The following is a 144,179-nucleotide window of genomic DNA, read 5'->3' on the forward strand; positions in this document are numbered from 1 at the left end:
AGAAATGTGCTATGCTACGTTGCTGTGGTTGCGTTTGGCTTCCACCAATACATACACATAGCTTAGCACTGGTGAAAACGGACTCAGTTAAGTTATGTTTTTTGTACGGAAGGATGCGTGCTTAGGATGGCTTCCCTCGATGGCTCGAGCATCGTATCTTCCTCGCATATACACAGCTTATCTATCTATCTATCTAGCTACATAGCTTAGTATCAGTAAAAACAGTCACATAGTTTAGCTATTGCATATTCGTAACACAGTAAAATAGCATATCTCTGGTGGAAACGCACCTAACTTTGAAAGCGGCTTCAAGTATAATTATTATGAATATCGTATGAAAATGTATCTATACTCCTAAATTCTTTATACATTTCCATAGAAATAGATAGATACTATACCTAAACTGCTTTCATATCTGAATATTAAAGTGAATTGGATTTCTGCGCTGACTTAAAGCGAAATATTTTTTATTTCATCTCAACTACCATTGCTCCCAGGCTAGCCGTTTACGTCTGATATTTTACGTAAAATATCCATCTTCAAAAACTAACATAGTTACATTTCGTCAAAATAAAAAAGATTGAACGCGTAAGACTGGAAAATATGAAATAAATAAAATATTTCTTGAGTTTGAGATCGTAATGATACAAGAATAATCTAAAACCGAAAGGTAAGGAAAATGTTAGAACTAATATAGTCTTTTAGTAGATTTACCTATTGATTGCCAGCTGTTATGATTATGATGTAATTAATATCTATATAGATGATTCTGATTCGATTACCTTTGATTGCTAGCTCTTAATTATGTTAACTGTTGCACTACTGATTACATTATAATACACAGTATATTAATTTAATCCTGCTTTACTTCGCTTAAACTTCATCACAAAACATGGAAGTGATTCAAGAATAATGTTTTGAGAGAGTATACTGTTCTTAGGACAATTTACACATGACATACTCATACATTACGAAAACAAACTTAGTTACTCAGTGGCTAATGTACAAGTTTCTGCTGAGAAACGAATATCTAATTTCTGAGTAAGGAAGCAAAGCTGCCGTTGCACTAGACATGAATATTAAACGTTGAATATCTGCCAGAGTGCAGACATTGTGAAAATTCACTTCGATCGAGAAATCGAAATTCCACGCTTCACTTGCATTTTGTCATTAATATGATTCGAACTCGACATTCAAATAAGGTGAATTTTCTGAAGGGAAATGTATGTATATGACAGGATACGACGTGTTGCTCCCAATATTGAGTTTTGATCGCCATTTTATTATGCTGATTTGGAAGCGATTTTCATCTTTCTGTTCGATTAAACATTTTGGTAGAACATCATTGAATGTTGAACAAATTAATGTAATATGCATTGTGTTGGCATTCATGCCTCGTTGGTCGAGTGGTCGCAAGTGCGACTGCCGGACAAGAGGACGTCTTGGGTTCGATTCCCAGGTCGCGCAGTTTTACAGGACTTTTTTCGCTTTTTCGAAAATTTCTCAGTGGTAGCACGGAGTCTGGATTTGTGTCCAATATACTGTGCTATATACTATGTGTTATAAATCCCATAGGGGTGAGGGCCATTAATAGGTTCACCGCCTATTACATGGGACTTATAACACAAATGGTGAAATGTAGATGTCCATTATATAGCGGCATTAAGTGCCGTAATTCGCACCTCTGCCTACCCCTTCAGGAATAAAAGGCGTGACTTCATCTAATTATCAACCTTAAAAGTGTAACTTTGTAGCCCTGTATTACTACGTATTTCCTTATTCGTTACTTTACTTGCACACTTTTATGCTAAGGTATTTGCATACAGCTCCACTCTTAAAATGTGGAAGTGAAATAAAACCAAAAAGCGGCCTGAGTACGTCGTGAATGTGGGAGTGTTTTCTAGCATAAATTCGTGGGAGAGTTCCATAACATTAGGCGTCGAATCAGGAAAATGCACTTGCTCTGGCGCTAACAAGCAAAAAGTTTTTATGAAGCAAAATTTTACTTTTGGGTGTAGACCGTGATAATAACGGGCACCTCGCGAGGGTACTTGGTAAGGTTTAGTGTCTTTTGCTCCTTTTATAGTTAGTGTAGGCAAATATTTTACGCAAAGGAACGTGACCTAAATAATACGCACGTCGGCATCATCACACGTGTCTCATTTCGTTCCTTGGTTATCTGCCAAGTTTTAAGTAACACGGTGAAAGAAAGAGTGAATTCTCCTTTCTCATTGTACTTGTAACATATAAATGAATTAAAAAACTTGTTAACACATTGAACGCCGTGGTGGTCACCGGTGACCGACGTTAGCGAAGGATTTGCCTTCAACAGTTTTCTATTGTCAGTCAAAGACTTAACTAACAAGGTCCCTCAATGTCATTGTATAAAAATGACTGAATGAATTCATTGAAATTGGAATATTGATTATATTTCTTAGAAAAAATTCTAAAGCTTGAAATTTCCTTTGAAGTTGCTATGGCTTCCTTTTGTGTTCTCGTCTATAATAACATGCAAAGCCTTAATCAAAATACACGCTAAAGTGATTGAAAATCTTAGACACAACTCGATCATAATAACATTTCATTACAGTTCACGAGTGCGCGATCACGTTCCAGTAATTCCAATTTCATATGTCGACCCCGGATGAATTGAAAATTTTGTATTCATCGATAATTTCAAGAGCATTCTTATAATACTTATCTCGAGACGGTTGGATCAATAAATTACATGTCTACCTAATCATATTATGAACTTCGTCGGATCCAATTAAAATTATGAAAATAACTGGTTAAGTGGTTAGAGAAGGAAAATAGTAGTATTTTGTCAAGTGCTGTCGGTATTGTGTTTATTGATATACATGATAAATTTAAACTGATATTGCGTGGTTTATATTTGTTACGTACTTGCGTATTACTAACATGGTCCTTGAGTATTTATTTTAAGACTTAACTTTAATTTTATTATAACTTTCGTGAGATATACTAAATTAATTATTACGTTATCGGCTTACACACGTAACTATTTGACGAGGAACTCGACTAGTTTCAAGCCATGCTAGAGGCTCATATTCATGACCAACATTACGCGGCATATAACGCGGCGATTATCACGCTGGTAGTAAATCCTGTAACATGGTTTCAAACTAGTAGTAGATCAGCCGATAACATAATAATTAACTCATTCACTTCTCAATAATATTAATAAGATGAGTCGTTGTTCTACAATCTCATTGGGATTATTTAGTTTATCCATCTTTAACATTTTTAAGTCTTCGTATGGTAACCAAAATAATTCAAAGTAAAGAACAGTAAGGGCAAAACTGATGAGAAATACAAATAAAACTGCGAGTTGGTACCGTCAGAATATTTGTATATTATGGTGTATTCAAAACTTGCTTTTACTTTTCAATTAAATATCGACATCAAACACTAATATGCCCTTTTTCAAACACATTACTAGTTGGAAAAGTTGAATAATATGTCTAGCAGTGCATCGAGATGTGTGCTGATATCAATCCTTCATTTCCTAGTGGAAATTGCGAGTCCATCCGATGTCGATGTGTCCAATGGTTCGGAGTCATGACACGTTTGTGATCACATACGCTTCAAAGAGGTCTTATTGTAATCTGTAATTATAATGGTAATTTTAAATGTATTCTTGAATACTTATATACACGATTTTTCACTGATAACTTTAAGCTTTTTAATATTAGATCTGGTTTATCTGCGATCTATATAACCTATTGGTAGGAAGAAAACATTGTTTATGGAAACCACTCTTACGGTCGTGGTGGCCTGGAGGTTTACCTAAGACGTCCGCTTCTCACGCTTCTTAGGATGGTGCGGGTTCGAAACCTACCAATGGCAAGTACAATGTGACATTAGCCAAGTTTTACGTACCTACTTTCTAAAATTATTTAGACACCACTAACTAAATGCTTACTGTATGTATATTAAACCTTAATTAAACATTCCAAATAGCATCGATACTATCTACTAGCTTCCAATCTCACGTTGATAAGAAATTTCGAATTTCAGCGAGCTTCTAAGACTTCACGTCGTGCAAACTGAGACCTAGGGAATCCTGGAACTATTACTCCGCACTGCTATATACAGATTACTTTGAAGCTCGACCCAACTAAACTGTCGGTATGTATCAGTCGGCCAACTACCCGTCTGATACACAAACTGAACCCCAAAATCTGTCTGGCAGTGTCAATTTCACAAAACAATATTGCAGACTTTGACTGCACGGTTGGTGCGGTGGCTGGGCAACTAGCTGCCGTGCAACGTGTAGCGGGTTCGATTCCTGCACGGAGCAATTCTTTGTGTGATCCACAATTTGTTGTTTCGGGTCTGGGTGTGATGTGTATGTGAAATTGTATGTTTGTAAACGCACCCACGACACAGGAGAAAATCCTAATGTGGGGCAACGTTTTTAAAAAAATAGAAATAGAAATAAATAGACTTCTACATAGATGGGTTTGCCATAATTTCCACGTTGGTAGGTGATTTGAAAGTCGTAGTTTCAGCATTCGTCTGCCGGTATAAATGACACAATAGAAAACTCATTGTCTCCTGCATGAATCCGTGTTCCGACATACGACGGGCTAAACTTCTGGTTTATCAGAGAGCTCGAAAGCTCTGTTGTCCAGTCTCTGACAAAGTATAGTGCTTGGGCAGCTCTTACGATTCTTACTGGAAGACAAGACTAATGGCCGTTTTCACTAACCACCCTAACCGTTTCTAACTCAGAATTACTTATTGTATTCGAATGCCTGAACTAACCCCGTTCTTGCAATGTTAACTGTTACTTATAGGTATGTAAAAACCAAAATGTTTTATTATAACTTTCGTACTAAATTAATTATTATGTTATCGGCTTACTCACGTAACTGTTTGACGACGGACTCGATTAGTTTCAAGTCATGCCAGAGGCTCATATTCATGAGCAGCATTACGCGATACACGACGGGGCGAACGCCGCATTGCTACTGGCCAGTAACCGATAACATAATAATTAACCAAAATGTTGTTAAAAGTAATTTATTTTAGCTTAGGTTCCTTAAAATTTAAGAGAGATTAGCTTCTCTCAATTCCAATCTCTTAAACTTAAATGAAAACTTATTGTATTCTACTCTGCACTCAGTGTAGGTACTTACGTATACAGGAAACACAATCACTTTAATAACTCATGCATGGATTTATATATTTACTTAAAGCAACTTAAGTCTAATAACAAACTGCGAATTGATAACCGAAGGTACTTTCGCACAATCTTTGATTTAATGTTGTTTTGTTCCTACAAGGATTCATCCAACTTTGATTATTTACGACACAACTTTCATAAAACTTATCTACGGGATTAATTATTGTAATATTCCGTTAAGGTTCGAGTTATTATAGATTATTGTTTATCCTGGTTCTTGTCGGATAGTTCATCCGATTTGATATATTGTGAGAACTAACATGAGAGATTAACTTATTGATGTAGAGACTGAGGTCGTGTCTAGAATAAATCTTACATACTAGAGTGATAAAATGATTTACGCAAAAATGTATGGCTCTTTTCTAACTTAATAATACTTGCTTACTCTGTACTATAAAGTACAACTTCTAAATAAGATGACTTATCATCTAACTACCGCAACAGATTTGTTTAAATAAAAGATCTGCAATAAGAGTCACACATCAACAGCCTATAAGCGGTCACTGCTTACTAAACCCTCTTCTCACATCGAGAAGGTTTGAGCATTAATCACCACTCTTGCTCAATGCTTTTGAAAAATAACAAGCTTACAATTAGCAATTATAAGACCAGGTTTCCTCACGATACTTTCCTTCGCCGTTATCGCATGGCTATATTGTTTGATGGAATAGGCATTCAAATGCGCTCGACCGGAGTAATTCCTCAGCCTCCCTAACTTCTCCAATCTCCAAAAGGACGGTTAATGCACTTCTCTGGTGTAGCGGGCAGCACGGTCCGTGAGCGAATTATCTCATAAAAAGTCGGTAAACGAGCAGACGGATCACCTGATTTACTCATTAAATTAGTATTGAAAAAACTGATCACCAGTTACAAATTCATGTATTAGGATTGGCCGCAAAAAGCTTCACATAGAGAGGAGTGGAAGGAGACTAGACTCTAAATCTAATCATCTATTAGCTTGAAATCATTTTTTTCTATAAAAATGCAAACGCTAATACAAAAAAGAAATAACAAAATAAATGAATCGATTACTCATTGATTGCTTATTTTCATTGATAGGCGGATAGGGCAAGCCGGCCAATGAAAATTCTCATTTGAATTTTAATTGATTTACGATGGAAATGAATCTGAAAAATCATCAATTGTGTGGATGTTGATCCCTGGTGCATTGCGGTATGTGAAAACAAGTGAAGATTATATATCGAAGCAGTTTAATTTGCCTTTTTATTGGTCACAGTATTGAAGCATGTATGAAAATAAGTCATTGTAATTATGGTCAACGTCACGCCTTTTTTATCTCTGAAGGCGTAGGCAGAGGTGCACATTACGGCACGTAATGCCGCTATGCAATGTACACTCTTTTTTCACCATTTGTATTATAAGCCCCATGTAACAGGCATCAATATTATCATTGTAATTAAATTCTCTCAAAACACTTTGTAAGTAAATATGCAACAATTTTATATAATAAATGATAATATAGACTGGAGTCTACTGATATTGTATGATGAAAAACAGTATGTATAAAGTAATTTGACTGCACGGTTGGCGCTGTGGCTGGGCAACTGGCTGCCGTACAACGTGTAGCGGGTTCGATTCCCGCACGGAGTAACTCTTTGTGTGAATCACATATTGTTGTGTCTTGTGCATGTGAAATTGTATGTTTGTAAACGCACCCACGATATAGGAGCGCATGAGTGACAATTTAGTAAACGATGCCCGTTTTAAAAAAAAATCTTTAGTCGACCAAAAAACTACAAACTAAATTAGAAACCTTATTTGAGAATAGATTCTATACTTCACACTATATATCGTATCTATTGATAGTTTCTGTGGATAGTTTACATAACATTCAAGGATACCATTAATAAATTAAAACGGGGAAAATAAATTAATTACTATCCGTACAAGCGGCTTATCCAAATTATTTATCAATGTTGATTAATACGAAGTATTATCGTGATAAATTGTTGACGAGCTCTCAGTGATTCTGAATTAATAATTAAAGTTCTATATTTTATACAGTGTAATTTCATACAAGGTGAAGTGGCGGTGAATAAGGAACATAGTTATATAGTCAGGCAAACTATTTAGTAGTCAGGTAAGAAAATAAAGATAGATTCAGTACCAGAGACCTTAGCTGTTGGCTACTGAGCCGATAAATGGTTACAAAAGATTTTGCTTCGTCATTATACATACAATTTACTATAGAAATTGCTCCTTTCTCTGTGTTAAATTAATCTTTATTTTCTTTATGGCTGTCGCATCCTTGATTGCCGTTATGGCCAAGAAAGCAGATGAGGAAGTTACGCATATGCTGAGGGCGAGAACGTTTACCATCAGGTGGATACCTACACTATTTTTTCACCTATTCAGTTACGTTACCTATGATTTCGTTAACGAAGAGTCACATTTAAAGAAACTTTTACTCTAACGAAGCAGTTATTATAATCTAAAGAACAAAATTAAATCATACCTGAGTAATACGCTGTTTAATAAAAAATAACCAGGTTCAAGCATCTTACATAAATGCATAAGATGCATTTCATCTCATCCTAAATCAAACTATTAGACGCTGTAACACAGAGCTTGCTAGGCTTACTATTACTGTAAGCTAAAGTACAAACAGTGTTCAATTATGCCGTGTACCTACCTAACATGAATACAATATGTTCTTGCGTACTGCAAGCGTCGAGTTCAAGCGTCAGACTTAAGTTGCTGTCACACCAAGCACAGAGGCACAAGACAGCGTGAAACGCCGACAACGCTTCTTGTAAAGGCTCTGCTTTCGTGTTCAAAGATGTTTATAAGAGCATCCGTTGTTATCATGTTTAAACGTGCTTCCATTTTGTGATTCTGTTCTTGAGTAATTTTATGTTCTTTTGACTAAATAAGTATGTACATCTCAATGACAGTGTTAGTGAAGAGCGAGAGTTTAGTTAAATAATTGTGTGCATTTTTACTTTTTCGGCAGTAAGGCGTAATCATCATTGATTTTCGTAATCTTTCTTCATCATACATTGTAATTAACCCAGTGTACTGTGTTATTAGTATGTTTTGGATCTCATAATTTTTGTTTGTATTTATTGGCTATCTCTAGGAGAGTGAAAGAGAGAGAAAGTGCGATGAGATCACACTATGTAGGAATCAGTATGCCTAATACTTTTTTCTTATTTATAATTAAAGTACAAAATGATATTTTATAATAGTAAAACGATTTTCAATTCCTAAATATATCCTGAATTTCATCACAATTCAATATTACAACAGTGACAAACAAACAAAGCAACTCTACCACTTACAATATTATTTTACGTTCTTAGATCATATTCGCACTGAGCAAATTGTTAGAGGATTGTGAGCAAGCGACATGCAGTTTAATGTTATTACATTCAAAATTGCATTCGTGCACTGCTTGTGTAACTAGTTCCTGTTGGTCTTATGCAAAATATCAAGAGGTTTTTGAGTTGCAACTTAGAATTTATATGAGGATTGTTTTATGTCTTTTAAATAGAAGAATGATAATGTTAGATATATATCTTCTTAGATAAATAAATTTTTGACTGCTAATTGACTTAAGAGATTTTTTGCGATATTGAGATATATACATCTTTCGATGCAGAAAAAATCGGTGATTCCTAATGTGTATATAAATTTATATCGCAAAAAAAATCGCTTAAATCAACCTAACCGTTCAACCATCGTGTCAAAATGTACATACGTAGATATTGATCTACGTATGTACATGTTATTATTATATTTTCACAACACTAATTGTAGTGTAGCATCTAAAAAGAAAAATGTGTTTACCTAAGTTTATAAAAGTAGGTTATAAAAACTATTGAGCAAACTTGACTATAAAGTTAGGTTTATAGTCATAACATAGTTAGTCCTTAGGGACTGTAGCGCAATAGTCAAATAAGAAAACGAAATTGAAAACAGTTTACCTAACTAGCTTTTACCTAGGTTAAAATGTTAAAGGATCAGGAAAATTCAGTACCTACTCCTTGGAATTAAAAAAAAATCTGTTCCACGTGTCTGATTACACAAACCACCAAATAAATTATATCGTTAAGCCCCACCCATATTGCCCCTGGACAATACATTTAGGTAAATTCTGTTTTTGTATACTCAATTCAGGGATATTGATATTTATATAGAAAAACAAAATATATTTGGCTTCCAAGCTGTATTAAGTTCAACTAAGGAAATATAAATCTTCCTGTTGTCAGCAGGACCATTGTTTTCCTATTTTTGTATTTAATGTTTATCTTGAATATTTAATGCTGAAAATGGAAAAAAATATCGGAAAATAATGACAAGAGATGTATTTATAAGTACCTTCGTACCTTCCCTACCGTATAGCCCACGCTGTATATTTCCGTATTGTTCGATTTTTGTGATATTTTCTAATATAAAGAAATATAATATCCCCCAAATTAGAACAGTTACTTCGTACTGACGTAGATATTTATTGAAATAAATAAGTTTAGTCGTTTTTCGTTACGGTACTTTTTTTGTTAAGAATATTATTGTAAGTAAGTAGTTTTTACCTCCTGCTGGGTTCGCCATTACGGCTAGTCGAATAGGTACCACTACCAAAACTTCACCATGGTTCAACTTCAGGGTGGTTTTTAAGTCAGCAAGAGACTGACACTTTATCTAAAGACGAAAAAAAAACTTTTCTTGTTATCACCTCGACAATTTCTTTACATAATATGACTAATATTACAAAGGTTAAGTGCTCAATACTATACAGGTTTGCACCCCTAGTATAAACGATAATGTATTTTACGTAAATATTATCCAAGGAAAAAAATGATCTACTTTTATCAAAAATATTGTTTTTTCATCGTGCCTACTTAATAACCCATAGCAATTTACAGTTTAGAAAATAAATTCGCTAAAAATTTAGACAAAAATTAAATGCTTAAATTGCTGAATGGCTTCCTTCCAATTATCCTAGAGCCATCAAATGATGCTAAGTGCAAAGTTGATTCCAATTACCTAAATCGAAAACTTAGCTCGCATTTCTTGGGAACGTCTGTTAAAGTTTGCAGCTCAGATCTAACTTCAACGAAGTTAAGCGATTAAGCTGATAGTAACTCTCTGAGATCGAATCTTATGATAAAAATGGGTTAATACTTCATTTTAGTTCTTTGTTGGGGCTGATTTTATCATCGCTTTGGTTTCCTACGTAACTCGCAAGTTGTGAGTAATTACCTACGAACTTTGAAAAAGAATGTGATCTAAAATTAAAACATCATTAACTAAATTTATAATATAAAAATAATGCGGGTTTTCCTTCCTGACGGTTTTGCATTCGTTGGAAAGGTCTCGGGTTCCGTGAGGTTTATGGCAAAGAAAATTCAGGAAAAAAAATAAGATAAATGCAGGGAAAATCATTGGTGGCGAAACAGAGTTCACCGGGTTTGCTAGTTAATTATAAAAATTACGCACATAAAATATTTCAATCGAATAAAATGCATTTTAACATTAACAGCAAACAACTTAAGCGAACTTATAACGTAAATGGACTTCGAAGAATTTCTCCAAGCTGAATGTGACCGCAATGAGCATTCGTTCAATAATAATCTTTTTATTTTCTCGATCGAGCTACGTAACGGCTTGGAAATCCAAGCCAATTCAAGCTAAGTCAAGGGGCTGTCATACTCATTGAGAAAATCTTAAGAAATGCAATAAAAGACGAGACGGTTGCTAGATGTAAATAAGAGTTCAGTTTCGTAGTTAAATTGATTTTAAACAAGACTTTAGAAGCGTACCTAGTCACTTATTCTATGGCAGAGATGCAAGTAGGGAACCTTTTTTATGAAAACCAGGATTTTAAAACATTCCTTTTTAAAACCGTAATGATTTTATCAAATTAATGTACCTACGTAATTTAAAATCTTTACTTATGACTAAACGCTTACTAAAACAAAATAAAATAAATAAATAGTAATCAAAATCGGACTGCTGTGTAAGAAGATAATGCAAGTTTCAATGTTGATAAAAAATATAAGCAACGTGTTATCATTGAATAAAAAATGTACAAGATTTTGTGACGTTACAATTTATAATAGTGGTAATGAGTAGGTAGTTATATTGTACGTCACATCAGCTTGCAGTTACATCACACTCTTAGCGCAGCACTAGCCGTCACATAACACGTTGAATAGCGACACTTTAAAGATGTGAAGCTATTGTATGCCACGTAGTTGTTTCACGGCGGAGTCTGTATTGTGTAGTCAGGCAAACGTCACTACCACGTCCTGTTTCCGGTAGGCTGCGCTTCAAAACTGCGCCATTCTCGCTATGTAGGGCTGCGGAACATTTTTCTTTAGAATCGTGTTAGAAATTTTTCTTCGAGCAAAATAATACGCCATTTTTTGTTGAATACTGTCTACTTTTACAAAAAATAATTTTATTTTAAACTTGTTTGTTTTTTTTATTTGTGTCACGGTGAAATTTGTAGGAAAATTCTTTGTTATGACGTCACCTTGCCGAAGGCATGTTGATCTACATACTATCAAGGTATTCAACCTTCTAACTGCATTAATACCGGAACCTCATGGTCGAATTTCCTATTCTTTTCTAAGCCGTTCAACTACACAACTTGAGCCAAAGCACGCACATGTACTTAAATACTTATTCAACAAAGTTAGGGCAATAGTTATACAAAAACGTGATACAATTAGGTATCATGGGATCAAACCGAAAAGGATCATCCTCTAATTAAATGAAAGAAAAGTTAATTTGTTAGAGACTGTGTTGGGAAACTACTTTCACCTTATTGGGACGTGCCAAAACGTGGCCAAAGTGACGCAGTTACTGAATTGTTCAAATGCTAGAAATGAGGCTATATTCAGCTTCGGAACTGGAAATATGGTAATAATATGTCCCAGAAGATTCTGAACTCTGTATTCTATTTGAGATTTGAGTAAAATTGCAGTTGCAGTAGAAAACATTTGTTTTTTTTTCAAATAAAATACTTTATCTTGTTTTTATGTACTATAGTACTATACTACGTATGTACCTATACGTATTTATGATTACGTACATAGTATTATGTTGTTCTGACAGTTTTTAATATTAAAAAATAAGAAATTGAAGATTAAATCTATACTCAATTCTGAACGCATAAAGCTGAAGAGTTTGTTTGTTTGAACGTGCTTATCTACGGAACTACTAGTCTAATTTGAATAATTGAAAAACTATTTTTAGTCATAAAAACCATGTGAAATCCATGTGCGTAATGTAAGGGGTGAGAAACATATTTTCCTTTGATAAAGCTATACCAATCGCCATTTAGCTTCTCTCATAAACACAACAGCTATTTGCTGTGTTGACCCTGCCAAACTTTTCGAACCTTATATGGTAGGTATTTTTTTTATAAAGTGTTGTATACAGATATTTTTTTCAAAGTATTCCAATAACCGTTCTCGTTTTGTTTACTTTGTTACATTTCCGAGTTTGCATAGGACGCAACATATTTTTTGAAAAGGTTGACCGGAATCGTTTCGGTTAAATTGAAGAGCTATTTTACACATACATACGTATAAACTGTAGAGAGATTAAAAAACTCAAATTCATTAATTAAGTAGAAACGGTACAATACAAATTGATTGTTTTGTTCGAACCGATTTATGTTGATGTTTAAATTGGGTTTCAAAATACAGTATCAATACAACCGTTATTGAAACGCACACGGACGAATGTTTCATGAAGTATTATTTGTTAACAATTTGTTTTAGTATTTAACAAACCAGTTAATTAAACTGGAGTTTGAATTACATGTAACAATATAATTCATTTTTAAACAAACAACAAACCTAAATACCTAGTAACGACTAGAGGCGTTAGAGTGTTTTTCCAATAGACGTGTGCTATGCTACGTTGCTGTGGATGCGTTTGGCTTTCACCAATCATATTCATTGGTACACATAGCTTAGCTCTGGTGGAAACTGACTCAGCTAAGCTATGTTTTTTTATATGGAAAGATGCGTGCTATAGAAGTGTGCTATGGATGCCTTCCCTACTATCGATACATCACCTTACTTAAATACATAATTAAAAACAGATTTGAAATAATATTGTACTGTAAGTTGTCTGGACAGCCCTGTTTCTACGATTGTTCTCTGTCTACGTCACTTTCGGTTCATTCAAATGCAATAGTAAGAATACTTAATTCATGAGACTTTCTTTTCTTAATTAATAGATAGAACTACATTTTAATTTATGTTTGGTATTTTTCTTTCAGTTCTTTGGCATAATATTACAGTTTTCCGTTTTTGTAACAGTTACAGTTATTTATTTATTATCAATGCAATGAATTTAAAACTATAATAATATAATTCCTTTTTTTCAGATGCATGCTTACGTTCAGATACTTCCTCAATGAATCTTATTATATAAGCAACTAAAGGGTTGCAAGTTCAAATAAAAACTTAAGATCATAGGATTCGAAGTATTTTTTTAAATATTATACTGTAAAAAAGTGGGCGTACTACCCCTAACATTTAGGGGGATGAAAAATAGATGTTGGCCGATTCTCATAGATACCGGATAAGCACAAAAAATCATCAAAATCGGTCAAACCGTTTTTGGAGGAGTATGGCAACAAAAACTGTGACACGAGAATTTTATATATTAGATATTGTTTATTTCGCGTTCATTGTGAATGGTTTTAACAACAATTCGAAAAGAATGTTCAGAAGGGTTTTGTTTTAAAGAAGTTTTAGTTCCAAAGTTTGCTTTCTTGTGACTGCGCTCTGAACTGCATGTAAGCAAGTTTATTGAAGACTTCTTACGTCCAACAGGGAACAAAAGAGTATTGTTTCTTTAGTTTAAAAGTTTCGGAAAACCTTTCCTTTCTCTGGAACTATTCTACTAAAACATTAACCGATTTTAATCGATGTAATTATTTAATTGCAAAAGATTTGGTTTTTGAAAACGTTATTTCATATTTTATGACACTTTGCAGCGCTGTTTTTAGGTCGGTCTTAAGTAGGTATGATTAGTTTACCAACACGAAATTGATATGATAGTTAAGAGAGCTGATAAAATGTAAAATATCTACGTATGAAGTGATACTTTTCTTTGCGTATATTCGGATAAAAGAGAAAAGCCTGTATTTTATCATTCTCATTTAATGGTGAGACTGATTGTTTAGACTTATAAATTTGTCTTTAAAAAGAAGTTGTTCACAATAGCATTTAAGCATAAATATAAGTTAAAATAATTTCGTTACCAGTTCCAATTTATAAATACTGAAAAATATTATCGAAATACTCGATGACAATATTTTGGCAACGGTCGCTTTGTAAATGGAAACAATTATTTTGGCTGTGCATGCATAACCAATTCCAGGTCAAACCCAATTCAGGGTGAAAATATAAAAAAAAAAAATATTAAGATACTGATATTATTTTGCTTAAGTCCTTTTTTTAGGGGGGGGGGGGCACATCATCCAATGACTTCTCCCGCCTTGGGTGAGGCGAGAAGGAGTGTCAGACTCTTACTGACTAAAAACTACGCCGTTCTTTCTGCTGCTTTGAGCCGCAGCCGTGGTAACGTTGCGTTGTCCACAGCTCCGTTCGTTTTAAGTCCCTAATTACATAATCTTAATTATCCGTGGTGGCTAATAGTGCCAAATACATTTGTCTATAACTGTTCCCATGAGTGTCGTAATAGCTGGCTCAGGGATTACATAAACGACCATAACCGGCCAGCGCTCTTGCTTTTTCAAGCTGCGTATCTGGTTCTCAACCGTACCAAGCTTTTTTTTTAAGGGGAAAATATCCAATGACTTTTGTCGCCTTGGACGAGGCGAGAGGGAGTGTCAGACTCTTACTGACTAAAAATCACCACGTTCCTACTCTTACTTTTCGAGCCGGAACCCCGGTAACCCACTAGGCAGTTCGCCTGTGCCTGTGTGGTGGTTTGTAGTCAGAAAGAGTCTGACACTTAATCTCACCCAAGGCTGGAACAACAATTCGATGAATTTTTCTCAAAAAAATCCAGTGATAGTCTATGATCTTTAATTTTTATTGAATCTTTAATAAGTAAAATAAAATTATTATACTGAGCCGAAAAAGAAATGTTGACTCCAAATATGCAGGTATTAAAACATTCAATTCAACATAATAGAAAAAACCTTTGTTAAAACAATTTCTATGTAGCACGTATTCGTAATATACATTAGAATGGGCACACCGAAGTTTGTTTGTTGCTGGAATTGGTCCGGAAATAAAAACTGTATGTGGAACGTTGCACAACGGCCGTCTACGTGAACCGCATACGTATTGCTAGTGGTGGACATATTGAAATTATATATACATATAAACATGTTTACTTACTTATATTTCTTACAATGTATTGGATTTTCATGAGGTATTTACACCAATATTGTGTTATTATTTCTACCACGTCTTCCACGTGCTGCAACTGCTCTTAACCTCTTGTCTGCCGGTATATGAGACACAATAGAAAAATTATTGTGTCTCGCGTAGATCTACGTTCCAAAAGAGATACCAGGGGTTAAGTGTACAAGAAAGTTAGGAAATTGTTTTGAAAGTTAAGGTATCGTAAACAAGTGTTGAAGAACTTGTAAATCAATATCTACCTGACTAACGACAAAAAAATTGCGGTAGGTATGCACTGAGAGAAAGAATAAATCTTTGGTACTCATTGTGTTAAGAATAAGATAGGAATTTAATTTACGTCTTCAACGAGTAACCAAACCGATGATCGAACTCATTACTTAAGCATATTCCATTATTCAACCATGACAAAAGAATATTTACTATTATACGAGTATAGGTGTTTACGATTTCTTTAAAAATGTATTGTTTTAGCGGAAGACACTCGGCTCGTAACATGAAACACTGCATTTATAAACAGTTGGCTTTGTTCCAATGTTCTGCACAATTTGTAGCGTCCTCAACGTTCTATGACGAGGCAAAAACGTGACTAAGAAGACTCTCGCGTCAGCAAACTGTTGTTCGAGACGCTAAAGCCGCTTAATTATAGTCAATAGCTTTATATGATAAGATGCCTTCGAGAATCTAGAGAACGTATTTTGATACTGGAAATATGCTTACTCGGTGGAAGATCGATATACTAGTTCTGAGCCTTTTATTGTCCTACTAACCATCATATCTCCATATGAAATGTACGAATTGTCTTTCTTGAATGCCTCCTTAATTTTTAGGTCTTCTATTTCATTTTCTGCAAAACAGACGCTGTGTTCACTGGGAAAATGGCCTGGAATGTATTTTGTTTTATTTTATGTCGAGTGGAGCTTACAGAACAATTAATTGAATTAAGAACTAGGTATTTTCCATTACAGAAAACATACTGTTACTAGGCGAAAATATATTCCTTTTTGTCGAAGCACTTTTCTTTTTTTTTCTTTTCAATAAAATCAAAGTATCAATGTGGAATTGAAAGATCAATTTGATTGTTTTGTTATGACCGATTAAAGCAGTGAGATGGCAGCAGACAATAATACATTGGCCACTACCTCTAATGTTCTTGGAGGTGTTGGAGAAAATACCGTATAGTCTCACTACATTTGAAAGTAGCAGCTTGTCTCTATAATAACCCAGAACCTTTTATGCAATCACCAACCAGCCTGCCAAGCATGGGGATTATGGTTAATGCTCGTAGAAGAGGCCTATTGTCTATTTAAGAAGTGGAAGGTCACGGACTGTTGCGAATCTACCTGATAGACGATTTAATGAAAACCTTTTTGCTCTTCAGGTATCTATATCTAGTCGTTTTTTTTCCTATAAAAATATAGAGGATTGTTCCTCAACAGCATGGCATCGTTCATTTAAGGTTAATGATATCATTACGTCTCATATTGAAGTTTGTCGATACGTTTCTAGAATTGTAAAACGATAAACTAATAAAAGTAATAAGCCAACTAAGTCTTGCGTATTCTTGGTATTTTTAGCGCAACGTTTGGGTGCAAATAAATAACAAAACAACTGTAAAATCTCCAAATAACAAAACTCCTTCCGACAAAGTTCGATTACTAATGAGTTTAATTAACTAAAGACGTCTTTTCGTAAAGCCCAATCTTCGAAAGAGCAAAACGTATTTTTTGCGCGGCCATTTTACTATGATTTTATCATATTTTCTAGACTCGCTTTCCCTTGCATAGGGAGCATATCTTCATACTGCTATTTAATGAGTATGAAATGAGTATGTCTCACTTGCACACTTGTAAGGTGAAACAGCGTGCATATTTGCCATACCGACAAGCAAGTGCGAGCTACGGACTAGACCGCTCTTTACTGTAAATACGTAGGTAGCAACAAAATTGTGTTTCTGTAAACATTGTTACGCGTCCCGATTTTCTATTTTGCATTGTTTACATTCTAACATTTGTGCGATTTCAATTCTGCGGTTGAACGAATATGATACCTTTTGTAAACTGTTCGAATAGTTTTTATTCACTTTTTGCACTCTTGATAGAGTTAAAATTCCATGAATTTGTTGATTTATTGATATAGTTTGAAAACGTGTTTTACCGAGATTTGTACCTCCGTAAAAACGAACGTATTTTCCTTAAATTAAGATTTTTTCTTGGGATTGGCTCATTCGTAACATTTAATACTAATGAAATGGAGATAACACCGTACATGGTGGTTGTAAATAATAAACCTATAAGTAGAATACATGAATCTGGCTTTAGATTTCACAAAATTATCTATACTAATATTATAAAGCTGAAGAGTTTGTTTGTTTGTTTGTTTGAACGCGCTAATCTCAGGAACTACTGGTCCGATTTGAATAATTCTTTATGTGTTGCGCATTTATCGAGGAAGGTTATAGGCTATAAATTATCACGCTACGATCAATAGGAACCGAGCAGAGCGGGTGAAACCGCGGGGTAGTAGTTAGTTAGTAGATATACAAATACTTACCTTCTATCTTAAAAGGAAGCATTTAATTTGAAATTACATCTTTATAAACTTAAAAGAAGCTCATTAATAGTTATAGTTCAAATGGTTTTAAAAGTTTATTTATTTTAAAAAGGAGATATAAATTTAAAGTTAGGTATTTTCTATTTATTCAAACGCGCGTTCACGTTCATTATTTATTTTTAATCTTCTAACATATGACTTGTGTACTTATGGATTACGTTTCGCAAAAGCTTTTTATAACATTTCATAATTATATTGCATGTAACATCTGCTTTCCAAAGTATATCGTTCGAATCGAAAGTTATGCTTTCGACCATCGATCACTAAAGCATTTCGTTTCTCATTACTTGAAATCAGGTAGTGTGAAGTAGATAAAAAATATACGCTGCAATAAATTTAAAAAATGCGTGCTTCGAGTCCTCCGGGGAGGCATTACGTTAACAAATTACCGCAATTTCCAATATGTTATGTATTTCGTTGGCAATTTTCTCGGGTACCTTCGTCGAAGTTGTTCGGGCGGCTTGCGTTACGACATGTCATCAGTGGATGGTAAACCGAGATATGTTTATAGCTAAACAACTTATGCGTGTAAGAGGCTTAGTTTTCTCAAGGGAACGAACCGAAAAGTAAAGCTCGTTCCTCGTTGATTGGATGGGGAAGAACTTAGGTAATGTTGTTAATTATGGTAAGGAATATGTTATGATTATATGGATAATGGATATTATAATCAATTGTAGATTTTCGGAAGTAACTATAAAATAAGACATCATTAAACTACTCATAAATAGTCCAATATTACCATAGGACAAGATGAGATAAAAAAATATTGTGAATTCGTTATGGTTATATTGTACCAGTATAGTATTTATTTTTAACAAATGAATATCATCCAATGGTTCTTCTGGCCTGGACAACGCGCCGTAATGTGCAGTGTCAGACTCTTACTGATGAAAAGCGTGACGTTGATTATTCCTGCTTGTCAAGCAAGACCATAGGTAAACTCGCTACAAATATTGTGAATTCATTAAGCTCCTCATCAGATATAGTACTAGCATTTACATGTTTTGTGCATTACAATCTATTCCATGAATAGACATGTCTATGTACCTAGGCATTAAGGAACTAATACATCAATGTATCAAAGATATTCGATCAATGCTTACGAATATAAACCCCATCACTCACGAATGCACGAAGCAATGTGTTGCAGTGTTCATACGAGTAGTTTGACGTTGTGTACCATTCAACATTTACACTATTGCACTATAACTATGATTTATTATTGTCTTGTCTTCCAGTCTACTGGAGTAGAAACTACCACAGAATTTGCCAAACAATATTGATCGTATTTGAATGGAAATTTGTTGTCTTAAGGTCTATTATGTGTATAGTGTATTGTCACTTGTAGCTCTTTACAAACTTGTATTGTTTACGCTCTAACTATTTCTGTACTCGATTGTGGAGATGGAAACAGGGAAATTTTGTCTAAGTCCACAAGTTTTAGTTACTTGTGTATAGTTAGAATGTTAGTTTATAGTAATTCATTTGTGAATTGAAAGGAACGATACACTTCACAAAATAATAATATGTTCTGAAGAGGTACGTTGGACAAAACGTAGATAGATGAACAGTAGTAATTTAAAACTACTTTTCACCTAACTTTTGTGAATCATGCTTGAACTGAGTGTGGGAGACCCATGCTTTGGCACGAATGGGCCAACACGACCGGAGAGATATCACTGCCTCAAAGAAAACCGACGTGAAACAACGCTAGCATTGTGTTTCGTTGTGTGGATGAGGTTACCGGAAGCCTTCCCAATCCCGGATTCGCTAACAACCCTTAAATTCCTAATTGCGAAAAGGCCGACAACACAATTGTAACGCCTCTGCTGTTTCGGATGTCCATTGGCGGCGGTGATTGCTTTCCATCAGGTGATCCGCCTGCTCAAAAAATATTCTAATCAAGTTCTTGATAACACACAAAAAAGATTTCTGTGTTCATAAGAGCAATAAATAGTTTTATATCCAACCTCAAAACATAATATTTTCTCATAAGTACCATTATCCACACACTAGGTACATTGTTAACGTAAAGAAGCATTATCACGTACTCAGCACTTTCAGACTAAAAGCCAAGTGGAATAAACCAGAAAACAAGTTAGTAGTACATTTGCAAACGACGGCAAACACTAATGTGTAGAAGGCTGTATATTAAGTCAACTGAAGATGTAAGACTTACCTTTGCTTTATAAGGTAAGATTGTGCCAGATTACGCTCGCCAGACTACCTGACGAGACCTAGTATTAAATGTAAAAATCATGTTTTGAAGTAAACGTACCTACAAGACCTACATAGTGAAATGTTAATTAGTTATTCTGTGTACGTAGCTTCTCTGGGATTTGAGTCGAGTCTGGCTATGTTTTTCGAGTTTATGAAAATTTTCATTTAAAGCCGTAGTGTAGATATTATATTGCCTGAATCGTGTCAGTTGCGGGTACTTTGTCTAATTCGGAAATCGGATCTGCCTGTCTTGCTTGACAGTTGTGTCTCCCAAAGGCGTACTTGACATACATAATATTAGTTCGATTTATTGTACAGCAAGCCAAAACCATCACAACCGGAGCTGCGGACAACGTAATAAGCTCCGGCTCAAAGCAGGAGAAGGAACAGGATGGTTTTTAGTCAGTAAGAGTGTGACACTTCCTTTCGCCTCACCTGAGGCAGGAGAAGTCATTGGATCATTTTCACCCTAAAAAAAGCCAAAACCACACCACAGAACATTCAATGTAATGCGACTTCTTTTCAAACTAAAAGTAAATAATATAATGTTATAGTAACGACATAACAATACTCATCTTTCCCAAATACAAATAATTGTGTCTACGCACAAATTGCATTAACACTCGATAAATGTTTCTGACTGTACACAACACAGCATTACGGAATTAAAATACAAAGGGAACCAAACTAGAACGTTATAACAAATCATGAAGATACTACACTTTTATACTTCTTTGTTTTTATGATATAGAATCTTTTGCCCTTTATTGTTTTAGTAATATCACGCAAAGATAAATGCGGGTTCTGTACCCGGAGTTTTTCGTGACGTCTTTTTGTTCTTTTGTGTAAAATATTTGGATTATCATTCAAAACAGATACGACTATTTGTTGTTACACTTCTAGATACGTTTTATAAGTAACTTTGATTTAAGTATCTTAAATGAGGTTAGGGAGGTCTTTGCCCTGTAGTGCGACGACCATGGCTGAAAATAATAAATAAATAAACATCTTAAAATTACAAATTAAAAAAATACGTCGTAATATTTTTTCATTACCTAACTGATGGACTAAACATATTTTTAATCTTCATACCCCGACATCATCCCTCCCTGTTACATAAATAACTCACACTGTAGTACGTGGAGATATTTAAAAAGCATACTTACTCCTCTTTAAATAAAGGTGAAGTATTTTCCCAAAGCATTTAAAAATTGTCTCATAAATCTTTTGCCAACCATTTTGTTTGCTAATACAGACTACGTAACGTAATCTGTTTCATCTAGAAACTATTGAGTCTTCATAGTTCTCCGGCAAACTACAAGCAAAACTTTAAAAGTAGTTAAACGAAACGCCAAAAGTAAAGTCTTCTTGGAAATGTGCAGCTAACCGCAAAGTTTTATAACAAGTAGAACGAACCACCAAATTACTGGCACATTTAACGTTGCTTGATTAATGAAACATTGCTAACTTGCTTCTGATGAGATGAAATGGTCTGAACAGACCTGGCTCCTAATTCTTTAGTTAGCTATTTGAGTATGTTTGAATTGCAAATCTGGCATTAATCAGACTATACCTTGTGTGTCATGTGTTGGACCTCTGTTGCATGAGCATTTAATTGCGGGCAGAAGGGCGGCGTTGCACACCGCATGCTAAAAATATAATAAAATATCTATAAGCGGAAAAAAAACTAAAAATTTATTGTATTGTTAGTGAAGTATCATTGTTCTTTTTTGTGGGTTACACTTATGTGTAAATTTTTTTGGCACCACTGAAATACAGTGAAGTGTAGCACTATGAATACACTTACATACGTCACTACACATTTCTTTTGGAAAATGAAACATTATTTTCTACCACTGAGATCGAATTTAAAAACATTAATACCGACGAACGAAGAACTAACACAATAAAGCATTATATATTCTTCAATACAATTTTTACCCTACTTTATAGTACAAAGCGTTGCTATAGCAACAGAGGTGGATGTTAAAGTCTCTCTAACTCCCCTATTATTGCATTACTTTCCCCTTTTAAGTCTTGTACTTAAGGGAACTTGGAGTAAGTGGTAAGTGCAAACAGTAATTCTGATCTCAGGTATGGTATTAAGAGGATTATAGACAGACGTAGTTCGCTGCCGTTGACTTCAGCGGTATCTGCATTTGATTGCACCTACACAAGCACGATGCTTATTTCCTAAAACCTACTTCGGTGCAGCCACTAATCGATTTGTGTATACTTATCTTCTGGTTTAGTAAAGTAGATATAACCGTATTGTGAATGTGATTAGTAGAAAATTAGATTATTTTTTGTCACGATGAATATTAGCATTAGTCCATCAGCTGGTTTGCCCTTATCCCATAAAAAAGTAATAGTATGACCAGCCCTTCCTTATCTTCCCAGTCGCCGATTTGTCCAACGACCCTTTTCTTGAATTCTTGACCCCTAAAAGGCCGGCAACGCACTTGTAAAGCCTCTGCTGTTTCGGGTGTCCTTCGGCGGCGACGATTGCTTACTATCAGATAATCTGTCTGCATTTTTATCACCTAGAACAGAAAATAAAACAAGTCCCCTAGATCAAATTAAAACAAAAGGATATAGCTATACGAATCTGATATGTATTGGACCGACCAGTTGATGTTCTTTGTCATAAAACATTGTGAAATGCAATTTAATTGAAAATACACGCGGGTAGGAAAGTTCCTGGTAAACCTACCTACATAAAGAAATATTATTGGTATTCAGTTTTAGAGAACAACAAATGACATTCAATTTCTACGAAAGAGAATTTCATTTATTTCATTTTAAGCGAATTCAATTTTTGTTAGTGCTATTATTTGAAATGTGTTTTCGATAAGCCTCGTATAGTATGTGACTGAGTAATTTGAGAACGTCAAAGACCTTCCCTTTGACAACAGATGAATAAAATAGATGCTGGTTTTTATCCAGATGTTTTATTCTCATGAACAAAAGACAAACAAAAATGAGAAGCCGTCCAACATAATACTACATGACTATTAGAAAAACCTATCCTTTAACAATCCAGTAAAAAGGTGTATCTACGTATTTCTAGAGTGTAATAAAAGCTGCTGTAATTCCGCATACTTCCTTTAAGCGTCGGCACTAATCTTCGACCATGTTTGTGTTGTCACTTTACCTGTCCATTAGATGGGTCGTAAATCTCCAAGGATTTACTGCATACGATCCTGGAGACTGGCATTCACTCGGCACTCCATGATCTTAATGTCCATAGAGGTACACTTGAAGAGTAATGGGTTAACAAACTGTTGTTTGAATTTTTAGTTAAATGTTGGTGTTAAAATGTCTTATTGTTTTCGTTACTAGTGTGAGATTCTGTTGGTTAAGGAGCAGACAATCAGATGGCTAAACACGGTAACGTTTCATTCGCGTTAAAGTAAAAGTAAACTTATAGTAGGCGTTCCGTTTTTCCTCTACTCTTACCATTTATGTGGCGTGAGAGCCAATGAAAGGACTACGTATTTTACAAAGATACGCCACGACTATCAAAAAAACCTGGAGGAGCCTTTTAAACTGCTATCCCCCTACCCACATAGCAAGAATGAAGTCTGTAATAGTAGATGGATATTGATAGTCTTTAAACATTGTTAATAATATCTATTTATTGTTTTGTTCTGTGCGTTTACTAAATAAATAATCATGTGTTAAATAGCACATGATGCATTTCTACAATAATTATGAAATCAGCTCGCTGCCACTTCACCTATACTCGAAGCTCTCGACGTTCTGTAGAGACATATTAATTTGGGTAATGATTTACTAGAGTAAACCTCGGACTCTGAAAACCCTAAATATTTTCGTTCATTTACCTGTTGTGTAACATTCGTCTTCTTATTGTTGTGTTAGCGACCCATTTAAGTCAGAAATAACAAAAAAATATTACCTTTATTTCAAAGGGAACTAATACAACCTCAATGGTTGCAATATTGGCTATAGTTTGGCCTCCGTCAATAAAACTCTTGTGAAGAATAGTTGAGCTATAAGTATTATCTAAAGATTTTGTCAAATGAGGACACGTCGTTTAGTGGGGAAACATTTTACTAAGATTAGGAGCAAAAAATGAGGGACTATAAATACCAGTGGCTTGATTGATCGATCCTTATCCAATTCTTAGCAGTATTCTGTTCGTTTTATCATGGCGTAATAAATGAGATGTATTACATACCATCACATCCCTCGTCTTCAGCTTATAACTGGCCATTGCTGACCAAAAGCCTCTTCTTGCATGGAGAAGATTTGAGAATTAATCACCAATCACTATACTTAAAACTTATAATTAAAAATTATAAGCCCAGGTTTCCTCATGTTGTTTTTCTTCACCGTTTGTGGTGTTGCTACTTGGTACATTGGTACTTGCCATTGGTAGTTTTTAAATACACACTATTATATATGAGAAGTGTAGTATAATTATAAAAAAGAGGAGACGCCATAATGTGATTGTGAACTGTAACATTAAAAATCGACTTGGTCCAATGACATTATAAGTAAAAAGGTGCAGATAGTTTATAAGCACTCAGAAAGTGCCACATTAAAATGTGGACAATTGGCGACGTTTTTGAAGTAGGTATGTACAAATGGAAAACAGAGAAGGTACGTGCTTTGTAACGTCCCGTGCTCCTCTTAAAGTGTCGCGCATTCTGTTAAAGGGAAATTCAGTATGACATCTCTTTGTATTTGCTTCATGATTTTAGATCAATGATGTAAAAATATAGATCTATATATTTCAGGGTTCAAAATAACAATCTATAGTTTCCAATAAAAGTAATGCTACATTTTTCGTTTATTTTAGTAAACTGATCATGAAATCTCTTTTACATAACAAATGGTGGTGATATAAATTTTCAATTTAATCAGTTATGCAGCTAATGCCAAAAGAAGAAAAATATCGAATGGTATTGAGAGGAAAGGTTCACCCACCATAAATCAGTATTTTCCGGTTAATAAATCAGATAAAAATTCGTGGATTCATTCCTTTAAACGAAGGTATTATGATAGCTCAGAAGTGGTTGCACGATTCGTCGTATAAATAATTTATTTTTACACTTAAATGCTTTTTGGTAAAATATTTTACACAGCTCTCGCCCACGGATATTTATGTAAAAAATACGTATGAAAATTAAAAATGTCTCTAAAGTATCATCACTTTTGTGGTTATATGTTTGTTTTATGTATGTATTTACTTTTACTATATGTTTTTTTATATCCAACTAGGCAACATATAAAGGAATAAATTGACTATTTGACTATTCTAAAATCACAATGAGAAAAATTAATTACAAACTACGTAAAAGAAAGTATTGCTTCTTATTAAAGAGAAAATAATATTTAATTTTATATAGTCTGTCGGTGAAAAAAGTCCTTTGATATTAAATAAAAATTGCTTCAATTTTGTGTTCGTCTAACGCCCGAATACTGAAATGCAACTCAATTTTAAGTTTTATTTAAATATCGTGCTATCTCTGTCATTTTATAAAGAATTGATAGGGACAGAACTAGCTTTGAGAGCGTCTTAAAATTGAGTAGCGTTTGAGTATTCGGACATAAGCGACATAATATTCAACTACAGAAACACTAAAAAGATTTAACATACCTTATAAACGTTTCTATTTACAAAAATATATTGTAAAGAGGATGGTTGATACTTCAGGTGACGAAAAGGCTGGCTTCTACCTTGGTCAAAGGTTAAGCTTTGTCATTCAACATGGCAATGCTGCCCGTCTTTTGGGCACTATACCTCACAATTCCGATGAGGACAATTTCTTCGATGCCTTAAGTTAGTTTTTATTTACTTTCTTATATATAATTTTAATTTTTAAGTTGTAAATATTTTGGTCTTCGTTTTTATTATTATTTAGTCTATACATACATTATATTTAAATAGGCATTTACAAAAATATAACATTTTGGATACCTACTAAAATCTCAATGGTAACTTAAAAATAGTAATATTTGTTAGGTTTAAGAAGCGTATTCGAATTACAACACAAAAATATCTAAACGTTTTTGTTTCATTCCTTGAACTACGAGTATTAAACAACAACCATTCAATACATAGTATTTATTTCTCTACGTACAATTTTGCTGTAGAAACTTTCATAACATTATAATGTATAGACAAAATATACGTTACACCTACATTACCAACTAAAAAAACCACCCAATGACTTACTAGAGGAAGCAAGACTATTTTAATCTATTCTCTATAATATTAAAGAAAATGTCTAACTCGGGCATTATAATAATACCTTAACTGAATGAAAATATAACTAAATCTATATATAGGACACGTATATATGTAGAGGACGTGCTTAGAATTTCTAAGTCAAGTTAATAATACATATATCGTACTAAATAACTTTAAATCCTTGTGGGTAGTGGGCGACATAGTAGAGCAATTAGAGATGTTGTACATAGGTAGGTGTAGGATAGGTACTTCTAAAAATACCTCTAACTTCACCCACTAACGTTTCAATTACATATATTTAGAAACAACAATACTCGAGGCAATTACCATAATAATTATAATATCATAAATTGATTTAGAGTGTTTTTGTTATATACTGACTAGTGACTAGTATATAGACGTTTTTGTATTTTATAGACTTAACTAGGTGGGACGAGCCATGCTTCGGCATGAATGGGCCAGTTCGACCGACCAGTTACCGTTCGTTGTTACGTGTTCCTGTGAGACACCAAAGTAGCATAATATGTATTATTCCAGACAATATAATTTTTATTATGGAGTCAGCATACGTTCCTGATTTAAGCGATCAACGACGCCCATGGACATCCGTTTTGACCAGAGGAGTCACAGGCGCGTTGCCGGCCTTTAAAATAATAATCTACCTAATAGATGTGTTGGGAAGCAGAACGTTGATAGAGCTCAAGTTTTCGAATTACGAATCATGACCAAGTGTCAAGATTTTTTAGCCAAAGAAGCCAGTAATTCCACCGTCGATATCACGCTTTGTTCACGTTGATGTGCTACATTACACTGCTTATTAGCCTCAGATTGATGCACAACTGAGCTTTGCTACATAATTCCCATTAACGATATGACTTAACACACATATGTATAATATGTATGGTCTTTATACTCTGTTTAATGGATACATTTGGTTGGTCGTGTTAATTAAGCTCAGTTTACTAACAATGATCGATGGTTATGTCAACGTCAGCTAGTCTGACAATCTGACTCATGATATGCGCACGCAATACAAGGATACTGTTTACGGAGTATAGATTCCTTTCATTTCTGGGCCGATACATAATATCATGCTAATTATGGGCAGAAGAGGCAAAACATAAACATACGTCGTTATGCCTTCAAAAGTACTAGAACGAAACCGGTGTTTTTGTAGTTGCATGATCTCTAATGTAGACCTTATCTTAAAAGATTTGTATTGATTGCTTATCTTGGACCCATTTTTACAATTACGTACGTGGCTTGACCGGTTCTCGTTAAAAGCAATTTTTAACGAGAACCGGTCAAATTCAGCAATTAACTTGTCATTGAATTTGAAATTTAAATCGAATGTCGTATGATAGCGGCCCGCGCGCGGTCTTCTTGAGTCGTAGTCGTGGCGAACCGCCCGCCAGGAAGTGAATCATCGTCACATTGCGAGCTTGCAGCTCGCAGTCGGCGCGCCGTAAGCACGCTGGCAGCTAGCGGTAACCACAATTCCAAACCTTGTTATGTGTGTTATGACCTTTAGAATATTTTGTTTAGGTAAACTAGATCTAAAAACTAGAGTAAAAATAAAACTTTAATAATTGATATTAGATATTTCAGAAAGAAAACTTGAAGTTTGAGAATATTTTTTTGTCAGTAATTATTTCATTTCATCAGTATTAAACATTGTATGTATTCCTTGTATTTTATATTGTTATCTATGGGATATTTTACCCGCTTTCCATATATTCTAGTTAAGCACACATTCGTACAACAGAATGTAAGCCCATCAGTTATGGGATATTCGTCCGAACGATTTCAGGCCGTTTGATTGATGAGACTGCGGAGAAAAAAAGGCGTCCATGTTCACAAACCTTTGAGAAATATGTATTGAGAGGTTCCAATATATTTCTAGTCACTGGAATGGTATTTTTGTCAATTATTTTGCACATATTTTTTGGTGTTATTTGTCTCACTGTCTTGTTATTGTAGTAAAGACCATTATGTGGTTAAGGTTGAGTGTATTGATGCAAAATATTAAAATTGTATAAAATTAATATTTTTAATGTGTCTATGATTTAATTGGTATATAAAACCCTATAATTTGCCCCAGCACTTAAATATGTGACCTTGAAAATATTTACCCACGCTAGCAACTATAATAAATTAAATACAAACACAAATACAATTAACATAAAAACAATAAAACATGTAATCAACATAAACATTTAATTTATACGTTAAACGATTGATATAATTATGGAAATATAAATGTAGGGAGCCGGAATTGTAAGCGGTAGTATGAATCAAGATCAAATCCGGTCACGAGGTACGGTTGACGCGAGATTCCGTGTTATTATTACTTCACATATTATAGAAGTTTTTATTGAATGAGGGCGGAAATAACTTGAATTTATATTGGAATGTGACAAATGAAATATATATAACATATTATGTAACGTCGGAATACATAACGTCACACTTCAAATCATTGAATCAGGCAGAGGTGTGAGTACCTATAGGTACATACATGTGTAATTGTGTACCATTGCCCAGGCCACTATCACCAGTTATCTTATAATTTCCGGAGCTGCGGACTACCTAGCGGGTTTACCGGGGATCCGGCTTGAAGGGCAGCAGTAGGAACGGGGTGGTTTTTAGTCAGTAAGAGTCTGACACTCCCTCTCGCTTTGACGAAGGCGGACAAAGCTATTGGATGACTTTAATACTTAATTTTTTTTATTTATTTATTTTATACTTTATTGCATACATAAAACACATTTACATTGTAATAGTAATTAGAGTACAATGAGCGGTCTTCACACACCTCCTGTAGATTATTATATTCTAAGTAGGTAATAATTAATGTCTCCTTATAAAGAAGACATAGTTACCCAAAACTAAGCATTGAATCAAATTAAGGTATTTATTTACCTTCGAACGGAAGTACGGAAATCTTGGACAATATAATGAGATGTTTACATCATAGGTACAAATGTGATATATTCCATGATTATTTAGACTATTGTTTATCAAACTGTTTGTCATATGGGTTCATGATTGAGGGCTAGCTATTTATGTAATAAAAAATATTTAGATACAAACTTGTCTAAAGCCCAAAGGTGTCCACTTCTCTGTCCAATATGACTTATGTGTAGTACTAGCTTTCCTGCGCCTTTATTTTTAAGGGGGAAAAATCATCTTATAACTTCTCTTGAAAAGGAGTGTCAGACTTTTACTGACAAAAAACCACCCCGTTCTTACTTCTGTACCCTTAGTAATCAAAATCATACTAAGGTTACTGCTCTTTGAGCCGGAGCCCCGGTAAACCCGCTAGCGGTAACCCGCCTTCACCGTGTACCCGTGAGATAAAAAGTTACCTATGTGTTATTCCAGATAATAATCTACACTTGTTCCAAATTTCATCTCGACTCTTTCAGCCTTTTTGAAGCAAAAGAGTAACAAACATACAAACTTTAGCATTTATTTAGACAACTTGATATACGGTGAAGTAAAAACATCGTGACGAAATCTAGATTTATAAATTACTAGCTGTTCTCCGAGACTTTGTCGGCATATTATAAAGACTTATGGCAGAATTTTGCTTTTCTTAGGCCATGTAATAAATCTCATCAGGATCGATTTAGTACCTAAATTGTATTTATTGAGAAATGAATGAAAGAAATGAAAGAAAGTGAAAGATATCACAGATTTGTTTCTGTCATTTCCATTCCTCATAGGTATCCAAGTTAGATAATCAATCTTATCACAGAGCTTGACGATCAAAGAGTTGTTGAAACTGTCAGATCTTTGAAATTGTTCGTCTTAGGTCTGGAACGGAAATGGAAAGTTGTTTTATGTCTACAGAGGTTGGAATATCTCTCTAGAGTTGTAATAAGTAACATTTAAGTAATGTAAGAGAAATTAAGCGTTTAATCCGATTTTGTTTTAATCAGACAATGTCTATTATGTCCTAAAACTACATAAAAATATATAGTTCCCTTAGTATAATTTGGCTTTACGTTAAACAAAAATTAGTCGGTGCGAATTCACCAACCAATCGGAGAGCCGAACGCGCTCTCATTTCGATCTAAACTAAACGTAAAACAAACTCGTACTAAGCGCACTGAATAGAAAATATTAAAAAATACAGAATATAAAATTAAAATCAAAGGAAAAGAAAAAGCACTATTATCAAATTAAAGATCTTCATCAAAAACAATCATGTTTTGCAAACACAATACATTATTATTAACAGACGCTCACACTTCCCTTTCCTATAACAAACGACTTGAGGTCTTCCACAAACGCTTCGTTTTAATTGTGATCATTACACGCTTGGTTTAATTAGCTCCACCGACTGCTAATACCCACTAATTAAGAGGGAAATAAGAAATAAAGCGCCTTTCTTCACTAAGAAATGCCTTTAAAAGGTGGTAGTAAGCTAAGGTATATGTAAATACTAGTCTAAAGTAAAAGATCTGATATAAGCGTTAAAAGTTTAATTATAGACGCTGATTTTTTAATCTTGTCGCTTTCAACTGTTTGTTGATAGTATTTTGCTTCCATTGTTCTTTACTAAATTAGCTAAAGGTGCTCCCACACAGCAGTTATATAACTTTAGAGACTGATTTAACATTTGTGTTTAAACAAATTATAACAGTAATTGTAGAGTATGTTACACGCTATTGCAAACGTTATATTGTTACACAGTGTTGTATAACGTTATATAACTGCTGTGTGGGAGCACCTTAATGGCTAAATGATGTTATCGAAATTGTCGACGTTAAAACCGGGTATATTTTCAGTTAAAATATGATCAACTTTAACTTGACATAGGTACTAGAAATATAATACTCCAGAAAAAACAAACACAATAAATAATTCATATCAAACAATAAAGGGACATACGTAAAATTAAGTATGTGCTACAAACAAAATACGGATCGGAACCAAATAAACAAATTTCACTGAATATTGAAACGTTTCGAGCCATTGAGTCGGCCGTGAAACTAACTCCCAAGAAACTTGGACTCTGTTTGAGTTAATGGCGAAAGGAGAGGTACCTAACCCTGCTCCCTTGACGGTCACAAGTAGCGCGAAAAGTTTCTTGTTAAACCCCAGATGAGAATGAAAAGCGTTTAGATAAGTTTAGTTGAGGGAAGAGATTGGAAACGTTTTGCTATTTAGTTTTGTAAGGACTCGTAATTGTAATGAGGATGTTATGTGGTGTTTGTGTCAATAAGTTTTTTTAAATCTTAGTATTGTTGATTCATGACTGTTTAATTTTCAATTCCTTCATTTTTTATGGTACAAGCCGGTATACGAGCAGACGGATAACCTGATGGTAAGCAATCACCGCCGCCCATGGATACCCGAAACATTAGGAAGTTAAAGCATGGCTCTCCCACACGTAAGCTCAAGGACTCCACCAACGAAAATATACATTTAAATAAGTTCTTGTTTGATCTTTGGACGAGTTACTACATAGTGTAGTAACTCGTCCAGCTTGGGATCCATACTAGTTGATGTACCAGTTAGAAAAATACATCCAATTATCGGTGTATCGTTATGTACCCTTTTCAATAAAATAGTTGTGATGAGATTATGTTGTCTTCTCTGACCTTTGACAAAGTTGGCTGCGATCTAAACTACCTTGTTATGTTGTAGTTTGCGTTTTTCGGAGCGTTCTGTTTACATACCAGCGATTTTTCTTGTAGATTGTATGTTGATGTGAAAGTCTTAATTAGAATCAATTTTAGATGGCTTTTTATATAAAAATAGCAAAACCCTCTTCCAGTTTAAAATAATTCCGTCGGCCAGTGATTAAGTTTTCATTAAAAAGGGTAAAGTGGTTATCAAGATGATTTTAAGAGGCGTTGAGTGGTTAATTGAATGAAAAATTTTGAACTTCGAGGGTTTTAATCTCTTGCTTTAATGATTTATGTCCTTGAAGATGCCTTTTTGAAATGTCTTTTGTTTGAGACATTAAACATAATCTTTATTTCGGCTTTTTTAATTAGAGTGGTGGTTTAACTTGATGATAGAATGTTATTTATTATTCTGCAAATATTTTTATACAAACTATCGTGAGACATACTAAATTTAACTAAAATATCACGGCTAACTCACGTACCGTAATGGAGAAATGCTCTACTTCAACTACTACTACTTACTTTACTTGCTACTACTTAAAGCGATATAGAAGGCTGCGTGACGAGACGTAAACATGTAATAAAAGGCGAGTTTTTAATCATTAGAGAATCTTTCAAGCCTAAATTGATTACAGTAGTTATAATTTTATTATAACTTTCGTGAGACATACTAAATGAATTATTAAGCCGATAACATAATAATTAATACAGTAGTTTTCACTGACCACACCTTTTCTTTTTCTTTCTTTTTTTTAAACATTGCCCCACAATAGGATTTTGTCCTGCGTCGTGGGTGCGTTTACAAATATACAAGTTCACATACACATGACATGACACTATGCAAAAAAATATATTATTTTTAAATCCTTAATTTAATCCGCCATTTGTAAAGGTTAAACGTAAATACACTTTCATTGTTTTTGTTTCAATTCTAAACCAATTCCCTACACATAATTGAATAAAGGAACGGTCTTTCCCTAAAGGCCGTAACTAGTTTACGGCGAAAATAAATTAATATAAAAATAAAACACGACACTAGGGGCCTTAGGATAATAATTAATCATATTTTGAGACAATCCAAAAGTTTTTATTGTAGTCTGTAAATGTATTTCAGTAATGTACTTAATCAGAAATATTGCAAGATTTAATTACGCGGAAATTAAAAAAATATAAATATTATGTTATCGGCTTTCTCACGTAACTATTTGACTTGGAACTCGACTAGTTTCAAGCCATGCTAGAGACTCATATTCTTCAGCAGAATTCTGCGACACGCGACGCGGCGATTATAGGTACTCCAGTACAGTAGCAGCGCGACCATCGTCAATGAATGCTGCTATAACATAATAATTAATCTATGTAGTAATTTCATGAAAATTATAATAAAAAAACTAACTTTTGCTAAGCTTTTCCCGATAACATTATTGTTAGTGTGGTGTAAAGTATTTTCCAAAACCAATCTATCACCGTCAGACGCAATGTCACATTCATACCTATTACCTTCGAAGGGATCAATGAACTCACTATCCAAAAACCTTTTAGATAAATTAAAAGATAATGTTGATTTATGGCTAAGAATTCACCAACAACTTAACTCACCATGGTCATGGTCAATTATATCGACCATGAAAGTCATAACTTTAACTAAAGTGACCTTAAAAGTACCTAAAACGCGCGTTGCACTCATTTTTATTATACCCTACTGAAGGTCAAATGTACTTGTTGGCCTTAATTAAATAATCTTCACACAGTTTATTAGGTACCCGCACTCTATTCTACTATCGATAATCTAACGGCATACCAATCTAAATATGAGAATAATTGCAATAAATTATATTAAAATTAATAAAATCAATGAATAATACATGAACAGCTGTTATCTATCGACATTGTAGCAGTAATCGTTATGGGACTAATCTCGAATGGGACATAATAACGGTCATGTTGAAGTATTGATTAATAGTATCAATAGACTCGCGCCCTATTACGTAGGGCTAACAATCGGAACTTGTATGGGTAAATTATTTCAATCGATATGTATCATTGTTATCAAGGGAATGTAGTAAAAGGCTTATTTATTTTATTTTTAACAATTGGAACTTCACTAATCACTATACATACTAGGTGTATATGTATTCAGCAATAATTAATTATTTGTTTTCAAACTCGCGGTTTTTAGAAGCTCAATCTACTAATTATGTTATTATTATGTAAAACGTCTCCTATTAAGGATGTAGGTCTCCATAGGAAAGTGCTAAAAATAGGTGTTGCACCGTGGTGACTCCGGGGTTGGTGTACTAAAAGGACCCATTTCCTCTTTTAGGTTCAGAAGGTGACCACCGGGGAAGTTTTAGTGAGGTAAAAATCCCGCGCGTCCTATTTTTTAACAAACGTCCAAGTGCCTTAGGTATTGGCCCCGTCAAAAAAATGGGACTTTTTATAAAACTATTATCTAAGATAAAAGTCTTCGAGTATCCAGACATCATTATCCTCATCATTAGTGACAAGCAATGTATTCTACTTTATCGTCATCACGCGACTTTCCACGACAACCTTTAACAAATAACAAAATACAAAGAGGAACTGGGTCGCGGTTTCAAAAATAACTGTGTCAGAAAACAAACAGGCCAATACTTTAATATGGATCCCAATCCCGTTGCAGAATATCACAGTCTATTTCAATTTACGGAACGATTGCCGTCTGGGTGAGAGAATAGGAAATGTGAACTTTAGAAATAGCTGACCTAACTGGAACTAAGTTAGGTTCTGTATCTTTGGCTTCGAAACTATTGAGTTTTTGATTTATGTGCCAGCTTTGGATAAATTGTGTGGTTTTGTTCAAGTGTCACTTGTATTAAAGATGTTATTGTTTGAGTTGAATGTTTTGCAGGAAAACATATGATTTATTAAGCCTTTAACTGCCATTAGAAAATTGTTGAAGGCAAATCCTCCACTAACGTAGGTCACCGATGATCTACGTGGCAGTTAACGCGTAATCAAAAGTCGGTCTTCTTACTTCTTTAATTTCGGATTCGTGGTATAATATCATACCTAACTAGCATCTTTTAAAGAACAACCTTTTTCGCTTTCTGGCTCCCATTGAATGGTTTGATAGGTTTGGTGCGTACCAATGTGAATGTTGAAGAGCCTACTAAATTAGGTATTACACTTATTTAACTTTAAGACTTTGACTGCCAACAAAAATCTGTTGAATGCAAATCCTCCGCTAGCACCGGTCACTTTTACCCCACACGGCGTTTAATATGTTAAAACGAAAAAAATATAAAGTCAGTCTCCATCCTCCTTTTATTAATAAAAAAATGTTAGAACCTAATTAGCGGCTACAAAGCTAATAAAGAGAATCTTTTAATCAGCGCATCGCAAACAGTCCGTATAAAGGAAATCTCAAGCCTGACTTAAAACACAAAGATAAAGACTAGACCACGGCGGCTATTTAAAAGCGATAATGAGCTAACAATAGCCGCGAACTTGTTGCAAGTCTATTAACCGACTAAATAGAGAAGCAATTAGTAGTAAAACGATCGTATTTAGGTACCGGCCGACTGTGTTTGGTCGGGTAAACAGGTTCCCATTAATGTCCTCACTTCGGTGTTAAGCTGTTTGTTGCAACCGCCGAACAGTTATGATTATGCCATTGGAGCTGTTAAGTAGTTTGAATTATTAGTTTAGTTTATATATTATTATGTTGTATTTAGTATTTGAAACTTGATTTAAGTTTGAATTTGGTTTTGGAAGGTTACGATTATCAGAGGCATTGCATAATAGATTAAACACAAAATTGGCTAGAGTACTGCAGAATTTTATGACTTAATGAATGTAAACATATCAGTTCAGCCATAATGGTTTTTGGCATTTAGATGTATGTATTATTTTATTTATTTGTCAACATCTGGATCTACGGGCTTTTTATCAGCTTTTGTCCTAAGAATGTTTTCATTACCAATACACATTCCATTTTTTACTCCATAAGGATCACGAATGTCGCATAATATGTTTCCATGAAACCACTACTACCTCTGCTACCTAAGTATGCCAGGTATTCCCCATAGATTGTCGAACATTTGAGTCGAAATATCTTGCCTCAAGAATTGGGTGATCGCATTGAAATTTGAAGTCCTGTACAAGGAATTTTCAATTTAACCAAATTGTTCATTGTATTTGAATACTTTCACCTATTGGTAGTACATATATATTTATTAGCTTACAGCCCTTCAAATACAGAGAATTTTGTACTAATTTAAGGTGTAAAACAAACTGTTATTCGATAGACGACATCGCAATTTACCTGAATAAACAATTAATTGAAAAAATCTAGTTATTTTTATTAAAATACTACTGGCCAAATGTGTGATTCTTGCACGAAGGTGTCTATGTCATTCAAAATAATAACAATAAAAATATACTAGATTTTTTAAAGTAATTCTTATCAAAGTAAACTTATTTTACGATCTTTTTTAGGGGGGAAAGTCATCCAATGACTTCTTCCACCTTGGGCGAGGCGAGAGGGAGTGTCAGACTCTTACTGACTAAAAACCACGCCGTTCCTATTCCTGCTTTTCGAGCCGGAGCCCCGTTAAACCCGCTAGGTAGTCCGCAGCTTATTTTATGATCTAGTCCTAAGTTAAGTTACGCCCACAAAACATGCATTACTGAAACAATCCAGTTCCTGGTATTTTGTCTAAGGTCGTCAAGACATGACGAAACGCCTCGCCTTTAATACCTCTCCCAGTTTATTTACGTATTGAATAAACATGATATTTTATATACCGCAATTAAGATTGGTATAAATCTTTAGTAATCAGTTTGAATATAATTGTGATTGTGATTTATTTAAAAAAATATTCATTTTATTAATGAAGACAAGTCGTGTGGTGGCGTAGCATGGAATACATTTAATTCTGTCATAACCTCTACAAAAAAGATGTTCTACAAAGTGACTAAGACGCTACGGATTGAGAAAGACTAAGCAGCAACGATCTCTGATAAACTTGAACTCTAGACAGGGGTCTTTTTGCATTTAGTATCTTTAAAAATGATACCGAATTCCTCCCTGCAAAATAATCAATCAGAAGTTAAAATAATATTGTTATACTCAAACTTAATTTTAATAATAATTCGTTAATTATAACAATTTGAAATTTTGTTTATTGACATTTCAACCAAGTAGACAATAAGTACAAAAACTCAAACGCCTACGCACAATTAAATTAATGAAACACTTTTCCTTACGAGGAAATCTATACATATAATAAAATCGTAGAAAAGTGCTGTCTGTACATTGAAAATAAAAATAAAAAAAATAGCAGGGGTTATTGTTATGTCGATGTCGAACCCAAAAATGTAATTAACTTTTTTTTTGTCTGTTTGTCTGTTTGTCTGTTTGTCTGTTCGTCTGTGCGCGCTAATCTCAGAAACGGCTGATCCGAGTTGGATGCGGTTTTCACGAATATATTGTGGGATGCTTAAATTTACATTTAGTGTTTGTTTCATGTCAATCGGTTCATAAATAAAAAAGTTATGTCAAATTAAAGAATCACGTCGAACACTATTCTATGCTTATTGGTATAAGCATCATTAATTTCCGCAACTATTTGACGGATTTGGTTGAAATTTGGTACAGATATAGTTTAGAACCTTAGAAAGGACATAGGATAGTTTTTATTTAAAAAAATAAAAATAAACGTTAAATTTCGTTACATTCATTTGGTTGGGTATCGGCCGAGCGCTTCGGTACTGTTGTGGAAATAGTGTACTATAAGTCGTATGATTATTTGTCTGCAGTGGTCCTGCTGTTTCGTGTATTCTAAATTGGTTTCGTTGTATTTGTCTATTAAAAAGTTTATTTGTTGAGTTTTCCTGGTTTTCTGGTTAAATTATTTAACGTAGGTTTAGTTTGATATCGATTATTAGTAGTTACTGTAGTTAGTTTGTTTAATAAAATTGTAAGTCTATAATTTATAAATTAATTAGATTTAAGTCGTCTCTTTTAAATTATTTAGTTTAAGATTGGTTGTAATAGCATTGAGGATAGGTTGTAATATAATTTCTTTTTTAATTGTTATAAATTCGTAATTCGTAGCTTTCTTTAATTCTTTAGTTTTAAGTTAGTTTTCATCTTAAGTTCGGAAAGATTATAATATTTCTTTAGTTTAAGTCCGTTTTTAATCTATTTTTTCAATGCCCTAAGTGAGTATACATCTATTAAATTCAAACGCAGAGCTCATTATGTTGATTTTTGAGGAGTTCCCTAGAATATCTTCCACATCCCGAGATCCCGGGAAATCGGGAACTATGTGGTTAAAACCAAAAATTTGCCGAACGAAGTCGCGGGCTATAATAAATCTGTAGAAGGGTCAATTCTGCTCATTAAAAATATAGAAAAAATAAATAGCAGGGTGTTACTGGATCGATACCAAACCCAAATATGTGATTATAATTTTTTTGTCTGTCTGTCTATATATGTTCAGGCATCACGTGAAAACTAACGGTTTGATTTCGATGAAACTTGGTATAATTATGTCTTATTATCCTGGACATAAAATAGGTTACTTTTTATCCTGGAAAAATACGTAGAAAAAAATCTTTATTTTTCAGTTTTATTCTGCTCAACAGCAGTAGCTCAATAGAGGGATCTCCTTAATTACTATGGGCCTCGCCGTATTTGGTTCCAATAAATATTTATAAGATGTCGTTGTCAGAGTTACTCAAAATGGAGAAATAAAACTTCCACGCGAAGACCGACATCCGCGCGGACGGAGTCGCGGGCAGAAGCTAGTACCAAATAAAATTTCCTTTAAAAAAATCAACACATTTCCTATCTATTACCGTCGTATTCCATTCAAATTTGTATTATCCATTAGGCTCCAAGCGAAGTAACCCTTTACATTGACACATGATGACGGTAGTCCGTCATCATGTACAGCTAAGAGCAATAGGGGTGATGACGGGGTATGAAAATTAAAAATATTTAGTCCGTCAGTAAGGTAATGAAACAATATTAGACAGTAAAAACGTCATTTCTACGTATAAAATGTACCTGAAAGTGACGTCACGCGATATGTCAGATCGAAAAAAAGATCCTTACTATATCGAAGACTAAGTTTCGTTCTGAGAAATTTTATCTCAAATTTAATCTTCAGTTTATACTGACGGAGTAAAAAGATTTTTAATTTTCATACCCCGTCATCATCCCTATCTATGGAATTAAATATTCCACGTAACCTTCATGTGTGTGTAATTATATTAATAATCAGTCAATTCTCAAGCAAAAATTTGTTTATTGCGTCATTCAGTTGGCTGATGCAATACTAATCTGTTTTTGCCTAAACCTTTGAATATGTTACTTAAAATGTAGCACGAAACTATGTCATGAAGTTTTGCTAACACTATACAAACATCTCATAAATATAAAATACGTTTCTTCAAATAACTTTTACATTATAATTTAAACTTTCTTCTGATGTATTCCAATGCAGTTCTGAGGTAATATAACTTAGAATATTCTAACATTTTATGCAACAACTTTAAAAGTAGGAACTATATATATAAAGCTGATTACCTACGATTCTATCTGTCGCATGTCGTATAAATATATGTCTGTAATGTATGTCGATAATGAGAAAACTGTTTTATCTGAGAAACTACGTGAAACGGTAGGGAAACCAGCCTTTCCATATAAAAACATACCTTAGCTAAGTCCGTTTCCAGTGCTAAGCTCAATTAACATAATTGGTGGAAGCCAAACGCATCCACAGCAATCTCTGGTGCAAAAACAAGCTTAAACTTGTGTAGAAAATCGATTTTATAATATGTAAAGAAGGTATTGCCCCGAAATAAACCGTCACGGGCCGTTGATTATAACACAATCATTAATTACATCATAAATGTTAAGAAAAAAGTAAACATCATTCATACTATGTATTTTGAATGTTTCCTTAATGAAAATCGTAATACAGTAGCATTTTATATTTTCCACTCGTAAAACCAACTTTTAGACAAAGCTATCTTTTCCGGTCATTAGTAAAATGTACCTTGTATCGACTGGTAAATAAATTGGAGCAAAATATTGCATAATCTGTAACCCGACCTTGTCCTGGTTGGCGAGTGTTGCAGTAGACAAGCGATAATATCGAAAACGGGAGTGTACTGATTGTATCCGATAAATTCAAATACGTATTCACTTGAAAGTTGTTTCGTAGTTCATAGTGGGATTGGAGAGAAATACTTTGTATTGGTGAAGAAATCAGACATAATACATTTAACAATATAATATTTTGTCTTAGTTACGAACCGATTAGGTAAATGGGAAAGTTGATATTTTCTATTAAATAACAAAATTCAAAAAGTATATATTAAGACTATTACAAATATTTTGTTTGTTTTATGCAAGAAAATCGGCATGACCTAATAAAGCTGCGACCAAAAAAAATTGCTCAGGATTACCAAATGTTTTAAGAGAGTTACATATACGACTAGCGACCCGCCCCAGCTTCGCATGGGTGCATTGGTGATATATTATGCATGTTTTATACATATAAACCTTCCTCTTGAATCTCTCTATCTATTAAAAAAAACCGCATCAAAATCTATTGCATACTTTTAAAGATTACAAAGGGACATAGGGACAGAGAAAGGGATTTTGTTTCATACTATGTAGTGATGTACTGTCTATATTTACGCTAACACAATGTTGATGAGGTTCATTCACAGTGAACCAGTACTAACTAGGTCACTAAAAAGTCGGAATGACGTTCGTGCATAATTTTCCAAGTTATCTACTGAAACAAGATTGCTCCAACTACAAATACAGTTGGAATGTCCCAGTGGTATAGAGTAACTACTGAAGTTATTTTGGCCTTAGGATGCTTTTCCAACAGAGATGTGCTATGTAGCTATGCTACGAAGATGTGATAGCTAAGCGGTGAAGCTATGTGACTGTTTCTGCTGATACTAAGCTATGTAGCTGTTGGATGTATGGATAGTGAGGGCAGCCATGCATAGCACACTTCCATAGCACGCATCCATAGCACGCATCCACAGCATCCATAGCACGCATCCATAGCACGCATCCATAGCACACATCAATAGCACACATCCATAGCACGCATCCATAGCACACATCCATTATAGCATGCTAAACTATCTAGCTGTAGTAGCTTACGCATCTACAGCAACGTACCGTAGCATATCTCTAGTGGAAAAGCAACCTTGATCAGTTCTTTGAAATCGACCTTTAGTATAAAACTCCTTTGTTATTAATGTTATCCGTAACTACCATCTGGTAAGTGTAACAAAATTACCAAAAATATATAAATACCAAATATCGTATAATGAACGTCTTCAATATACAACCTTCATGCATTAAGCATTTTAGTATCGTACATAGTAACCTACATATAATTACGTATGCTAATTGTTTATCTTATCTCAGACACGATTAGTAATATTTAATTACTAAATCTCCATGATTTGATTCATAATATTAACCTCAATGCTTGCATCTTTACCTGTTTAAACAACGAATGCAAACTAATTAAATTGTTGAATCATGCAATGTATTTAGAACCACAATAAATGCATCTACGTCAATTAAAATGTACTAAAACTACACGAGTTCCAGTCATTAATAATGCTTTGATATGCAAGTTTGGAGTTGTATAAGATTGCTCCCTGAAAAATGTAGTACCTATACATAAATCATGACTTATCACGATATTTGAAATCAAGATTATACGAGTACATATATATATTTTTTTAAGTATTATGTATAGATATTTAATTTAAATTATTTATAAATGATCCAAATAAAATTGTAATTTAGAATAGATACAATGTCAAAATGTATGTAGCATATTTTAAAGTATTTCTGTAAGACAGGAGAAAATACGTGTTTAATGTTTTGAATTAATCTACCAGACACACTAACAATTAAATTTAGGAAACATCCCTATTGTGGCCACCCCTATTCATCACGCAAGAGTCGTAGGAATTGACTAAGGGACTACATATTTAACAGAGAATCGACAGAAACGCTTTCTGATAAACCTGATACGTATTCTGTGGTCGCCAACCTAACTGCCAAACGTGGGCAAAACCAAATTTGGGCAAAACACCATTTTTTGTACAGAAGGCCCATTGTTGAGCATTTTTGTTAAGTTTTATTAGGATCTTTTTCAGTTTTTTTTTTTAAAAAGTCGTCTATCGTTGTGATATAGACACGGATACTTGATTACGAAATAAGTAGGTACTGAATATTGTACTCTTTGATGTAATAAAATAAAACAAATTAATAATGGTTGGCTTACATTTAATTCATAAATTAAACTATAACTAGACTCATAAATAAATGTAAATGGCTCAGGATCTATTCAAGTAATCTATTAAATTCTGTAGGCGGTTTTATATAGTCGAAGTCAATGAGGCGCGTGCGCACGATATTGGCGAAATTATGCGCAGAAAGCTTTGGTGTTCGCGTTTTTAATGGACTGTCGAAATCCACTTTGAATAATCCGAATTTTGTCCTGTAAAAAAAATATTATTGTAGTAATATTTTTATTGATACAATGTTTAAGGGGATTAAGTGGACGTTTCTCTGGGACACCACAACAAACAAACACATGTTTACATTTATAGTATTGGTAAAGATTGTGACTGCTTCGTTGGTCGAGTGGTTGCAAGTGCAACTGCCGGACATGCTTTCTCGGGCTCGATTCCCGGGTCCGGCAAAGTAAATTTTCTAGTGGTATCACGAAGTCTGTATTGTTAATCCTTAGACTTATAACACAAATGGTGAAAAGTGGGTGTACATTGTATAGCGGCATTACGTGCCGTAATGTGCACCTCTGCCTACATTTTCGAAGATAAAAGATGTGACGTTGCATAATATAAAAAGATTGTGACTTACGTATAGCCATCATTCCATTCGAAATCATCCATGAGAGTCCAGCTGAAGTATCCTTTAACGTTGCATCCGTCTTCGTACATTGCTAGTAGGACTTGTTCTAAGTAGTCGTTGAAATAGGACACCCTTTCGTAGTCTTCTGTCTGCCCCTTGTCACTCATCCCATTCTCAGTTATAATGATAGGGATTTTTTTCAAACTATTATACTTATTATCGATCCAATTAATTAGTTTGCGAAAACCTGGCGGATTTACCTGCGGAAAATACGAACTATTATTAGTAATTTGGCTCAAAATTGTAGCTGATATTAGGCTGAACTATTAATGCAACGCAAGTTGTTTCGTTAACAATTAAAATTAATTGTTCCTAAACTACATAGCTTTGTACGCGGTTTTGCTCACGTGTTGATGTTAAATAGTAGATATTACACACCGAATTGTGTTATTTTATTATAAAAACTTTCCCAATATGCTCACACCCTATTACATGGGACTTCTAACATAAATGGTGAAAAGTGGGTGTGTACATTGTATAGCGGCATTAATACGTGCGTAATGAGCATCTCTGCCTTCCCCTTCGGGGATAAAAGGCGTGGCGTTGCTTTTAAAACTTTCCTTTTTGAGGTTTATGAAATATAATCAAATAAATTTAATCAATTTGTATCAAAATCATTTCTAATGGTTTCTCAAAGTCTGCTCATCAAAAGTAGTAAAATAAAATAATAACTAAAGAATCAACAGTTTCTAAGAAATAGGTACATTTACGTAATTTGCAATCGTTTATAAGTATTTGCCATAAATTTCAATACCCAGTCATAAAATAAATAGCATGTGGTTATATTATTATCGTCATAAAAATGATTATTTATTTTTATGTTCATCACAGTCACAATTCTAAGAAAGCGAATGCACTTACTGCCGCCAGTGCAACAAAGTATGTAGACTGAGTGCAGAAGAATCTCATTAATTATCTATATATTTCTATCACACGGGTACCCGAGCAAAGCCGCTGACAGAAGTTAGTTTTATAATTTACTTAACGCAACGTTAACAATAATTAAGAATATTGTTTCTAAAGTGAGAATTGGAGTCGTGGAGGAATCGTTGCGTACATTCTCTCATTTATTCCTTCGAGCAATAGGCATAGGCAACATTATTTTCTGGCAAATATATTTTTTTTTTTTTTGTCATAATTGCAATAGAAATACACCATCTTTCTAAATGTCAACTAGACAGTAGTACTAGACAAGGTAATAGCTAGTCAGCTATGAATGACGGTTTATCAGATACAGCTTGGTCTACAGACAAATGGACAGCAGAGTCTTAGTAATAAGGTTCCCGTTTCTACCCCGTAAAAAGAGATATTAAGGAACTTACCGTAAGCCAGTCAGCACCAGGCATTGGCCAAGATAGATTCTGCTCTATTTTGACCCCAGTGTCTTGGTCCATAGAGGGGATATCCCAACCCGGCTCCATTGATGACGGACTCATTAAAAATGTCGTGTAGTGGTTGAGGCCGAAGAAATCTGCGCTACCTCGAAGCATCTTCACCTGAAAAGATTTTAGGTATGATATAGAAAATTTACAATATCTGCATGTGTTTGCGAACATATGTTTTTTTTTTCATAATGAGGTTGTTCTTCAGACATAGGTGACATGGTAATACGTATTTGCCTTCGATAGCCTAAAGCCTCGTCTCCACTAGGAACATTTGTCGAGCGACATGTGTCCCCGAAGACATCGGGCGATGTCAGACGACATCGCTGCGACACTGTAGACTGTACGACAAAGAACAGCTTCAATAATGTCGCTCGACAAATGTGCCTAGTGGGGCCGAGGCTTAAATAAATTATAACACAAAACAATTAATAGGCATAAACAAATAAGTACCTACATTATCACCGATATCCTTTCAATAATACCATAGTAAATTTTCAAATTGGAAATTACATAGTGTACTATAATTAAAGTGTACAAACCTCTTCAGCAGAGAAATAAGGAAGACGTGACCTTGAGAATCCTTGTAGACTACTCATATTGTTAATTCGTTCACGAACAAAACTAGGATAGTCGCCGAAATCCGAGAATATCGGGTGTGCATATATTCCCAGCTGTTAAAACAAAACAAACAATTTATTATAAATTACTGGGCTTTGTTCGGTTTTTCGAAAAAAATTCAGTGGTAGCACGGAGTCTGTAAATGTGCCCGGTATATGGCAATAGGCTCACCACCTATTACATGGGACTTACAACATAAATTGTGAAAATTGGGTGTACACAGTGGCATGACTTGCCATAATGTGCACCTTTACCTACTCCTTCGGGGATTAAAAGCGTGACGATATGTATGTATATAACAATTTATAACTTCAAAAATTAGTCATGAAATTATTATGTGATGTCATTTCGAGTTCAACGAACTCAATAAACATTAATAAGGGATATTGAACATAACCAATTAAGTATATTAATGTGTCGGTGTATCTTCATCGAGCCTTATTAGTGAAAATGGGTTCGGCAGATTAAAGTGACTGCCTCATATCTTTATCCAAATACGACACATAAGTAATTAGGCATCCCACGTACTAACATATAAAATACAAAGGATTTGTCTGCAGTTTTTTCGCACCAAAAATATAAGGTGTCTTTCCTAAAATTATTCGCCACGGCTTTTATGGGAGGTAGTGTTGTGTTTGAAGATTACTATAGTATACATAAATCAATATATATTGATTATATAAAAAAAAAACTATGTATGAGTTTGTCATGAAAGAGCTATCTCTTTCACTGTCTCTATCACTTAGGCAATGAAAACAATTGCTATCATTTTTTTTTTCAGCTCCTTAAATGTATAATCCTTCGAACTTTCCTCTTCTTCTTTCAAATTCTTTGAGGTTCTGTTTTGTGAATTGTAACTAACATTGTTTGTTATTGTTTGCTTTGTGACATCTAAAAGTCAATGTTTTACGCTGTAATAGGCACTTTCTGAAAGTCAATATTGGTTCCACGTTTATAATATGTAACTATAATATTAAACTAAATTAGTGAAGCAAGTCTAAATAGAATTTTGTTCATAACTCACATGCATTTGTAGATAATTTTCTGCAGCTTCTATGTCTTCAGGTTTATTAGCATCTTTGGGATCAGCCCAAAACGCATCAAGAGTTATACCAACTTTCCCTGAAACACAACCTCTAATTAAAAATCATGCCATAATATCCATAATAACCCATAAATTACTAAAGGTACTTTGTCAAAGTAATTGTAAATATTTTACAAGACAGTTAATTAAAAGCAACAATGTTTTCAAATTAATATAATTAATAACAAGAGGAGATTACACCGTGGGTGATAAAGGATTAGACGTTGCTTGTAAAACATTGGTGAAACGGATTATTATAGATTAACACAAAACAATGCGATAATAAAACGAAAGTGAATGATTACGTGAGAAAGTACATAGAAAATTAATCTGTATACCATTTTGATAAGGTTTGAATTCCCTTTCGTATAAGCGGTAAACCCGAGCATGGGCCAATAGAATGTAGTGAGTGCATAAGTACTCGCCGATTCCGTGTGACTTTAATGCTGGTACAAAGTAATCTCGACCATAACCCTGAGACAAAAGGATTAAGATTAATAAATAGTTCACATATAAATAGTACTGTATTCTCAAGATCAAATAAATATAGGCAATTATTTTTTAATAGCCCGCGACTTCGTCCGCGTAGAATAATGAATGACTTCTGACAGAATTTAGGATTTCTTTTTTCTAAAATAAATGTAGCCTAACTTATCCGTAAAAATCGATCCAGCTATTTCAGAGATTAACGGGAACAAATAGATAGACAGACAAAAATAGTAAAATGTGATTTGGGTGTTATGTATCGTATGTATATTCATATGCATGTAGTGAAAAGCGGTTATATCAATGTTACAAATAGACACTCCAATTTTATTTATTTGTCTAGAGTTTATAGTTTGTAATAAAATATTTTGTTCATTTAAATTTTTTGCCAGTATTTCTAACAAAGAGTTGTCATTTAAGGTTTGTTCAGACCTAGACAATCAATAATGAGTGTTACTGCTACGAAATACACTTTGAAATCGGTTGAATAAACTCTAAATAGGTTTGTTGGCATACACATACACGTTCTACGTTATTTCAGAATCAGACAATGATGAGAAGAAGATAAGATTATTAAATTGTATTGACAAAAATAAGACAGTGCAATGTTATGTATTTTCAGAGTTTAGGAATACAATGAAATATAAAATAGATAAAATACAGCCTAATCTTTTAATAACATTAGATTTATAACATTAAATATGTTCAACTGAAAGTAAGTATATAGTAATGTAAATACTTATGACATAATATGCTATTTCATGTCATCATTATTATTGACTTATAATGCGAAACAAAATAAATAATGAGAAATGGAAAACTGAATTGTACTGTGTGTGAATTACCTATAAATATTACAAGGATACTAATGATATCATCAAAAACTGGCTCTACTATAAATATACTTTAATTATGTTGAATAATGCGTGTTTCATTTTGTATGAATACACTTAATTTAGATTCTGAATTGAATAATAACTATGACTAAATTATTTACAACTTAAAAATACCTAAAAAGAAATAAAAACTAACTTGAAACTAAAATAAAGAAAGATAAATAAAACAAAACTAAATAAAATTTATCTCCTATACATGTCAGCGCAGCAAAACATTATACTGTATAACTTACAGTACTCTCAACGGATCTTGGCAGGTCTGAACTACGTGCAAATGGTGGCATGAGGCGAGGTGCGGGGGCGGCGATCTAGGCTAGAGATTGACCATTTCTAAATACAATTGACCCTTTATACTTATTGCGCAGCCTTCTGCATGTAGTTCAGACCTGCCTACTTTGTATATGTAGTAGGTACTTACATTATAACAATGCTGATGAGGTTCGTTAATAGTTGTCCATATTTTAACCAAATCTCCATACAGATTGAACGCAACCCTAGCGTAGTCCTCAAAGAAATCAACTATTGCGGGGTTACTCCAACCTCCGAGGTCCATTAGTGGCGTGGGCATGTCCCAGTGGAAAAGTGTGACTACAGGAGTGATGTTAACTTTTAGGAGTTCTTTGAACAACGTACGATAATACTTTGCACCTTCATAACTGATATTGTTGTCCGTAGCGTTAGGGAGAATTCTAAAACAAAGGTAATAATTAAATTAGGTATCATACTGCCGCACTCAGAGACATTTAATGATTACTTAAACTATTCCTTAGTAACAAGTTTGTATGGAAAACAATTGCTAAGGACTGGGTTAAGTAACCATTAAATAACTCTGAGATAGTTTCATTATAACTTTTGTGAGACATACTAAATTAATTATAATGTTATCGGCTTACTCACGTAACTGTGTGTCGCGGAATGCTGCTTAAGATTATGAGCCTTTGGCATGACTTGAAACTAGTCGAGTACCTCGTCCAACAGTTTCGTGAGTAATCCGATAACATAGTAATTAATTTAGGTATGATAGTCGGAAGCAACTATTAATTTTGAATTGTTTTTTCAATATTATTTGTCATTTTGAAGTCAATATTAAAGAATGTTCTAGATAAACATATTTTTCTAAATTCAATGTCAATCCTAAGCTGCTGATGTTTATTCGGAACTGCGGACTAACTAGCAGGTTTATCGGGGCTCTCCGGATCGAAAAGTAGTAGGAATGGGGTGGTTTTTAGTCAGTAAGAGTCTGACACTCCCTTTGCCTCGCCTAAGGCGGAAGAAATCATTGGATTTTCCCCCTCAAAAAAGGCTATTTTTTAGTCAAAGTCTCCTTTGAAAAATAATTATTTCTGTTAGTATTATTCTACTTCGAGGTTAAAATCTTTTATTTTTGTAAATAATGATGAAATGGTACAGAAACAACAGTTACATTGTTTTTAACAATAACTGTTTTGTTTTTTCTTATGCGGAACAATTTTCTGGTCACATCTTTGTTCGTTTTGCCATTTACTGAATTTACATTTGTATAGACTATATATTACTAAGAAAAATAATTTGTTTTAATTTAAACCACTCAAGTAGCTACAAAGTCCGTTCCGTGGAAAAATTTAGAAGGTATTTTTTTTAATAATCTTCTAGTTTATGTACAGCAAAAATAATAAATTATTGGTATATGAGGTATACTTAATGCCAGGCAATGTTAAAATTTAGCAGAGAAATCAGTAAAATATATTATACAGAAAATAAGTTTGTATAGAGACAATGAAATTTTTTTCTAATGACAATTCAGTCATTAAATTTTGTATTCTATTTTCAAAATTATTTATTATCTACCAAGCCGATAGTAAAATGATTATAATAATGAGAGAGTAATTTTTTCACGCAGCCATCATTTCTTAGCAAAATATTTTTCTAAAACATTATACAAAATTGAATTAAAATCCTATAAACATACATAAACTTAGAAATGATTATCACCGGCCTTGCATGTAGGTGAACACGAGTTAATTGGCAATCGTATCAAAATAGGATCAAAGAACAAAATCGCTGACGTCATCGCGCCCCTAAAAACTTACTCGTAGGTATCTATCTAAATGCAAATTTCTTTAATAACTTTGGCTAAACAAAATCACATTTACTAACTCTAATAAACATTGATATTTATTAAGATTTAAAAATCATAAAGATAAGACCTTGAATTTTATTAGCATCACGCGTAGTGGATATTTGTTTTTTTTCTAAAGATCATTAAACTAGTAAAGTATGGATATTATTATTTCGTCTATGCTTACATTACAGAGATTAAATTTTGATTGTTTGTTTGTTTGTATGCTCCGAAACTAAGTACATAACTGATTTGAAAATGTTATATTAAACCATTAGAAAAATCCTTTTCAGTTAGTAACTAAGCTCCTGGGCTTGCTAATCATATATCATTATTATTGATAAAAAATCCATTGACGTACATAAAGCTAAGTACCAAAATTACTAACATGAATAAATTTATGCAAACATAAAGTTTTCAAGTCGGACGAAGTAAAAAATAATGCTAATTACATCAAGTTTATCCAATATAGATACTATCTACATTGTATGTGTATAATGTTACATTAACATATTAAGTTATATTAACATTATGGAGATCACTCATATGATTTAAATGAAACTACAAATAAGACTCGTCCACAGGAGCAGAATATAAATAAATATTTCAATTAAAACCGAAAATTAAGAAATTAATATTTTCATACAAAATAAATAAATTTAAGGTGGTGACCAAACGCAGACATACCAACGTTAAAAAAATCAAGTATTCAATTCTATATGAATAGCTCCTTGACCTTGACCACAGAAGAGCTGTAATGTTGTAGGTTGTCTAAGGATGTTACGGACATACAGAAAGGCTGTTGCAATGCCGAATTTGTAAAGTGTTTGAATTAGCTCAAAGAGAAAAATACTAATGGGCATATTTCACTAATTTTTCGTAAATTGTCAGCCAAGATGATACTAAATATGTGGTCTAAATTAAATCATATGTGATTCCTTCATCATTGTAAATTCAATCATATGTGTAAAGTTATACCGTATATATTAGTATATCGAAACTTTACCTGGGCCACGAAATAGACAGCCTGTAGTGGTCGACTCCCATACTCTTAATCATATCAATGTCATCCATCCACAAATGGTAGGAGTCAGCTGCTACATCTCCATTCGAATGATCAGCTGTATATTCTGGATGCTTGTGGAGATATGTATCCCACATACTTTCTCCTTTTCCTGTGAAAAAAAAGACATATAATAATAGGGATGATGACTGGGTCAAAAATAAATTATTACGACTTTTCAATACAATAAAATATTCAAAAATAATCACACTCTCATTCATAAATTTGATGAACTACTTAATTTTATACTTTTTCTAGCTAAATTTCTAGAAATAAGTCTGCTATTAAAATGACGTAAAAATCTGAGTATTTCATACAAAGTACATAGAAAATATCGTTTTTGACGTTTCGAAAAAAGTATTGAATTTGACTAGTAGGAAACATGCCTAATAGTATAGGTACTTGTTAAGCACCAGGGCTGGCGCTTTAGGTTTAAATTCCGGGGTGTATACAAGGGGTTCTTAAATTAAACCACTACTACTATACTAAGGTTGAACAATAGGTGGTTAAATTAGTTCTACTTAGTTGATTTATTATACAGCTGTTATTATATACCTACACAGAGTATTTTCTTTGTTCAAACGCGCTAATCTCCGGAACTACTGGTCCGATGTAAATAATATTATTTTTTTGCGTTGGATAGAAAATTTATCAAGGAAGGCTATAGGCTATAAGAAACCGATCAGAGTGAATAAGACCGTGCGCTAGTAGCTAGTTTATTATATAATTAGTATTAGGTATATAGAACATTTTGTATAAAAAATATTTTTATATCCTGTTATCTAACAATTCGATACGTACATAATTCGATATGTTTGTCAAAGTCAATTGGAAATTCCACAAACATATCATAACTTATTATTAAAAAAACAAACAATAAGATACGTTTAAAAAACCGATTTAAACTTGTTTTTTTTTTGAAAATACTTTTTTAAAAATCTAAATCGATTCGGCCGATCGTGACAAAATGCAAGTCAAACTGAGAACTTTCCTCTTTTTTTAAGTCGGGTAACAAACAAAGCAAGGCTATTCGTAGAAAACTTAATGATTACCAAAATATACTGACTATACGCACTTATTCAAATATCTAATGTTCGTGACAAACAAATAACAAATTCTCCTGATAACTCTATTTACGGATACTAATTAGTTCTCTGTACAACAGTAAACAATAATAATTTATTTCGGCGAAAAGCATAGTAAATATCTAATAATTATTTTGTCAAACAATGACCCTAATTTTTCATAGTATAATATTAATATTATCCTGTTATTTGGCAGCCCATAGTTACACTTTTAATCCATATCTAATCCATAACTACCAATAAATATTATTATGTAACTATCCATAACTAAGTTAAACCATAAGTTTTAATCCACGTTAACCATAGGGTTAAAAGTTAAAAAGGTCTATTTATACAGTTATGGAAAATTGCTATAATTGATTTCATGACATCGTATATGTATCACAACTTATTTTAAACGCCTCTGGTTAAGCTCAAGCCAAATAAATGTACGTAATAAAAAAAACTATTCTATACTACAATATACACTGTCCCAGACTTCCAAAAAAATTAAAATAAAAATAAGTAATAATTTAACCCTATATTATTAAGACTGAGAAAAATACATGGCGGTAAAAAAAAACACAATAAAAAAAAAAGTAATCTTACCCCCTTCGTTCCATCCTCCTTCAATTTGAAATGCGGCCGTCGATACTCCGAATATGAAATCATCTGGGAAGGAGTACTTGCTTACCCTGCGGCCTTCTCCGGCACTCCCGCTTACTAATGACAGCAAGCTAAATATATAACAATAAAACAAATTAAAAAATATAACCGAACAACAAAGAATACCAAATTAATTTCCAGTACAGTTAACTTTTTGAACCAAACGATCCTAACTCCTTTTAATTAAAGTCCATTTTGCTATAACACAGAAAAAGAAATAAAAATAACACTGAAATTCACTGTCCCACGTTAGTTATTGTAACAATTAAATGCACGTCACTACACTGGTTAGCTAGATATAAAAAAAAACAAAGTCACTTCGTTCTCACCAAAGAATTGCCGAAAGTGCTCGGGCCAGGGCGACTCCACTCGAGCTCCGCATTTTACTAACTAAACCAAGAATCAGGTGCTCTACCTACATCGCGACAATCTTAATCATAACCTTTTAACTACGGAATAACCGATAACCTTCAGGGCACTTCCTGGCAAAAGGAACTAGTTGCAGCGACATTTTATATATTGATGTTTTTAAAAACTATGTATAACGGTGACCGAGAAGGTATCTCATTAATTTTGCTTCCTGACCAATTTGTTACAATATACGTCATATATTATGTCTGTGAATTACTTTAAATAAATTCACAACTTTTTTATTAACACATGATTATCACTGAATATTAATTCCGATATATTTATTTATTTAAAAAAATATACATATCATGTTGAATAATACAAATAGTTTGTGGCTATCACCGCATAGATCAAACAGTGTTACATGCTGCGATTGTCAGTCGGCTTTTTGAGAAATAATTAAAACAAACAAGTTAAAAATTCGAACAAGAAGATATTATATAAAGTGTATAAGACTATAAGACTATCGTACGAAATCACATTATTATCATTCCATTCCGTTTCGTTTCGTTTACGGAAAATAAATTTTGTTTAATTTTAATTTAATATTCATTTCCTGCACCATATAGGAAAACATTCATAGAACAAAATATTACGAGTATAAGTATCATTAACATATTTATTTTTAGAAACTTGGAAATAATTAAACATTGTATACATTTGTATAAGTATCTAAGAAAATAAAATAAATGAAATGTAATAGCCAAATATGACTATTTGGCTATTACATTTCTTATATCCAGATTAGGAATATGATTATACGAGTAGACTTTACCTCGTTGGTCGAATGGATAGTCAGCAATGTTTAGGGGTTTTCACATAAAATAGGCCAGTATAAGCAATAATTCTCCCTACTTGGAGTAAGCCTATTCACTTGGACCTTGAAGACACCCAGATCACATCCTTCGTAAAATACATACCACCCTTTAGTGGTGTGCGGGTCTACGGACAGCGAGCAAGGGTAGCTCGCCGCTCGACTAGAACCCGACCCCTGCGTACGACGCATCGCGTTTTGAACGAAGAGCTATCAGACCACCACCCAGTAGATTTGAAACTGCGGACTACCTAGTGGGTTTAAGAGCAGAAGTAGAAACGGGGTGGTTTTTAGTCAGTAAGAGTCTGACACTCCCTATCACCTCGCCCAAGGCGGGAGAAGTTATTAGATGATATTCCCCTCTTAAAAAACCCCTTAGTGGTTCGCATAAGGAAACTCGAAGCATCACCTTATGGGAATTAAGACCGTTTAATATACCAAATACCTAACTCATCTTGCGAAAATTGTGTGTACAATACCCTTTCCTGGATTAGAAACGGTGATGGCATGTGTTTTGTGGAATTTCATAATTAATATACGAAGCAACACGTACTTCCGGAATCTCGAGCATTAGTTTACGAATCTTTATGTATAATAAATATGTATATATGTATAGTTCCAAATATATTGTAGATAATTACCTACGTTCCGGTACCAAATAATTATTAAGAATGCGAAGTCAAGGTCAAAGTCAAAGCATTTATTTCAATTAATCCTAAATTAGGCACTATTAAAGCGGTTTTACATCACATGCCATGTCCATAGTTCACATTTGAATACGCTTTTATTACATGTTATGTATATTTTTGTGCCTGCCTCTAGGCTTCAGAAAATAAGCGGTTCGACTAGATATCAATGTGTACGCTTTTACGACACGACAGCGTACCGCATGCCGTCGTAGCTATATCTCGTCACACTGACAGCTGTGTTTACTACACGGATACCAGTGACGACGGGATCAGCAAATTAATCAGACGGGCGGTGGGTGAGCGAGAGCAGGGGATCCTGTACTACAATCTAAAAATGGCGATCAGGAATAGGGGCGCTGTGGTTGTTAGCGCTCTTTTGGGTGGAGATGGTTCTCTGTACGATTAAGTTGTGCTGCGAGCGTGACATTGACGTGTGGTATTGATAGAGTTACGCCCGAACACTGAAATGCTCCTCAATTTTAAGTTGCACGTAAATATTGTGCTATCTCTGTCATTTACAAAGAATTTGTTGGGACAAAAGTATTCTTGTCCTAAAATTGAGTGACGTTTGAGTATTTGACCATAAATGTAATAACATAATATTCATGTAGTTAGTTAATATGGACATATTTTATATGCGTTTGCGGCAGAACAATATATTTATATAGGTATTTTGTATATGTATATAGGTAGCAAAATTAAGTATTTTGTATAGTTTATTAGTGGTTAGTGTAGCATGAAATATCTTTGTAATAAGTATTATTAACTGAAACTAATTGTATGATAAGGGCGCGGAGTCAAGTCCATAGAAAATAAACTATTTTAATATATATAAAAAATATGTCTACAAAAATTATATTTTTGTTTCAAGTTATCGCTATTTCAGAGATTTACGGTCACAGAATCACGCTTTATAAAATACGTACATTTTCACAATGCTCTCTATTCTCTGTTTTTAATTAACTTATATTCTTGAGTAGGTCTACTCTATTAACTGATGTGACGCCAGTTTCCAGATTTACACTATTATACTTTTTTAGTCCATGATATACTTAATACTTCCTTGTTTTAGATTTTATACTTCTTTATCGATATTTAAAGCTACTTCACAGACTTGAGAACTATCGCATTAGTCTTAAGAAAAGATAAATATTTATTTATTGACAGTTGATGTCTAGTCAAGCTACTAAAAGTATCACAAACAAAATAGTATAATTTACATTGTTTAGTTTATATTAGTTCTAACAAAAACCATTGAAAAATAGGTTCAAATTCTAAGTCAATATTTGCATTCTTATTCACGAATATTGTCAGCAGATACTTGTATTCGCGATCGCGAATGTCTAAAAAATTACATTCGTTACATCACTAATACCATGTACGTCAACTTCATCCATCTAGGTATTTCAGGAGTAATCCTATGTAGGTAGTATATCTTGGATACTATCATCATAGATCTTAACGGGAGGTCGATCTGGAGTTGACCTTCAATAAATTATGGAGCGTTTGTGATCGGATGTCTCCTCCGTGGTATATTGCTTTGTGACAGCGCATCCAGTGAATTATTAACCATCCATCGTTAGATTATTAATCAGATATTCTGTCACGGATTACGTTATTCACAGTTTCTCTTGTTATTATTTAATCAATTTCATTTGCTTAATCGGTTTTATTACTTTAGTACTTAATATGGTAATAGGAGCATTACTTGAGTTTTTTTTCATGTATGTATGTTTGAGCGAGTTGGTGATGTGGCCATTATGGACTTAAAAATTAAGATTGGTTACATAAAGGAATCACCTGTATTATTGCATGAACTTGAGATATTATAAAAAGGATTGGTCATAGTTTTCTATGAATCCTCCTACCCTTCTACATATTAATCCACAAAATATATATTGTACGGAGACCTTAGATGATAAAGGGCGCTTTTTCACCAAAGATGTGCTAGGTTACGTTGCTGTGGATGCGTTTGGCTTCCACCAATCATACACATGGTATATAGCTTGACACTGGTGGAAATGGACTAAACTAAGCTATGTCTTTTAAATGGAAAGATGCGTGCTACAGATACGTGCTATGGATAGTATGGATACTACCTATTATGAATACGTCCTTAGCGATGCATCTTCATAGCACATTATACTCACACAGCTACAGAGCTTAGTATCGGTGGAAACGGTCGCATAATTTTACAGCTTAGCTATTGCATCTTCATAGCATAGCTACATTGTACATCTCTGGTGAAAAACACCCTAATAGTAATGATTATGTAATTTGAATATGGTAAGACCTGGCAACATACTTGTTTGAACAATGCAATTCAAGTTAATCAATCGAGGTGGAATCATATACGTAGAATGAAATATAATACTTAACCATCAGTAATAAGGGTTCAAATTCTATTAGGGTGGTCTAACTTGCAGTAATAAAGCTGCCTCCTTCACTCCACCCTCGTTCAATTTGATATGCGGACAACGACACTCTAAATATGAAGTCATTGGGAAAGGGGTAATTGCTTGCCTTGGAATCAAGCCCACTCAAAATTCTCCTTGTACTGATTGCATAAAGCTATCCGTGCATTTAACTTTACCGATATATTATAGAGGTCTTGTATATTATATTTATTTTAAATGAAGGTAGGGAAAATGATATTTATTTCGTAAGTTTTTAATTTTTCCTTCCTGTTCAGTAAAAAAACCAAAATTATTATGGTGTGTTATGAATTTACCCTGATGTATAGGGTAGATGACAATTTTTTATGGCCGCCTTGTAAATTATTTTAAAATATAAAACACGTATTTTTCATTTTCTTTTCAAGACAAATACTTTCCAAGTAACGATGTATTCGTTTTCAAATATCGCTTGACGTCATTTCTAGTTACATTTTATTCGTAAAAATTACTTATTTGCTCGCACTTCCTTATTCTTTCCCACAAAATAAAAAAAAGAGTCTAATGTTTTTTCATTAGCTAATTGACGGACTAAATACATTTTTAATTTTCATACCCTATTCCATACGTGATATCATTTTCCGAACCATTTGATTAGTAGGTATAATTCTTCCTCTTATACAAGCTTAGTCTACTTTTACTGAAAACTTTCTAATAAATCAAAAAAAACCTCAATAATATTTTACTCTAACCAAGAACCAACACTTGCGACCAATCTTACAAGGGTTTCTCTGATTTCAACTAAAATGAGCATCAGGTGCGTTTAAATATCCATTGCGAAAACCTTAATCATACCCTCTTCGTCTTCAAAGGAGCTGCAGTAGTTCCCAATTTTGGTAGCGAATCACTCCTTATATACCTACCATTAGTAATTAGATTTAGCGTTGTACCTATATCTTTGACTTACGACTGTATATATTTATGCTTCATTATATCACCATTGTATGTATTTATTACAGACACATTACATTTATTGTCATTACAGACTTATCACCGTGCGAGTCATTTAATGATTACTTAACCCAGTCCTTAGGAATTGTTTCGTGTGCTGTGTTGTTCGGTACAAAATCGTTACTCAGAAATGTGTCTTATTGCGGGAGTTAGTCTAATGTAATAAAGTAGTTAAGGTAACATAAACATGATGCATGTTTATGTACTTCATAATCTCCAAAAAAAGTACACATTTTCAAAATTAACCCAATTCCATTTCGTGATTTAATTAATTTTTTCTTTACTTCTATGATAATAATATAATGATATAATTTACTTTATAATGATATAAACATATATTATTTTAACTACTTACTCCTATTTGCTGAGAATAGCAAAACTATTAATAAATTAATTGCTTTATAGTTCGTTCAAGAACTTTACTTTAGCTCTGAAACAACTACTTATTTCAATGCATTTTATATTATCTATTTGTAAACTAGTACAAACATTTTGAAAATATATTTTTTTATCAAAATAGCCCAAGGCAAAAATTTAAATTAAAACATTTTACAAAACAAGGTTTTGTTGTCATTCAAACAAAACGTGTATATAAAATTTCAGCTCCAACAGTTGAAAGTATCTGCTTCAAAATATATTTGCAAGATTCCAGTTTACATGCATAACAACACATACACTACACACACATACATTACAAGGTAAATAAACGTTTTTTTTTTTGTTTTTCACTGAGGAAAATCATCCAATGACTTCTCCAGCCTTGGGCGAGGCGAATGATAGTGTCAGACTCTTACTGACTACAAACGACCTCGTTCCTACTGCCTGTTTCTGCTTTTCCGGCTCCGGCTAACCCGCCGGTAACCCGCTAAGCAGTCCGCAAAAGGTAGGAAATAAAGGATTGTACAATGAGAAGGGTCACCTGGCGTTAATAAGTAAGATTTTCTAGTACATATTGGAAATCAATATTAACTATTATACTAACTAACATATACTGTTATAATATTATGTGGTTGGACATAGACCATCATGACATCCACACCTTATTCCCTCAAGGACGGGGAAGACTTCTTACCTGTTCACTTTATTATTCCAAGATTATATTTCTAATGCTAGCGTTGATATGGTGTGTTATAATAAAATATTTTATTAGGTATGTAGTTTTTTACCAATCTGTAATTGAGAAAATAATCATGTTACATGTTTTTCATTAACTTAATTTTTACTGAAATGAATCAGTTCACCATACAAAAATTTAAGGTGGAGTAGTATTATTTCGCTTTATCATCTTATCTTCGTTTTAAATTCGAAATGTATTTTTTAATTAAAATCTGAGTTTGACTTCCAATGTATCTTGATGGTAGAATCTGTTCTACCAAACTGAGCAGATACCAACATTTGATATCACTCTCCGAATTATCTATTTACAACAAAATTGGGTTGAAACGACAGTAACAGCTATTCGTTTTATCTGGGAAAAACTTATGGTCCCCATGGGTTAAGTTACAGCATAATTTCAGGTGGGCAAAGCCGTGGGCAAAATAATGCAAGAGATAGCGACAGTAAAGGACGATCGCTATGGTGGCTTGGGAACGCAACAAATAACATAGTATAGTATTACTCGTACTCTTGCAACACTTTATATGTTTCATTGTCCAGCCTATCAATTTATTCAACACATTTTAGGTAACAAGCAGGCACATATTAAACCAAACAATTTCAGTGATAGCAACCTGCGTAATTATTTATCATCTGCGCCTGTCATATTTCAACAAGCAATTATTTAGTGTTACATTTAAATTGTTAGCACTATAAATATTTTCGTTGACTCATTGATAGAGAATGTATGATTAATGACATTTTGATTACAAAATTATGAAAGAACATCTATTACAAAGATTTACTGATCTGAAGACCAACGAAAACCTCGTTATAGAATTATACACGTGCCAAGTTAAATAAAAGATATCGGGTCTCAAAAATGTCTGTCTAGTTTCTACGAGAATAAAAGCCTTTCATGATCAGGAGAGTTTCATAAGAGCCTCAGCCTTCATCTACTCCAATCGTCTTGGAAGTTATCCAAATCTATTTATGGAAAATTTAGGTGACTTGCATCTAGACATCTTGCAACACTGCAAATAGTTCGGTGCATTTCTAAAAGGTTAGTGGAATAACTTTTTGAAATATATAAAAGCAAAGTTTTTTCCAACGATCTCCCTCGAAAACTTGAACAGCGAAAAAGTCGTTGAAACTAAACTGTGAATAGTTTCGTATCTTCCCTCAGCTTTCCGAGAAATAAAAGTGTAGAATTAATCAGCAGATGATCAAAATGCACCGTAAAACTAGACAGAGTTTACCTATTTTCTATTTTTTAATCGCATTTTTCTTCTACAATTTTAAATATTCAACCATTCGTCCATAAATAGTATTTTAATCTAGGTCGAAATCAAAGAAATGTCCGTCGAATAAAATCAAAGATATGAAATTGTAAAGCAGAATTCAAGTTGAAAGGGAAATAAATTTTTGCAAATATTTCCAAGATGAGGAACATTTCAAATTCCAATCTTGCACTTTAGTCCGATGGTAGACATGCAGATGGGCCGAGAATTTTCACCGATTTGCATCGGTTGCAAAACTAAGTTATGGTAATCTGGCTATAAGTTACAAGCTCGTGCTGGTAAGCTTTTCAATTTTATTGGGAGATTGGATATTTTGAGCCTTAACTCCTCAGGGAAATAGAATTCCCCGCTTTTAAAGCGAATGAATTAATTTGCATAGCGTTGGGTGAATCATATCCTTTGGTTTTGTACTTGTCGGTCAAAGTAATTATTCAACTGGTTTCCTTTGAAGTCCTTTGTTAATAAATCTCACTTTTGATTTTAATTACAGGGGCGATGTTGTTATTTTAGGCCTTTCATTTTAGCCTAATTTTTACAATGTCGTCATACTTACGTAAGTCAATATTTTAACAACATTGTTAACATTTTTATGATTACTTGCTTAATTGCGAGGAGTAGTAAGTGAGCCACTACTTTATTTGTTTCAATCATCGAATGTCAGTCAGTACAAGAATAGCTTTAAGAAGAATAAGAATAAGTTCTAGTATTTGCTTTTAACTAACTTAATAATCCAATAATAATTTCCATGCCTGTTACTGTTATACGATACAAAGAAAGTATCACAGTAAGTTTTTATACTATAGAAAGTGTAATGTAAACATTGATAAAATATACAATGCAATAAAATATAACAATATTCCGCATAGTGGCAGATTTGTATCGGGACGAGCACATCACTCTTTTCGCGGAAATAAACTTGCCAGGACACAGCTCTGTGTCAACGAAAACTCAGCCAAGATTTATTGGAGCTCACTACCAACAATATTGATATTCAAAAGCTGACATAAATATTGTATTCCTTCTAAAGTTTTATGAATTTTTCGTATTTGTTGGTATTTCTTTTATTTTTCGACTCGCTTCTGTGTGCACTTATATTTTTTGTTTCATTGTTTTCGCACCTCTGTCGATAGTAATAAAGTTGCCTTTTGTCTAATTGTAATTTAGGGCCATTTTTCAGTTGTGTTTGTCTTTAGTGTCCGTAAAAATGTAATTTATGTCATCCGTTATAACTTATAACAGTCCACAACACATAACACTAGAGCAGATAAAACACAAAATATTATAACAATAAAACTTCCACACGTAAAATGTTATAAAAAACCTCTGACGGGAGAACGGCGAAAAATCTATTGGAAATTCATATTTTTCTTCGCAAATTTTTTCACCACAAACAGCTTTCATAAAGCTGACGTCAGCATAGTTAAAGTAGTCGGGTAAAAAGCAGGTGCCTGTCAGACGAGGCAAGTTTGCATCTCTTAAATCGTTTAACAGTTGGGTTTCATTATCAGACACTCCACGAGAGCTTGCTCGTCAGTTATTATTCGCATGCGTAAACCTTGCTACCGTATCAGAGCGTTCAGTGTTAGACAGACACCGGGGCGGGAACACGTCCCGGCCCTGGCTCGACTGACGTCCCATGTTACACGAACGCGATCTCAGTCCGCACGAAATAAAACTGATTGTGATAAAATTCTCAAAAGTGAATGTGAAATTTACGATAAAAACTTACCAGTGATTTTAATTATCTAATTAAAATAATAATAGTTATAAAATTAAAATAAATTAAAAATTAATACTTTCCGAGGAATTGTGGTGTAGATTAATTTACTCATTTTGAAGTCAGGTGTGAGTTTTAGATTAAAGGTAAAATTTGTCGTTAGCGCTCGTCGTCATTAAATTAGTAAAATCTATAGAAATAATTTCATTCATCGTATAATATGGCACCGTCATATTTCATCAAGCTCTCCTAAATATCCAGTCATTATGGATATTAAAAATGGTGTTCCATTTTTACGTAATGTTCAGGCTCATTCATCGCAGGTCGTTTGCACTGAGATGATCCCTACTTGTCATTCTCTACGTTCACTACTTTATCACCGCCTTAATCTACAACCTACCAATTGTTATTCCGGAGTGGTGATCTGGACAAATAACCTTATCTGACAACCTTTTATTCAGGAAGGCATTTCTAGTCGACAGCAAATCCGACAAAATGATATCCCCAAGGTAATATCATGGTACGCCAGTTGCTCAAAACATTTTAGCAAAATTGTCCTTAAACAAAATCGTATTTCCAGTCTGGAGTAAGTAATCTGCCGTTTATGAAAATTGTCTGTTTCAAATCTTTTTAGATTGTTATGGGAAATGCCTTCGCAGTTATATTCAATATTTTAAGCCCTTTGAAAGGGTCTCGGAAGGGATTAGGGAAAAATAACGCAGGTATAATTTGAAAATAGCGTTTTAATGGTAAAATATTAGGCACCCAGTTACAGAGTCGTTACTTTTTCGCTTGTTTTTTTTAAATGTAGCAAGAGACATACATGTATAATTGAAATTCATGGTTATGAGGGTTCAGGGATAAATATTTTCATTATGTAAATTTAAAAGGCGGAGGCAAATCGCGTTATCTTTATGATACATACAATTCAACGCTTCGGGTAAGCGGGCGTCGAAGGCGAAATACTATTATGAGTTTTGACGTCCCGATTAGCAAACTTTACACAAACAGCCAACTTCAAACTTTACCATACCCGTATTTGAGTAACGTTCTAAATTGTATAGAATTAATGTTCACTTATTCTGCTTACGAGCATTTTCTCGGCTCGTTGCCAGAAAATGTGCGAGCTTTCATTCTTTTATGTCTTTTTTCTTTTTGAAACTCTAGTGCATTCGTAATTTAATTGGTTCGAATGGTCAAGCCCTGACTTGTTCCAGTTTATGATTTTCTGAAAGGTTCTATTCAATTCTTTTTTCGTAATTCGCCAAATGTGGTAGATAGGACCTCGTATAATTCGATAAGGGCCAGAATCGAGACTATAACAATCGATAAACTCGGTTAGGAAAAATAAACTTCGGGCAAGATGATCGGTTTGGTAAACACAATTTGTTTCCTGCTTTACATCTATTTTGGTTTATGGGGGATGCAAACAGCTTTACGAAACCGATTTATCGAATACCATCTGTAACCATCTGTGTAGATAAGATATGACCACGGACAATCATTACGTTTTAATTAAGCCCATAGAGGTAATTGTTTTATTAGCAAAATGTAATATTATATGATTATATCAACCAGTTTTACTTTTAGGTATCTTATTACGTTTAGGGTTCGTCTACGTATTATTTTAAAATAGAATGGGTAATAAAAGGAACCGTAAAATAATATCTCTTTGCGTATTAACTATTTCTCAGAAAGCAACAATTTTTTAATCATATTTTTACTGTGGGTGTTCTAGATAGTTAAATTAGGTCTCAAACGGTTCTTTTTTTATTATGTTATAACACAATTATAAAGATCATTCTTAACTTCTTAAGAACAAAATCCAATATCCAAAGAAACTGAAATAAAATGAAACTAACAATGCTGTAAAGATACGCTTTAAAATGTCCACAAGTTCATTTCTTGTATTATTTCCCGAGTGAATACAATGAACATGGGGCAGAACAAATAAATACTAGTGTATCCGTCTTGTGAACGTAAAGACTTAAATCTGAGGAAGAAGGAAACAACACAATGTATACTTTAATAAGACTATACATTGTAAAAGAAATGTGTGGAAATAATCTCATTTCTTATTATCTTCATGGATTTTAGGACATCCATTTAGTTCGTCATGACAGAGATCGACACTTCTATCTTTAAATTCGTTTGTTGACTGCTATTGTTCAAAAGTCTTATTCATGGTTGTTGACTTTCACTCATCGAAATTATTTGACTTTAATTATGATTTTGCCATTGACATCTAAATAATCAGTCGTGTAACACCAAAACAAAGCCCTGCCTCTTTAAATACCTGTATAGGGAATACCCAGGTTACATTATTCAAAAACTTGGACAAATTTTACAACAATGTGTAGCTGAAACTCAAAAAGGCGTGGCACGTAAATTTAATATTTCATTCGTAATTCTGCATAAATCCGTTCTGGGTGAGTTACTCCCTGAGAATGAAGGATTATACCCCTGTACTCCGACTGTGGAATTTTTAATGGGTCCTCTTGTTACACAAATTACCTTGTAAAATTTGTATTAAAGCTGGTTTTATTAGTTTAGTTAGGAGGCACCTAGTTGGCTTTGTTTTTTCTCTACACAAACTCTCGTCCGACACACAAACTCTCTCTAATAAATTTAAATATTTTGGTCAGTTCCTTTAATCTCTATAAAATTGTTTCTTAACAAAACCTTTTATCGACTATGAGCAGATTAATGATTATGAATTTATGAATGCATATTACATAGGTACGAGTACGAGTGTACCTATTACTCCTGAATTTACAAAACCTGTGTATAAAATAAATCATTAGCATTGGTTCAAATGAAGAATGAAATCTTTTTTTTAATCTCAGATTCACGTTTTTTAATTTTGGCTTTTTAAGTGATTTATGAGTTCGTTATTCACGATTAATTTATTGATTTTGGATCTAGCTGCCAAAAATAGCGCTGGATCCAGCAATTTGCTGGAAGTTACGTCACAACTGATTATTAAAGCGTGTCATCATCATCATTCATTTGTTGTCATCCATTAGTTTTGTAGTAAATTGAAAGCCCGTACTAATAACTTTCCGACATATACAAATATTTGACAAAATAGTAAATACATACTCAAAGTTTTGAACATTTCAGTTAATATTTCGTACACGTTAGTAAGAACTAACATTCCGGCACTAACATTTCTATATATTGGAATTAGGTCAGAGTAAAGTTGTGATTAAATGTGGTTCTAATTCGAAATAGGGTACCTGGTATTCCTGGTTCTCTTTCGAAGTATATAGTCCAAGTCCTAGTAAAAAGTAAATAAGAATTTACCTGTAATCGAAATATGTGTGTCAATTTCCGAGCGAAGTGGTTCGTGGTAAGATTCTTAGGTTAAGTAAATGCAATTTAATTTTAGTTACATGCTTACCAACGTCATGTTCCAATGTGACTTTATCTGAGTTACATGTACTTTCTAAGATCTTCTAGATACCACTGATAAACAGTGAAGAAAAACATCGCCACGAAACCTGGGCTTTAAATTTTGGATTATAAGTCCGAAATTGTCAACCCGCATTGAACAAGCGTGGTGATTCATGTTTATGGTTAAACCTTCTCCGTTTGAGAAGAGGCCTTTGGTCAGCAGTAGCCACTTATAAGCTATTGATGATGTTATGCTTTTTAAATTCAGCAATTCAGAAATATAAATATACTTACACTGCAGTGTAAGATGTCAATTTAATTACAATCTTCAATTCGATAAAAATTATTAGTGAATGAAACTAACAACTCAGAATCTTAGCTGTTGAGATAAAGTATCATTGATCATCATTTTATGAGCCACAAGACGGTCACATAGAAGTCCAGTTGAACGTAGATTTCCTTACTCAATGACACCCAGACCGCAACATGAATATCACCATAAAACACCAATTTTAAATTGCCATTCGCATTGAAACTTTTCATATCGATACGACATTTGATTCCATTGATTTTTATTCGTGTTTATTCAGTGATGCATGGTAACTTGATATACATATAAAACATTGGCGATTCAACTCCCAACCAAAACAAATGAAAACGAACCGCGATAAAAATACAAACTAAATAGAGTTAGTCCTAACTTTTTCACAGTAGTTTTAACACAAAAACTAGCTTTAAAATGCAACTTTTTATAATCTAGTCTCCATTGGGAACAGTAGTTTTCCATTTTTAACAGGACTTGAAAAACAAGGCTCAATTTTTTTTGGAATAACTCATTGTATAACGGTGAAGAATGAGTATTAGGATTATAATAGTCTACTCTAATATAAAAAAAAACAATTATAGTATAATTTATTTACACAAAATTAAGTAGCTAGGAATAATTATTAATCTAAATTAACACATTATTTACAACTTAAAAATACCAAAAAAATAAGGAATAAACAAAAAACATAATTGAGAAAAAAAAAAAACAAAAAATAAAAAAACAATAAAAAAAAATAATAAAAAAAAAAATAAAAAAAAAAATAAAACAATAAATAAAAACAATTATAATTGGAATGTCATTTGAATTAAGTAAGAAAATAAATATACAGATTAATATCTATGTGTACAATATTTAAAGTAACCCTGTTTAGTTTTTACTTAAGAGGGTTATTTAATAATAATAGCACGGAGTCTGGAAATGTGCCCGGTATAATACGGCAATAGGCTCACCACCATATTACATGGGACTTACAACATAAAATTGTGAAAAGTGGGTGTACATTGTATAGTGGCATTACGTGCCATAATGTGCACCTCTGCCTACCCCTTCGGGGATAAAGGGCGTGACGATATAATAGGGTTATTTAATAAGCAAAAGTTAGTTGTATGACGCACGCCGCATTGTTTGGTGTATCTACATAAATGCTTAAGTTTATAAGTACCAGCAGTAACTTAATCAAGCACCCTCGAACAGTCACGAGACCGTGGATGAGATGGGTAGTATGTCTCACGATAGTTAAGTACATATTGTATAACAATGTAACAGAAATTTATACAAAAATAAGTTTTATACAATGGTTAATACAAGTCAGACACTGTAATAGGGATGATGATGGGGTATGAAAATTTAAAATCGAGTTAGTCTATCAGTTAGGTGATTAAAAAATATTAGACATGTATTTCTTTATTTTGTCATATAAGATAACAATACTTAAATAAAACGTTATTTCTACGTATAAAACGTACCTAGAAGTGACGACACGCGATATTTCAAATCGATATATGTATCTTCGAAAGTATTTGTTTCCGTAAGAAAATAAAATAAAATTAGTTATCTACCCTATTATAACAGCCTAGGTAGTATAAAACGACCGTATTTTACTTTTATAATGGCGTTTGGCCCCCACCTCGCATTTGCAGTTTACAAACAAAAGTTGTACAAAGTTAAAATGACACAATGTTATGTAGAGTGGAAAATTATTATACATATAATATTTTAAACGAACAACGCCAGGTGTGAAGTATGTGTATTTTCAACTTTAACTATGGGTTTCACTTCGTTAAATTTATTACTACGTATAAACGAATATTACCTACTGTATTTTTTTCCAAATGTGTGTTCAAATTAATTGAATTTGGTTAACATAACAGGAAAGAGTAATGTAATATATCTTCATACGTATTTGTACTATTTGTATTGTAATATAGCTTATACTGTAAGCTGATAACTAATTCTTAGATTCTTGTTTTAATTGTGTAATCAAGCCATTTGAGAACTGTTATTTAATGGGAACATTTGCCTAATACTTAATACTGACTTTTTGATGATAAAAAAAAGATCTCAACACCCCCATCATTGCAAAAGTGTGCTTAATACAAGACTCTTGAGCCGACCGCACTCCGAAGACCTCACAAATGTCACTGTTATTGTAACAATTATATTATTATGTACCCTTCTAACACCTACATAAGGTTCTAAATTAATCGAATTCATTTACACGCACCTAGATCAACAAAGTATAATCGAATTAGGTAAGAAATCCTTTACCCTCAATGGGTCTAACGATACACTTTCAAGTTGATACAGACAATAGTAACTCTCTATACCAATACTTCATTTAATTTGAAGACTATTTCGTAGTATGAAGACAATCAGTTCATATAAATCATAACATAATAGGGTAGATGACAAATTTTTATTCCGTCTTGTAGATTATTTTAAAACATTATACACGTGTTTTTTATTTGCTTATGGAAACAAATACCTACTTTCGAAGATGTAATGATTTGAAATATCGCGTAACGTCAATGACGTATTTGCTGCCACTCCTAAACTTTGATTCATTTTATTTAAGCATTGTTATCTTATAATATGACAAAATAAAAAATACGTGTCTAATATTTTTCATGTCATCATTCCTATTAGGAGATAGTGGGTGGCGCATATAAATTACAGTTATATGCATCTCTACCTACTTCTTTGGAGAATGAAACTGATAATTATTTTCACGAATGGCAATAAGTATGTAGAAAACAGAACGCAAGTACGAAATTAGTTATTGTTATTCGGCTTACCGCCACGACAGTGGCCACATAAATATGAACCTTTATAATGGAATGAAACTGAAACTAGTAGAGTTTCTCGTCAAACAATTTCATGAGTAAGCCGAAAAGCAATTAATTTAATATGTCTCACGAAAGTTATAATACAATATACAGGCACGAAATATTCAAGGAAATCTTAATTCTGTTGGCTGATGTAAGTGGAGCGGACATAACCTTTAAGTACGTATAAACCCCTTCCTTGAAGCCTGCGGCATATGTACACAACTATGTGATAGGTGTGTGTACATATATATAAGTATAATGAGAGCACATCATGTTCGTATATAAAATGTACGAGATTTTTGAGGTTATGTACCGACATTAACGTGTAATGATTTTCCTCGAAATATTGTACCAAGAATCTGCTCTCTGGTATCACATCAACAGCCTATTAGTGGCCACTGCTGTCCAAAGCCTCTTCTCGCATAGAGAAGGTTTTGAGCATTAATCACCACGCTTGTTCAATAAGGGTTGGCGATTTCAAACTTACAATTTGAAATTATAAGTCCAGATTTTCTCATGATGTTTTCTTTTACCGCTTGTCAGAGATGTCGAAATAATCTTAGAAAGTATTTCTCAGGTAACCTATTTTAAATTATTTTCTCTACAAGTCTGGTCTCATTCTTTGTGCAATTAATGCTTCTAAATATCTGATATTGATATAATTATTGGTATTACAATGTTCATAATATCAACCTTTGGTAATGTTAACCTTAATTGGTTTAATTCAATTAAGAAGCAATGTTGAGTAGAATGCAATTAGTCAACTATTTGATTTCTCTTGGCTAGTATAGAGAATATTTATTTAATTCAAGACATTAAAATAATATAATAAAATTTAATGTGGTTACAAACTTAGTCTGTCGGTATAATGAGACACAATAGAAAACACATTGTGTCTCCCGTAGATCTGCGTTCGTCGGCATATAACGGGTTAAGCCTACATAAGTGTCTCTGGCCTATTATTTTTTCGAGTCACATTTGTGTTCCTAACACGAACATTATTTTATACGACTCTTTTAAAAGCAGTCTCCTTCACACTTTTTGTTAATTTCAGTTTTCAACGAGCCTTTGTCGTTTCGTGAGTCAGCAAAAAATGTACCTAAAGGCTTAAATGAGATTCCCTAGCTTCTCCATTGTTGAGACCTAAATATTTGTCAGACCCAAAGACTTTAAGGACTTACTCGGCTTTTCATTAAGTTTAATCTAAAGAACAGACTGTTTTAAAGCTATTTATTTTAGAGTATTCGTAATTTCAAAATGTATTTTCGTTTGAGAAAATGACCTTGAGATATCATTTATTTTAAGTGAATGTTTTGAATTGAATCACAATATAATACGCATAACTTGTTTCGTTGAAATGTACCAATAATGTAGATGAATGCTTACTGAAACAGAAGTGGATAACAGTATAAATTCACAGAAAGTTATATTTATCATCTAAAATTACAGGAGGATCTCCTAAGCTACGGCGCATTAGTAGGAAAAATCGTCGCGAATATTGATTTCCGAGGGCAAAGCGTCAGTAACAGAACCCCTGGGAACTTAAAAACAGCGATAATCAAAAAATATTATTTTTCGGTAAATGTTCCATCATTAATTTATTTGGACGCAGAATTTCAACGATTGGTTGTGACGAATTGATATTTTTCATGAGTCCTCTTCAGCAAAGAGGGGCATTTATTCCATGGGTTCTGCAATTTATTACTCTCATTTATCATTTCATCGAGTTGAAGCGCCCTAACGTATCACAACGAAGAGCCGTCTTTTGTACATTGCCCTTTTATTTATCCTCTTATATAGCCCTAATTAATGTTTTATGTCTGATAGATCCTTTCCACTCGTTTTGGATTACATTGGCTGTTTTGCGATAAACAAAATTTTACGTAATATGTACTGGGATTAACATTAAAATTGAAAACATTTCGTAAATTTTCATCCGTCACTCGGAGCTTTGCGCTCGTGAATATCATATTGTTGTAATGAGCTGTCGATTCATAACATTAAAAGTATTGAATATTTTGTAGGTCCTATCATCGCTCTGTCAATAAAGTGTCACATTTAATAGTCAATGGAATAAGGTCTCGTATAAAATATTATTCATTTCAGCAGGGGTATATAAAGGAGCTTTCGTGTCAACTTTGGGCTAGGAAACTATTAAATAAATGAACAATGAAACAATAACAATTTGCAGCATGTAACAAGCCTTCACGTGTCAATAACAGTGTAGTGCAAACAAACGAAACTCATTCTCTGTGTGACGGAAGTGCAAAAACAAAACGGCGAAAAATGTTTGTGCAAGTGTAAAAACAACAGTAAAAAGTTTAGCGAAGTTGAATTTTTAGTGTTTGTGGTGAGTGAGGGTAGTGTGTTATGGTGGGAGGAGTAGTAACAGCATGACCACGTGGATGGCGCTGTTCGGGCTAGTGTGGCTGCTCCGCGTGCGTGGTTCGCTCTGCGGCTGCGCGGCGTGCAGGCGAGCGCGCCACGATGCGCAGGAGATCCAGTGCGCTCCTAGCCCGCGCGCGCCCAGCCCAGAAGAGCAAGCCCCGTTCGATGTCATCACACTGGAGCATTACACCCGTGACGTCACTGTACAGACTGACTTCGACGATGAAGACGTCGAGGATCTCGACAAGATAGAGATGCAGATTTCAGAAGAATGTAAGTTTTTGACTTTTTCTTTGATATATTTTATTTGCACCTTTACATAGTTATAACGGCTTTACGAAACTGTTATTCTGTAAGTGAAAAAGTGTTTGTTTTAAATCAGCTTTCTTTAGAATTCTTATTCATTTTAGTTTTGATCTACAAAATATGTTACATAATAGATTCATTGAATTTCGTCGAAACAATGTATTTCTTCTAAAGAAGATATTATTGGTTCTTATATCAATGTAAAACAAATAGTTCTCATATAAAAAAAAAAACTCGTAAATAATATCAAAGACAATAAAGCCAGTTGCCCAGCCACCTGGCTGCGCAAAAAATAGCGGGTTCGATTCCCGCACGGAGCAACTCTTTGTGTTATCCACAAATTGTTGTTTCGGGTCTGGGTGTCATGTGTATGTGAACTTGTATGTTTGTAACCGCACCCACGACACAGGAGAAAATCCTAGTGTGGGGCAACGTTTTTTTAAAAAAAAACATCTACAAAATATGTTACATAATAGATTCGTTGAATTTCGTTGAAACAATCTATTTCTTCTAAAAGAAGACATTTTTGGTTCTTATATCAATGAAAAATAAATAGTTATCATATAAAAAAAGCTCGTAAATAATATCAAAGACAACAAATAATACAAAACGATTGTTGAAAAAAAAAATACGTCAAAGTAACAACTTTGTTCCTTGTTTCTCTACCATTTATATTCCTTTTATTATGACCCTATACATATAAAAATAATTGGGTCTGCTTTGTTTATTTACGATATCTTATGTATTTCAGAAATAAAGCTCGAATATCATGCTTATTGCTAAGTTTTGTTGACATTGATAAAAGAACCACATTTGATGTATTTTTTGGAAGAAATACATTGTTTCTGCGAAATTCAAAGTATCTATTATTGTATCATAATATTCTGTAGATCAAAACTAAAATAGGAAAAAAAAAACACGGAAGTGATTTATTGTTATCTGTGAAAGAAAGCTGATTTAAAACAAACATTATATTTCATTTACCTAATATTATGTAAATCTATATATTGTATAAAGTCGTCGACTATGGGTATAATTACTTCTTATAATAACTATATTGGCATTAGTCAACACAAAATGCCTCGTTGGTCGAGTAGACGCAAGCATTGACTGTCGGAGAAGGGATTTCGGGTTCAATTCCCGGGTCGGACAAAGTATTACTGGGCTTTTTTATTTCGAAATTCAATAGTAACACGGAATCTGGAACTGTGACCAGCATATGACAATAGGCTCATTCCCTATTAGGATTTATAACACAAATGGTGAAAAGTGGGTCTACAGTGTATATCGGCATTACATGCCGTAATATGAACCTCTGCCTACACCTTCGGGGATAATAGGCGTAGACGTTATATTATGTGAGTGTGTCAACACAAAATCTCTAAGAAAAACAGAGTTAAGATCAAAATACTATACCAGCAACCACTTGACCAACTTAAATAGTATTAAATAAAAAGCTACCTAAATACACCCTTACCAAAATAATAATCTAATTATGTTGCGGACTAAATATCTAGATTTAAATTAGTAATACCGATTCTAATTACTGTTTGGTTAATTAGTGTTCTACTAATATTTGGCGCCAATAATAATCGTTGAACTAAAATATGGTGATTATGAACTCCGAGCGAATTGTTCTCGTATTAAAAGTTTTCATTGATTAGTATTGTGATAAAATGATTTCTATTATTCAATGGATTATAATTAATTGTATCCTATTTTAATATTTTGATGAATTCACAAAGGTTATATTAGCTATTATACGCGTCTTGGCTCGCGGCAAAAAAATGGCGTATGTTCTTTTCCCAACTAAATTTCGAGAAGTAGTCGTCAACGTTACGCCTTTTATCCCCGAAGGGGTAGGCAGTGGTGCACAGTACGGGACGTAATGCCACTGTACAATATATGCCCACTTTTCACCATTTGTATTATAAATCCCATTCCAAACCCAGACTCCGTGTTTCTACTGAGAAATTTTCGTTAAGACCCCTTGCCTGGCAGTCGTACTTGCGACCACTTAATCAACGAGAAGATCAATTCAATAAAAGTTTAGTAGATAAAGTGTTAAGAAGTTATAAACAATCTTAATTTCTTATATAAAATATCAGTAAAGTTATTAGTTGAGGTTATTTGGTCAGATACATTGCCATTTTGACAAAATAGGGTTGTTGATTGGTAATAATTTGCTCACGACGCGCGACGGTGACGTGTTGTCTGCCTTTATTCGTAGAAGCAGTCATGCAGATAATAATATGTGGAGGTATATGTCACAGTCAACTAGCTTAATCAGCCATTCAACTGACCGCCTGAATGACTAGCTGTTTGATTAAATGTCTGTATTACTGATTTTGGCCGTAAGTTGAGGGGTAAAGATATTATCATTAAAATCCGAATTGCTAACACAATGGAAAGTTAGATTAAAACTGCGACCGAAACAGAAATCAAATTAGGTGCCATTAAAAATAAACAGCTACTACAATCGTTCTGCGATATCATTTATTATCAGGCTAGGCCGTTAATAGGGTATATAACTAATTTTCATTTTAATGTCCATCTTGTAGATTAATCTAAAGACGTAGTTTTTAGTTTCTTTCGGAAACAAATACTTTCGTCGATATATTATGTCGATTTGAAATATCGTGACGTGACGTCACTTCTACGTGCTTTTAATACGTAGAAATGACTTATTGGCCACAACTATTACTAAGTTTGTCACCTTATATGGAAAATAAAAAACATGTGTCAAATATTTTTTCATTCCCTAACTGACGGACTAAGTATATTTTTTATTTTCATAACCCGTCATCATCCCTATTGAATGGCTTATTAAACTAGTTAGCTACGACATAAATATTGTTAAGTACTGTTTTACTCCTACTTATGTTTGCTAAAGATTTTCCTACTCACTTGCGTTAGTTAGTAACCTAATATAGAATAATATCCTAAAACAATCATCTATGATAGGAATCTAATTAACCTTTGCTATTATAATAACTAGTATCGAATAAATTAGCATAGCAATAATGCTATGGTAAGGCATTAGCCTAGCTTAATTTAATCATTATCAGAGGCTTTGATACATGGTATTATAAGGAGCGTAGTCGATATTAATTTTCTTGAGGCATTGTTTTAGACCGTACTCAAAATTGCTAGTAACTAGGTGTGCTTTGAGGTGGATTTTGTATGGAAACCTGATTGGTTGAATATTCTGTTAAGGCATCTAACTATCTAATATATTATGTACAATGTACGTTTACTTCCGAAATCGATTAGACTTTCATTTTAATTATTATGTTATCGGCTTACTCATGCAACTGTTTGACGAGCCGCATCGTGTGTCGCGGAATGCTGCTCATGAATATGAACCTCTAGCATGGCTTGAAATTAGTCGAGTTCCTCGTCAAACAGTTACGTGAGTAAGCCGATAACATAATAAATAAGTTAATATGTCTCACGATAGTTATAAAAATACTCTCATTTTGTTTCTGTTAGGCTACGAGTATTCTGTAAGTGTCAATTTGAATTTTCGAAATGTGTTCAATCGCATTCTGACCCGTCATTGGTCGAGATTATACAAACAACAGATGACATGGTGGACCGCGATCGGGTTCACTCCGATCTTTCAAATTGAAAGTTACAGAATAGCTTAGCCTGATTCGATTTCACTTTTGATCCTGACTGGTAGAGAATCTTAGTAGACAAAATTGAATGAACACAAGCAAAATAGTAACGAATTAGTTCAGCACCGCAAAACTTTCATAAATACACAAGTATTAATTTTCAACTGCCAAACAGTAAGAAAACAAGTTACTATACTAGGTACCATGAAATAACTAGGCGACCTCCCATCTTTCATGTACATACTAAGCTGACGTAAGAGCTTTACTTCAAACAATAAATAAAAATAAAACCTTATTGGTCGAGTTCAGTAACAAGCATATTTTAATGAGAAAGCCAGCTCATCATCAAAGGAGATTGTGTTCTACTGCAATTCTGACAAAGTATACTTTTGAATGACAAGGTTCTGCAATGAATATATACGTAGATGGCAGCAGACATAATGAAGGTTAAAGTTTATTTTAATTAAGGTCCATTGTAAAGTCCTCAGAAAGAAGGGCAGAGAACACAGCGAGTAGATAAATAGAAATGTCCAGTATAAAATTAGAATTTCTAATATAGGGTTTGGTGAATATTAGGGTGTATAACAGGTGATAAGCAATTGCTATATACGATGGGCAAAAGTCATCCAATGTCTTCTCCCGCGTTTAGCGAGGCAAGAGGGAGTTTCAGACTGTTACTGACCAAAAACCACCTCTTTCCCGCTCCTGCTTTTCGAGTCAGAGCCCCGGTAAACCCTCTAGGTAGTCCGCAGCTCCGATATACTAAGGATAATCCTCAGATTTCATAATTTCTAAGTTAGTATTATTCTACCATAGTAAATAAGTTCCATAATAATTTGATCAACCCAATAATCTAGCTGAAGACGGTTCTTGACTCTGCGATAACTTTCCAAGAGGTAGCAAAATAAAAGTAAACATTACTGATATAAGTACTTACATTACCTCAACATAAAAACGAAAAGTTTGAAGCAAATAAAAACCCACAAGTAATAGAATCTTCAGGAGAATTCCATTAGAATATTCTTCATCTTAATATAACATTTCATTTCTAAGTTAAAACCGCTTACAATGAAACTTGTTCAACGAAAGCCATAAATCACGAACCAGATTTCTCAAATATATTAAAGTATGGAAAAATATGTAATAAAATTATTTGGAATGTTTAATTTCAGTATTCAAAGTTAGGATTTTTAGATAAAAATAAGAATTAAAGATTCAGTCCTGACATGCAAAGTAATTTTGACGAAATATCGTAAATTTAGTTTTTTTTTCTATAGAAAGATAATCAGATTGGCAATTTCTTTATAAAATGAAATTATTTATCCTTTTGTAGTGAAAACGTCCACTGCTGAACAGTGGCCTCCCCCTTAGTCCTCCACGTCAACCGACAGCCAGCCATTTGCGGTGTCGTTGGTCCACTTAGTGGGAGATCTGCCCATGCTTCGTCTTCCGGTCCTTGGTCTCCTATCAATCCTTTAAACGATGTGACCTGCCCATTGCCACTTCAGCCTGCAGATTTTGCGAGTTATTTACTAAGAATTTTGACATATCTTCCAACTCATCTCAACATTTTTACCCACTAAACTAAAACAACTGATGCTAAAAAACAGATCTTCCCAATATCATTAAACATTTCGCTCTTCTGTTTCAGAGAATGTTAACCATGGTAGCTATGATATAAATACGAATAAGATGAGAATATGAATATCAAAACGCATCAGAAGCTCACGAGTCGAGTCGTTATGTCAAACAGCTTCCGCGCCATTACAAACAAAAGAAAGATCTATCACGCTTTGTGAATCAAATTACTGACGGTGTCAAATATTTCGGAGTATTTTTTCCTTGAAATGTCAAAGAGAATTGTGAATAAATGCTCTGCAGGAAACTGCGTTTTGCCTCTGTTTTACGTGAGTAGTCCATGGAGACTTTTAGAAAAGTTTTTTCCACCACACTCCACTACAGAACGAACTTAATCTAAAAGTTTGATAAAAATCATCATCATCCTCGTCATCTCCAGCCTTTTTCAAACAATTTGGTGTTCCCTTCAATCTATTCCACTTAACCCTATTTTCGGCTGTTAGCATCCAATTTTGTCTTGTCTCTTTGATCTTCTAATTCCATCTGCCTGCGGTCTTCCTGCAGGTTGTTTATATCCACATGGTCTCCACTGCAGTAGATCCAAGACATATTTCTGGGCTACATGACCTGCCCCAATGAGCAGGTCAGGACAAGCCACTTCAGCTTGGTTATTCGGTTGATATTCAAAGCAGAAGCTATATTTTAAGCAGCTGAATCCAAGCGAACTCGGTTAAAGGTTAAAATAGATACGACCTACTTCAGAAACTAGTACAAACTACTTTGTTTTGCATTTACGATGTTTCTGGTCATAATATTTGCCACAAAGCAAATAATATGTGGACAATATGGAGAGTAAACTTCTCCTAAATGAAATATGTTATTATTCAATGAAAGTGAAGGTCGTATTCGAATAATATTTTTGTGTATTCCATCCTTTTAGAAGTATCATAACTATTATGTATATTTGTTATTCAAATGACTCTCTGATAAGTCTTCTCATAGCTGTTTGCTGTTTGATGGAGTTGTGGAAAACGCTTTGTGATTTGCTGGGGTTTCAAATCTATACGGCACAGTCGCCTAATAAGCCCCACCTTAATTTAAAGCCTCATAAAATCTTATAGATAAATAAAATAAACAAAAAACTAAATGTTAGTTTGTAACATATTTATTTGAATTTAAAAAAAATGAAAAATAATAAGCACATAAAATTCGTTTTGATACTTAAATTAAATAAAATTTAATTTGTAATATTTTTATTGGGTACTAGCCATTATAGAGAACATTTTTTGTCCACAGCAAACGTTGGGAATTACGAGTGCGGGCGAGAACAGTCGACACAGAGTCCAGTAAGCGGTCAGCAAGCTAGTAGCTTTCAGGTTTGTTCTATATTATTATTTTATTAAAAATATATTACTATCGAACAATACATGAAAATAGCAAACGGATTTTTTACTGTTTGAAATTAACTTCAAAACGAACTTATTTATAGTCCTACACCCGGCTATTAAATCCAGTTTGTTAAAGTCTCGCCCTAAATGATCTTTCTTCACATTCAACAGTCAGTTTATACTGGTTTTCATAGCTTGTTATATACTCGTATGAACATTGTGTAAAAATCATAAACAAAGAAGTACCTACTTTAACTTTCATAGCATCATAAAATTATTAGGTTCGAAAGTATTTGCAAAGAAAATATCACGATGTCGATCTTCAGTTCAGGCGAAATAATATGATCGGGCTTGTCTTTACATTTGCAGTTAGGTTTTCTGAATTTTTCGCACTATTAAATACATATGTATGTATGTATATTAAAATTATTAACAAATAGACACTTTACTACTTCTTCAGCTATTAAATGAAGTGTTGTTATTTATTAAATTGAATAGAACGGTACAAAAGACCAATACCTACACTACTCGATACATTATAAAAATAAAAGAAAACACTTTAGACAATAAATATTAAATCATTCATCCATTTCATTCGCAAGACTTCATTCTTTCTGCATTCCGATAAAAATAATCTTCTTTCACTCGAAAACACGTCACACTCTGAATGAATCCAGGAATCGGTTTATGGTTTACGGTCTTGTTATGTATATGATAAGTATTTTATTAAGCAGTTCACCGCCTCGATTACATATTACATGATTCTCCGACGTGTGGGAGGTAAACGACTAAATATAGCTGCCCCACATAACCAACGGCAACGTGTGACATACGAATAATTTGCTTATAAGAGGGTTATTGCAAATTAGCACTGAGATCTTCTATTATTAGCTTATTTCGATCTAAAAAGACTATTGGCAAATTGTGATGTTTTTAGTTTTACTACGAAGATGATTACTAAGCTAAATAGTATTAAACCGAATTTTAAAGAAGAAAGGACAAAAAGAGGACTTTCTCTGTTTGACTTGTATGTATGTATGTTTGTGCGCGATTATCTCGCGTTGGGCTGAACTGGTTTTGATGCTGTTTTCAGTATAGTATTTTTCCGGAGGAGAGGATCAGGAGATGGTTTTAGTTATAATTACCTGGTTTAAAAAAAAATGAGGTTCGCATTTGAACTTTTGAAGGCTTTTAAAAGATAAATTCCTCTTTAAAATATGAAGTTGATTAGCGGTACCACCTCTACTACCGTTACTAACTTTCATCGTAAGTTTCAGTACACCGCCTGTCAGAAAATTAGGTACAAAAACAATTTTATGTTAAGTTAATTTAAGTAGTCAGCCAAATCTGCCACGGACGGCTTTTGAAACTTGAAAACAATTGCTAGACTACATAGCAAATTAATATACAAAACCTACAATATTCTTACCTAGATCTTCGTTAAAAGGTCTAATTTTGCCTGATCTGGGTATAATATTATAATCTAAGATTTTTTACTCGACAGGTAAGCTTACAGCCACATGACAAAGAGTGGTTATGAAAAAAAAAAGATAGTAAGACTGGCTATCACAAGTGTTTGTGTTAAAAAAGACTACAATGAAAAACCTTAATGACGGCGCCAGACATGATATAAAGTAAACACTAATGTCCGAATACTCAAACGCTAATCAATTTTAAGAGGCTCTCAAAACTAGTTCTGTCCCTATCAATTCTTTATAAAATGACAGAGATAGCACGATATTTAAGTGAAACTTAAAATTGAGCAGGATTTCAGTATTCGGGCGTTACTGTTAAAAAAGACTGCAATAAAATACCTTAAAGACGGCGCCAGACATGATATAAAGTGAACACTTAAAGGAACAAACATGTGTGCACATGTCTAGCGCCCGCATTATACCAATGTACATTCTATTGCAACCTTTAACTACACCTAGTACTGTCGCATTGTATCAGTTTAACGTTCCGATTTCCTTTAGCAACAGCTCGTAATAATGGTTCTTTTCGTTATTGGTTGTTCTCTACCCTTATTTCTGTTTCCCTGTGTCCTGTAAATTGGTTTTGTTCAATAGTTTTCCTATCGCTACAATGTGTGTTTTGATTAATTTCACAGCATTGACCTTTTAAGTTTTCCTTTTATGTTGTTTGTAGTTTGTGCAAGTGAAAATTGGAGCAATGTTTTTCATTCCATAAAAATTAAAACAGGAGCAATTGAAATAGAACGAATGTTTTATCTTAGTATTTCAATGTGTCGAAAGAAATTATATTTTAGACTTTTCCGACTTATATATGTATACATTCATAAATTAATTGGGTTATATATTGAGACCAATATGATTATAGGGACAAAAGATCTCCAATATAATAAAGACAACAGAAAAAACTCCGATGGGTTATTTTTTATCTAGTGTTTCTAGAACCTATAAACATTTGAATATCTCAACATGTAAATTTTTATTTAAATAATAATATCCTTTATATCTTGCCAACAGAGTGATATTTCTGTCAGATGGAAGTTCGCCTGATTTAGTCCTTTTTTCTTTGAACGAGTGGGATGGGTCATGTTGGACGTGGACCAAATTACGCATACAACGATAGCTCCGGAAACCCGGGATCTCCAGTAGAACGCTCCAATGCCTATATTACAAGTCAACTTGACGTCCTTGGCTACAAAGTCATTTCCCCGACATGAACATAATTGTATTTACCTTTGTTCAGCTGTCAAGCCCGCGCGGTAATTAAATATTTGTTCAATCAATCAAATTGTTACATTGTCGGAGGCAGCCCTTAGCTCTGCAAAAGTCGGTCGACCACTTAATGTTACACCTACACATAAAACTACCTTAAACTATATAGTGCTTTAATGGATTTTTGACTTTATAATGGAACGATAAAGTTAAAATTAAAAAATCATGTATCAGATTATAAGTAATTTTAAGGCCCGTGTTTCACAATGTTTTACAGCCGCTATGTACCTACCGGTTAAACTTGAATTAAGAACGAAATTCGAGTGAACTATCTGTCACATACGTTTATCGGGTACTTGTATAAAGATGGTGAAATAGGCGCTAAAACTATTCTGTTTGCCATTTGTTTCGAGCAAAATTGAACTACTTTGTATTTTCCAGTTGAATGCTTTTGTTACCGAGTCTATGATCCGAGATAGCCCATAAATGTTTGCATCGGCAACCGTATTGCCGATAGCCAATAGAAAAGCGCTGTCTACTATATATTTGTAGGATTTTCTAGCGCTTAGTGAATTTCTGTTTGTGTCTGGCCGTTTAGAATGCAGCATTTTATGTTTTTCTTGAAGACAATAACTTGTGCTGTACCTGTTTCTTTTTTCCATTAAATAAATTATACAACAAACATGTATGTCAAACCTGTGTATGAAGTATAAACTTCTTTGGTACCTATATTATTCTATATTAAAGTATTTGGTTTCTTGATAGAACATAAAAATAGGATGTTCCGGCGTTAAATGTCCAACCTGTTACTTGTGAGATATTTCTAAAATGTTTCCACTCTTGTGTTCTTTCTAGCGTTGCCAACGTATCTTATGGCAGCTGCTAACATTTTCTTTTCTTCAAATTTTCGTCTATTTTAATATTCTCTTTAGCTTTTCTTGGCTTGGAGACAAGAAACTTGCAAGTTAATGACGTGTCACACCTGAACGAAATGCTAGTGTTTTCTTGCATACTACGAGTTTTCAGTGAATGTTTATTTTCACAAGTTTCTTTATCGAAAAAGTAATTTTAGTTTTACTCTAGTCGTTCATTTGAACAAAGTTGTCAGTTATCTATAACACAGGTTTTACTCACAGCAGACACCAGTCTCACGTTCATTGAATAATTAATTGTATGTCTATTTCTGTTATTGTATATTTCTGTTTGACGTTTGATGGTAAGTTATTTGAATTCGTTTCCATAATTAGGTGCGTGAAAGCAATACTGTAAGAGTCTGGCAATTTCACAAAGTATTGTTATTATAACAATATCTTAAAATGAAATTTACATAACTGCCGGTATAATGGTTCAATGAATCACTTCAAATTGAAGATTCTAATAATAGAAGTTAAAAAAGTTAGAATGTTCACATTTATTATCTGTTATCCATTTTCATTTAATAAGTATTAAAGATATTAAAGCCTCGCGTTCAAAGACTGCTAAATTATACGAAACAAAAAATAAGCATCAAATGTTTAATTTTATTATACAATTTGCATCTTATTACATTTTGCCGTGCGAAAATCGTTACAGTTTTCCATGGCCCATTTCCCGTAACAAAAGTTCGGGTAGGAAGCGATATTTTCTTTGTTAAAATATTTTTATCTCTGTCTAGCAAAGTGCGACCCCGGTTTTCAGCAAAGCAGTTCTTTTATCACTTTTTCGCTGCCTACAAAATATTTTGGCACAACAGATTCCACGGTAACCTAACATTTTGTTTTATCGTCCGTTCACTGTACCTGTGTATGTATGTATATATGTATATCTATTCTGGCGCACGCTTTTTGTTCACCAGTTCTAAAAAAATGAATATTTATTTATTTTTGACAATTTGATTTTTTTTTCACTGAGGGTTGCAATGTGTATGGTGTTTTTATCTTTATTCTATAAATAAACATAAAATAAATGGTTTCCTCAAGAGAAAAATACATTAAAGAAAACTTTAGAAAGCAAAGTCCTATTAATATATAATTATTTATAATAATATGTATTTTGTAATTACCTTTTAATAAAACTTTAATCAAATGGTTAAATAATTTAGTGAATCATATTTTGTTTCTATGCCAAACGAAGAGCAACAGATTATTTTCATTTACATAATTGGGCAATATTCCCTGAACAACGATTCATCCATTTCAAAGTGTTCATATGTATATGAAGATTTTAAATATGAATGAACCGACTCCACCCTGTATATAGCACCGCTTTCAGCTATTATATTTTATTACCTAAATTATAAAGGTGTGATAAAGGCTTTTGTGAAATTACGCGAAGAACTGGGTAAATTTTGAATGGAGATAAAATATAGAAATTGTAATGAAATTCATTATAACTTAACTTAGGAGTTGACTTTATATTAAGATTGTTTTTGTGACAATTTACGGTTTAACTTTTGATTCTATAGGTCGACAACATAAGTAACTGATTCCGGGCACTGTCCTTTTTGGTACAAATACTATTTCAAACATAACAATACGATAACTACTCTTGTCAGCGGCGATAAAAAAACTAATATAGGATAAAATAACTGAGAAAATGTATCTACTGCCTTTTATGTCGAGACTTACTGAATAGGAAAAAAATATTGTTACCTATCACCAGAGATACCAAACACAACAAAACTATACAAATGAGTATAATATGTAAGGTAAATACAGACTTTAACAGGCTGTCAGGAGCGAAATCGCTACACGGCCGTATCAACTAGGCAATTATAAAGTTTACCAGTTAGTTTGTTCGTACGTTAAAAAAACACACGTTTGGTGTGTTTTTAAATTATAAAAGTTGCCCTAGCATTTATGGCGGTGCGAATATACGTTTGCCATAATGAATTTTGCCGGCGGTCACACGTATTTGGTTTTAATCCTCGTCGATCACTGACGGATTTCACTATTAAAAGTTATTATGGAAACGACTGGCAGAGACCGCAAAACCGTTACAGTTAATATTTTATATGCACTTTGAAAAGCGGTTGATGTTTTAAATCAACTGCTGTTAGTTGATCCAGCGGGAGTGTGTTGATTTGACATGTGATCGGTTTAACTTGCATTTTTTTGCGGTTTTGGCAGTTTATTCTAAAATCATTTAAAGTCATTGCCTTTCCATTTGGATGGCTTACATGCGAGTGGATTATTACAAGAGATACTTATACCCGAATACCAAAATGCTACTTAATATTAAATTGTCCTTAAATATCGTTCTATCTTTGTCTTTTATAAAGAATTTGTAGTGACAGAACTATTTCTGAGAGCCTTCTAAAATTTAGTGACGTTTGAGTATTTGACCATTAGTCTAATTTAACTTTTTACAGCGTTTTAAATTACTACATTGCGAAAAACCTTCCACAAAATACCTTAAATAGTGTGAGTTTAAACCCATGTGTTATTTCGTTACAATTCACGTGTGATTCGCATTTAAGATAAATATGTCCGACATAATATAGAGTAAAAATATCTGCTACATTTATTTTTATTTTACATATAAACTAAGTAAGTAAGTACTTATTTAGATTTTCTGCAAGTCGTCCTAAATGGGCCGTAGGCATGTGGGAAGAGTTGATGAATTACCCAAGAATTGGTTAAACAAAGTTTAACCTTTGTTCAACAAAGGTGTAACATCGAAAAGCGTACCAAAGAACACCACAAAACTCTTCAAGACTGTAATCTCTTTCTCTTGCAACTTCCCTCTAGTATAGACTGTAGTCTAATTGAACCTCTGGTACAATGAAATCGCACTTTCAAGTACGGAAACTTTCGGTTTCCCGTCAGATTGTTCGATTTAACTTCGACCTACATCCCTCGATGTCGACAACCATTCAAACTTGGACGGACATAGTGATGTCACTTTGAAGGGTCAATGACTTTATAGTTTCTGTCAGTTATGCCATTCATTGGGTCATTCGCGAAATGGGAGGATGGTACGGTAATGTAGTCGCTTTTTAGCCGACTGCAAAGTAAGGATTACGTTTTGGTATGAATCGTTAAGGTATGGGAGACCTTGACTAGAGTGAGAATGCGGAGATAGTATATGAATAACTTAATACCTAAGTTATTATATCTCCAATAAATGTTTTAATTATGCTACAAGTACTTTATTATCAACATATCATAATTTATAAACAACAGTCAGCTATTTTTATTTCATTGTCATCTATTTTTCATTCAACCACCCACGGTTTACAGTTTATGTTTATATTCAGTCCCAAATGCAATACAAAATAGTTAAATCTATATACATAAAATAAAATTTGATTACCGATTGTCTAAATTAGCTTGACGCGTTTGCGATACACGCATGCCGCGGGCGCCTGGGATCTAACTAATATTATACATGTGAATGCATATTCTTATCATAACTACCGGGAAACTTACTAAATTAACTAAAAAATCATGGTTTAATCACGTATATTAAAGGAGCTTTTCTCCATGTGTACGTGAGTAAACAGTGATTTTTAGTATGTGAGTTTACGTTTGTGCTAAGATACTTTATCTCATGGGACTGTGGGTGAAACCGCTGGCAGAACCTAGTAAATAATAAATGCATAGAACGAAGGTTAAATACGATATTTTATCCCATATCCCTTTATCGGGACAATATCCAACCTCGATCTTAAATTGGGAATTTATCGAACAGGAAAATGTCACAGAGTTCCGTAGTGTAAGTAACTTATAGTCTTTATAACCACGGCAGTTCATATTCAAACGGTTTATGCCTAATACATTTAAAAAAGGTATAATTAAAGTAAATTGTTTTCTTAATAACTGAAACAACACGTCTTATTTTCTCGAGGGTTACAAAGCTTATTATGAACAAAGAAACAATTTGTGGACCACACAAAGAGTTGCTCCGTGCGGGAATCGAACCAGCTACACGTTGCGCGGCAGCCAGTAGCACCAGACCAACCGTCAAGTCAATTATGAAAAGTAGCTAGCCGAAACTAGCAACTAATAAAAGGCCACTTATCGGAAATCCATTAACCAAACAATATTTTGCTGTAGTAAATAAAATATCCCCATGTAAATAAAATATCCTTTTAGTGAATGCAATATTTTCAACAAAAATCACTTATAGTTTAAAAAAACTCAACATGGTCACTAACAATACTATTAGAACTCGAAACGGGATATTTATCATTTCATCCGTGATCGCTTACAACGGTGCCAAAATATCGGAAACTCGTTACCATTAATAAACATGGTCAATCTCCCCTTTCGAGTTCTAACGATAAAATGACCGACAGACAGACGTTATTAATATTTACTTTGACGTTCAAAAGTGCCTTCCTGGTCTAATTGAAATAAATAATTATAACTTGACTTTTTTAAAAAACCTATTAATTTTTCATCGAAATAAAAATCTTGAGAATCAAATCGATTCTCAATGGATCAATTACCTACCTCAACTTACAAATAAATGGTAGTGTTATAATTAACACAACTTCGTTTTACATACACAGAAATAATTAGGTTAAACTTCTCAATATAAGTAAGTTTGCAAGCAACTTTATTAACCGGTTACTATCAGTTACGAAACTGTTATGTTTATACGTTTTAGTTAAGAACTTGGGAGAGGTTAATTTACTTTGTTTGTTTGTTATACTCGACCTTACTTTATACGGTTAGTTGGATAAGGAAACAGTCAAATGTCCTTAAGCGTTGGTGAGTGCGAAGGTAGTTTTGTTTTTCTTTCCCCACTTATTATTTATTTGTTTGGCGTTGTTTTGTTGTCTAAATCGATTGAACTTATTTACTTTGCTTGCGTGAAAAATAAGTCGTTTGTGATCGCGTTACTATGGTTTTATGACGTGATTATGGTTAGGCTTCGGGTTCTTATAGATATAGAAAACATAAATAAATAATATTCTTAATGTTATGCTTGTAATAGTAAGGGTCTAGATAACTTTTCATATACTAGACTAAGACTTATATTATTATTATGCTTTTCGTCCAAAAGAGGGTTAGGGATTTTTCTTTTGCGATATTGAGTTATATAGGTACATTATTCAATGGAGAGAGAAAAATTAGCCGATTCCGAATATGTATATAACTCAAAACCTACAAAAATGTCGCCTACTCTCTTTTGGCTGGAAGGCATCGATTTATTATTCGCGAATGAAGTTACTTATTGAGCTGATGTGCTAAAATGAAATCTTTTTGGAAACCGAATTCAAGGGCGAATCTAGTTTCTATTTATATCCATCCAAGACACAAGACGAATCCAACATTAACATGTTTAGACAGTTAGACACCATTTCCAATAACGCGTTAATTCCACAGCTACACATTTCTCTTGTGTCACAATACGTCATTGTTCGCAGTGTCCTTCGGATGCAGACAGCGAGGCAGTGTGGGAGACAGCTGATGTGACATTGGAGCGGGGTGCGAGCGGGCTCGGCCTTAGCATAGCGGGCGGGGAAACTGGCAGTGACGTCAGCATAACGCGACTAGCAGTTGGTGGTGCCGCACAAAAAGATGGAAGATTGCAAATAGGAGATATTTTATTACAAGTAAGGCTTTTTTCTTTAATAAGTAAATGCCTTTAAAAGGTTCATGATTGAAATTTAAGTTTATTATACCTAATTAAGGAAACAAACCAAGCAACAACATTCCAGGAACATTTTTGGATTTTATATACAAATACCACAACAGAAATTAGAGGTTTAAACTAATATTTAACAAAGTAAGGAGCTCAAGTAGCATCTTTCTCTTTACGTTCTCAGCCTGTTATAAATTCTATAGCAAAATTATTTTACCTCTATTTACCACAAACCTTTTTATGTGCCCTTGTGAGCCGTGTGGGGAAGCACCCAGGACCCTGGGCTAAAAATAAACCCTGCCTTTTTGGTAGACGTGGAACGTACAAGGACAGAATGGACGAACAAAATTGTGTACACGGTATATCTAGACACACGGCAGTGTGTCCGCCAAGTTCGAGCAAAAAAACCGACACACCGGCCGTGGGTTATACTTGGCAAGTTTTAATAGAAAATTATATACTTGACTCATTGCGTTTAGTAGGTTTATAACAATGTGTGTGAAAACTTGCCAACTTGTTATATCATTTTTAACTGAGGTCTGTGTATGGAACTTGGTACTTATTTAGATCTCACTTCTTTTATAGGCGAAGCATTCCAATATTATCGAACTTGGCAGCCTTTCACATTTATGTTTTGGGTGGGATACATATATACGTACAAAAACTTAGTGTGAACTTCTACTGGGAAACTGTTTCCTATGCTACCCACGCTCCAAATATTTGAGATCAAACAAATATAGGTTGAAGAAGGTCAAGTCAACTTGTGCAATCTATTTCAATTGGAAGTCTATTGTGACCGAGTTTTTAATAGTTTTAGGGGTATCGATGTTCGGTGGGGGAAAACTGATGTTATACATATAATGATTTTCATGAAAAGTAATTTCACATTTTTGTAACATATTTTGAGCGATTATTACAAAACTGAATTTTAATATTTCCTCCTAAAGAGAGCGCTAATAAAGGTCAAGATGTCATATTTAAAGAAAAAGTATTTTCAAGCCCGTTTTACGTCTCAAAAAAATATTATATTATAGAACGAAAAAATAGATTCTAACATTCAATAACCTTGTAATTTGGGTTGGGATAATAAGACCCTTACGGAGAAATACCTTCATTTTCATAAAATTAGTTCTTTAATAATTCCTTAAAGTAAAATTATGAACATCTCGTATCTTTCTACAGCTAATAATATCTTATTCGGACCAATTAAAATTCCTAACTTAAATCTGCTGGTAATATTTGATCCTAAAATAATAAATTTATGAGGATAGGTGATATTCTTATTAAAAATAATAATAATTGAACCTAATCTAATAAAACAAAATTCATGTTCTTACGATTTTCACGTCATGTAAACCATTTTATACGAAAACAAAAAAAAGTAAAAAAATAAACATGAGGCGGAAAACTTTTTTCACGTAGGCAGGCACTCAAAAACTGTAGGTACAAGGAACTTATTTAAAAGACATTCCTTAAACTTTTCTTGTTTAATGAAATTCCCTGTAACGTCGAATATTTAATTTGACAAGTCCATTTTTATATTTTCATGGTCAAATACCTGTTTTTCGGAGACGTCCTTGTAATTAAGCAAGACTTGTTTCAATAAAAACAGAATAATACGCAGATTAGGCATATGTTATACACTTGTCTCTAGCAATTCTAACGAAACCATAAATGCTTAATATTTCAATTACTAATTTAGCAAAGAGTGAGCTTGATTAGTTTCAATAAGATTTATTGAGTCCAAAATCATAAACTCATTATTTTTAATATCAAACAAGCCTTCTTTCAGACGTTATGGCAATTGAGCATATCTTTGAAAAAGCATTTTGTATAAGTAATATTATATATTTCAATATTTGCCAAAACATCTATCAGCTATAGCTAGCCAGCTAGCTAGCTAGCTATCTATAGCTAAGGGGAAAATCATCGACTTTGGCAAGCAGTGGCTTCTCCCGCCTTGGATGAGGTGAGAGAGAGAATGTCAGACTTAGTGACCTGAAAACCTCCCCGTTCCTACTCTTGGCTATGGCGGATATGTTTATCTCGCCGTAGAAGTAAATATAATTAGATAAAAAAGATCTTCGCAATATTTGCCAGACACCGAATTTAATACCTATAATAATAATATACGAACGCCATCACCAGAACGTTAGCAACTGCCAAAATTGTACTGTTATTTGCGAGTGAGTTACGAGAGAGATGAAACTAAAAGTAATAAAGGGTAGATTACCAACAACAGATTAGAGTGAATAACCGCAGTTTATGTCTGTCACTGAACATAGATAGGTATTAATAGCCGACCCAACTTCATAAAGGTTAATTTTCAGAGCACATTCATAATAAATTTGACCTCAGTTGTTGATATTCTAATTTTATAGCGACGTTACTGCAAATTGCCTGGTTGAATGGCTCGTTGGCTTAGTAAAAGGAGATGAAAATGATTGATAGCATAAGTTATTTAAAATGGTCCTAGGTATCCTAAAATTGAGACCAGCCTGCGAGGGTTGAATCTGAATTTCGCTCTCGCTTTGCCCAAGGCGTGAGAAAACATTTAAATATTTTCCTTTGCCAAAAATCTTCCGAAGGATGAGCAGCAGCATTCTCCAAATTTTCGGAGTCTGTACTGTGATTTTCAAGTTACATATTAAGCGTGGAGATCAATGCCTATTTCTTATTTCGAATTCAATTCAGAACTAGATTCTAGTAAATTAAGTGTAATTAGAGACTCTATATGAAATTATTTTAAGCATTTTAAATAAGAAAATTATGAAAGAAAAATATACCTACGTATTTTCATTCTCGGAAAGACAATATACATAACATTATGTTATAAAAATATCGTTTATGAAGTTTCGTCTTAAATTACTCTACCGTACTATACCGTAAAACTTCCTAGAATTTGCTTTATGTATTTATATTCATAAAAAACGTAATTACTTTGTATGCTTTATTTAGCTCTGATGGTAACAAATATTACAAAAATATTCTTCTTAGTTCTTTAGAATGTCATCATAACTACGTTGTGTGAGAGCTAATAAATTAAACCATAAGATAAGGCTGTCCCACTCCTATGTCAGCCATTATAGTTTAAACTTAATTGTAGATCACACAGTAATTACGGTAGTAACAAGTTTACCGTGATTACGTACACGATTGTTTGGCGAATTGTTTCATCTACACAAATTACCATAGTTCAACATAATAAAGCGATTTAATCATGTGGGTAGACACAGGCATACGTAAGTAACCTCCATTATCTGGCCAAAGAGTTACGAGTCCTATTTATACAATACTAGCTACTCCGGCGCCGTTTCACCCGCTGATTATTGCGTACGACGCGTCGCGTTCCGCGTGCATCTCAAAGGGCTATCAGACCACCACTGATGGGGTCCAGCAGAGCTAATGTCCGGAGCTGCAGACTATCTAGCGGGTTACCCAGGCTCCGGTTCACAAAGCAGATCTGTCAGTTCTGACACTTTTGGAAAAGACATTGGATGATTTTCCCCTGTCAAAAAAAGGCGTGATGTTTTACAATAGCCTTCCCCGATAAATGGACTATACAACACAAAAATATTATTCAATTCGAAACAATACTGTCGGATTAAAACAAACAAATTTTTCAGCTTTATATATTTACAAACAAACAAATAAAGTTTTTTCTTTATAATATTAGTGTAGAAGTACAGAGTACAAAGAATAGTAATAAAAGAAAACAATATATTCCGATAAGTACACTGAGTACAGTCACATAAAATTCATTTTCATTTGCAAAGAACAATTTATTTAATAAAATTATCATATTTGTAAATAACACATAAATTACGGTTCTAGCTGTTTGTAATTCAATCATGAAGAGAAGACAAATAGGTGTTTTGTTACAAGGAAAATGAAAATGAAAGGCATTTCAAAGGTTTTCCGTTCAAACACACAATACATGGTTGTTATTCATGTTATTTTATTTTAAAGTCAATTATGACATCTGTTTCACTTCAAAGAATAATGGTCGATAGGGTATGAAACAGAAATATCCATTACTAGCAACCCGCCCCAGCTTTGCATGGGTGCAATGGTGATATATTATGCATGTATTATACATATAAAACTTCCTCTTGCATACAAAGGGGCATAGGGACAGAGAAAGCGACTTTGTTTTATACTATGTAGTGAAGTCTAGTATTTTTTATAGGTTGGTACACGATCAGACGTATCATCTGATGGTAAGCCACCGGTGCCAGTCATGCACACCCGAAATACTAGTCTGGAATCACAAATGCGTTGCCAGGCTTTTAGGGATTAGGAATTTAAGGATCGGGAATACTGGGTGGGAAGGGGGATGGAATTAGTAAAAATAAATATCTGATGCAGAGGTTTCTGTGGTTCAAGTATTTCAAATAAGTGAACAGTGAGATATTTATGAATGAAGTGATTAATTGCATTTACGTTAAATAATAATTATAACGCCTTTACAAATGAAAATAAATTTCAGTACACCTTTGGAGTGAAATAAAATGAGCAATAACGATAATAAATTAATGACATAATTTAATGACCATACAAATTAATTAAATGACCACAAAACGTGAATGATTGTGACGTCAGATTTACACTTTACTTTAGTATAATGAATTAATCCACTAGGTACCATGTACCATTTATTCCTGAGCCTATAGCCAAATGCCACTTAAGAACATGTCTACCGAGAGACTAGAAGTCAATATGACACTGACAAGTGTCAAAATTTATGTCAATCCCGTATAATTTAGTTTTTCACTTTCTTTGTAGACAAGCGCTAAATGGCATTTGGCTAGAGATTCTGATATTCTTTGAAAACTAGATGGTCGAAGTGTGGGAGAGCCATGCTTTGGCACGAATGGGCCAGGCGAGTGATACCACGGCCTCACAGAAAAATGACGTGAAGTAACACTTGCATTGTGTAAGTGAGGTTACCGGAGGCTCAATTAGTGCTCTTCCCAATTTTCACAATTCCCGATTCCCCAAAAACCCTTAAATTAAAAAGCCCTAAAAGGCAGGTAATGAAATTCTAATGCGTCTGGTGTTTCGGTGTTCAGGCGTGAAAAATTACGAGTATGTTCATATCGTTATACCAACGAATCTTCGAAGATTTTCTCATCGGTTGAGTGTTGTAATAGAAACTGGCATTTAATTAGATAAACATGATGTTTTATATGTATGTATACAGGTAAATGACATTTCTGTGGAAGGAGCGCCGCACTCAGTCGCAGTGGACGCACTTCAAAAAGCTGGAAGCGTCGTTAGATTAGTAAGTTAAGCAATGCCTGCGCTTTTTAAAGCATAGCTCTTCTGTAATTGGCTGCTTCATACTTCGCTTCATCGCTTTCTCTAGCGCTGTCGTCGCTAATGGTGCATCTCTGAAGTTGTTGACATTTTTGCTTACGATTTTAAATTGCGCTTCTATTGTGTTGTAAATGTAGTGGGACAAGTCGAATCTTTATTGCCGACGTAGTTGAGTAAGATCAGAGTAAGATATGGTTTTAATCTTTTAATAGGTATCAGTGGATTGATGTATTTTGCAGTTTGACTTTAGAAATTGGATGTGATTTTAGACGCTAACTGAGTAAGTAGTCAACTCGGACCACATGCCTACGGCCCATTTGGGACGAGTTGGGGAAATTAAAAATAAATTAAATTTTTAGTGGTCAACTCGTCCCACTATTTTTTTTGTATGGATCTTTAAACTTTATCAATGTTTGGTACAGTTAGCAACACAAGATTAAAAATATTTTTTTATTGTTTTGTTTCTTTACTTTCGTTTTATTTATAGATTATTTCATATTACAACATCCTTACGAAGTAGGAACCTCTTTTTTAGTGTCGGTTAAATCATTTAATAGCTCAATTTATTTTAGCAATCGCATAAATTCATGTGTTATCCAAACTTACTAAGAATAGTAAAATGTTTGGCTTAAACAATGGTCATGGCAGTCACTTATGAAGTAAATGATAACATAGATAGAATGAAGTTCCTAGAAAATCTTTTGTTTTCAACAAAGTAATAGAACTTTATTATTTCCACACTAACCCTATTGCTACTGACTGTACCTTATCTCATTGTGGTAGTGACGTGGGACGAGTTGACCACTAAAAATATTATTTTATTTTATTTTCTGCAACTCGTCCCAAATGGGCCGTAGGCATGTGGTCCGAGTTGACTACTTACTCCGCTAACTAACTTCTTCATTTGCAACACCGTTATTTCTGTAAACACAGATGAAATTTGGCTTTTTGTATCAATATCCTGGTTTATACGTCGTTTTTCTTGTGTTATGAGTGTTAATAAGTCACAAGTTTCATATACATATATATCAGTACAGGGAACGAACATAATATATTATTAGTTCCGTAAAGGGACCAAATTAAACCACGATAATTCGCCCACCATACTCTCGCCTGCTTATAAGCTTAATATATTTCTTGAGTTTGACACCGTCAAAATGTTTGTAATTAAAATCAGCGATAAATTACTTTTACTTCTGAAACGTAAGGCTTTAATATTAATTAATTTAAATACATTGGCAATCAAAGCGGATTCATAAAAAGTAATGGAACTGTAAATACATCCATGAACGCTGTTGCAATTTATAATTTTAACATCAGAATTTTGCTGTTATTAAAAAATCCTTTGACTGCTAAATCGTAATACGAATTGAATGAGACAAATTATAATGAACTGTAAATATAATAAATTAAATTCTTGAAAAAGTACGTATTTAATAACTTCCTTTGAGACTTTTTAAGCACGAACATATAAGTACTAATACTAATTATAATAATTTTCTAAAACTTTAATTTACAGTATACCTATCATATGTATATTATAGGTAAATTTTAAAATAAGACGTAACAAAACACGACGAATTAATGCTTATACTTATTTTCTTTCTTTTCATGTGTAGAAAGACACGCTGTTGTTTATTTCTATAATACACAGCTGTTAAAATTATTTGGTTTCCAGTATTATTTAATTTTTATAGTACTAAATTAAACTTCTTATAAGGTATCTAAACACGTATTAGCTGCTTTCAATGCCAAAAGTAAAACTTACGCTAATATGAACCTTACAGTAATAAAACCAGTCTGAGCATTTAAAAAAATTGTCTGTATTCACCAGCGAGTGCGACGAGCTCGAAGACCAAGGGTGGTGACCCTATGGCGAGGAGTAAGAGGTCTTGGCCTTGGTATAGCTGGTGGGGCTGATGATGCAGCAGGTGGAGGAGGCATCTTCGTATCCCATATTGCCGTGGGTGGAGCAGCCCACCATGATGGCAGATTACGACTCGGCGATAAAATTTTGGCTGTCAGAGACAAAGATGTAAGTGAATGCTAAAGTAATTCGAATCTGTTAGTTTACTTTTCACACTAATCGTCGTACTCAAAATTATTGAATACTTAAACTATTCCTTATTAACGATTTAGTATCAAAAACAATTGCTAAGGACTGGGTTAAGTAAATTACTCTGAGTACGGCGGTTAACACTTCAAAATAAGATTGTTCTTACATTTTCAATATGTTTGCTAACCGAACTGTGTTCAGTACTGAGTTTAAACCAGACTAAACTGATTTTTTACAATGTACAAAATGTACAATGTTGATACTAAAATGTTTGTTGGTCCAATGTCAGATTTTTGGCATGTAACGTTGATAATAATTGTGGTTTTAAAATATATTTTCTTCTTCCTTTAGGGTATTGAAACATCTCTAATTGGTGCAACGCACGCTCATGCAGTATCTGCCCTGAGAAGTACAGGAGATCAAGTCACGCTCATAGTGTTATCAGCCGGCTCTGTACCACCTGTCGCTAAAACCGCTCCACTATACTCAAGTACGTAACATTACCGAATTACCTTTATCTGATTTTCATCATCAATCTTCAGTAGCACAAATAAGTCGTAATGATGTAATTATAATCTAATGGTGTTTTTAACTCAAATAATATACAGTTGCCTAATAATAATAAGTATCCAATTGAATTATTGTCGCTTTTTTAATAATGGATGATGCGTACTCAATACAACTCGACGATCAAATAAGTAATGAAAATTTTGCCAAATCCTTTTGGTAAATGTACAACCCAAAATACCTAACCTGGGTTATATTCGTATATTCAACTGTATCAAAACAAAAAGACATGAAGTTTTAATCCTTTTTCCATTTGTTTAGCCAAAACTCAAGCCACGTCGTGTTCAACGCTCCACGAGTTATTAGAAGAGGAACCGAGTGAAATACCGAGGTAACTTTGACCCTTCACAACAACCACAATTTCAAGCCAACAGCCTACATTTACCCGAGAGATTTATAGCACAAATTTCTCAACCCAAATACTCAGTTATCATAAACTATCTTTTTAGGACATAATATTTTCTATGTTTATATGTTACTTTAATACGTGTTAAGAAAATATTTGTTTAGGAAATAATATTTTGGCCTCGTTTCAGTAAATCATCCATTTGTTTTTGTTAGTACACTAATAGAAAACGTTGAAAAACCCACACTAGGATTTTCTTCTGTGTCTGTGCTCTACCTCTCTATCCCTCTTCTATGCGTCTACAAACATACAATTTCACATGCATATTATGACACTTAGACCCGAAACAACAATTTGAGGATCACACAAAGAGGTGCTCTGTTCGTGAATCCAACCCGCTAGACGTTCCATGGCAGGCGTCATCAATGACGCAATTTCAAAGTAGATTTTCAATAGTCAAAAATATATAAATATTGAGTTGAAATATTCAGTTACCTATGTCTTTAAAACTTTTCGTTTTTGGCTCTTGCCCCGAAGAAGTTCCTTCTTGGAAAAAAAATTGCCGCGTAATTTTTATCTAACTTCAGAAACGAAGTTTTTTATGTTATCTTGATCTTGTTTTCCTTATAACAGTTTTTAAATATAATGTTTTTTAACCAATGTTTAAATAAAAGTATACGTACGTACGTTACGTACTTACGTAACGTAAATAATGTACTTTTATTTTTAAATATTATATTTGATATTCAGTTCCCTAATGCCCGGTTTCTGAAGATACCAGTTATATTGCCACTAACTATCGATTCAATAAAGTTATGGAAAAGATAAACCTCGGTTAACTATTCTTGCGTTTCTCAATGCCCGAAGAGCCGTTCGATAACTATGAAACCGATAGCTAGTTCCTTATTACGCCACTAGATGGGTCTCATAAAAAAATATCGAGTAAAATTAATTATATCAATTTAATTATTTGTAAATTATTATTAAATATTTTATAATAATTTAATTAATATTAGATATGTGGCCACAAATAGTTTTAATTATTATTTACAATAATTATAAATAAAGAGGCGGCATGATCGACATCACTGACAGTTCTTTAAAAAATAAACTGTCAAACTCATTAGGAGTTAGAGCAATGAGGTTTTACCAATTATCTATACATATAATAAATCTGTAGAAGGGTCAATTCTGTACATTGAAAATATTGAAAAAATAAATAGCAGGGGGTGTTACTGGATCGATACCAAACCCAAATATGTAATTTTTTTTTGTCTGTCTGTCTGTATGTTCAGGCATCACGTGAAAACTAACGGTTCGATTTCGATGAAACTTGGTATAATTATACCTTACTATCCTGGGCATAAAATAGGATACTTTTTATCCTTGAAAAATACGTAGAAAAAATCTTTATTTTTCAGTTTTATTCTACAGAACGCGAGCTCAACAGCAGTAGCTCAATAGAGGGATCTCCTTAATTATTATGGGCCTCGCCGTATTTGGGTCCAATCAATAGATATTTATAAGATGCCATTGTCAGAGTTACTCAAAATGGAGAAATAAAACTTCCACGCGAGACCGACATCCGCGCGGACGGAGTCGCGGGCGGAAGCTAGTATATAATATCATTGAGTTAGAGTTAGAGCAGGGCTGATCATTTCACTGTGGTGTACAGTGTTACAGTATTCTTCTCAAAACGATATCCCAATTTAAATTCTTCATCAGAAAACATTTCGAAAGGATTTCTCCTACTTCGTAAGTTTCGGGGTATTGATATATTCGAAATTAACTCCAGTACTTCCACATCAGACTCTGATTAACTGCTGGTATTCATAATGCTAATATATTGTTAAAATATTTAGTTTTCCTGATAATAGTTTTAAATAATACGTATAAACATAAAAGTTTATGTAGCTTATGTCACAGAATGAAACGTCAAATAAAGTTATGGAACCGATAAACGGCGAGCATTGGTCAGTTAAGTTAATCGAAGTTTATTCGGAGTTTAACTGACATTACGTTGTTCAGAAACGCACATTCGTAGGTTATTGAACCAATAGCGCAAATGAATAGATAAACTGTCGATAAAAGTAACTCAGAAACCGGGCATAAGACTTCTAAGAATTTGTAAGAATACATATTAGAAGCAAAGTCAAAGTCAAAATCAATTAGTTCAATTAGACCGGGCACTATTGAATGTCAAAGCATTTTGTTTATTAAGACATTTTCTAAAAGGCTCAACACAACTTTCAATAATTAAGAATTACTTCTTGAACAATATTCCGTTAACTACAGAACAAAGACAATAAGTTTTGGACACTGAAACTTTCTTTCCTTCACTACCACTGGAAAACCGCTGAACACGCCTTCCGAAACTTAACTTTAACAAATCTTAAATTTAAAATCAGTTCAGTAGTTTTTACACTTAAACAAATTCAGTTTTCACATTTCCTGGGACAATGGCCAATTAAATGGGAATAATTTATTTTTACGCATATAAATATAACATGAAAACGGATTACTATAATCGCTTGCTGGTTAATTAATAAGTTGCAATTGAAATTGATACGTATTCACTTATCGATAAAAATGAAAATTAAATGTTATTTGTGAATTGAAAAATTGTACATTTTCTGCTATCGACCACAGATGTGTACGCATGGTCAGGCTTGTACGGTCTGGCTCACGCCTCGGGATGGACATCGTCGGAGGGCTGGGAGGAGAGGTGGAAGGCAACACGGATGAGGACGCCTGCGGAGTGTTCGTGTCGGGTGTTTCCGTAGGTGGGGCCGCCTACGGCATGCTACATAGAGGCGACAGGATACTAAGCGTCGACGGCAGAGACCTCACAAGGGCTACGCATGAACAAGCCGCTGCGGCACTGAAGGTATCTATCTATATATAGATTTTGTAAAAATGTATTCAGTCCGTTAGTTAGGTAATGAAATGACACGTATTTTTTTATTTTATCATATAAGAAAACAATACTTACACAAAAGGAATACGAAGTTTAGGAGTGAAATCTAACTACGGTACATCACTATTGAGTATAAAACGTACTCAAAAGTGACGTTACGTGACATTTCAAACCAATGTTTCGTCGAAAGTTCTTCTTTCTGTAAGAAAATAAACAATGCATGACTAATATTTTAAAATTATCTACCAGGCGGATATTAAAATAAAAATGACTCATCTACCCTATTCTTTATGAATCCACCCTTTAACTAATTAAAGCCCTAATTGCACGAGCGCTTTTTTAGCGTTGCGTTGAAAAAAAAATCGTTTAAATTCTTTATTATATCTATGGTTCAAATAAAACAAAACGCAATTTAATCTTTAACACCCAAAACCCAGCGTTGAAAATACCTTGAAGATATGAATACTTACATACAAGTTGATGCATTAGTTCTATTCGCTCAATCAAATCCCGACCTTATTGTCTCAAATACAAAACTTACTATCAAAAGTTACTTTTGTGAACATCTTCCAACTTACCCGCGATAATATGAAGTGTCCTTATATTCTATTCTGTTTTGTCTCTCCACTCAAGCAGTACTCGGGCGCCACGGTGACAATAGCGGCGCAGTATCAGCCGGAACAGTACGAGAGGTTACGAGCACGCATCCGAGCGATCAACGCAGCGGCCGCCATGTCGCCTCGCACGAGACACGTTCCCGTGCATCCTGACCTACACGCTATGTACCCAAGGTAATGGTCCAAGGAAATATGTGAATTGTATATATGTAAATAAAATCTATAAAACGAATAATAACTAACCTCCTCATCTAGGTTTTTTTAAATATAATAATTTTTGTCGTGTTAGTGTTTTTTTGTAGCCTATTTACTAAAACAAATTCATTTCATTTAATTTGCTCACCCCCTATTACATGGGACTTATAACACAAATGGTGAAAAGTGGGTGTATAGCGGCATTACGTATCGTAATGGGCACCTCTGCCTACCCCTTCGGGGATAAATGGCGTGGCGTTGCTTTCATTTAATTTCATAACATTTACACCTTAAGGTCCGAAAGCTTGTCGCGAGATTTGAGTGTTCGTTTTTCTTTAGTTTGAAAATTTAACACCTTGTATGCAAATTGAAAATTTAACTCTCTATAGAGAGTCTCTCTTCCGAGTTATATGTACTTTCTAAGATTATTTAGACACCACTGACAAACGGTGAAGGATAACATCGCGAGGAAACCTAGGCTTATAATTTCTAATTATAAGTTTGAAATCGCCAACCCGCATTGAGCAAGCGTGGTGATTAATGGTCAAACCTTCTCCGCGTGACAAGGGGCCTTGGTCAACATTGGCCACTAATAGGCTGTTGATGTTGTTGTTGATCATAGTCATATACCGACAGTGAAGAGGTTAAACAGCTAATGGCATTGATAACATTATGTGAGTACAATGCGAACATTTACTTCTAAGTACCTTGTCTTATGTAAATTTAGTATCAAGGGACAAACTAATGGCATCGATTCAGACTATTGCATCGTTTTAGTATGTAGGTTTTAATGTGTAAACGTTCTTTGTTTTTAACGAAAATATAACCCTTTATTATAAAGCTTTATGAAGAGGCAAGTGAAAGGAGAGTAGGGAGGCCTATGCCAGTGCCAGTGGGACAACCATGGCTGAAAAAATGAACAAAAAATAACCCTTGATTGACTCTGTAAACCGACCAACTTACTGTATTTATACCATTATTCAAACCCTATCATAAGTGTCCTATGCATGTATAAACGCTGTAAAAACGCTTTAGTAGATGATATACCATTCGCTTGATCCTTATCATATTTAAAATTAGTTTCTGCCAGCGGCTTCGTCCACTTTCCAGTGGGGTAAAAAGTAACTTGACTGCTACTCCAGTACAGTAGTTGTGTAGATCATAATCTACCCCTATTCCAAACTACATCCCTATCCCTTCAGCCGTTGTGAGGCGAATGTGTAACAAATATACACACTCACAAACTTTTCCATGTCTAATATTAGTAAGAGTAGCAGTAACTAAGGATTTACTTATTCGTATTCAAATGACACGACGGCCATTTTCTATATAAAAATAATTAGCTGTTCGTTAGTCTCGCTAGAACTCGAAAACGGCTGGATCGATTTGGCAAATTTTGGTCTTGAATTATTTGTGGAAGTCCATAAAAGGTTTAAAAGGTGAGAAAAAATATGTTTCAGGCGGCACAAAGTTTGCCGGGACAGCTAGTTAAAAAATTAAATGGTCAAATTAATTAAAAAAATCCAAAACAAGACACGTCAAACACGAGAATGGTCGACGAGTACAAATAATTAGCACTGCAAGTCAACCCTTTTAGGGACCATTGTCATGCAAATTAATTGGTTATGTTAATTAGTATATTGGCAGGCGAAATATGAGATACTGACAGGTACGAGTATGAGTACGATTTGAATTAATCATTTGAATTATGTTGTAAAGCCACTAAAAGCCATTCATATAATTATGTAATTTAAACTAATCGCTGCATATATTGTCTTTACACTGTTATATTGATAAACTGTGATTGGCTGATTTTTCTTTAGATATTCTACAAAAATATTCACGCTTACTACTATATTGATTGAAATATATACCTATCTTATTTTCTTAAATTGTTTGAATAAAAGCCCGACTAGTTTTATTTTTGGACGGGATTCATAAGGATGATTTGCATGACGATCGATACTGTGATGACTGATAAATTGTGAAGCTAGTTTCACAGCTTAGCTATTAACATCTTCGTAGCGTAGCTACTTAGCACATCTCTGGTGGAAAAGAATTCTAAGAAACTCGAAATCTTAATGGATCATTTACTCTTTCCTTCGTTGTTTCAATTTCGCATTAATATTTATATTACCGAGAAAAATTTTCTACGGTAAAAATATTACAATAACAAAATTGCCCAATTTCAGAAAATAATAAAATAGTAAAACCCGTTGGTCCGGGCTGACTTTACGAACTGTTTTTACATTCAAGGAAAGGTTTAAAATAACACCCCGGGGGTATACGAATTTACTATTTTATTGAAGACGTAGAGAAGAATAAGAAACAGAATCCAATTCTAAAATGTCCGCTTCTGTATTTATAGAAACAGTATAAACTGCGGGCGAGATACTATCGGTTGGGTATAAACACGTATCGAACTCCGAACGAGAACAAATGTAGAATAGATTTCCAACTTATTCCTTAAATGGAAAAAGGAGTTTGCCTTGTCGTTTAATAAAAGAAAATTTAAAAGAATTGACAATAAACATTTTATAAAAATGAATAGAAATATAGCTATCACGTTTTATAGACATTCTCTACGTTAAGCTAGTCTAGTTTCTAGTCTTACTTGTATGGTCTAGTTGTATTTAGTGAGAATATTTATCATGTTAACGAATATTTGGATTAGAGCAGTAAAAACGTCTATCAAAAGCGTTTCCAATCATACAAATGTATTTGTTAAGACTACAAAATAATTCATAATTTCTCAGGGACTGTGTACACATTTGGGATTTACGCTTTAGGCGATATTGACATAGGAAATTGCTGGCTTCAATCCAAATTTTCCGGAAACTCTCATTCAGTCTTCATTAGCAACTACAATTAACAGCACGGAGCTTGCTTTATGAGCCCATTTCACATTATGTTATAATTTCTGACGCCATTCTCTGGGACATTTTGTTTGAAATATGTTATTCATTCTTTAGTAAAATGGAACTGCCAAGACTTGAAGACAGCTAGAAAGTTAGTATGCAATGCTTTGAATTGCATTGTTATGATTTACATACGAGAATTTGTAAAAGAGATTACAAGTGGAGGGATTTTGTTCAAGGAATTTTTATGATATTCTTTTATAAGAAGGCGCGGAAGGTTCTTGTAATACTCTAGGTACATTGTTGTAGGTTCGTAAAAATTACCTTAGAAATTCACTACACGTACTGATATTCTATCAACGTTACGGAAATTAGATTGGGCGAGCGGAGGCCTGTACTGGGAAATAAGGGTTACGGCTCCCATACTTTACGAATTCCTATTGTAGTCTTATCGGATTTTTTTTAGTAGCTTTTGGTTTTAGAAAGAAAAAGTGAATTCATGTTCATTTCTTATTATTTTATAATAATTACTATACTTATATTCATATTTGGACACGTTTGTAATAAATTATATTCATATTTTTTTAATAATTTTCTTCTCTTATTTTATTATAAAATCAACTTTAACTACAATTTAATACCTGTATATTGTGTCCAAAAATTATAATGAATAAACTGTTTACGCCATATTACATACTATTTCTAATACATAACCTATATAGGATAGTTTACAAAATAATTAAACTCATGGGAACATGAGTAAGAACTAGTATCTGCAATACTAGTAACAAGTTAGCCGTACCGGTGGAATTTGAGTTCCCATGTTGAAACTCGGTTGGCTGGAACTAATCGGAAAATGGAAGCCCTTAGGAGATTATTGTAGTGTTGCCCAGCAAGAGTCTTGCAAGTCTCGCATTTACCAATTAGCCTTAACTTTATTTTTTTATACGATTATGATTTTACTGTATCAACTACCTGGTAAGAGTCTTGCTAGTCTCACAAATAAATACCTATTAGTCTAATGCAATTTTTTATATGTTAGGTGCTTTTGATCTTACAATGACGAAACAGAGTAGCTAGTATACTATATTTTGAAGTTGTTTAACAACGGCCACACCTTACAATATAACTGTATAGTTAAATCTGCACAATACAGTTAATACTACAGTTAAATCATAATCGAAAAAATAATAAAAGTTGGCTAATTGGTAAATGCGAGACTTGCAAGACTCTTGTTGGGCAACACTAGATTATTGTTTGTGGCCCCGTATTCATCCATCCGTCTGTCGCTAGGTTATAACTCACGATCCGTTTATCCAAGTTACATGGGCGATTAATTACATGGAATACCGTAACAAAATCACGTTTCAGCATTTTCGATTTATTTAACTTTTATTGTGGGCATTACGTAATGTGTTTATGTGATTGTCTCTTTGTTATATAAATTGTGTAGTTTGTGTTATATGGGGCTGACACAATTTATTTATTTTATGTACATAGATAGTGATTGTTTAACATAACTATATATTTACTTTTTGCCAGTTCACATTAAAAGAGAGCGCAAATATTTATCGGTGCTTTACCATGTTTTACTGAGTATTTTAACGTCTACATATTTTTAACGTTGCTCCACATTATAATTTTCACATGTGTCGAGGGTACGTTTACAACTACATAATTTCACAAATACATGACACCCAGAACGATCTGTGGATCACACAACGCGGAAACTATGCAGGCAATTTTTATTATGTTTTTCACCTTACGTAATAATTTGACGAGGAACTCGACTTTAGTTTCAAGCCATGCTAGACGCTCATATTCATGAGCAGCATTCTGCGACACACGACGCAGCGACTGTCGTACTGCTACTGGCGTGACAGTCGTCGTGGATTAGCCGAAAATTAATTTAGTGTCTTAAGACATCAACAATTTCAAAAATACTAATCACCATCTAGAAATATTTCGCGATGTTCTTAATGGTCAACAGTGACCTAGTTTTGTTAAATGATATAATTATAATTTTATTATTAAATTAACGCTCGATTACCTGAATGATCGATTATTAATCAGTGTAATTAGACATTGTGGGTACAAAGCTTGATAGCCCTGGTCTGAATGCACTGCTACACAGGAACTTACGCTAAACATTAGGACATAATTGACAAAGGAGCAATGCTAGCAGCTATGAAAGGCTATTTGACTGATTGATTCGATTAAGATAGTGAATAGCTACTTGAAACACACCGATTTTGGTGTTAAATTGGGAAAAAATCATACTTGAATAAATAGTGTTAATTTTTCGTACTTAAAAGCAAGCATAGACTTCGAACATACAGATATGGTTTAATTGTAGCATTACTGAACTCTTTTGTAACTACATTCAAGTTTCATACATACATACAAGATTCACATTTTCATTTGACTCATATACTCACACTATGGTGTGAGTCACGTCAATTTTATTATATTGCAACAGAGTAAAAATATGTACAAAGTTCACTCAAACTATATCAATAAAATAATTTTAAGGAAAAAAATAATAATATCAGTTACCTCTTGATTTAAGATACATACGCCGCACTCAAAGACATTTAATGATTACTTAAACTATTCTTTTATAAACATTTTAATTCAAAACCAATTACTAAGGACTGGGTTAAGTAACCGTTAAATGACTGAGTACGGCGGATAGTTAAATAATAAATAAAGCCCTTCTTTTATACAGAGGTGCCATAACAGTTCATGACAAAGAATTCTCAACCTTTCTCCTAACCAAACTCCAGAGAGTAAGAATGTTTTATTCAAAGTGTAAACATTGGATCTTGTTCCTTTCAAACATATTATGTTATTCAAACGACACTTGATTTATCGTTTCACAATGCAATTGAACTGTCAAGCAGTAAATGTTTGAATCGATTTTAAAGTGGTTACGTCATACCCTTTTATCGAGATTATAGCGAAATGTTGAAACCTATATCCGATTTTAGATTCGTAAAATGCTTCACTCTACATTGTATTTATAATATTGTTATTTTGCTTTGATGATTTCAATTTAGGCGAATTTGATATTCATTCAAATATCGAAATATTGTTAGTTATTAGAATAATAATATTTTATTGAAGTATTGTAAAAAGCCCATCATCAATAGCATATAAGTTAAAAAATGCCTCATCTCACCCAGAGAAGGTTTGAGCATTAATCACCACCCTCGCCTAATGTGGGTTGGTGATTTCAGACTATAGAAATTATAAGCCTAGGTTTCCTGACCTTGCTTTCCTTCACTGTTTGTCACTGATGTCTAAAATAATCTTAAGAAAATATTGGTAATTTGGCTTTGGTAGGTATCGATCCCAATAAAAAGCCCATAAACGCTCAAATACCATGTGATTGTTACCACATAATATGTACGTAATTATGTTATATGTTTAATTAATTTGTTAGTGTCCTGTCCCAACTTCAATTTGGCAGATGGTTTAATTTTTTTCTCTTTTGTCCACAGATAGCAGTGAGCTGCTTGTGAAGCTGACCATTTAATAAGAACTGAGAATTAGTTAGTGAAAAATTTATTACTATGTATGATAAACAATAAAAAATATCAATTTGAATAAACGTGGCCGAATGGCATCCCTTTTTATCAAACTGTTTATTGGTAAATCCTCTATATTAGTGGCTCTAACATATATTAGTATTCTCGATATATTGCAAAGCAAAAAGTTTCAATCAATCCTTTATTTGCTCAATAAGCAACGTCAGATACGTATATTCTTTTCCTAGAGGCGTATAGATCACGAACACCCATAAAACTCCCGTTTCGCATGTCGACGTTTGGCAAACGTCAGTACACACGATTGTGTGCGGGCGAGGATTGTTTGTACTCGGCCAAGTTTGCCTGCAAGTTTCCGGTTTTGTCCTGCAAATTTTCGGGTTTTCAATCCACAACACAGCAATTTGGACAGTTGTACGCGCACTCGCTTCCGACAGTGGTTTGATATTCGCCGTATAGACAGAAATGTGCAAAAAGGGGTCTTAAAATGAAGAAATAATACGCAAGCTGAAACCGTTCGTGCGACATAGCGTGTCGACCCTAACCCATCGTTCCCGAGACATCCAACAGACGTGTCCCACTGAATCCCACTTGAGCCCGACTGACTTATTACCCGCATCGCCGATACCTGAATAAAGACGTAAGCTTCGGTTATGTAAATATAACTTAGTGACGGGTGTTGGGCGCCGCCATACTACTTACAGACATTTTCTGCTCTCGTTTTTAAATTGAAATATGTAAATCTCATGCTTTATTGCCGTATAGCATTTTAAGTCTTAAATATAAGTACATAGAGGCACTGCTTCTTTGACAAGCTTTTTTAAGGTTGTTTTAGTTTATAGTGTGAGAGCCACTTACACAAACTGTACATATTGTTCGGAAGATTTATTAATCTTCATACTTATATTGTAATCATTGTGAATTCTTAACTAAGACTATTTCCAATGTAAGTTGTTACACGTAATCTTTTTGGACTGTGATATTAAATTAACATTCGTATTGTCATTGTACGGTATAATTGAAACTGAATATACGACATTGGAATGATATTTGTTTTGTTTATTTCCTCAGAAAATATCTACTAATGGACTTATTATGTTTCGACAGCGGAACAAAAAAGGAAAATGAATAAAAATGCTTTAATTGTGTATGTTGAAAAACAAGAAAACATCATTATTTTATTTTCAATCTGCACTTTATAAATAAACTGAATGAAATTTGGCATATTAAAAACATCAGGAAGTAATATTTATGTTGTTATTAAAATAAAGGTACTTGAGATTGACAGGGGCAATAATAAAAAACAACAATGTGCCGCATAATAAATTCTAAACAAAAAAAAAGACAACGTAAGAGAGTTACGAATTAATATTATTCTCAGTAAAGTCGTGTCGAACAGAAGTTGGACGAAACTCTGTCAAAATTCTTTGAAACTCTCTTCATTCGCGATGTTTACGTTCCGCAAACATGTTTAAAATTTCACCGAGAGACCATGCTTGGAATTGAATGACACATTTTGTAGGCTCATCCTCCAGCACATTTATTTTGTTACGCGAGTTAATAAAAATGTCAGTTGTCAGATACATCGTACTATCTGAACGCTTTATATTGTCGAGTTATTTTGCTCATATTATATCTAACAGTCAAATAAATAGGAACAATCTTACTAGACAAGTGACAACTTCGGAACAAAATATTTGTTTGTTGTTTTGTCTAAAAAAAATTATTTGATTGTTTGGTACTACCTAATTCTTGTTCATTGATTTTCATGAAAAGAAAGAGGTTCTCAGTTTGATCCACTTGTACCTATAGTAGTTAGTGACAAGTTCAGGACAAAATATTAGTTTGTTGTTTTGTCTAAAAAAAATTATTTGATTGTTTGGTACTACTTAACTCTTGTTCATTGGTTTCAAGAAAAGAAAGAGGTTTTCAGTTTGATCCACTAATACCTACAGTAGTATCAGATCTTTGCTATTTGTCGCATACCAGAAAATACATTAAATTGTATGAATCAGTAGAGCAATGGCACTTGCATTTTGCACCTTGTTCAAAAGACATAGGAGTCAATAACATATGTAGGTACACAATCGAAAACAACACGGGCGGTCGGCGGCAGTCACCTGTCAGTCAGACGTCTGTCACTCGTACTCATCTCTATTATATTGGTGGAGACTGCACGTGTTCTCTATGTGGAATTATATAGAGCTGCTATTACACACCCTTCTTGGTTTTGTTTTCAAACACATAATTCTACTAAATTATGCATGAAGAAAATGCACTTAACCACTCATGTACATATCGTCTTCCGACGCTCGAGATTTCTATGTGACGAAGATTTATTTCTATGTGCATTTTCACTCTTAATGTACTCTACGTATACTTTCGGTGTGCGGACGAACGTACGTCCGCGGTGACTTACTCAAATGGTGAATGTCATCTATATTTGCACATATAAGACAGATACAAGAATCTTCTCTAATTTTATTAACTTAATTAGCCTAATCGAGGGTTGTTGATAAATGGGTCTATAACCAAAAATAGTAGTCGGTATATCTCAGTCGGTCATGATCAAATATCTAGTCAATAAATAATGATAACGCTGCGACTTATTTAAGGCTCAATGCGGATCACAATCTTCGTTGCGGGAAAATAAATGAAAGGAAAAAAGAGAAAATGTTACAGAATTCATTTTTACAAGATCGTGATTAGAAATGTAATTGTATCCGTTGCTCTTGGGGAAAGCTAATAATGATACTATTGCTTCCGTAAGTCATAAACTGAATCACGCTTTAGATTGGTATTAAACTATAGAATCACAAAGAAAATTGAGATTATTAAGTTTATAATACCGAATACTGATAGTAAACAAAATATATTTATCATCATACAAGTCTCTAGTTAAATATGTATTATATATCTAATTTATTAAAAACAGTTAGTAAATAAAATACACATATTGTTTTTAAAATGACTTATGTAAAACGCAGAAAGCAATTATATCTAATAGATGTTACGAAAAGATAAAAAAAATATGCTACAAAAATGAATCGAAATCTTGCTTAAATATACACAATTTGCGCTGACATATACTTATTTCTCACCACCCTTTAAGTGCCTTTTAACACAGAAAATGTTCAGCTATTTACCTTTTATAACATGACCTTACTCTGCACACTTAAAACATATTGATGCAAGATCATCTTACATTGGATATTCACAGTGTAATTTTCTGTCGTTTACATTTATATTTTGTAAGCTTTTTTAACATAAAGGTCAACGAACCGCGAGGTAAGCCCATAACATCTGTTTGAGGCGCAATTATTTACAAAAGTGCCAAAAAGAGATCATTAAACCCGTTATGCTCATAGCCTTTTATCATTGGAGCGAACATTCCCTACATTTTTTGGTCCTTCGGGCCGGATTCATCCTTTCCGACCCCAAAGCTTATACTGTATACACCAAATTTGGTATTACATCCTACGACGCAAACTTAAAATGAGTTCAGATGTATCTATTTTCAAATAATAAATTGAGTTAGTTATAATTTTCTAGTACCTAAAAACTGAATTATTTTTGGTATCAATAAATAAACTAACGACTTTGAAGTTTACATATAATATTTTCTGAATAAAGGAATTGGAACGCTGTTTCAGATAGTATAATATACACTCAATTATTTTAATTTGAGTTAGACAAATATTCTACATAAACATAACTGACATAAACTTTACTGCTGCACACATTTTTTACAGTAATATGAGTATCAAATATCTGTGAAGTAACCACTACAATACTACACTAATTATGTATAATTTCAATACATTTTACACTGTTAGATCTTCAACCTTGTAATCAAATATTGATTGGCTAGACAAGACAATGAAATATGAAGATGTAGGGATTCATTGATGTTTGCATTGATGTTAGGGAAGAGAATATCTATTGTATTCTATGTATAACAATACATAATACTATACTATGGCCCTTGTCTCTTGTACCTTTACGATAATTAATTCATTGAATTCAAAAGCGATTGATTTTATACTTTGAAAAGTCATATTTTCTTAACCAATTTAAGTGATTACATTACATTAAAATGTTCGATACTTTTAAGCGTGGGAGAGCTATGCTTCAGCACGAATGGGCCAGCTCAACCGCAGTGATACTACGGCCTTACAGAAAACCGACGTGAAACAGTGCTTGCGTTGTGTAAGTGAGGTTACCGGAGACCCAATTACGCCCCTTTCTAATCTTCCCCAACAACCCTTAATTCCTAACCCCCAAAAGGCCGGCAACGCACTTGTAACGCTTCTGGTTTTTCGAGAATCCATGGGCGGCGGCGATTGCTTACCTTCAGGTAATTCGTCTGTTAGTATACCAGCTTATATCATAAAAGCGATTGATTTTATTTTATACTTCGTAAAATCATATTTTCTTAACCAGTTTAAGTGATTACATTAGAACTCTCGATAATTTCTTAATACATAATTATTATATCTTCTATTCTTCTTCAAAAACATTGCTACATCTTGCGTCTTGACTCAGCGACTTCAATCGCCACAAAGTTCGGCGATGCCCAAAGCCCAACGATGCCTTGTTAATTTAACCTTTCCTCTGTACGAGTTCGGACAAAGGCCATTCATTTTACTGTTACACGTAATAATTCAGTTGTGAAATGAGTGTTTCTATTGCCAATTTACTGTTAAAGATATTTTTGGATCATGGACTTATTTTAACTCTTGTGTTTAAAAATGTTAGTTGCATAATCATGGTCTTCAATCTGCCTGTAATTATTTGTTTGCTTTATTTAGCTGTTGGTTTTCCAATGTATAAATAAATAACAAGTTAAATACAAACATACAAGTTCACATGCACGTGACCCAGACCCGCAACATTAAGTATCACACAAAGAGTTGCTCCGTGCGGGAATCGAATCTGTTGCACGTTGCACTCAGGCAAAATTCACTCTCATCGAGTCATATGTTTCTCACTGGTATTGAAATCACTCCTATATTTTACGAAACAACGTGTAATACATTGGCAAACAGAAATTGATCTAAAACCCAAGCTCTGTAAATAACAAATATTTGACCTGATATTGGTTTGCCGAGTTTATTGAGCTTTACAACAAATTGTTTTTTTTTTCGAAACATTAATTTTCCGCAGTTTTATCTTGTCTCGTAAATATTACAACTGTTAATAGGGAAATAGAAACGAGACCCGTGAGTGCTATTTTTGATCATTATCTTCGCTTCGAGTGAGAAAAGTATTTTCACGAGTCATAAACTTTGTATGATAGAGGTTCAGACAATGTATGTGAATTATTTATTATAGAAATAGAGTTTCGATGTATAGTTTGCGAGAATATTTATATATTGCATAGAAATAATACATTAGATAAACTAAAAATATTGTTTCATAGATAATTTTCGAAGGATCATCATGCTTTAAGCAATCGCCGCATCACCCGAAACACCAGAGGCGTTACAAGTGCATTGGCGGCCTTTTGGGGTTTAGGAAGAAGAGTTTTGTGATTGTGATTTTGAAGGGGGTTATTGGGCCTCCGGTAACCTCACTCACATAACGAAACACAACACAAGCGTTGTTTCACGTCGGTTTTCTGTGGTATCTCTTTAGTCGAGCCGGCCCATTCGTGTCGAAGCATGGCTTTCCTACACGTAAAGAGTTTTGCACGACAGGGTTATAAAGTAAAAATTGTGTTCGCGATCACAATAAAGCATATTTTTATAAAAAAAACCACTAGTATTAGGACATTTACAACTTAAACAATCCGTTTATTGTAAATCCACAAAACCGATTGAGATATAATCAAACTGTAGGCCTTTTAAATGAAGAGGAGGCGATAGGAAATGAGAGTCTCTTTTAATTCTCAACAATTTATCAAAGTCACCGAAGGGATGGCGGCGTAAACAAAGTCTTTTAATCAAACGACCAAACTGATAGTCTAATCTCGTAAAATGTTTGCAGGGCATTTTTGAAGAAGCGTTAATTGTAAACTAATTATATTATCTACGAGGATTAGCGGTTTTGATATCTTATTTATAAATGTTGCAAGCTTTTGTGATTTGATATAGAATTTAAAACTGTTATGATCAAAGTGCAAAATAAAAATCGTAAATTGTAAGCTGTATTTCAGTAGTATTGATGTAAATACCTTAATGTGATATATTTTCATTCATTATATCCATTAAAACTGCTACGTATGTGTTAAACTAAACGTAGGAGGCTGAGTAATAACCGCAAGCACCTAGGGCTACGAATTAATTTCGCGAGCAATTTCAAACATCCAGCCAAGTAACAGAGTCGCAATATCGACTATTGCAATAAGGTACATCGTACCTACAACATCTATAACTTTTCCTTATCGGCAAGTACTCAATTTCAGACGAAAATCCTCTCAAAATTTGTTGAGAAACAAAATTTATTTCACATTAATTCCGTCCCAATTCTTTTAATCTGGCGCGCCTGGATTTTGTTCAAAATTTATAACTCATGTTGTTGCCTGGTGGTTATTAGCTATTACTTTCAAAGGTCGCTGTAAATATTATTTTTATATTCGAGTCTTTGAACACAAGCAAGATATTAAGTTGGTTTGGATAGCACACTGGACATTGAAAATACGAGTTCATTTTTAAAAGTTAGCAACACCTGGCTTTGAAATTGTGGTTTGATATTTTAGCTTTCTCTCAAAATTATTTGAGTTTTAGTGCGCTATCCACATGCAAAATAAATGTTCCCCAGGCAGAATTGATTATGGCATGCCGCCAATGCTTCGTGGCACAGTTGGCGAATCCCTGTTTCACCCATTTATAAGCGAGAGGTAGTGAATGTGGTATTTTTCCGCGTGATCAGGTGATCCGTATGTCCGTATTACATTTACACCTAGGTGTGTATGGCATGGATGCTCGAAATACCCTTTACCAACATTTATCATGTTGTTCCCATATTGCTTTTTTCGGGAGATATTGCGATATTGATGCCTACAGCAAAATGATAAGAGAAAATTGAATTCGATATGTTTTGAAGAATATTTTCTTTTGTAGATATGAATCTACTGAAGGAGAAAAGTAAAACATTTGTTTTTGAAAATCTCATTACGATCGTGTTCAAAAGTATGTTGGTGGTTTCAAACAAAATGTGAAGATAGTACGTGCGGAAATATTGAGTACATGCAAATTAAGAAAAACTTGGTAACTTAAAAGTTCTGATTTAATTTAAGGAGCTGAAAGTATTTGTGCCAAAGACGTTGTAGGCCGGAGGCATGAAATGGCTGTAAAGTTTTAAGACGATTTTATCTTTAAGCTTACTGCCTATTTTAGAGTTAAGTAACTTCAGTTGACAGATTGTTATTTGAACAAAATTAAATATTTGTTTGATGATCTTTCTAATTTCACCAAACTTTTGCATTAAAGGATTAATTTAAATTAATCCTAATAAGCACCCTAATTTACAAGATTAACAACAAATAAGAACCGATTAAATCTGCTTAATGTAAATAAAATCTGTTGTTTTTTGTGTAAATAAATGATTAAACAAAACTCTTGTTTTGATTATCTAAGGAACCAAAATGTCGTAATCTTATTATATCGTTTTATCAACAATAAATTATTCTTAGAGAGAAAAAAACTTCTCCCCTTTAATCTCAATTCTTGATCGTATTAATCTTAAATCCGAAAGGGAATAACTTTATTATTAGATGTTCGACAATTCGTTTTATTAGACTCGTAAAAATAAAATTTTCGAGATAGTAAAAGTTTAATTGCTAAGTGAAGTGGATAGGAAAACAACTGCTATTTTTATTTCCTCTTCAAATTAAAATATTATCTGATAACGGAACGTTAACTTTTTCCAAATACAGAGATATTTTAAATTTTATTATTAAAATTCCGACCATTTTTCCAGTATGTGTTTTTTTAATTATAACAAAGTGATTTCATTATACTGAGAGATGAAAATACCGGTCAAAATGGCCACCAGGCCAATGCAAATTGGCCTCTAAATGGTTATGGCTCCATTGAACATATTTTTGCGTAATTTTACTGACCAGAACTGATTCGAACATTTCTGTCGTAGTATTCTTGTTGGCAATTAAATTGATAATTACAATGTTATTCGACATCTGCTTTTCACCTTAATTTTATTTATATTATTTTTGGTAAATTAGAAACCAAATAAGTATATTAGTTAAATGTCCCATAGATTTTTTTATGGTATAAGACGGTGAACAAGCAAACGGATCACCTGATGGTAAGCAATTCCTGCCGCCTATGGACATCTGAAACACCAGTAGCGTTTCAAGAGCGTTACCGGCCTTTTGGAGGTTAGGAATTTAAGGGTTGTTGCAGAATGTTAATGGACCTCCGGTAACCTCACACATACGATGAAACACAACGCAAGCGTTGTTTCACGTCGATTTTCTGCGAGGATTTACGAAACAGACTATCACAAGAAAATGAACATATTCGACACGGTAACCAAACATGAAACGTTGCAGTTCCCTGTCCTTCAACCATTCAACAAGCACACGAGGCAACGAAATCGAAATAGGGTAATATCATATACTCGTACGTATGTGTTTACTTTTACAGATTTGTTTTGCTTAGTATAAAACTTTTATAACTATAGTTATCTGTGTAATATTCTTTATGGCAACAATTTCACGGTTTACGATTTCCCTTTTTGCTTGGTTTTCCATACACATAATAATATATCTTTTACTTCGGTAAATGTATTTTGGCTTCCAGAACATTGTACTTAACTATTACTGAACTGCGAAGTGTTAAGACCTTTTGAGGTTTTATAATATGGAGAAAAGAACTTACCGCCGTACTCAGAGTCATTTAATGATTACTTTACCTTTGTCCTTAGCAATTGTCTTCCTTACAAAATCGTTACTAAGCAACAGTTTAAGAAATCATTAGATGACTTTGAGTACGGCAGTTAAAATTGTACTTAAAATTTAGAGAAAAAGATACAACATTATATTCTGGACTTACCTGGACTTGTTGTGAATACATAGAAAGATACAAATGTACACGTTTAAATTTAAATAAATATTTGGTGCAAAGTAACGCTAAATGGATACTTGGTGAAAAGTTGAAAATCCAAAACGCATTTATTAGAACTGTTAACTTGATAAGGGACATGCGTTTGGTCACGTCTGTCTGCACTGTAGGCCAATTAGACGCGTGACGTGATGTCATGCATGTGACAAAGCTGAATATCGTGTCTATTATCACCAAGACTTAATACAATATACTTCTAGTACATTTACATTTTTTTTTCGCAATGGAGTTTCTTCGGAAAGAGACTAGTAATGTACAATGTAAATTTTGACATATTTTTATTACTTTTCTTTCTTTACTAAATTCGTGCTTATCCTCTGACCCTGTACTCTGTATATAACTAAGACAAAATACACACAAACTTTTTCTATTCCGTGGCGCAAACTATAACTCACAAAACATTTCTAACATGACATGATTAGAGACGCAAAATGGCGCCACAAATATCATATTAAACAACAAACATTGCAGTTCGCGAACTGTCACAACCAACCCATATTTCCATTCCACTAAAAGCACATTCGTTTAATCAGTACATCCACAAACTAATTTGCGTTAACAAAACATGATGCATTGTCATTAAAATAACATAATTCACCAGTTGTCAGCGATGTCAGCTAACGCAGCTCGCTGAATCAAGCGCTGCAAGCGCTGGAATCTGATGGGCGTAAACAAAACAGCAATGCTGTGCCATTCACACATAGGCCGCTTATGGATTATGAACAAAACACCACGAAATATTGTGAGTGCATTTCGTGAATGCATGTACAGAAATGTTTTTGTTTGGATTTTACGCTGTGCGTACAAATTATCGCCATGGAAAAGCTAATTCGTTGATTCTAATAATAATTAAGGGTTGGTATGAAAAAATACATAGGAATTATACTACGTTTTAAAATGGTGTAGTGCAAAAAGTGTGTTCTTCTACTACTTAACATTTTCTTGTTAAATAATTATGAAGTAGAATAGGGTGGATGACAAATTTTTATTTTAATGCCCGTCTTGTAGACTATTTTAAAATATTAGACAATTTTTTTATTTGCTTACGGAAACAAATACTGCCGAAGGTATATCGATTTGAAATGTCACGCGACGTCACTTCTGGATACATTTTGTACGAAGAAATGACGTATTCACTCCCACTTCTAAACTTCGAAACGTTTTATCTAAGTATTGTTATCGTATATGACAAAATAAAAATATAAACCATGTCATCATCCTTATTATCATTACTTAGTTTGTTACTCATAAATTGCATACACAAGTTTATGTACGAGTTTCCCTACACTCCTACAGTTCCGAGATATTGTTAGGTTCCCAATATATCATCGAAGTAAGTTCGTATATCTTGCACGCTAGAATAACAGTTTCCTGGCAGCGGTTGATCCGCGTCTAAGTTTGAGCAGTATTTGAATTCTATGTAAATACAATTTCTCAAATCAATATCTTGTTGCGTGTCTGCCAAATAGAATGTCGTTTGCAGTCTTGTTGAGTTCAATGTAACGACTTTAATTCGTGAAACTTTTCCAAAGAAAACCAATTCATAAAAAAATTTTAGGCGAATCAAATTACAAAATGTCTTCAAAATCAAAATTATTTATTTCAATTATACCGGGATACCTTCCCGGTATAATTGAAATACCTTTAAACGCAAAGCAAATATTAAAAAAAATGTAGGTCGTCCTCTAGTGAAGCTATTTGCTCGTTCCAAAGTCTAGATTCCTATGTAGAAGAAGGAGCAAGAAACTAAAGACTTTAGAAAAAGTTTAAAACTAAAGACCATAGAAGCGTATCATTAATAAATAAGGACCCTGTTTTAAGTTTTTTTTTAAGTATCTTATAGATTTTCTGGTTTGTTTGTTCAGTTTAATATTATATTATTACCTTATTTTTAACTTAAAAACACGTGATGTTATTGTAAACCAACAATTGAAAATATATCAATACCTATTACCTCAAAAATCTTTCTTGATTCTTATTATTATAAGGAGGTATCTTGTATGTCTTACTATCTAAAAGTATGTACTTAATTCAAAGCAATAATGTTATGTTAGCAAACACAAACTAAATCGAGTGCCAAGCTTCAGTCCCTAAGGTAAGAGTTTGGCACTTGCTTAGTCAAACAAATCGATTCGTACGTAACCAAACATGCTATTAATCTTATCCTGACATTTTTGAATCACAAAAAGATTTCTATATTACAAAGTCCTGTTGTGTATTACTCTTAGCAAGTAAAATAGATTAAGTGTGGGAGAGTCATGCTTCGGCACGAATGGGCCAGCTCGACTGGAGTAATACTACAGCCTCAGAAAACCGACGTAAAACAACGCTTGCGTTGTGTTTCGTTACCGGAGGCCCAATTACCCCCCTAGACATTGGATAATTTTCACCCCTTAAAAAAAATAACCAATATTCCCAATCCCGGTTCCCCACCAACCCTTAAACTTCTGACGCCTTGTATCGCTTCTGGTGTCTCAAGTGTCTATGGGCGGCGGCAATTGCTTACCATCAGGTGATCCATCTGCCCGCTAACCGGTATATATCAAAAAAAAGATATTTAAAAAAATCGAGCCTTTTTCAACAGCAGGTGCATAAATATGGTACCCATCCAATTTTGACCAGTTACATTATTGGACCAAAATAATAAGAGCAATGGAAAACCTAATTCGTATGTAACGAGCCTATTACCATAAACTGCCACTATTTCATTTTTATTTTAACCGTCGTGGAACGACGAGAGACGCTCGAAATATAAAATACAGTACAATGTGAACAAAATGAAAAAAAAAAGGTAATGAACCTACATTAACCATTGGCAAAATAAATGCGTTTTATTTCAACGAAACGTTACGTGCCCTTTACATGGATCGTGGTTATCGGTGATCGTGTAAGCGTGACGTATGATCATCCGCGTTAACACTCCAATGATATTGGCACATAATGTTAGCAGTAAGCGATCGTTTGTGGACACTGTTGAAATGACGTCATCTGTTACCAACATATTTGGAACGTATTGCAACCATTTATCGTCGTGACGTGAAACAAGTTGTTATCCAGGTTTACAATTGAAAAGGATAAAATTAATGTGTCGAGCCCTAGTTTCGGATTCTATTGAAGTGGTGATTTATGATTTTGGTCGCAAATTAAACGACCGCGTTTACTATGGTCTCTAGTTGTGTAAATACAACCACTAATATGCTGGACACATTTATAATTGTGTACTTAAAATGCAGCAACTCAGTGAAACTTAACGGGTAGGGGCACTGTATGGGTAGGTAGAACCCCAGTGGGTTTGTTGATTTTTTTAAACTACGAAAATCAATTGATTTTACAATAAACAAAACTTAGGTACTGACTCTGCCTAAAGTCATTATTATACGCGGGCGAAGCCGCGGGAAACTACTAGTTTAGTAATATTCATTTACGTTCATCAAAATTACTTTTTCAACTTTCTTTTCTAATTAACGTTTATTATTTGGTTTTTTAAAATGATGAGCTTTTTTCAACTCTTTGTTTTTGTTTAACTATGTACCTATTGTGATGTTTAATTTTAACTTTTTATGTTGGTTTTTGTGTACAAATAAAGTTTAATACAGCGTCCCTAGAAGTTCCATCATATACTTATAGATATTTGCATTGCTTAAAGCATTAAATAAAAATATTTACTTACCGCATAATTTATATCATTTAAGAAAATAATAGGCAATCAGGAAATATTGTTGCACACTTAATCATAATTATATTATAGAGCAGAAATTACAAAATCCCTGTTCCACGATTCGCAAGATGAATTAATGGATAGCGGGGTCGATGCGAAGATTATAATTTCTGTGTACATTGGAGCTCAGGTTTGGTAAATATTACATGCAAGATAACGTGCTGAATAATGTTTATTGTACGCTTTCAGAGCCGTACAGCCTCATAATGCAGGATCTTCGCAAACCACAAAAAGGAAGCCTTTTAACACGTTACGATAACGATCAAATTTGTCGGAAAAGGCTGTGTACTAAAATTTAAGGAGCGATTAACCCCTTTTTTGGGTCAACGACTCGCTCGGCGGAGAAACAGTAATCGTTCAAAGCTGACTTTCTAGTTGTGGTTAAATCTTCTAAATATATATTACTCAAAGGTGACTGAATGAATGACTGATTGACAGACATAGTGATCTATCCAAAAAAATCCAACTGAATCAGTTTGGGTGGAATTTGGTTTAAAGATAGTTTTAGATTCGAACAAAAACATCTAATAGTTTTAATCTCGGAAATCTCACGGGAACTGGAACTATACTATACGGAGAAATCCCGGGACCCACTATTTTTTAAACCACTGAACCTATTTCAATGTGTGTGATAGTTTGAGATCTGAGAAATCACGTTTATTATTTATAACTGGTGTGGACTGGTGCATTCGAATATTCTTTCATTTACAGCAAAATATTTTTCTGTGATCTGTCTTTTCCTCTCCCCTGTTTGTGATGCTCGTGTGTTAATTTAATAAAAGCATACAAACTACGAGTAATATCAAAAACTATACAGTATATTTTATTTATACTTTTAGTAGAAACAAGTATAGACAAGGCAGTAAGATTATAAGTCCAGTGTTTCCGTCCACTTGGCCTTACAATGTCAACTAAACGTATTCGCTACTTGAACCCAATGTTTTTCTTGTCCCCATGAATATTTCATACACTCAAGCTTACTATCTACTACGCAAATCCCTCCTTCTACAAATAGTGGCCTATAGTTAGTACATTTTGTCAATGTTCTTGTATAATTTCTTAAGCTTAAGTGATATTACGAATCCGGAGTTGCGGACCTACCCAGCGGGTTTACCGGGGTTCCGGCTCGAAAAGTAGGAGTAGGAAGCGGGGTGGTTTTTAGTCAGTAAGAGTCTGACACTCCCTCTCACCTCGCCCAATGCGGAAGAAATGAAGACTGGACGATTTTCCACCATTAAAAAAAAGCGATATAACGGGTACTTTCCTATCGACCTCGCTTCTTTCGGTAATTTTTCGTATATCGTCAGTCAAAATGATAACAATTAATATGTGACTTAAAATAAGTCATCAGAGGTTTCTCCACACTATATAATTTACTTCTAAACAAATATAAACCAGTTTAGGTACTTAAAATTGATAGTATGTAGTCTAATATTATGTTTCTTAACAAGCATCAGAATTAAAATTGACTCTAGACGTTTAATGAAAGACTAAGTTCATTACCAGCACTTCAATTATTCATAGCATCATATTTCGTCTTTAATGAAAACGTTTCATTTTTCTCTAGTTCTTAATTAATTAGATCTCTTCATTAAGGTTGGCTACATAGGCTAGATGATATTCTCATTTATTAGGGGTATATTACTGTGTACCGTCGACAAATTAGAATCAAGGCCTCCACGGACGATATTTTTTTTTTGAAATTGTGAGCATAATAGAACTTGACGTCGTTAATTTAGTATATTATGATGATAATTTTTAATAAGGTATGTATTCTAATATTTGTAAGAAACCTGCCAACGTCATCGTCGTCATTGTATCAACAAAAATGTGGGTCATGCTTCGGCACGAATGGACCGGCTAGACTGGAGTTATACTACGGCCTCACAGGAATCAGACGTGAAACAACGGCTTCACATAACGAAGCAAGGTTACCGGAAGCTCCATTACCCCCCTTCCCAATCTCCCAATCCCCGATTTCCCCAACAACCCTTAAATTCCTAACCCCCAAAAGGCCGGCAACGCATTTGTAACGCCTCTGGTATTTCGGATGTCCATAGGCGGCTATGATTGCTTACCATCAGGTGATCCGTCTGCTTGTTTACCGACTTATACCATAAAAAGCAACAAAACATCAATTGGTGAACAATATAAGCTTAATAATAATTTTCACTAAATACCTTTTATATACGAATACCTGTGACGAACACTTTTCTGAAATCTGCATCAAAATCGGTTCAGCCAATCACGAAATAATCGCGGACAAACATACATACTTTCATACATACATAACATTTCAAACTGAAAACCTCCCTATTTATTATTTTAGTCGGTAAATAAAATTATTTTCTCGATAACACCTAAGTAGATATTACAGATGGTTGTGAATTGGCTTCACGGCGACATAGCCCGACGATTTGGCGCCTGTATACGGCATGAGACTTTTTTATGATACACTGGCGCTAACATATTAGCGTCAAACGTAAAAATTTACGATTGTAAGAAAATATTTTCCATCGATTACTTACTGTATTTTTTACACGAGATACAGAAATTACTGTATTCCGTGATTTTCTTTTTATATGTACACGTTAAAAAAGAAATTGGTATTAACCCAGATTGTTAAAAAGGTAATATGCACATTTTAAGACTTAACCTACCTATTATAAAAGAATTATTATGTAATTACATTATGTAATATGTAGTTCCAATTTTTATTTCTGCTCGATCGAACGCTTGTGGCCACCGAACGTACATATTATGCAGATTCCAAGCACTTCGTGCGTCAATGTAGAAAGTCGGAACATTCTCGTTTCTTGCCGAGTTCATTTCTGATGGCCGTTTTCACAAATCACTTTCGAAGCCATCTCTTAACTAAAAGCTATTTAGCATAAGAGATCATTTGAACTAACTTCGTTATTTTTGATGGAGGAAAATCATTCTTCTCCCGCTTTGTGTGAGGCAAAAGAGAGTGTCAGATTCTTACTCATTAAAAACTAACCCGTTCCTACTACTGCTTTGAGCTGGAGCCTAACTTTTATCTTTAGGTGTCAACTACTAGATGAAAACCAAACTGTTGTTAAGTATTACCTGTCCTATCACATCTTTCATCGGCCTCATCTAGTTATTATAGAGATCAACGTCTAAAGTACTATCATGTAACCTGCTTGCAGAAATAAATATCATTTATTATTTAGAGGTTCCTTAATTTAAAAGAGATAACAACAATTATTATGTTTAGTAACATAAGCATTTCATTACAAGCGTCTTTATTTTTTTTGGAATAGTTATATAGTGATAAATGATATTTATTTTTGCAAGTTGGTTACAAAATAACCCTTTTACACGTCAATAAGTGGTAATAATAGTGGTAGTAGTCTTGATAGGGGGAAGTTGGCGTCGTTTGGGCCAACATATAGTTATAGGTACGTTCTAATGACTTATCGACACCAGTTATTGTATTTGGTAAGCAACAAGTGACCCGAATTGGTACGTGTCGGTTTATATCTACACAAACTAATATTACAAGGCAATATACAAATGTATTATTATGGTTATTGTCTTCGCATAAGTGTTATTTATTTATATTAATTTTTTTAATCTAATCTTACTTTTTAAATATAAAGCTGAAGAGTTAGTTTGTTTAATTTTCGTAACTACTAGATGGAATTCAATCATTCTTTTTGTCATGAGCCGGGGCTAATGAACCAACCAATCAGAGCGCTGAACGCGCTCACGTTTGGATCTCATTAAACGTAAAGCAAACTCGTACTAAGCCCTCCGATCGCTTTGAATCGACCTGCAGCCATTGGCGCAACAAACAATTTTATCATCAATTCATTCATTAACCGCGAGACTACGCGAAGCTTAACATAATTTAATTATAATTACTCACAATAATTACAGAATCACAAGCGCTATAATGAGAAAATATAGCGCAGAAGCCAATTAAAAACTAAACCAAAATGAGATTTGGTAATCAACAATGTTTTTAACATAGCAATCCAAACTAAATTGGCTTTGGTACGTCCATTTAATTAGATATTGTATTTCGTTTACATTTAGTTTTGGCACCGAGCGATACACAGCTAGTCATTGTTTTGTTTCTAGAAAATTCAATAATGAATCTGTACAACGTCCTGGCTTGTTGGAAAGTAGAACATTTGTTCCGAAACACTACTCGTACTCGCACACATGGCGAATGTTCTGAGAAAAAGAAAACTCACATTTAGAACGCTGGACGAAACTATTTTATAGGTCTTAAGCTATAATAAGTTTCTATTGCACTTTAGTAGTATTATATGGCGTATTATAACATGGAAAATTATATTTTTATGATAATAGATTTAAGTATCATTGAGTGTATTAATAATCCTAGTCTTATGCAACAAAATGTCGATGAAATTGAAAGAAATTCTGGAAAATCTTAAGGACGTTGGACAGCCATAATTTTCTTTAAACTTTGTTTTCATCATCATCAACCGAAAGACGTCCACTGTTAAACAAAAGCTTCCCCCTTAGTCCTCAACGTAGAACGACAACTTTTAATTTATGAACACTAAAATACGTATTCACTCAGTGTTACAAATAACCACTATTTTTTTAAACTAGCTCTAAGACGAAGACGTATAATTTAAAGAAAAAACATCTTTGTTAACTACGTGACCTTTAGCAAGAATATAAGACTAATAAATAACATTGTATTTCGTAAAATAATTCAACGAAAAGCATTATGCCTATATTTTTAAAAAGGCTATTTCGAGGGCAGACTCTCTTAAAAATATAGTAAATAGAATTTTGAATACGATATTCTTTGTAATGTCACGAACCGAACCTTTGTTTGGTCGTGTACCTAATGTACTTTTTAATGTCGACATGTTGAAACAAAAGAAATGGCATCGAGTAATGGTTGAGCGTATATTACGTACACACAATACGGTTGTTTCCAACTAGTCAAATTCAATACTTTTATAGACATGTTAAAAACGATACTTTTCTATGAATTTTGTAGGAGATCGCGCCTTATGACGTCATAAAATCTTCGTGTCAAATAGCATACGGTACTTATTTTTCACAAAACTTGCTAGTACAATTGAAAAGTGAAAATAATTTATTTTTGACCTAGGAAACTACCCAGTTATATTATTTATTGAACGTGCTACGATTTATGCATCGTTTATTTCGTCTGTGTATATTAAAGTCAAAGACGTTATTTATCCTCTCGATACGAAAAAGAAATAAAATTTCAAAGTACCTACATGAAACAATCACTAAATCGTCAGAACTTAATAAATACCAGTCTAGCAGATACAACAACGTTTATCAAACTTCTATACTATTCCAAAACTAGTGCTAAAATACTGATTTAAATTCATACAGTTTAGTGAGCTACTAGCTTGTACTATGTACCTACATACCAGTAGAGTTTCACCGCAACACCAAGCAGTCTTGTACATAAATTTCATAGACTAGACACCTTACACTACAGAACTGCTAGCTCGCTGTAACGTTTACGCAACGATGTTAGAGTTGAAATATGAACATCTGTTTTAATATGAAAGTTGATATATTTTATATTAGTACTAGATTCTGGCAGTGGCTTTGTCCACGTTTTCGTGGGATAAAAAGTATCCTATCACTCAAGTCAGCGCAAACCCTGTTTTGTTTAGTAGTTTCAGCGTGATTGGCGGATAAACATCCAAACAAACAAACTTTCACATTTATTATATTAGTGTGATAAAACCAAAAAGTATCATTATTGACAGTTCACGAGTAACTAACGATTGTAAAATAATTACCATAGCTGACTTCTATCATATATCGATAATGATTTATATTCCTATAGCATTCAATGGAGAAAAAATCGGTGATTTCGAATATGTGAGTGATACGATACCACGGCTTCACAGAAAACCGACGTGAAACAACGCTTGCGTTGTGTTTCGTTGTGTGAATGAAGTTACCGGAGGCCCAATTACCGCTCTTCCCAATTCCCGATTTCTTAACAACCCTTAAATTCCTAACTCCTGAAAGGCCGGCAACGCACTTGTAACGCGTCTGGTGTTTCAGATGTCCATAGGCGGCGGCGATTGCTTACCATCAGGTATTACCGGCGTGTTTCATAAAAAAATATGTATATAAATTAATATCGCAAAAATATTATTTAGATTAATTAGCTTTTTAACCATCGAATGATATTCTTGCTGATTTAGCTAGATTGAAAAAAAAACTTAATTGTAATAAAACCGCCAACGAATTCAAATATTTTAATGGAATTGATTCGATTGAAATGATTAAATCAGTAGATTCAATTCCATTTTAAAGATTAAAAAAAATATTGAACTTGTACAAGGTCAAAAGGTAACAAATCTTCAAACGATTTTTGTTATTCAAATAAAGTGAAATTGAATTATGTAAATACATTAAAAAAACTTTTGCAAAAGTCGACTCGAAGTAGAAAAACATTTTTTTTTTTTTCATTTGACTTTGTGGAAAACATGTATTAATTCTGATTACAGAGACCTTAAAGAGAAAAATAAATTAATTTTGATTACCTATAAGACAAAAGAATGACTGCAGAATCAGCAGTTTTGGCTTCAATACATACATACATTCATTCATACATACTATATTATAGGGTTAATTATATATTATATGATAATTTATTATAGGGTAAAATAAATAAATAATAAAATAGGGGTAAAATAAGGACATGTATACTTTGATTCTATCATGAGCAAGGCCTATTTATAAATAACATTAATACCCGAATTTCCGACCCACAATTCTGACCCACACAATGATAAAAGCTTTTATTTCACCCCAGTCCTAGTGAGCGGTTGGCTTTTTGAAATTGGCGTTATTACATCTACTGCCTTCAGTAGTCCGTGGCGTATATTTCATTCGGTACCCTAAAACATCCCTAGTCCCTTTCAATTCTCCTAATAGTCCACCTGAGGTTGGTTTCTTTTAAGTGAACGATAAAACTAAGGCATTTTGCGATAAATTATGACCCTGATACAGATAAGATTTGACTATACGGAATAGTAACTTAGCTTTACTTGCAAAAATTACGTTTTATTGAGATTTTTTATTTCTTTTGTATCGTAGAGGGAATGGTAATGTTTTGAATTTTATACAAACTTTAATGGAGTCTAGATGGCTGTTTAATCAGTAGTTATAGGCTTTATTTTATTCAATAGGAGATTAATGTATGGGATTGATATTAACAGACATGACTATTATGAATTATATGTTTTAGGCTTCCTCACGTAATTATTTGATGAGGAACTCGACTAGGCGCAAGCCATGCTAGAGGCAATTCTTGAGCAAGCATTCTGCGATACGCAACGCGGCGACCGTCGCGCTGCTGTCTATTATAATATCTATAATCAATCATATAAATTGACTTTGACTTTTTACCTAATATTTTTTTTTAAAAACGTCCACGACACAGGAGAAAATCCACATTAGGATTTTCTCCTGTGTCGTGGGTGCGTTTACAAACATACAAGTTCACATACACATGACACCCAGACCCGAAACAACAATTTGTGGATCACACAAAGAGTTACTCCGTGCGGGAATCGAACCCGCTACCCGTTGCGCGGCAGCCAGTTGCCCAGCCACCGCACCAACCGTGCAGTCAATATGGCTAGTGTTTATGGTTGAAATTGTATCTTTATAATATACTTAGTAGCATAGTTTTAATGTTCCCTGAGAATTTTTTCAACGTAGGTATATAATTCGTAGGTCATCGTATCCAGTTTCATTGGCTGCAGGTTTTAATGGTTTCTCCTAAAAACAGACAAAAATACTTAGTACATTGTTCTGTTCGTCTTAACTTTACGAGTAGGTATAGTGAAGACTATGAATCACTTTTATTTAGGATACAATACATTATTTTTCTTTTCTCGAGGGAATAAAAGGCAGTGATGTAATAAAACTTAGTACCTAAGAAAAGCTATCGTTAGGGTCTGAAATCTTGGGACCCAGTAAGGCTGATGCCCGATCCGGAGCTGCGGACAACGTAACAGGTTATCGGGGTTCCGGCTAAATGCAGGAGAATGAACGGCTTGGTTTTTAGACCGTAAGAGTCTGACACTCCCTCTCGCCTCACCCAAGGTGGTAAGAGCCGTTGGATGATATTCACCCCTCAAAAAAAAAAACTAGGTTCTGAAATCTATATTAACCTATTAATTTTAGTATCTATTAAACTAGCAATGAATATCATATATATATATATTTTTTAAAAGGTTTTTTTAATAATACTTATTATTAAAGGTGGATTCTGTCTGCTATGAACATTAGTAATAGGAAATACAAAGAAAAAAATATATCCTGTTTTTTTTTTTATTACATAGACGCCAATACTAGTAAATTACTTTATCCAGGTTACTTTTCAGAAACTTTTAGTTTCTGAATATCAAAATATTATCACTAACCTGAGAGAAATTATTTAAATTCCACGTAGGCAAAGCCGCAAACCGAAAGCTAGTAAACTAAAACAGTTGTCAGTCAGTACAAGCCTCCCACAAAATATAGTTCCAGCGAAGCAATAAGAACAATGAAGGCTACGTATTGACTTTGCCGTTTTGAACCAAAAAGCTTTGAATAAATAATGCTCGCTCTCTTGTAGCAGATTTAGAAACACGGCTATACAGAAATTATTAATAGAACTGTTACCTCGGAAAGTTACTATTGTAATTAGCTTTTGTTTTAGAGACCAAAATGAGATTAAGGAATGCTTAATGAAAATTATTTTGTTGACTTTCACTTTTTATGAGACGTAGGTACAATTTTTTTCTATAAAGACATTTATTAACGTTTTGTATATTAAGTGGCATTATATTGACGACAATTTTCATCATGTTGTCAATATATTTTTTCTCAGCAATTGTTGCTAATTGGATACGATACGCATTGAGTCTAGCTATATAGACTTCTGATCCAGAGCTGCGGCCAGCCTATCGGGTTTACCGGGGCTCCGACTCGAAAAGCAGGAGTAGGAATGGATTGGTTTTAGTCAGTAAGACTCTGACTCTCCCTCTCGCCTCGCCTATGGCGCGAGAAGTTATTGGATGATTTTCCCATTTTTAAAAAAAGATATATGTAAATGACATAAATTTTAAGCATAATAATTTTAAACGAATTGGAGCTTTGTTCCTTAATATTTACGACATCACTTTCAATACATTCTTTAAACAGAATGGAGGTCCGAAACCCGCCTAAGCGCAGTTTACGTTTTACATAGAAGGCGTAGTTGCGAAATAGTAGTTTATGCGAGGACCGTGTCGAGTTCCATATTCATGGTTGGCCCAGGCTCCCTGCGGAAACAATATAGAGGCTCCACGCCAATTGTTATTGGTCTACGGGTACAGGGTTCGTCGTTCAAGTCTGTTACATTTTTTATTTAAACCGCCAGTGTGTTAGTTGTCTGTTGTGGTTTATGTCGACGTAGGTTTGTGTTGTGAGCTTTATAGCTGTGTCATTGGTTTGATTTAGAGTTAAACGTTCTTAAACTAACAGGCTGTTGTATTACTTATTTGTTTGTATATAAAAAACTATATAGAAAATGATGATTTCTCATTTTTAAGTGGTGAGACACATTTATATAAGAAAATATGAGTTTACATTACTTTGTTTTCTTTTTTGTCGTGGATTTCTTAACAATTCCATCATTTGAACTACTTACTATTAATAAAACAGCCTGTGTATTTATGTATGATAATATTATGTAATCAGAGAGTTCACTGACACACTAAGGGTGCTTTTCCACCAGATGTGTGCTATGTAGCTATGCTACGAACATGTAATAGCTAAGCTGTGAAACTGTGTGACCGTTTCCACTGAGACTAAGCTTTGTAGCTGTGGGAAAAAGATGTGCAGCTCAAGTAAGATGATGAATCGATAGTAGGGAAGCAATCCATAGCGACACATCCATAGCACGTTTAAGTAGTTAACACGTATTCATAGAAGCCATCCATAGCATGCATCTTTCCATATCAAAAACCAAGCTTATCTAAGTCCATTTCCACCGTGCTGAGCTACTTATACCAATGAATATAATTAGTGGAAGCCAAACGCATCCTCAGCAACGTAGCAAAGCAAATCTCTGGTGGAAAATCACCCTAAACGGTGTAGGTAAATAGTCAAGCAACTGTATCAATCAAACACACATATGGAACAAACAAATGACGTAAGTTTTGTGTACAAAACGATCCCTTTAATACAAACATGCATTAGCAAGTTCTCTCAAAGCACAAAATAAGGAAAAGGGGTAATATCAACAAAAGGGCCTACGAACATTTCGATATAACGTATTACTTGTGAGATTGACGTACTTAACTTAGCTCATTGGAGGCGAAAAATATTGAGATATTGAGGAAAATACGGAGCAGAAATATGGACAGTATATTTCTTTATGTATGTACATGTTATATGTTGCGTGATCCAATTATAAGCTAGTATATAATAAAAAATAATTGCTGTTCGTTAGTCTCGCTAAAACTCGGAAATGGCTAGATCAATTTGGCTATTTTTAGTCTTGAATTATTTGTGAAAATCCAGGGTTTAAAAGGTGAGAAAAAAATGTTTGAGGTGGTACGAAGTTTGCCGGGTCAGCTAGTAATCAATAAAATATTGTAAGCTAAACACCAATGATGGTGTTATTAAGTAGAATTAAATGAAGGAAGGAAGGTTTTAGATATAAATATATTTTAGGTTGCATTACAGAATAATATTATTATAGTATACCGTAACAAAATTAAGTAAGAGTATTACAATTATTTATAAATCTACTGGAAAGTGTTTAGCTGTGATGATATATTTTTCATAAAGATAGAATTGATCTAGGTTACAAAGACTGACATGTGTCATTGTTTGGTCTCTTTTATTGAATAACGAAACATTATTTTCCTCAGGAATTGTTAAAGAAAATAGAATCTAGTTTCTAGCAAGATATACCTACTATAATAATGTATTAATGGAGGTGTGAGACGCCTGCTTCACATGTATGAGAGTATGGGTTCGAAATCAACCAACGGCAGGTACCAATATGACTTATATGACTTTTTCTGAGTTGTGCTGCTTATCATTTCTAATTATAAGTTTAAAAGCACCAGCACGCATTGAGCAACCGTGGTGATTAATGCTCAAACCTTCTCCATGTGTGAAGAGATTTTGGTCAGCAGTGGCCACTTATAGGCTGACGATGATTTAAACATCTGTTTATGTATCAGACCTGATACACTAATAAAATATTCTCATCATTATGTAGGTACATTTACTAGTCCGCCTCATTATTCATATACTTATATCAATGTATGTAGGTATCCTTTCGTCAATAACTAGGGACCTTTTTTCCGATGTTGTGTTGAGTAACGCCCGTCAGGTTTTAGCCGGTACAAGCCCGCTGTAATCCCTGGCCTTGAGGGTAGCATCCCTTAGGATTTCCATATAAAAACAAAAGATCTGAGCTTGACCTTCGTGTCGATATTTTGCAAATCAAATAAAAACATGATCAGCTTTTTACATAAACCTTTTTAACAGATTGTAAGAAGAGAATTGTTTTTAATTTATTTTATCTTTGTTTTAGTTTTAAATTCGCCAACCCGAACTGAGCAAGCGTGGTGATTAATGTTCAAACCTTCACCGTGTGAGAAGAGGCCTTTGGTCAGCAGTATTAATAGGCTGTTAATGTGTGTACGCGTGTGTGTGTGAGTGTGTGAGAGAGAGAGTGTGTGTCTGTGTCTGTGTGTGTGTGTGTAGTTTTAAATTATGGTAAGTTATACACATTTATTTGTTACTTATTTAAGTTTTTATTTCATGTAGATTTATATAGTAAGTATTATGTTTAATTGATTCTTGTTTCTTTGTGTATTTCGTTGGTTAGATCCTCAAATCGAGCATTAGGTTCTTTGAATTGAACACAGTAGTTTGACAATTTACTCTTTATTTATAATTTACTGCCGATTTCAATAACTGGTCTCAAATCAATCAATTTATCTTTAGATTATAATATAAAAAATGAAGATCGATCGGTTATTGAAATTGACAGTTAGTCACAAATCTTATCTGTTATTTCCTAATCATTGTGAATCCAAACAAGACATCTATTTTTCAGTTCTATACTTCGAAGGGCGACTTTTCTTAAAGAAATTGTGCGACGAACTCGGAACAAACTTAATAAACATATTTGTTTGCTCCCCAAAGACTGGCCTCTGTCACACAAAGTAAGAGTGCGTATTTATTATGTAAATAGAGGTATAATGAAAACACGAGATAGTGATCCAAAGGAAGAAATTGAATCATGTCAATCGGAAAAGAAAATGTACCTACAAATGGACATTATGCATGAGAATACAATTTGTACATGCTGTACATATGAGTAAAATAACAAGATAAATAAATATACCTTCCTATAACTATAAGATAAAAATAACAACAGTGTTTGTTTGTCAAACATAGTAACTTAGAGATATTTCTTGGGCTAAACGCAACTATAACTAAAATTAGTACTAAATATACTTTTTTGAGGAGGAACAATCATCCAATGTCTTCTCCCACCTTGGGCGAGGCAAGAGTGTCAGACTCTTACTGACTAAAAACCACCTCGTTCCTACTCCTGCTTATCGAGCTGGAGCCCCAGCAAACCTGCTAGGCAAATCACTGCTCCTGGTTAGCACCAGCCCTTCTGGATCCCATCTGTAGTAGTCTAATGGCTCTTTAAGGCGCGCCGTACGCACTAACATGGTCCATGTACTCCGGGTTGTTCTTGCAGTACACTAAATATCCTGAGTTAGATATTTTCCTCGTGTACCAAAGTTGCTGGCGGTTTTAAAGGTTATTAGAAAAGACGACTTGTTACAAGATCAAGTGTGTGTCTTGTAACAAGTTATTCACTTATCTTGTAGCCTCAAACAGAGTGTTAGATTGCCTAGAAGGTAACACAAAAGTCGGGTCGGATGTATCCGTAATGTATTTCCACTAACACCGAAACCGTTTCCGAGTACTAAGAATATCACTTGACTTGAGAAAGGTTCGGGCGCAGATGTGCGTTTACACAATACAATTGTTTCTCCTTACATTTGGCAGTTTGTTCTATATCCTCCGCATGACATGCTACTGGGGTTCGCCTGTGGCAATACATTTAGAATTTCGACAAAATGTTAGCGACTACATCGCGTCGAGACGCTATGAAGCTTTTCAATGTATTATTCGAATGTTATCGCAAAAATATCTGGTTTATTACAGCGTGCGAATGCGAAGTGCCTACTTTTAGATGGTGAGAGCATTTTATTAACGCCATTCTGGTGATATGAGAAAAATAAACAAGTTTAATATTTCCTAATGGTTGTGTCTGGCGATGTGATCAGACATTTCTAATGCCTGCCTACGACAGTTTCGGTTAAGCTGTCAATTTTATATTTCGTTTGTTATTATTATGTATTTGTATAAATGTAGGCAGTAGCGTCGATTGGTTGATCGATTTAGCCTGATCCGGAGCTGCGGACTACCTAGCGGGTTTACCGGGGCTCCGGCTCGAAAAGCAGGAGAAGGAACGGGGTGGTTTTTAGTCAGTAAGAGTCTGACACTCCCTCTCGCCTCGCCCAAGACGAGAAAAGTCATTGGTTGATTTTCCCCACTCAAAAAAAAAAAAAAAAAAACAAAACGTCGATTGGTAAAAGTAACAAACTTGTAGGTATAAGGTGTCTATATGGAAAGTTATAATAAGTTTTGTGGAAAAAGGTATTTATTCTTAATTCAATTCAAAATCACATTAGTATTTTTAAAGCAGTCTACGAATATCATAAACGAGCGTGTAGGTACAAAACATCTATCTTTTTAAATCTTAAATTTAGCCAAAATAGGTTCTCCTCGGAAACTTTATAACAAAACATGGTCACACAGATGTGTGAACATATCGATGCCTTCCGGCTAAAAGAGGGCCAGGAACATTTTTTGCGATATTGAGTTACACACATCATTCGACGGAGAAAAATTAGCTGATTCCGAATATGTATATAACTCGAAAGCGCCTGTCGCCTACCCGCTTTTGGCTGGAAGGCATCGATATTATTAGCTAGAAAAACATGTTAATACTTTGTAGTCAGTACAGCTTTTTCAGTATTGTCAGGTAAAAATATAAAGATTGACTCAGTACAGAGACAGTAACCATTGGTTGGCTAAAAAATATATATTTATTTTATAAAAATACCATTACCTCACACTAGGCATTTCTCCTGTATCGTGGATGCGTTTACAAATATAAAAGTTCACATGCAAATGAAAGCCAGGGCCGAAACAACAATTTGTGGATAACACACAAAGAGTTGCATAGCATAGCAGATTCAATACATGCACTGGGCATGTATTGAATCTGCTATACGGCCACCAGCCAGTTGCCCGTAGTCGTAGACACACAATTAAAGGCCAATTTTTCAACCAAACAACAGACAATTCTTATCTGTATTTAGAATTGTTCCTCCGATCCCGAGAACCACGTAAGTACCAAACCAGTACAAATCACGGAGTTTTCCTCATGACTAATGCAGAGCTCCTGCAAATATAATGTGGTACTTAGCAACAGTTTGACACTGGATTAATTACTACATGTCAAATGTTTTGGCTGCTTCGTAGTAGATAATTAAACGTCTATTGCCTTGGAGCTTCGTAATAAATTCATGATCACTAATGGTTGAAGTTAGAGATGTATGTTGGTTGATGTAAATAAAATACAGAGATTCACGTTTGAAATGAAATCGTATTTTAGTAAGTAGAAAATCGCACTTTAACATGTCAACATCAGGTCATGTTTGCTTTTGAAATAGCTAAACAGATACTTATGTACATAATATATGTTTAATATTTACTTATATGTATTTAGATTTGTTGATTCATAACTTTTAATATTTTAAAGTTACTTCAAAAATAGTTTAGTTCGCAAAAAGCATGAATATTAGCATTTACATAACTGTATTAAATACATAGTAGGATGGGATTTAGCGCTTCAATACATTGTTTAGTACTAATTCTTAAAAGTTTACAATAACAATTTACTTCAAACATTATTACCTGTACAGAGAGTACTTCAATTTGAAGAATCAAGCGTCTCTCAGTTAATTAGGTGTCAAGTTAATACGAGTACGGTGAATATGTTCTCACTGAAGGGAACAAAGCAGGCTTTTATGAAACAATACTACCTCGGCCACTACCACTGGAGCCCACCGTTTAGTTTACAGAATAGGCAGTTGGACTCAATTTTGAGGCCACACGAGCGCTGCGCCTACTTTAATGTGAGAAACGTTTGTTTCAATTTTGTACCAACCAAGAGACGTACAAAATTGTGGAAAAGCAAAACACATGTGAAAAGTGGGTGTTACTTTGCGTATGACCACTTCAGCATACTCCTTAGGTGTTAAAAAGTATGATATCAAATTTACTGAAAATAACGGTTTACTCACGTATACTGAAAAAAGTGAGTGAAAGTGAGTCATCATGACCACATGCCTAGTTGGTCGAGTGGTCGCACTTGCGACCACTCGACCAACGGACAACGGACAAGGGGTATTACTGGGGTATTTTCGGTATTTCGAAAACTTCTCAGTAGTAGGACGGAGTCTGAAATTGTGTCCAGTACATGGCAATAGGGTCACCCCTATTTCATGGCACTTAATGGCATAACACAAATGGTGAAAAGTGGGTGTACATTGTACAGCGGCATTACGTGTCGTAATGAGCACCTCTGCCTACCCCTTCGGGGATAAAAGGCGTAACGTTGCGTAGTAAAAATATAACGCACTAAAAACTTAATTCATAATTGCTAATATCTATGTGAGTATTTCAACTACATGTACGCAACTACACTATATAACTAACCCACCTTATCATCCATGGTTACATTACAAAGAGCTCTTATGGTCTTTACAGAACGAACAAGCTTTGTAACTCTCAATTTGGTCTAATGCCAAATGACATGGTGAAATTGAATACGATTTCCTCTGCAGTTAATTACCACAGCTTGTGACTCAAATAACAACGTATTTGACAAAAGGAAATAACAATATTTCATGCATTTCTTGATATGGAAGAAAAAATGTTGTTTGTCTTATTATTTATTCAACGTGGAATGTTTACGTTCCTAGCCTGTATTTTTACGTCGTAATTATAGACTTTATTTACTTAATATACGACGGTATCACATTGTGAATACAATACATTGTGAAATATTAAAGAATATTAAAGGAATAATTTTATTAAAGAATCTTATCTGAATATTTTGGAAAGTGTAAGAAAATAACCAAGGATAAATTTCGATTTTTGACCACTCCAATGGGACATAGTGCCATCATTGTCAAAGGTTCTTTTGGGAAAAATCTTAACAATAACCATTTCATCAGATATGGCTCCAATCAACTGCTATCTGGTTTTGAAACTCAAATAGCTTCTTCATGGCATTTCTTTCAATAGAAGACATGACAGAGAATTCGTTTCGTGAACTAAAATTATGTTTCCGGAAAAGCGCTTAAGCGCTTAATAATTTTTTTTGCCGATTTTGCATTATTCAATTTAATCATTAAGGTGATAATATGCATTTCGATGAATAACTAAGATTTTATGTTTTTCTAACAAACGTTTCCCAGTACTTTCTTGACAGAGTAGTAGAACATACTTCGTATAAACTATCTGTCACTCAAGTTTATTGGGTACTTATACGAAGGCGATGAAAAAGGCGTTAAATATATTTCGATATTTTACTTTCAGTGTATACTTTTTTGTGCAATTTGTCTAAGGTTATCTGCTTGGGTCAAGGTCTTGTTAATAGACAGATAAGAGACATAAGTGATTACCGACAGAACACCCGGAAAATCCTCTTAAGCCTGACTGACGGACCCTTCGTTCACTGTTCCAAGGCGAAGGAAAATTCGTTGCTGACTTACTCTCATCATTATTTTTTCGGTCCTGTAACGGATAATAAAAACGTGGCTTTTTTGTGTTGACTTATCTGTGTTATGTATTATGTAGGTATCTGAGAAAGGCTTAGTAGAGGATGTGTTAATATTGTACTGTTTCTAATACTACTATGTATTATTTAGTATGTATATGGGTATGGAAGAATGGCGACCTCGCTAGTAATCTTGTTGTAAACGCATCCATAACGCATCTTTCCATATACAAAACATAGCTTAGCTGAGTTCATTTCCAGCAGGGCTAAGCTATGTGTACCAATGAATATGATTATTGAAAAAAGCACCTTTAGTAAGCTGTTGTCAGTATTATTTTATATCAATTTCAATATTATGGTAATGTGCTTCTCATTTAATTTTATGTAAGTAAATCAGCATAAATTGAATTCAAGAGATTTTAATCCCTGCCAACAAAGTAATATTGACGTCTAAGATCACGTACTCGACTGGTAGTAAGCACCTATTGTTCTTTGAGCGCACCTATTGGTACTTCCAATTAAGATTACGAGTGAAGCGTGTCGTCTGAATAGATTTAATGAACCCCCGTCAGATCCAGTACACTAAACGGATTATGTATATGACGTGCTGTGCCGAATTAGTATGCCTCAGACGCGTTTCAAGTCTTTAGAATAATTTCGAATGACAGATACTTTAGTCAAAGTGACCATTTCAGAAGGATAAGGGAGAGTTCTGGGGTCGACATAAATTCCAACGTCAGGGTTATTGCGGTGTCCTTAGTTTGACGAAGGTACCGTTCGAATTGTTGAGGTTATCGCACAGCAGATCGAACCCTAAAAACTGTCGTGTTTATTGTTTGCGAGAACGCGAAATTCTTGACGACGCGACGCGATATACTGCATGTAGTGTGTCGAGATTTCCCAGGTTGACTGAATGGAATAAAGGATTTTTCGTTCTTTTATCTCATCAATTACAATGACAAGAGATAGCTATGCAACACAAATCATGTTGAATTAACATTGAAGAGAGATCTGGTTATCTACGATAAGCTTTATACAGAGAGAATAGGACAAAGGGTAGGGAGGCCTTTGCCCTGCGATGTGACGATCATGGCTGAAAATGAATAATATGGCACTGGTGCACCCTATGTGGAATAAATTGACAAAATTGCGTGTACCTATTTGTAGTATTACTGCAAGATACATGTGTAGTAACAAAATAGACAGGATACTAAGTTACTGAAATAGCTTTTAATTGCAAAATAAAATTAAAACAACAATCAGAAAAGATAAATATAAACAGAAGCATGAACAAAATAAGCAACGAGTGGGTGTTGTTGTTTAATTTTAGAAAACATCTTTATTTCGAAGCCCATTCAAACGTAAGGTAATTACAAACCAAATTACGATGTTTCTATATAGAACTGGAACCTTAGTACGACTTTATTTTGCGTTTAAAGTAATCGAAATAAAGGCGCGTTCGGCGCTCTAATTGGTTGGTTCATTTGCACCGGCCAATCTGGGGGCGCCGAACGCGCTCTCATTTCGATTACTTTAAAGTTTAAACGTAAAGCAAACTCATACTAAGGGTACTGGAACCTTTGTTTCCGAATATCCCAATGAAAGGGATCGTCAACGCTTTATCTTGTTGATTAAGTGAGGTTACATTGCAGTGTGGATTTAGAGCGAAGCTATCGACAAACACTATTTTACACGCTTTTCTATAATGTATGTGTGTGAATTGGATTCTTGCAACTAAATTTCGAAGCAGATATCTTTAACCGAATGAAATGAAATTTTGTATACACGTTTAGTTTACATGGCCATAAATACTAAGCTGTATACTTGCTCTTTAGAAAGATTTAATTAATTGTCCCTGTACAATAATAGATACTTTTTTATATTGTAATGTTTGCTTTGACGTTCAAAAGTGCTTTCTCGGTCTTTTTGAAATAAATAAATTTTGACTTTGACTTTACTTAAGTGGCAGTTTTCTCGTCACATATTTTTCTATATTAAATTCATAGAAGATAGTATTATACACGTATTTCTTAGGAATGCCAATAACTCAGTCTTCCGTGTAATACGTAGACGTAGGCGTAGGTCCACACAATACCATTTTTTGGTACCTAACTAATAAGGGTTTCTATCATACGACAACTCACTACAGCTTGTGAACGAGGTATTTTACGGAGTATTTCTTTTTTCTAGAAAAATCTTAATCCTACAGACGTTATGGAACTCTTAGACTACTGATTGTATTCCAGTGCTAAGAAATTCTTGGAATCTTCTCGATAACTACTCGTATCAACGGATTCTCGATAAAACTCGCCCCATTTTGTCCCTCCGTTGCCCCATCTAGTACTACAACTAGTCCGGCTCACTAAGAACTTATTCCACGTATTTTTTTCTTTTAAGACTGAGTCCTGTTCCATGTTTTTATTTCATGAAGGTGTATAAGGTTGGATGCGGCTTGTTAGTGGCTTACTATTTTCTGAGTAATCCATTTATTTTAGCAAGAAGACGATATAGTGAGATGCTGATGAAAAGGAGTTTCATAATAGTGTGAAATAAAATTTAGGTTTGTGGGACTGTGTTATATTTCATAACCTCTAATAATCTTGATTTAATAACTTAATACAACGGTGTGCTAGTGCAGCTGCTCATGATGAAGAGTCCCTCTGTGACTCGAAACTAGTAGAGCTTTTCTCGATATTTACGTGAATAAACCGTTGTATTTAGGTAATTTAGTATGTCTCACGATAGTCATTATCTTTATATATATAATTCTTCTGTACGTGTGTATGTCACTGAACTCCTCTTAAACGACTAGACGGATTTTGATGAAACTTTTTGTGTGTGTTCAAGAGGATCTGAGAATGGTTTAGATTCACAATTTTGTCCGCTGGACAATGTTTTTTTAATTAATTTTTAATTTATTAGTAGTTGTTGATTTTGGAATGTTTTACATCGGATCCGACGGACGGCGCTACCATCGCAGTGTCAAATATTAATGACGTTAGATATTGTCATAACATTTGAATAATAATTTTCATCAAAAAGGTCCAGAATGTTTTAGCTTATTAAAAAAAGAATAAAATTTTCAAATTAACGTGTAGACAGGACAACGTCTGTCGGGTCCGCTAGTAAAAATATAAAAACAAACTACCTATTAAGTTTATCTAATTTAAATACATATCCAACTAATACTATAATTTACAAGAAAAATAATGTGAAATTAAATCAACCGCATCCTTGAAAACTGGTCTGAAAGAAGCTCTATAAATAATGTCACCCAATCCTTTAGGAAAGGAAAACAAACTTTTTTAATTAGGCTATGCATAGAAGATCGGAGTTTACGACGGTGAGGACATAAAAAAGCAGAGAAAAGTCCGTAATTGAATACGTTTGTAGGTATCTCGCATGAGTACGAGTACATGGGAACAATAAAGGTGAAAATATACATGATAAGAAAAGGTTTCAACTGTATAAAGTATTTTTGATAAAAGTAATACTTTTCTCATCAATATTGGAACCAGTGTAATGTTATAAATTTCTTTTCATACTTTTTAGTCTTCAGACTACTTATGTGAGCGTTTATGGGTGCTTTTCCACCAAATGTAATAGCTAAGTTGTGAAACTATGTGACCGCTTACACTGATACTAAACTATGTAGCTGTGCTACGCAGATACGCCGCCGCAAAGTAGCTGTGCGAGAAAAATGCGATGTATCGATAGTAGGGAAGCCATCCATAACACACATCCATGCACGCATCTTTCCATACAAAAAAATATAATTTAGCTGAGTCCGTTTCCACCAGTGCTAAGCTATGCGTACCAATGAATATGATTGGTGGAAGCCGAACACATCGATAGCAACGTAGCATAGCACATCTCTAGTGGAAAAGCACCTTAAAGGTGACGGGTAAAATATCAATTACCTTTGTGTGAAAATAGGGAGGTTACTGCTGAGCTCAAGGTCTCGAGTTCCTGGGTTGGAAAAAGTAAAATTGTATTTCGTTACTTTTTTAAGTTCTTAGAAACACCACCAAGTTTTGTTGTTCAGTCCGTGAAACTTCTGGTGTAATGCGGGTTTACCGGGGCTCCGGCTCGAAAAGCAGGAGTAGGAAAGGGGTACTTTTTAGGCAATAAGAGTCTGACACTCTCTCTTGCTTCGCCCAAGGCGGGAGAAGTCATTGGATGATTTTATTACCTAAGAAGTGTAATTTGTGTATTTTTTGTAAAGAGTGTGTGGTACATTAAATACAGTACCTACCTCTGCCTTCCTCTTCGGGGAATAAAGGGGTGTAACGTTATCCTTCAATCTGCAGTCTTCTTAACAATGTCGTTTACACGACGCTGTTCCGTAATTTATGTATTTAACGTACACATTCATATATTGTATTCGCACAATGCGAGATTCTGATAATAATCTGCGAAAATGTAGGCCACGGTTTTGTAAAGTAAAATAAAGGATAAAGCTTTATTGAATGAATCTTCTTAAAAATAAAGTTTAAATTTAAGGACCACAATCCCACTCAGTCCTGATATTTTAAAACAAAATTATTAAAATGTATAAAAAATATGACTTACTTCCTAGGTCTATTTTTTTACACGTTCATGTGAAAGAAAATAGTTCAGGCGCTGTTTAGTGTTAAAAAATCGTTCGTATGAGTATTAATGAACCGATTTTATGAATAATTATATTTTAGTTTCAAAGGCTCACTTCTAAAGTAGTCTTTCAGCTATATAGTCAAGTCTCCGGTCTTCAAGATCCAGAAGAAATAAGAGTAAAAGTAAAAGTAGTATGTTGTTATAGGATGTGGGGCAATTTTGATCCATCTCCTTTTATCACGCGAACAAAATTTTCTTCTAAATCGACAACGTTCGAATTTCCAAGCAGTTTTACCTACTTAATTTTGTAAAGTATATCTAATTTAAATATACATTGCTGGTTGCCGCTCGAAACGAAAAATAAACATTCTTTAATAATTCAGATACTTTCGCAATGCAAACTTTTGTACTATCCCAAAAAGATTTAATATTGATGGTGTGGCTAAACAAAATATTTGTCCTTAGGGGAAACTTAATTAAAATACTTAGGAATTCCCATTAGACAAGGAGTTTGGGTTTATACAGTACAATAAAATTTTGATTAGATTAGGGAAGGTATTTTCTGTTGTAATAAATAGGTATATTTTTAATATAAATGTAATATTCAATAGAGGTTCCACTTTTATTCCAAGCACGAGTGCGCTTTCGTTGAACAATTCATTACTCTTTCTGAACATTAATCAAGGACATTTTAAGAGCTGCTGCCATGTACCTGTAAAGGAAATTTATGGTCCATTATGTCATATTTTTATAGAAAAACGTAGCCAATGTCGACTATAGCTCTACATGGAAGCATTTGCGACAAAGTTTCCATTCAAAAACTGTTTAAAAATATATATAATTATGGTGAAAAGTTATTATAAATTATGAACACAAGAGAAGGTGAATCTTATTACAATACATATTAGGTTACATCAGAGTCGTGACGGAAATCCTTGCAATCTACCGAAAGGTGTTTTATTTTCGAGAATCCCGCTCGTAAAACTGACGGATTGACGAACGAAATTCAAATGAGATATTCTGGTTTCCAAGGTTTAGATCCTTAATCAAATTATTCAGGATCGAAATTAAAGAGGGGAGTTTTGTCCAAATGACCACAATCGTTCAGTTTAACATCGTTTTCTGTTCGAATAATTTAAAAAGTTTTACAGTAATAGCTATCTCAGACAATCAACAAAATTCAAGCGAGAATTTTGGACTTAATAAATTTTGAGGTATACCTTTTGATTTTATCTTTTATAGGGCAAAGATGATATAAATTACATTAATGGTGTATTTATTTCAATTTATCGTGTCATAAAAAAACATTTTCAATTTCTGGAAACTAATATAATATTCTGTATTCTGTAATATTTCAGTGTAATGTTCGCTTAGTAAGAACTCTGCACGATAAGTAATAAAATGTCTCTTGTAACTTGAATATTAAAGTGTCTACTCGGAATACATTAACAGAGTCGTAATTGGTTTCTCAAAAAACAATATTCAACACCTTTTTTGTTTAAGGCGCTGTGCATAGTCAAAATAGGATTGATTTAACAGTGTTTTTGCCCAATGTTTACATGTTAGAGCAACAAAAAAAATATATGTTAATCTTGATCATTTTTATAAATGGACCACCTTCTTCAAAACACGTTTTCTATAAATTTTCTCGATAGAAAAAAATCATAAACATCATCATTTAAATTGAAATTCTAGCCATTGTAACTATATTATTTATGAACATATCTTAATAAAATTAATAACAGTGACGTAATTTAAAATAATAAAAGGATCTGCCGCATTTATTTATCGATTGAAATGAGATATTTGTAAGGATTAATATAATTCATGATAAATAACTCAGAACGAATCGAACAAAATGTCGTCCGATCATGACATCTATTCGTTTCTCTTTCATTCCTACGCGGACCGGCAGTGACCGCTGAGGCGCGCTGCTTGGTGGACCTATGTCAGTTTGTGTCAATCGCCGCTCAGAAAATAATCATTCACTAACATATCTTTTTGCTGTTTGTAATATTTTATTTTGTAATTAGCATTTTCTAAGTTGGGTTGTCAGTATATTTTTTTGTACGAAATCGATTTGAATTATAAGTTGTGTAAATACAATTAATTTTTTCTTATACTATTACCGCGTAGCATGGTGCAGATGACACATTCAGTAACGTTCCGTATCATTCTTAAAAGGAGAAGGGGACTTTTGGGCCCAGCAGTTAACTAGTTGAAACGTATATTAAAAAAACCGTCATATTTTTCTAAGGGAAATCACAAAATATGGTACCTTGTTTCTATCTAGGAAGCGAGAAAACTTAAATTAAGTTGTGTAATAATGTATGTAAAATAATGTATGTATAACGTACTCTTTGATTTAAACTTCTTAAAACACTTCTGTCTGACTTCAGTCAGTCACCGATTGACAGATGAAACTTTCCCTATACTTATTATACTCTTTGGATGACACTCGTTCGTTGTGTTTCGTTCTAAGTGCGCACGTATTTTCCATGTTTTATTGTTTAACCCCACGACCTCGGCTTTATAAAGGACTTTTGACGGATCTTGAATCTATAAATTACCTGACTCTCTATTTTGGACAACTGCAACAAGCCTATCAATCGAATATTGACGACATAGATCGCTGTGTAAATTGTACGATTGCGACTGGTCGCTGTAACTCTATTGGCAGAAGTCTTGGAAGATGAGGTGACTTTATCAGTTATTCGTCAGTGGCGTGCATCTCAGCCTGTATAATATGGTATCTCAGTTGGGAAAGATACCAAGAAAATATACGTACCCCGAACCCCTACACAATTCTAAGATGACATTCTCCTAATTATTCAAGATGATTAATACATATTTTATACTAATATTGGTGTTTTATTTATATATCCTCCTGTCCCTTTTTTAGTTTTTAAAAGGTTAGTGCCTACCTACTGCTTCTAAGGGCCTATGCACACCACGTTTTTTAAACGCGCCGGGGCCGCGCATTTGTATCGATACAAACGACAACAAACTGCTCTGCAGGAGAAAAACGCACCGTCGACGCGCGTTTGTAGCGATACAAACGCGCGTGTGTAGCGATACCGACGCGATACAAACGCGCGTGTGTAGCGATACAGACACGCGTGTGTAGCACTGCAAACGCGCGTGTTATCGATCCACACGCGCTAGTGCCGCGCGTTTGTATCGATACAATAAGCTGAAAAAGATAAACAAATAAAATATCTTGACTTGGCTCACGAGGTTGTCGACATGTGGAGTGTGGATTCGGCTATCATTGTGCCGATAGTCGTGTCGGCCAACGGATTAATACCCAACAGCCTCGACAATCACCTTAGGAGGCTGGGGTTGGGCGGATGGATCAAGGGCCTGATGCAGAAGGCAGTACTTCTCGAAACGGCACGTATTGTGAGAAGGTTTCTGTCTCTGGAGCCCTAATTACCGGTAGCTTGGACCATGCTCCCGCTACTGGTCGGCTCCTATTTTTATATTTTTAAATATTATTTTATTTTGTATGTTGTAGTATTTAAAAATGTAAATTTAGATAATTTTAAATAAATGTAGATAAGAAATTAATGAAAATTCAATGTACGCTGCGAGTATCGATAGCGATAAAAAAGATCTTTCTAATGTGCATCCCTAATCATGTGGTACTGAGAGACGTCAACGTCATACAGGCAACTGTCACTAGCGCAAAAACTATAGTAGTAGTAAGTTTATGTAAATTATTGTTCGATTTCGGTTTTAGTCATAAAAAAACAAAATAAAAAAATAAATAAAAATAAAATAAAAATGTATACAACATAATATTGAAAAAATAAGAAAACAAAAACTAATACGAGTAATGAGATTCGATCTTAAGGATCACGGAACGCGATTCTAGACAGCAACGCATTGGGCCAATCGTCCATGAAACAATGGAAGCGAAATTACGCTCCTAAATAAAATGGAATACGCGTATCAATGACATTTGCGCGGTGCACCCCTCAGTACACGAGACCCACTTCACCTGCTTCACCCCCTCAAATACATAAAAGTCGTCTATTCACCGCGCCTTAATATATCACATGAAAGAAACAGCGACCACAGAGTCCATTCTAGGAAAAAGGGATGGATGCGATTATTATTCGATTCGTAGTAGTTTAGTAGCTTTTTGATTTCTGAAGGATTATGACTACTCGGTATTATGTACGAAAATAGGAACTATCATTAAGAATTAACTAAATTATGTTACTTTTGTAACGTGACTTACCATTTCACTACCACATTACTCTGTTTT

The 144,179-nt window shown here is 33.9% G+C and overlaps 2 protein-coding genes across 8 annotated transcripts; one reads left to right on the top strand and one right to left on the bottom strand.

The window, feature by feature from the left end:
- Positions 1-42,596: 42,596 nt before the first annotated feature.
- LOC118268569 (myrosinase 1) lies at positions 42,597-53,094 on the bottom strand. The gene is made up of 10 exons (XM_035583107.2): positions 52,951-53,094; positions 52,565-52,692; positions 50,835-51,003; positions 48,149-48,419; positions 46,687-46,822; positions 46,289-46,386; positions 45,186-45,317; positions 44,584-44,757; positions 43,211-43,461; positions 42,597-42,827 (listed from the first exon to the last, which is right to left on the bottom strand). Exons 1-10 carry the CDS (start codon positions 53,001-53,003, stop codon positions 42,671-42,673), a joined length of 1,569 nt encoding a protein of 522 aa, XP_035439000.2. The 5' UTR covers positions 53,004-53,094; the 3' UTR covers positions 42,597-42,670.
- Positions 53,095-61,895: 8,801 nt separating this feature from the next.
- Positions 61,896-106,613, top strand: LOC118268510 (disks large homolog 2). Of its 7 annotated transcripts, none has more exons than XM_035583035.2 (11): positions 61,896-62,198; positions 70,711-71,265; positions 77,793-77,872; positions 86,924-87,112; positions 92,345-92,425; positions 94,295-94,495; positions 94,868-95,006; positions 95,345-95,414; positions 98,079-98,316; positions 98,980-99,137; positions 105,520-106,613. In XM_035583035.2, exons 2-11 carry the CDS (start codon positions 70,998-71,000, stop codon positions 105,521-105,523), a joined length of 1,428 nt encoding a protein of 475 aa, XP_035438928.2. In that variant the 5' UTR covers positions 61,896-62,198; positions 70,711-70,997; the 3' UTR covers positions 105,524-106,613. The 7 variants fall into 7 exon arrangements, with proteins under 7 accessions (XP_035438928.2, XP_035438931.2, XP_035438929.2 ...); XM_035583038.2 differs by having other exon boundaries at positions 98,983-99,137; XM_035583036.2 differs by having other exon boundaries at positions 70,714-71,265.
- The last annotated feature ends 37,566 nt before the right edge of the window (positions 106,614-144,179 follow it).

Source organism: Spodoptera frugiperda, chromosome 29 (genome assembly GCF_023101765.2).
Source record: "Spodoptera frugiperda isolate SF20-4 chromosome 29, AGI-APGP_CSIRO_Sfru_2.0, whole genome shotgun sequence".
Classification (NCBI taxonomy): Eukaryota; Metazoa; Arthropoda; class Insecta; order Lepidoptera; family Noctuidae; genus Spodoptera; species Spodoptera frugiperda.

What these genes read in the sequence shown, in the direction of transcription:
- LOC118268569 (XM_035583107.2), bottom strand. Translation starts at nt 53,003, where the DNA reads ATGCGGAGCTCGAGTGGAGTCGCCCTGGCCCGAGCACTTTCGGCAATT. An exon ending in ATTCAAACCTTATCAAAATG is followed by an intron (nt 46,387 to 46,686) that starts GTATACAGATTA and finishes GTTGTGTTTCAG; the next exon opens with GGAAAGTTGGTATAACTCTT. An exon ending in CTGGTGCTGACTGGCTTACG is followed by an intron (nt 43,462 to 44,583) that starts GTAAGTTCCTTA and finishes TATTTTCCGCAG; the next exon opens with GTAAATCCGCCAGGTTTTCG.
- LOC118268510 (XM_035583035.2), top strand. Translation starts at nt 70,998, where the DNA reads ATGACCACGTGGATGGCGCTGTTCGGGCTAGTGTGGCTGCTCCGCGTG. An exon ending in GATGCAGATTTCAGAAGAAT is followed by an intron (nt 71,266 to 77,792) that starts GTAAGTTTTTGA and finishes TTTTGTCCACAG; the next exon opens with CAAACGTTGGGAATTACGAG. An exon ending in AGCAAGCTAGTAGCTTTCAG is followed by an intron (nt 77,873 to 86,923) that starts GTTTGTTCTATA and finishes CATTGTTCGCAG; the next exon opens with TGTCCTTCGGATGCAGACAG.